The sequence below is a fragment of the Mesoplodon densirostris genome, chromosome 14, assembly GCF_025265405.1.
Source record: "Mesoplodon densirostris isolate mMesDen1 chromosome 14, mMesDen1 primary haplotype, whole genome shotgun sequence".
Taxonomy (NCBI): domain Eukaryota; kingdom Metazoa; phylum Chordata; class Mammalia; order Artiodactyla; family Ziphiidae; genus Mesoplodon; species Mesoplodon densirostris.
Window position 1 is genome coordinate 8,830,600 of NC_082674.1, and position 142,971 is coordinate 8,973,570.

Here is a 142,971-nt window from a genome sequence, read left to right on the forward strand (position 1 = left end):
TTTCCTACTCCTCTTCCGAGTTGGGCTGAAGGCAGCAGGTCCAGGGATTGGCCAGGGGATCACCTCAGTTGTCCTGGCTGAGTCACAGCTGGGTGACTGCTTGGTTGCAGACAGCACGGCAAGGGCCCTCCCAGGGGGACTCCAGCCAGGGCAGGATCAGCAGGGCAAGGGCTTTCGTGAATCCAGCTCAGTTTATACTGAAACGTGATCTAGTGTTTTCTCCTCATTGCTTGTTGGAAATAAATTCTCCCTGCAGAGTCTGGGCTTGTTTACATGCAGTGGAAGTAATGGGGATAGCAGAGAAAGGTAGCAGATGACCCTAAACTTCTACCTAGAGCCAGCCGGCTTCTTCAACGAGCACCAGAAGCCTTCCCCTTCCCGACATGTCTGGGATGGCTGGAAAAAATCTCAGTCTTAGACTGGCCAGAACTGCACTCGTGTTTTCCTTCCAAGCCCGCATCTTCCGTCTTCCTTCTGCATCTCAGTAAAGAGCACTAAGGTAGGCGAGGAAGGAGAGGCTGGCTGCCCCGGCACTTCCTGCGAGGGAGGCTCCGCCGCCTGGGGCCGGGCGGGCCCTGAAAGTAGCCGAGTGGCCCGAGTCTCTTGAGGCCCCTCGCGCCACCCCGCTCGCCCCGCCCCCGGGGGCCGGGCCGCGCACACCGGGAGCGCGAGGCGGGCTGGGTGTTTGCATACAAAGGCGGCCAAGCGCGCGGCGCCGCAAGGTGAGTAGCAGCTTCCACGTCGCCAGTCTGCCGTGTCGAGTCTCCGTGGAGCCCCGGTCAAACCCCGGCCGCCGCCGAGGTAGGGGCCGCAGCCTCTGCGGGGCCGGGTTGGGTTGGGCAGGGCGGGGCGCGGCCCAGGGGCGGGGGGCGCGGTCGGGCCGCTGCCGGCCGGGGGATGCTGGACGATGCCCGGGGACCACACTCTGTCCCCGCGGCCCTTTCGGGGCAAGTGTTTCGGGAAGGGAGGCGGAGAACAGGCCCAGGGACCCGGCGGCCTCATGAGCTTCCCTCGGGCCTTCTCCCAAAGGGCTGACCTTGATCGGCGTGGCGAACTCGAGGGGTGGCCGCGGGACTCCGTCCTGGCAGGACGTGTGGGTTGTACCTGGGCAACCAGCAGCCCTTGCTTAGCGCCGGGGACTTTCATGAAACTCTTCGGGGAGGTGGAGGTGGGTTATTTAGGATTCCTGCTTTGCTCTTGAGGAAACAGGCTCGGGGAGGTTGACTTACGTGCCCAAGGTCACACAGCTCCTGGGCGGCAGGCTGAGCCCGGGTTGGAATCCTGGTTCTCGGATTACATACAGTCTGGTCCCTCCTCTGCCAGCTTCTGTGCACCTTTCCTGCAGCCTGCTGGGTTCTAGGCCTTCCATCAGATGCCCCTGCGAATAATTTTATTTTGGGGAAGACAGGGAAAATGTAGGATGAAAAGTAGTGTTTTGGAAATAAGTTGAAGTGCCGTGGAGCAGGGGTGTGTATAGATAACCGGCTGGTCATTTGCGTGGAGGGTGGTGGCTGGAGAACGCAGATGTCAACCCCGTTTTTGACCAACAAACAGGAACTTGACTAAAACAACTGGACGTGTTAATTCAGAGAGTTTTTAGAGCCCAGTAGTTTCCAGGAGTGTTTTGGAGAGATGAGCTTATCAACTGTTTTTATGGGAGGGGGCGGGTAATGGGGGGGTGATTGTGAAATTTACTGTTTGTCCCTGTTCTATAATTTGGGTCTTATGAATTAAAGTAAGCAATTGTGGAAGGTACAGCAACTGAGAAATAAACACACACGGACGCGTCTTCCCCCCAGAAATGGTGGAAATCTAAGAGTTTGTCTTCTGGTTCTGTATTTTGATAATGCTTCATTCACATCTGCCGACATCTGTTTTATTATCGAGTGTTTTTGTGTATGGGTGTGTGGTTGGAGCTTTTATGCTTGTTTGTGTGGAGGGCTGTATGGTGTGGAGCCAGGCCTGGACAGAGCCCTGGACCTGAACTTAGTGGGCCTGGAGGCCTGAGCTCTCGTCTGGGTTCTGCGTTAGCTTGGCAGTGGTGCCCTGCCCAGGTGCCTTCACCATCCCGGGTCTCAGTTGTCCAAAATCTCAGCACTCTGGAAAAGAATGGCTGCAGAGGACAGACTTGCTGAGTTTTGTTGCAAGAGAGAGAACTTGGGCACTCGGGTGGGGCACCGACGGATCTCCTGGTCTTGAGGGGACCTCGGAAAGGCTGGGAAGTCTGCCCTAGGAGGGGGTAGTGTGGCCAGCCTGGCCAGGAGGAAGTCTGTAAGCCTAACCCCCACCCAGTCAGCTGTGTTCAGGGTCCTGGACCAGAGGGTGGGGGTGGAGGGCAGGAGATGGAGAGAGATTTCAAAAGAAGGGCCTGAGGCCTGTGGGGCACACAGGCTGGTGCAAAGAACTTGGCTTTGTAGTTTTAGCCACTTACCCACTTGTAACTTGGGCCAAAAACACATTCTCTTGAGTGTCTCTTGAGTGTTTCTTCTCCTAGGCAATGAAGAGAGAATCACACCCATTTGCAAGTTATGGTAAACAGATCTACAAGAGCCCCTGGGAAAGAATGCGGGGTCCCTGTGGTCACTGCTATTTTAAGGGAGGAACACAGGGCGCCAGTGAGGAGGGCTAATTGTAGAGTTGGGACAGGCCTGCCTGACACTGGCCTCTGGGCTGTAAATCAGCGCTGTGGGACCCCCTCTCACACTGTGAGTTGGCCTCCCCTGGGTCCTTTCTCTTCTTGGTTCAAGGTCTAAAAGGTACCTAAATGTGACGAATTGATTTGGGCAGGGGTGCCGATGGGGATGGGTGACGGTGAGGCTGCAGGCAGCTCATTCCAGGGAAGGCCTGTTGGCGGGAATGGCCTTTGGAGCATTTTGAAAAAGACCTAGAAGGCGGTGGTCCAGTTGGGACACTGAGGCTGGTGGTTTGACCTGTTTGCACTTCAACTTCCTCAGCGTGACCGAGCCATGAGAACTGGGAGCTGTTGAGGTGACAAGGAACGTGCGAGGCCGCGACGCCCGGTCAGCGCTGGGGCGAGTGCCCTGGGGAGGGCGGGTGATGTCCCACTTCTTAGGTTTCACTGAACCCTGGCCGGGTTTATTACGCCCGAAGCCCACTCACTTAGAATCAGTGGGATTTGTGAAAAGAAGTGGAGCAAAGTCCGAGCATGCCCGTCAGCGGGAGCTTTCTGAGCTGTGGGCAGCGGGTCTAGAGAGAGCAGGGGCCTGACACCTGCCTTCATTCCTGGGAGCAGGTCCAGCTGGGGGGGATGCAATGTGCCGGGCTCGGGATACCCTCCTGACAGTGCGGGGGAGCTGTCAGGGAGACCGTGACCTGCCCCCCTGTCCTGTGTCCTCCACACTTCCCTGTGGGCCCCTTCTCCTTCCCCTTCCCATGTCTCCCCCCCCACCCCACTTTTTATTTAAACAACAAGAAGTGAATACTGACACAGGCCAGTATTCTTCACAGCGTGGCCTGTCACCCTCTGGTTCTAAAATCAGTTTAGTACGCCCATGGGCATTTTAGAAAAGGTGAAATAGAACAGAAGAGAAAATCCCAGACCCGGACATACTAATCTGAGGTTAGGTATTGTTGGGTGAAACTTGTTTAGCTGAGACGCGCGTGTGTGTGTGCATGTGTGCCCCCGCATGCGAACTCTGGTGGAGGGAAGCCGGGTGTATGAGACCGAGTGCCTGGTGTGTGGGGAGGGGCCTGCGTGTGTCAGGTGTTGGGCAAAGGGACAGGGCTCCGTCTGGAGAGGATGCTTTTCCGCGCTGGTGATGGAAACCGCATCTCTCAACACACTGAGCAGGTTTGGGATTCTTGCGACAACGTTTCTTCCTGGTGCTGAATGCTGGGCTTTCGGGTAAAGAGCTACAGGTTGTTAGAACAGAGTCATGGCTCTGCATCAACGGCCTGTTTACTCCTAAGGCCGGCCACAGACCCTGCATTCGAGACACCCTGTGTGCCCAGGGCTCCTGGGACACGATCAGCACGCTTCCACCATGTGCCTTCTTCCCGGAAGGCCCGTTATCTCCTTGACACATGTCTTCTCTCTTTTTGGTGAAAGCTTCCTCTGCATTGATTGGTCTCTCTAGGCATCCACCTTTGGTTTACAAAAGATAGAAGCAGCGAGGGTCGTGGGATAACCGGGCACCCACAAGGCAGCTCCCCGCTTTGGCCAGAGAATTTCCTGCTGGTGAACTCTGCATCACCCCAGCCTGTGGCCCAGTCTTCGGGTTGCCTTTGGGCTCAGATTTTTGGATAAAATGGAAATGTATTCCCAGCCTATTGGAATCTAACCATACCCTTCTGATATTTCTGTATTAATTCCAACCAGTAGTATTCTTTGGCCCTGTCTTTTTGGGAGGGTGCGATCTAAATAGTTGACGTACGCAAAGCGCTGTCAGGCTGCAGCCTTAACTCACAGTCCAGCCTTTGGTGCCGTTTGTGACCAGAGGGTTAGCACCTGGCTTTCGTTTGGCCGTGCACTTGGAAAAGAACTCCACGTATACCCATCCTATGAGGTGGGTGCTGTTAGGGTCGTCCGTTTTATAGATACGAGACTGTGCGGCCGAGGGTCGGTCAGTCGTTCATGGTCATGGCTTAGCAGGTGGTGGAGCTGGGAGGTGAAGGCCAGCTGTCTGCCTCTGCGGCTCAAGCTCTTACCCCTGAGCTGTGGGCAGCACTCTTGAGCATCCAGGTGATATTTGAGTGGAGGGAGCAGGGTTCGTGCAGAAATCACAAAAGCAGGGCTTTCTTTTTGGCCAAGACGCAGACCTGGACGGAGGGCCCTTGCTGGGGTGTAAAGAGAGGCTGCAAGCCCTGTGCTCCATTCGTGAGTTACGGGGGGATCGGGGTCTAAACCTGGGCCTGTTTTTCCAGCACATTGGCCACCGGGGTAGTTCAGCCGCCTCCACCCTCCACCACCCAGACCTTTTGTGCTCCTTGGCAAGGACCTGAGAACACTCATCACACGGGATTGTAAGATCGGAGCGTTGCACAATCCCAACGCTGGAGGAGTGGTCACCCATCTGACCTTTCTGACCAAAGCGGGACCACCCCGCATCGCCCCCTCCTGTCCAGCAGTTTCAGTGCTGGGGAGACCCTGACACCGAGCAGACCAGAGTTTGCCATCCCTCCCCCAGTTCTCTGAGGTCATTAAAAATTAACGTTAAAGCAGTACATGCGCATGTAGAAAACAAAACCCAGGAAACAACGCTTTGGAGATATTCGTGATGAAAAGTGAAGGTCTCCTCCTCTTCCCCAGGCCTGTTCCCTAGGGTCAGCCTGTGAACCTTGTTTGGTATGTACATCAGTCCATAATTTTTTTGTGCATATGAGAATATGTATAAATGTAATTCTTAGAAATGGGTTCATATTATAAATATTTTTGTACTTTTTTCACACAGTATATGTACCTTTTCATGTTAGTATTTGGAGAACTACCTCTCCCTCTCTCTTTTTTTTTTTTTTTGCGGTATGTGGGCCTCTCACTGCTGTGGCCTCCCCCGTTGCGGAGCACAGGCTCCGGACGCGCAGGCTCCGGACGCGCAGGCTCAGCGGCCATGGCTCACGGGCCCAGCCGCTCCGCGGCATATGGGATCCTCCCAGACCGGGGCACGAACCCGTATCCCCTGCATCGGCAGGCGGACTCTCAACCACTTGCGCCACCAGGGAGGCCCTCTCTTTTTTTTTTTTAACAGCCTCATAATATTCAATTATATGGTGTGGGTGGTCCCTAATTTACTTAACTGAAGTCCTGTAGATATTTGTTTCTCATTTTCCTTATTATAATCAGTGCCTTGATTACTGTTTTGTACGTAGCAGAAGAATTGCTGGAGTTTGCTGGTGTGTGCAAACAATGACAGCTATTGCCACCATGCTTACCCCGTTTATTACCCCACCGGCAGGGATGGGGGAGTGTTCGTTTTTTCCTGTTCTCACCAACCCCTCAGGTTTTTACAAAATGCTTTGATTTTGGACCACCTGAAAGGCCTCCTTTGATTTGCATATCTTAAATTATGAATAGGATTGAGTATCTTCTCATACATCATTGACCAAATGGACTTTTTTCTCTGTGAACTCTCTCTCTCTTTTGCTCATTTTTCTGTTGGGTTGGTTTGAGGCCATCTTAAATTGACATTAATATTTTAGAGGTGGATGGTATTAGCAAAGCCACAGGGTTATGAGAGCTATGGCTGGGGTATTGAATTTTGGCAGAACTTCCAAGAAAGCAGTGTTTCTTGGCAATCTGTGAACCCTGGAGAAGGATTCTGCCAATTTTGGATGAAATGCTGATTTTTCTGGTGTCACAATGAGGTGAGAAGTCATGAGGCCTCCATTCCCTCATCTTGACGAGTGTTCGCAGCGCTGCCCTCTGGACCCATAAGAGACTGGGGTAGCTGGCGCGTTTGTGCATCTGCTGTGTGCCCAGAGTGTGGGGCTCCTCCCCTGTGGGCGGCCTTGAAGGAGGAGAAAATCTCCTCGGCCTTCCCTCTCTGTCTTTGCTGAGTGCCTGGTGTTATTCTGGACGCCCGCTTTCCTGACTGACTTCCGCAGAGTGGCAGCCCCCTGCATCCTGGACACACTCACGCCCCACGCCTCCTGCCATATACCCTGTGTCCCGCAGGATGGCCTGCAGCTGGCTCGCCTTTCCTCTGGGCCTGGAGCTGAGCTGTGATGGGCAGGACCTGCTTAATTCAGAGAGGGCTTTGGCGCGGGGACCCCAGGGCGGGCTGGTTTCGCTGCTTCATCACTTTTGTCAGGAAGTATTGATATTAGTCTGACCTGCAAGCTTTTCAAAAGCATCGCAAGTTTTTCTGGTGAATTTTTCTTACTTTGGACCAGAGTGCCTCCTGAAGAACACTGGCCTGCCAGTCAAGTCCCTGCATCCCCAGGGGTACCGACGGACACAGAAGTTTGCTCTCTTGCATACGAAGGTTCTCTTAGTGCTCTGTTCAAGATGGTCGGACATGGGCTTCCCTGGTGGTGCAGTGGTTGAGAGTTCGCCTGCCGATGCAGGGGACACGGGTTCGTGCCCCGGTCCGGGAAGATCCCACATGCCGCGGAGCGGCTGGGCCCGCGAGCCATGGCCGCTGAGCCTGCGCGTCCGGAGCCTGTGCTCTGCAACGGGAGAGGCCACAACAGTGAGAGGCCCGCGTACCGCAAAAAAAAAAAAAAAAAAAAAAAAAAAAGATGGTCGGACTAACCCATGGGGCAGCTGCTGCCGGACTCACCTGGTCCAGACTGGCCAGGGGGAAGGGACTTGTCCCAGCGTGTGCTGTCAGCGCGGCAGGGGTCGGCGTGAAGCCCAGGCACCTGGACTTCCGGTCTGGCGTTGTTTACGCTGCGTCACGCTGCACCTAAGTCATACTTCCTCGTTGGTATTTTGTATATAATTTATCACACCTGCCCACTGATAAATATCAACGCACAGCGCCCTGAAGAAAGATGTGCCTCTTTGCCGTAACTGTAAATATCACGAGGAAGATACGCTGTTTATAAACCAATTTCATGTCCATGTAAGTCTTATTAGTCATAATATCAGTTTTGGAATTTCTTAGAAATTGTCTTTTTTTAATGCTTTGTATGAAAACCAGCGTTTGCCTCATAACCTCCCAGGTGAATGTGATCTTGGCCAGTTCCGAAGCAGCACGATGTTTATGTTGATACTCAGAGCTGGTCAGACCTCACATTTGGACCCCAGACGTGGAGACAGAGTCTGGAATGTGCCCAGCGGAGATCAGCCAGGGGTGATGGGTGGAGGCCCCCCACCCATCCCTGTGAGGCCCGGCTAGAGTGCTAGGGCACAAGGGACAGTCACACAGCCGTCCTCAGATGAAGAGAGAGACGTCCCGGGGCTTCAGGGAGCTGTGGGGAGAACCCCAGGGAGGCAGCTTCTGTCGTGTCCTCGAGGAAGAATGGTCCTAGCTAATGATTCACTTTGTTATACAGCAGAAACTAACACACCATTGTAAAGCAATTATACTCCCATAAAGATGAAAAAAAAAAAAAAAGAACTTCACTTTGAATTTATTAAAAATAAATGGAAATACTTATTTCAAAAAAAGCCAAATGGCTTAAATACGCCCAGGGGCAGATGCTCGCTCTCCCAGAGCAAATTCTTCAGTGTCCAGAAAGCTTATAGATGGACGTCCACGTTCAGTTGTTCAATAACTGAGCCCGCTAAGATGTAAGACTTCCAGCTTCTCAGGACAGGAATTAGCCTTGGCTGGTGCCAAGCCCCGTGCCGGGCACAGGTGAGCTTTTGTGTCATCTGGGTGCAGGGGGAGTGGACGTGTGTGGGAAGGGGTGGGATTGGCTAGTTACTCACCAGTCCTCAGAGGTGACTTTCAGACGCTTGAGGTAGATGTGGATAAACAGGAGGAGGAGAGGGTTTTATCCATGGGTATTTAATTTAGATTTTAATGGTAAAACCTCTTTGCCCTTTTTCTTCGTTAACTCAAAAGTAATGAGACCCTTTGCAGAGCTGCGAGGTCCCTGGGGCATGGCCCTGACTATCAGCTGCTGGCAGGGCTCAGCCGAGCCTGTGTGCCTGCCCCGAGCACCTTCTGCTTACCTGCGTGTGCCACCTGGAGATGGCAGAGGATGAGGCTGGTCTGCCGCTCCTGGACCAACCGGCCAGCACAGACATACCCCTGGAGCAAGCAGACCAGTTTCCAAGACAGCAGATAACTCTTAAAATGTACCGTGGTGGATAACTTTGCCTTCACCGTTGGAGAAGTGAATATATTTTTAAATGCTGTGCGTTATATTTACCTTTCCGCAGGAATTTAAAGTCTGCGTGCGCTGCCCCATAGGTAGGTCGGACCATCAAGTCATACGGGAGGTTGGCAGGATTGTCATAGTGTTGGATATAGACTGAACCTGGGTTTGGATAGTACTTCTACCCCTTACCCTGCCCAGGTTGTATATAGACTCTCTGCAAACTGGGAAAATTATATCCCTTGCATCATTATGATAACTAAGCACACAATTTAAACTCTTGATTATTATCCCATCTGGACAGTGTACCAGCCTTAATGGTATGTGAAAACGGACAGCAGGTTTAAAGGCTGATTTGCTACGTTCTTGTCTTCGCCTAGCGTTGCCGGTAAATATGCACTCAGTGGATATTGAGAAGTCCCTCAGATGCGCTCCTTTGACCAGAGTAGCTGGCAGGCTGGCCCGCTGGCCCCGGAGAGCAGTAGCTGGTTGGGTTTCTGGGGGTGTAAATCCTGGTGCTGATCACAGGAACACAAAGTCAGGCCTCGCCCTGCGTGATGTTGGGTTGGTTTTCCAATTAGAACACTCCCTGCATGTGCCTTAGACCCAGATTCCACAGGAGTCCCTTAGGCACCTGCTGTGAGGGGAGAGTTGACAGAGCACAGGGCTGCTGTGTGCACAGGTGGTGGATTCCTGGCAGGCTCGCTCCAGGAAGCCATGAGTCATCCTGAGGACAGAAGTGCCAAAGATGTCTTCAGATCCCAGACTGAATGAAGGAGGGTGTCTGACCTTTTAGGCCTTGAGGACTGTGGGGGAAGGTTTTGGATTGACCTTCTGCAGCCCCGAGGAGGGGTAGCTGAGGGAGGTGTGAACGCTTGTGAAAATGTCACACCCAGAGCCCACGACTGAGTCCGACTTATCGAGTCATTTGCTCAGGGAAGAAATGGCAGACGTTTGGCCTGTGCTTTCCAAGGGCAAAGACCTTTTCAAAGTCACCGTCTTGTACCTCGCTCTTGGTGACAGCGGCGAGGCCTCATCAGAGAGGCCGTGTGAAGACCTGGCCGCCGTGCACACAGCTCACAAGTGCCGGAGGAAGGCGAGCACATCCAGGTCTTCGGAGCCCCATTGACTAAACACATACGCGCACCTGAAAGCGGAGAGCTATGTTTATCTGTGACCTTACTGAGGACTACAGCCTGGGTGCTCCAGAGAGGTAAGGGGGGAGCCAGGGGATAGAGGAATTTTTTGCTGAAAACAAAAAATGTAGTTGAGCATCAAAAGATTACTGCTAATGACAAAACCCCAGACATCTCAAGTTAAAGATTTGAGGGCTTGTCTATGTGTGGGAAGATGCAGGAATCTGGGCTCACTGAAATGAATTCTTTGAAATAGATTTTAATTGTCTAGAGCCGGTATCCTGTTTTTCTCCATCCTGAGTTCCCTTCAGGGTGCACCGTTGGGGTGGCTGCAGTGGCGGGTGGCTCGATGGTGGGGCGACATTCGTTGTTTACCAGAATGGCAGGCAACGTTATTTGTTTACTGAATTGGCAGGCAGCATTTTTTTTTGTCCACACTCCCAATTTTATGCAGTTTCTATTTTTCATACTTATCCTTTATCTTTCATGGCCTGTTTGTTGTCAAGAAACGTGTTATGAGCTTGTTACCTAAACTGCGTTTGTAGTGAATTTAGTTGGGGGCATTGTCTTCATGAGTTTTATGTTCCTGGGAGAGAACAATTCCCGTTTTCTTAATTTCTTCTAATTTTTGAATTTTAGCACTGTTCCCCTCATACCCAGACTTGCTAAGCTACTTTGAGGCCGTGTGTGAGCACGTCTGGAATTTTTTATGATGGGACAGAAAAAAATTCCCAAACAAATCCCTGACCGCTACATCCCCCTGCCAAAAAACAGAAAACAAAAAAACCCCCAACAACCCTAACACACAAAAACAACTCCAAACCCCTGGTTTCTTTTTTTTTTTCTTTCTTTTTTTTTTTTTTTTGCGGTACACGGGCCTCTCACTGTTGTGGCCTCTCCCGTTGCGGAGCACAGGCTCCGGACGCACAGGCTCAGCGGCCATGGCTCACGGGCCCAGCCGCTCCGTGGCATGTGGGATCTTCCCAGACAGGGGCATGAACCCGCGTCCCCTGCATCGGCAGGCGGACTCTCAACCACTGCGCCACCAGGGAAGCCCAGAACCCCTGGTGGGATGAAAACTTGCTTTTATGTTGTTATGCCCAGGTCATAGAATCATCAACTTAGAGCTCCATTCTTTTTTTTTTTTTGGCGGTACGCGGGCCTCTCACTGCCGTGGCCTCTTCCGTTAGAGCACAGGCTCCGGACGCGCAGGCCCAGCGGCCATGGCTCACGGGCCCAGCCACTCCGCGGCATGTGGGATCTTCCCGGACCGGGGCACGAACCCACGTCCCCTGCATCGGCAGGCGGACTCCCAACCACTGCGCCACCAGTGAAGCCCTAGAGCCCCATGCTTGAATTTCCTTTACAACCTCTTTGTTGGATCGTGGCTGAGATTCTTTGAATACTCCCATTGATGCTGGGCTCACTCCCTCTAACGAGTCAGTTCTCTTAGAAGCTTGGTCTCACAGCTTGTGCTTTCCACCCTGGCTCTGGGATGGCCTCTCTCTGATTCCGACTTTCATTACAATCTCTGATCACTGGGGTGGCACTCGCTACCCTGTAAACGTGTGCCGAACGTTACCGACTTTTACAAGTAGATGACTGCCATCTGTTTCGCTAAAGCCACGCGACTTCGATACCAGTTCCGTCCAGCAAGAAGGGGAGGCAACGCTACGCACAGCAGGACAGGGGGGGCCTGGGGTTCAACCTGGGCTCCCGTCCTCACTGCCGCTTACCGGCTGTGCCGCCCTGAACACCACGCAAGCCCGGCGCCCTAGTTCCTTGTCGGAAATGGGGTAATGATGTCGGTCCTGAGTACTCAGCTTATGCAAAGGAGTTTCATAGATTTGCATCAGATGAGCTGCCCTGGGCAAAGGAGTTTCGTGTGTCGTGAAATGCTGAACAAATGTCGTGTGGAGGCTTGCTTGGCCTTTCACCTGGGATTCAGGAAGAGGTGATTATTAGTGATTAGTGGCCTGCTGAGGGTTTGCAGCACCCACGGGGTGGGCGTTAGGTCTGATGGCTCTGGAGTATTCCTTGTTCTCCAGAGTCAGTAGGCACCTATCGTGGTGTTCTAAGCCCATTAAAATCTTTCTCCAAACCATCATTTTATCTTCTTTGCCTCCACTTTATCTCCCTGGAGTTCCTGGTTGTTGCATCAGGTAAGAAGCATGTGCGTCCAGACTGCACCTGCAGCTCCCCGGAGAGCCTCACGGAAACAAGGATCGGTCTGGGGGCGGGGGGGGGCTGGGGTGACCGACAGAAAGTTAACATCATACAGCAGTAGAATTTGTTTTCTCAGAGAGCCGGAAATTCTGTTTCATTCTGGATGTCCTTTCAAAGATGATCCACAGGTTAGCCTTTGCTGAAATTCTAGTAAAGTCAGGGAATTTGTTTTCAATAGTTCTCTTTCATTAGCTTCTGGTACGTTTCCTCATTTCTCTTTATCTGATGACCTGTCTCCTCGTTCCTCATTAAAGCACTAGAATATTGTGCCCACCCGTGTGGCCGTGTCTGCCCTGGGGGCCCCCTCTGTGACATAGCTCCGCATCCCCCTACCTGCCACCGCTGCAGTCCTGTTCTGCCACAATGGTCCCCAGGGAGAAATAGGCTTCTCCTGCACTGTGGTCCGTCACTCTGGGACATGCGTTTGTTTCAAAGTGGTAAGAGTAGGACCGAGGCAGCTTTGATCGTGCATCCTCTGTTTCCATCGAACCAATGCAAAGGCGTTCCCAACCAATGAAGCATTTTCACTTTTTGGAAGACAGTCACCGTATAGATTTAATTCAATCACGTCATTCCACACGTACCTAGCTTAATAGACAAATACAAGAGGTTAGGCTCCTGGCAAATGCTGAAGAATGGAGTCAAAGGCAGCCTGGGAAGTTAAAGGAAACACGGTCGTGTGTGGCCGCAACATCTCCTGGGTCCCTGGGACCGGCCGGGTGCCCAGAGATGAGCAGGCCCCCTCCCTGTCCTCAGGGAGGGCAGGCAGCTTGGTGGATGGGGTCTCTCCAGCCACTTGACAAACGACAGCGTGCATTTATCAAGCAACTGCCCAGGATGGGAGGGGTTGGTGTTAACTGAACAGGAGGGCCACTGGAAGGTTCAGTTTGCAAAACAATGAGTGATTTTGGGCGGGTAGATGAACAAGGTATCCTGACATGCAGATGAGGACGTGGAAGACGCGATGGGAAATACAGGTTAAGGGGTGATTGTAGAACTCTTGCGGGACTTAAAGAGATGAAGGTAGAAGGAAATGATGAAGGTGAGAAAGGTTTAACAAAAATGGTGATTCTGAGAATTGTGTTTATTGAGACAGTTTTGCACTCTTTTTGACTTTTGCTAAGGTGAGGTTTCTCAGCCCCAAGTCCTGATCCACCAGCCTTCCTGGAGAGGAGTAACTCTGACTTGGGTGTCGCCTATCGTAGCATCACTGTGTCACGGCCGGGAAACACAGCCACAGTATGAAAATGGAGACACTGTTATTTCCTAGATAACATGCCTTCGATAATAGTCTCCTTGACAGAACCCAGACTGGGAAGGGAATTAAAATCACTTTTATCCACTTGCATAATAAATGAGCGGGAATGATTCCTGAATTGACGATTAAAGGGACTGGCCTAAAATAATTCAAAGCCACGTATTTAGGTTCTTTTTTAAAAATATTTATTTATTTAGTTTTGGCTGCGTTGGGTCTTCGTTGCTGCGCGCGAGCTTTCTCTAGTTATGGCAAGCGGAGGCTGCTCTTCATTGCGGTGCGCAGGCTTCTCATTGCGGTGGCTTCTCTTGTTGCGGAGCACGGGCTCTAGGTGCGCGGGCTCAGTAGCTGTGGCTCGGGTGTCTAGAGCGCAGGCTCAGCAGTTGTGGTGCACGGGCTTAGTTGCTCCGCGGCATGTGGGATCTTCCTGGACCAGGACGTGTCCCCTGCATTGGCAGGTGGATTCTTAACCACTGCGCCACCAGGGAAGTCCCTAGTTTTAATAATTGATGCTCTTCAAGCTGAAGACACTGTTGATTATGAATGTTGTAGATAGAATCCCCAGTGGGAATAAGCTTTTGGATTTTTGTGTTCCATGGTGTATTATCTATTTGGGTCTAATACCACTACTGCAGTGGTTTCTAACTTACGGAAGAGTATCCAGAAAGACGCTGTTCCAATGGCATGGAATAATCTTAGAAAATTAGTAGTATTCCAGGAGGTCAAGCTGGAAGATGTCATGTTGAGAAAAATATATTTACCTGTTTCCTAACCTCAGAGTTAAGCACAGCTTAGAGAGCCCCAGTTTGGCCAGAGGGTTTTTTTGGAAGTTTGGCTCAGCTTTCCTTGAAAAACTTTTTTTTTTTTTTTTTTTTTTTTTTTTGTGGTACGCGGGCCTCTCACTGTTGTGGCCTCTCCCGCTGCGGAGCACAGGCTCCGGACGTTCAGGCTCAGCGGCCATGGCTCACGGGCCCAGCCGCTCCACGGCATGTGGGATCTTCCCGGACCGGGGCACGAACCCGTGTGCCCTGCATCGGCAGGCGGACTCTCAACCACTGCGCCACCAGGGAAGCCCAGCTTTCCTTGAAAAACTTTTGAACGAGGGTTGTGGAATCCCATTTCACGTGGTCAGTGAAGCCTTGTCAGGTGAAGCAGGTGTTTCCTGCCAAATTCTGAGATTAAAATCAAGAGATTGAAAAGTAACTTGGAATGGGGTGAGTGGAGAACAGGTGTCTCAAAGCTGTTCAGTGGAAGTTGCAGCATTTGTTTTGTGTACAGGTTTTGCTCATCTCTGGCTTCTCTTGAGGTCCTGAAGGCACCTTCTTCTTCAGGGCAAATGTTCCCCTCAGCGCCTGCTCGTGTGTCTCTGCAGACACCGTGGCAGGAGGGAGGTGAAGGGTGTCAGGGAGGGGGACTCTGGCTGGCCTGGCTACTTCACTGACATCAAATTAGCTTCTTCCTTGAGCCTTTTACTTCACACAGAACTGACGGAAGTGAAACTTGGGAACCGGCGCCCAGCTGGTTTATTCTTGTATTCGGTACCTATTCGCCAGCATGTATTTACAAGAGACCCTGGACGAGGGGAAGGTCAAGGAGAGTGTGGTTGCCTTCACGCCCCTCGGCCAGGCAGGCACTGGAGGTGACGTGGGTCCAAGCTGTCACTAAAAGAAATTTTTTAACCAAATAATGGTTCATCTTCCTGAAACGAGTTTTGGTTAATGCAGTATTCTGCTTTACCCTCCTTGTAAAAATTTTTTTTAAATGGTGGTAAAATGCACATGACATAAAATTTATTCATTTAACCACTTTTTTTTTTTTTTTGCAGTACGCGGGCCCCTCACTGTTGTGGCCTCTCCCGTTGCGGAGCACAGGCTCCGGATGTGCAGGCTCAGCGGCCATGGCTCATGGGCCCAGCCGCTCTGCGGCATGTGGGATCTTCCCGGACCGGGACACGAACCCGTGTCCCCTGTATCGGCAGGTGGACTCTCAACCACTGCGCCACCAGGGAAGCCCCATTTAACTACTTTTGAGTGAACAGTTCAGTAGACTTAATGTAATACATGCATGTGGTTGTGCATTCACACAGTGGACAGTCACCATTTAGCTCCAGAACTTTTCTCATCTTGCACAACTGAAGCTCTTTCCCCATTAGACACTGTTCTGCCTTCTGTTTCTATGGGTGTATCTGCTCTAGGTACCTCAGATAAGTAGGAGCATACAGTATTTGTCCTTTTGTAACTGGCTTGTGTCTCTTAGCGTAATGCCCTCAAGGCTCATGCATGTTGTAACATGTGCCAGAATTTCCTTCCTTTTTAAGGCTGAGTAGTATTCCGTTGTGTCTATAATACTGCATTCTGTTTATCCATTTATCCACCTGTGGCCGCTTGGGTTGTTCCCACCTTTTGGCTGTTGGGAGTAATGCTGCTGTGAACACGGGTGTGCAGGTTATCTCTTTGAGACCTAGCTTTCAGTTCTCTCGACTGTATACCCAGAGGTGGCATTGCTAGGTCATGTGGCAGCCCTGTCTTAAGTTTGTTGAGGGGTCACCATGCCGTTGCTGCACCGTTTTGCAATTCCTGCAACAGTGCACGTGGGTTCCATTTTCTTTACATCCTCACCAGTGCATGTTTCTTCCTACTTTTTAGGTAGCAGCCATCCAAATAAACGTGAGGTGGTCGTGTTCTCCCTTCTAAAAAACGGTCAGCGCCCAGTTTTGGCAGCCCCAGGGTGTAGATGTTGACAGTTCCTAGGAGCCTGTTGCCAGGTGGGGTCCTGACCCTGTCATCTGTTAAGGATTATAGACCAGATTTTCTGCCTCCAAGTAGAGGTGTCTTCAGATTTGTAGATAAGCTATTCAATAGAGGGGGGAGCTAAAGATATCAAAGCAACTTCTGATAATTTGTGGTTGGAAAAATACACCAGCCCATCCCGTGGCCCCCACAAAGGGAAGATCACAGGGCTGGAAATCGAGAAATCTGAGTCCAGCTCCATCTCTGCCGTTGGGGGAGCTTGGCCTGAGTCACTTACCATTTCTGGGCTTATTTCTTGAAAACGAGGGTGTTGGGGCAACAACTCAGTCTGGATCCTGCTAGTTTTGGAATTCTCAGGTTCTGCACAATAACCTGGAATTTACTCATTAGGAGGGGGGAGGGATGCTTTGGTCTTGAGGACAAGAGCAGAGAGCAACATTTCGTTTAAATTATGAAAGGTGCCCTTTCAGTTGCTAAGGATTGAGGAGTGCAGCCTTTATCTTTGGGACAGTTGGAGCTGGAATTGGACCTTACAGGTCACCTAGGCTGATGTCCTCATCTTACAGATGAGAAGCTAGGATGCAGAGATGGCAATAGCATCCAGTCATGAGCTTTCTCTTTCTTATGAATGAAAACTACTGGCTGGCGGGGCCTGAGGCCTTCTCAGGAGTGGTGCCAGCAGAGCAGTGAGCTGGCGTGGGTTCCGGACCTCAGTGCTGGGCAGGTGGTCACTGTCATTCGGGTGAGCATGGCTCCTATGTGAGGGTGATGAAGTTGGGGGAAGCTGTGGGGGATGGGGGAGGGGGGCTCAACAGAACCAAAGCCGAGGTAGTATTCCAGGCCTGTGATCTTGGGCGTTTGCCTCATGGCACGTTTGCTTGTCCTTAAGTTTTCCCATCTGAAAGGCCTTCTACCTACAGGGTTATTGTGAGAATCACGTGAACATGAGGCCATGCATATGAAAGAAATCATACAAAAATGTTATTTTTACTGCGGGTACCGCTGTTGAGTTAGAAGTTTATCTCTCTTAGTGAGCCCAGTATGTTAAAATCTAGGTTGACCATTGTGGTGATGATTTCTTTTATAAAATGATTCCCTAGAGGGAGTGTCAAGGTTACAAAGAATCCTTCTCTGTATTGTTCAGGAACTGTCCCCCCTCTCCTTTTGCATGAATTTAGTTAACCTGCGCCACTAAGCAGACTTAGAAGGTGCGTGATCTTCTGTATTCTCGTGCCTGGGCCTTTGTTAGCAGTGGGCGCTGTACAGCTAGGGAGCCAGGTCTTCGCGTCTGAATGTGTCTTTGGAAGGTCTGCCTGCTTCCTCCTCTGAGGGAATCCAGAGGGCGTCGTTTATTAAAGTTGCACAGCGAGCCAGAGGACTTTCTCACACTCTTTTCTTTGAAGCTTTTGTTCACTGACTTAGGTCTCTGGCTTGTTCTAAATTAGAATTAAATCAGCAGTTCTTGGCCTTCCCTGGTGGCACAGTGGTTGAGAGTCCGCCTGCCGATGCAGGGGACACGCGTTCGTGCCCTAGTCCAGGAAGATCCCACATGCCGCGGAGCGGCTGGACCCATGAGCCATGGCCGCTGAGCCTGCGCGTTCGGAGCCTGTGCTCCACAACGGGAGAGGCCACAACAGTGAGAGGCCCGCGTACTGCAAAAAAAAAAAAAAAATCAGCAGTTCTTGTTTGCCTGCAGGGCATTTGACTGACCACTTTTGAGCCTCCATTACCTGGTTGTGAAGCAGGGATGCTAGTATCACTTCTGCTTGTGTTGTAGGGGGTGAGGTGAGGCTTATAAAGGGTAGTTTTTTTTGTTTTTGTTTTTGTTTTTGTTTTTGTTTTTGTGCTGTACGCGGGCCTCTCACTGTTGTGGCCTCACCCGTTGCGAAGCACAGGCTCCGGACGCGCAGGCTCAGCGGCCATGGCTCACGGGCCCAGCCGCTCCGCGGCATGTGGGATCTTCCCAGACCGGGGCACGAACCCGTGTCCCCTGCATCGGCAGGCGGACTCTCAACCACTGCGCCACCAGGGAAGCCCTGTTTTTGTTTTTATAACTTGAAAGGACCAGGCTTGATTCTTGGCCTCCAGGAGAATCTGCCTTCACCAAGTGACAGGAAAACCACCTGGCAAAATAGAGACACATCGTCAGAGCGAGGAAGTTCACAGTTACAGTGTAACAGAGGCTCGTCAGGGCCAGGTGTGCACACGCGCTGCGGCGGCTGCTGGAGATGTCGTTGGGGCCCCGGGGCGGGTGGCGTCCATGTGGTCCCACGTGCTCCTGGGTGGGCTCCCTGAGGAACTGGGCTGTGTGGGCGAGGGCTGGAAGTCACGCTGCGTGAGCCCTGTGTGCTCAGGTGAAACTGGAAGCCTCCAGAGCGTCAAGTGTGCAGAGGGGAGGGCACACGAGAGTCTGGACTCGGCCCCGAAGTGTAGGCGTAGCTGGGGCTGGAGAAGGAAGGACCCAGCCAGGGAGGGACCACTGAGCAGAGCTGCGTCCCCGAGGGAGGCCGGGCCATTCTGAGTGTCCGAGTCACATCAGGGCGGGGGATGGGCAACTGGAGGGCGGGCCAGGCCGGCTGGGCAGCCAGGCGGGTGTGGCTCACGCCGGGGTGGCCGTCAGAGCCCCAGCCGTGAGGAGGGCCAGGGCTCGGTGCCGGCGGGGCTCCCGTTGCCCTGCGCCGCAGCGGCTCCCGGATTGGCGCTCTGCCTAGTTTCTTCCGTCACTGCCGCCTTTCAGGCTGGCATCCTGGCTTGTCCGCACCATCACCAGAAGCCACAGGTGGGTCTTCCTGCCTTCAGTGTCTTTTCTTGCCCGCCTTCTCTACGTTTTTAGCGCAGCGCTCTTTCTCAGTCACGGATCGAATCCTGATCTTGCGGTTCCCGAGTCCCCGACGGCTTCAGTTGCTACATCAGTTGCTACAAAGCACCTTCCGAGTCTCCTGGCAGGTGTCGGTTCTCGTCCTCCCCCTGCGTGTTCTCTGCCGCAGGCGCCACCCACTCTGTGCCTGTGCGCACACCTGTCTGTCTGCGGCAGCCTGTCCGCCTTCCTCTCCCGGGGAGCATCCCAGCCCTGCTCCCCACCCGTCGACGGTCGGCTCCTTCGGGATGGCTCTCCCCTTTCCCTGGACGTAAGGCCCTCAGCGTCTCCTTAAGTCCAAGCAGACACAACCACACGGACGTGTTTTCTCCTTCTCTCTCCTTCACGAGCCCGAGTCCCTCCGGGGGACGGGGTCTGCGTCTTTTTAATCTATGTTCCCAGCGCCAGGCCCCTCGTGGAGTGGAGGCCCTGGATGTTTGCTGAGTGGACTTCGGTTGATCGGCTGGGCAGACAAACCGAAGCCGAGCACAAGTGTCCCTCGAGATGTGAGAGCGTCGGGCGGGCAGAGAAGGACCAGGATGGAAACTGTTCAAAACAAAAGTCACTTACTTTTTCCTTCTCAAGTAAAAATAGTCATTTTTTTCTACCAGCATTATTAAACACCTACTCTTTTTGGCGTGGTGGGGCATATGAAGAGGTCTCAGATACGGTCTCTCTTCTCAAGAGTCTTAAGATTTGGTCTGTAAAACCTGCTCGTGATGACAGAGCAAGAGCCACACGTACCGTGGACTCAGAGAGGAAGAACCCGGGGACGACGGAGATCAGGCCTCCTGGGGTGGCCAGGCTTTGGGGTGGGGGAGCGCTGGGTGGGGCCCATTCCAGGGGAGCCAGATGCCCTGAGCTGGGTGTCTTTGAAGTCGGGCATGCGGTGCGTGCACGTTCACCTTGACCGGCTCTAGAGCCTGCCCCAAGTTAATCGTTTGTGCGCCTTGCTTGTGTCTCTGTTTCCTAGGCTCAAACCATGAATTACGTCGGGCAGCTGGCAGGCCAGGTGTTTGTCACCGTGAAGGAGCTCTACAAGGGGCTGAACCCTGCCACCCTGTCTGGATGCATTGACATCATCGTGGTCCGCCAGCCCAACGGGAGCCTGCAGTGCTCCCCCTTCCACGTCCGCTTTGGGAAGATGGGGGTCCTGCGTTCCCGAGAGAAGGTGGTACGTGACCTGGGGGACAGGCTCTCTCCTTAGAGAAAAATCCTCGCACTTCTGCGGCCTTATGTATCTGGAGCTCCTCGCGGACCCCGAGTTTTAGCTTTCCGTTGGAAAGGGCTGGTCCCTGAATTGACAGTTACTCAGAGTTTTCTGATTTCTATGATTGTGTACATTTCTCCAAGATTTAGTGGCGTAAACCCACTGTTTATTAAGCTCCGGGGGTTCTGTGGGTCAGGAATTTCACACCAAGTGCATCAGGCTGGCCTGTCTCTGCTCTTTGCCGCCTGGGGCCTCAGCTGAAGACTCAGGGCTGGGGGCTGGGATCCTGTGTAGATGCACTTGCTCACTCGGCTGGTGGCCCTTGGCTGGACTCTTAGCCGAGGCTGTCACCCAGACGCCGCCGCGTGGGCTCTCCATGTGGCCTGGGCTTCCTCACACCATGGCGGCTGGCTGCGAGGGCAGGCATCATCCAGGGGAGGGAGCCGGGCGGACTCTGCCTTCTTTTTCTGGTCTAGCCTCAGAAGCCACGTGGCCTCACTTGTGCTGTCCTCTGCTCACTGGGGCAGTCACAAGCCTGCGTGGACCCAGGATGGTGGTGGTGGTCCGGGAGTAGACCCCGTTTCTTGACCAGAGTGACCAATGGAGGTTTGGAATTGTGAGATATTTGGGGGATGTATGTGACTGAAGTGTATGTAGAGACCTGGTCATTGCCTGTGAGGTTTCCTGTTGTGATGAAGAACATATGTTTTTTCTTCAGGTTGACATAGAAATCAATGGGGAAGCCGTGGATTTGCACATGAAATTGGGAGATAATGGAGAAGCATTTTTTGTTCAAGAGACTGATAACAATCAGGTAAGGAAGGCTGGGTGGTGAAGCTCACTCCCACATTTTGAGCTTTGAGCAGTGCTCATCTGGGGGCGTGTGTGGAGAGGTGATACTGGTGCCGGCTGTGTGGGTGACGGAAGAGGAGAAAAGCGGCTGTTTACCTGTCCTCGGGATTTGAGCCACAGGGTGAGTGTGTGCTATGTCTACCCAAGACTCAGCAGTCCCATCCTGCTGCGTTTGCTCCCTGTTTCCAGGGAGACAGAGGAGTTGAATGACACTGGCCTGAAACCATCATCCAAAGCATACAAGTTATACTCGTGTGTCAAATCTCAGACGGATGAAATGTTCTAATTTTTGTCTAGTGAGTGACCAAATCACATTACTTTTTTACTATGAAAAAATGTTTAACAGCTCTGTTGAGATATAATTCTCACACCATGTGCTTTAGCCATCTCACGTGTACAGTTCTGTGGTTTTTAGTGTTTTCACGGATACGTGCAAGTCATCCCCGCAGTCAATTTTAGAACATCTTCATTGCCTCAGAAATAGACTCTGTGCCCTTTAGCTACACCTCCCCTATCCCTAAAGCCCTAACTCCCCACCACCCTGAGCACTAAGCAACCACTAATCAAACTTTCTGTCTCTATAGATTTCCCTGATCTGACCTTCCATCTGAACAGAATCACATAGTTTGTGGTCTTTTGTGCCTGACTTCTTTCATGTACCATAATGTTCTCAAGGTTCCTCCGTGTTGTGGCTGTGTCAGTACTTCATTCCTTTGTATGGTCGAATAATATTCCACTGTATCTGTAAACCTCATTTCGTTTATCTTTTCATGTGTTGGTGGACACTTGGGTTTGTTTCCACCTTTTGGCTGTTGTGAATAACGCTGTGTACAAGTTTTCGTATAGACACATGTTTTCATTTTGGGGGGTATATACCTGGGAGTGGAATTGCTGGGTCATACGTAACACTGAATTTACCACTGAGGAACTGCCAGACTGTTGTCCAAAGCTGCTGCACCATTTTACATCCCCACCAGCAGTGCATGAGAGTTCCGATTTATCTATACCCTCATCCATACTTGCTCTTTGACTTGGTGATTCTAGCCATCCTGGTGGGTGTGAGGTGGTATCTCATCATGGTATTGATTTGCATTTCCCTAATGACTACTGATGTTGAGCATTTTTTCATGTGCTTATTGGCCATTTGTATGTATTCTTTGGAGAAGTGTCGTTTTTTATTGGGTTATTTGTCTTTTTATCCTTGAGTTATGAGCTCATTATATATTCTAGATATGAGTCCCTTATCAGATAGATGATTTGTAAATATTTTCTGCTGTTGTGTGAGTCGTCTTTTCACTTTCTTAATGGTGTCCTTTGAAACACACAGGTTTTAACTTTTGATGAAGTTCAATTTATCTGTTTTCTCTTTGTGGCTCGTGCTCTTCTTGTCACATCTAAGAATCCTTTGCCGAGTTCCAAGTCATGAAGATTTACCCCCGTGGTTTCTTCTAAGACAAACCATTTCTTTTTACTCTTTCATTCACTGGGAAAGCCACTTTGAAGGGATCTGATGTAGAGATTCCTCAATAAAAACCACTTGAACTAGTTCCTTTATGAGAAGATAGCCTTTATAGGGGAACGGCTCTAAAGAGCGGCTCTAAATAGCTCCAGGCTCTAAAATGAATGCCCATAGTTTCAATTTCAGGACAAAAACATCCCAGGCTCTGCTTCCTTTTGGTCTTCCCAAAGGTGCGATGGTCTCTCCCAGCCTCAGCCTTACCACTCAGATGTGGATTTTATACGTGTAGCACATTGTCTGATGCTCTCTAACCCGCTTTATTTATTTAATTATTTATTTTTGGGCCATGCCGCGGCCTGCGGGATTTAGTTCCCTGACAAGGGATCGAACCTGAGCCCCCTGCAGTGGAAGTGCGGCGTCTTAACCACTGGCCCGCCAGGGAAGTCCCTCTCTAAGCTACTTTAAACTATCAGCAGCATGCTTGTTAATCCCCCCTCTTTTGTATATATTCTTTACTTCTTTTTTTCCCTAGGTTTTCTTTCAAACTAGTTTATTTAGGGGTTCCATTGTCTCTCCTTAATACATTTTAAGTATTTCTCTTATGCTTCTTCACTCAGTAGTTCACCTAGTTCCGGGTGTCATCTTGATCAGCCAACCATCTTCGTAACAAGATTTATTGACAAGTCCTGGATTTTCTGATAGAGCTTCATTAATTTCATTTACTTCTGATAGAGGAGAACGGAGCTCACGAGCAGCTTTCACGCTTTCCAAGGCACTAGACTCCTCTTGTTTGTTCAGTCCTGTTGCGACTTCAGGCAGACTCAGTAAACAACATCTCCCAAAGCTTCCTGTGTAAAACTGCTGATTCCCACTGTTCCAGTACCGTTTTCTGTTGTTATCCATTCCTGTTTGTCTGTGAATTTTTGCGTATGTGTCAGGCCGTATGTACAGTAGTTACATTGTTCCATTTTATCTGACAACGCTGTAAGGTCGGGATTATCATTTCCATTTTTCTGATGAGGGAAACAGACTTAGAAGAAGTTAAGTGACTCTGCCCAAGATCACGTAGCTCATCAGAGGTGGAGCCCTACTTTTTACTACTTGTTACCAGGTTTCTGATAAGAAATGAGTCATTTGACAATAAAATGATTGCTATAGTTTTTTAAAAAAACTGGTGAATCATTATAATACAACTATTAAATGGACAGGCGGTGGAGGTTTTTTTGTTTTTTGTTGTTGTTATTTTTGTTTTTTTGTAGAGAAGAGGCTCGGGACCTAATCATTTGACAGCCACATACCTAGGTGTGCTCTGGTGCAGGTGGGCACTTGGGGCACGGTGTGGGGACACTGTCAGATGTTTTCTTTAAAAATTATTATTATCCTCTTAATTCAATGCATGTTAAAAACACACACACACACATTTCTCTCTTACACACACACACACACACACACACACACTAGAGTGCAAAACGGAGTCCCGTTCCCAAGGTAGTGTGATGACTTCAAGCCCATTTTTTCCTCTTTACCCTGGAAATTTCAGACCAAGTTGAATTTTGATAGCCTGAAATAACTGATAATTACCTCACTTTGTTATAATCACAAAAATGCAGGATTCAGTACCAAAGGGCAGTTAGTGACTTGTCGACTTTATGACCCCCTGTCAAATTCGGCAGCCGCGTCTGCGGATCGCCGTGACCGCCCTGTGCTCCCCACTGCGCGCGGTGCTTGGGCTCCAGATTTAGCGCTGCTGGGTCGTCAGCACCACCGGCTCCTTAAACCCCAACTAACGACGCTCCTGCTTGGAAATGTGTTCTGTCTCTCAGGAGGTGATCCCCATGCACCTGGCCACCTCCCCGATCCTGTCGGAAGGAGCCTCGAGGATGGAGTCCCAGCTGAAGAGGAACTCCGTAGATTGGATAAGAAGCCTGGACCCCAACACGTCAGCCCAGGTCTTACCTCCCAGCGAGACCCCTTCAAGTGGCTCTTTAGTGAAGAAGCGAAGGAAGAGGAGGAGGAAGTCGCAGCTGGACAGCCTGAAAAGGGACGACAACGTGAACACGTCCGAGGATGAAGACATGTTCCCCATAGAGATGAGCTCGGACGAGGAGGCCGAGCAGCTGGACAGCAGTAGGTAAATGTGGGTGAAAGGGAGGGCCGCAGTTAGAACTGGGGGAAGTCATTGTTTAGGATGATCCTTTTTTTTTTAAATTGACGTATAGTTGATTTATAATGTTGCGTTAGTTTCAGGTGTACAGGAGTGAATCAGTTTTTTTAATATATACGTGTATATATATATATATATATATATATATATATATATATGTATATATCTGTTCTTTTTCAGATTCTTTTCCCTTATAAGTTATTACAGAATATTGACTAGAGTTCCCTGTGCTCTACAGTAGGTCCTTGTGGTTTATCTATTTTATATATAGTAGTTCGTATCTGTTAATCCAAACTGCTAATTTATCCCTCCCCCCTTTCCCCTTTGGTAACCATAAGTTTGTTTTCTATGTCTGTGGGTCTATTTCTGTTTTGTTCATTTGTATCTTTTTTTTTTTGATTGCACATATAAGTGATATGGTACAATATTTTTCTTTCTCTGTCTAGCTTACTTCACTTAGTATGACGATCTCTAGGTCCATTCATGTTGCTGCAAATGACATTGTTTCATTCTTTTTGATGGCTGAGTAGTATTCCATTATGTATATATACACCACATCTTCTTTATCCATTCATCTGCTGATGGGCATTTAGGTTGCTTCCATGTCTTGGCTGTTGTGAATAGTGCTGCTATGAACATTGAGGTACAGGTATCTTTTCGAATTGTGGTTTTCTCCATATATTGGCCCAGCAGTGGGATTGCAATAGGATTATTCTTATAAACTTTTTTCCCCCCAGAATTTCTTACTCTTCTGTTAATGCTTTTGAGACTGAATTTTGGAGTCCTGCAGGCCCGATTCTAAAGTAGCATAAAGATGGGATGTAGCTTGTGACAGAGAGACGATTGGTAACATCCTTGGTGATAACTCCAGCTTTCCAGATCAGAACCAAGAAACAGGAGCTCAGCAAATGAATACTTCATGCATGAAACCATTGTTTCAGAACCCGCTTATTCTTTTTTGAGCACTACCTGTGAGCCTGGCAGTTGGGCTGGTGGATAGTTGGAGGCCGATCTGTTATAGACTTAGGGCCACAGGTGAATGTAGAACATGACCGGTTTCTCCACAAGCAGACTTTTCAATTTTGATGAGGCCCAAAGTTGAATGGACACCTGTTGTTATTTTTCTTTGCTTTTAATAGTGTGGCAGAATGCTGTTTCTGGGTATTACTATTGTGGTGAAAAATGCCATTTTTAAAAGCCAAAACATTTGTAAAGAATATTTGGTGTTTCATATTTTTATGTAATTCAGTGTAATTTTTGATCATTGTTTTTGTGTCTTGTTAACACAAAAGAAGGGAGAAGGATGGATAACTGAATCGTTTTGCTGTACACTTGAAACTAACATAACCTTGTAAATTAACTATACTTCAATTAAAAAAAAAAGGGAGAAGGAACATCAGGATTAACCTCCTGCTTTGTTATTTAGAATAGAATTTTTTTTTTCCTGGCTAAAAATAAAGGCACATTGGCAACGTCGATTTTCCTAACTGTGGCCTCTGATCTGCTGTGGGCTCAGAAGCTGGGTGGTTGGGTTTATTACAGTCCCCTTCCCTGCGTGGCTTTTAGTTCCAGAACTTAGTGTTAGGTATTTCATATAACATCCAAAAATAGAGACCAGTGGCCTCTGCGTGAGTGAAATAGTGAATCCTATTTCGTTGAGCATGCTATACCTGAAACGAGGTAGCTTTGCAACCATTTCATAATTATAAGACTACGATTGGTTGTGACATTTATTTATTTCTGCTAGACGAAACATTATCTGTGTACGGCCATACAGGGATTTGGTAGCTCACTCGTGCATGGCAAGAGTTTTATTAACCCTCTAGGTATGGTTTTGGGCCCAATCTACCTCTCAGGCTTTTGCGACATGAAATGTGAAAGACAACTCCGTAGGCCCTACAGTGTAAGTAACAAGCAGTGTGGTCATCGAGCCCATGTCTAAGTCCCAATTCTTGAACAAAATCCCTTTACATTTATAATTCAGCCAAAGCATGAGCACACAAAACATTTCTCTGAGTCACTTTTTTCCTGTCCACATTCCTGGAATGTGCCTGGAATATGCCTGGGTAGTTTATTTATTTTATTTTTAAAAATCTTATTTATTTATTTATTTATTTTTGGCTGCATTGGGTCTTCGTTGCTACATGCGGGCTTTCTCTAGTTGCGGCGAGCAGGGGCTACTCTTCGTTGCGGTGCATGGGCTTTTCATGGAGGTGGCTTTTCTTATTGCAGAGCACAGGCTGTAGGCATATGGGCTTCAGTAGTTGTGGCACATGGGCTCAGTAGTTATGGCTCGTGGGCTCTAGAGCGCAGGCTCAGTAGTTGTGGCGCGTGGGCTTAGTTGCTCCACGGCATGTGGGATCTTCCCGGACCAGGGCTCGAACCCGTGTCCCCTGCATTGGCAGGTGGATTCTTAACCACTGTGCCACCAGCGAAGTCCCGCCGGGGTAGTTTAAAAGGAGATCATGTTAATCTATGAAGTATTAGCGATAATCAAGGAAAAAATGGAAACTTGCCTTTATTATGAATCAATCACTAATAATTCTCTGACTTTGACTTTTTTTTTTTTTGTCTCCAGAACTCTTTCTAATGATATACCTCCTTTCCAAGGAGATATCCCTAAGGAAAACCTTTCCCCAGTCATGACTTACCCTCAGTCAGCATCTTACCCGAATTCCGACAGAGAGTGGTCACCTAGCGCCAGGTGAGTGGCTGGTGTGTGTACGTGTGTGTTCACCTGTCCTGGTCCAGAGGATTCCAAGTCAGTTACAGGAAACGTGTTTCATAAAATAGTGAAATCTAACTAAAAAATGAAACAAATTAAGACTGGAAAAAACACAGTTCAGAGTAGGAGGTACAGATCAGAATTAAAACCACACAATGTGCAGATCATTGACTTCTATCTGATAGCAAAATGGAACTACAGATATGGCTCTTAGCTTCCCCAGGAGACACTGAAAGGCCAACCACTTGTTAAGTTACATAAAGCTAATTGTCAACAGGAGCAGACAGGTGACAGAGCCTTTCTGGATACTGAGCCCTAAAGTGGGGTTCAAGAGCAGAGAGGTTGCTTCGGGGGCCCCTGCGGGCATTTGGGGCTGTGAGAATGATGCCTTCTTCCCTTGCTGCGTTTACGAATATTCATTTCCCTGAAATGAGCTCTCAAGGGGCCCTAGACTTCCTGTATCAACTTGGAGAACCAGAGCTGCTTGGTGTGCCAGGAAGACTCTAAAGCCTTTAAGGCTGTGAAACCTGTGAGGATATGGGAGCCCTTCTGAGCAGTTTTCAGGACTGGGGTGGAGACAGATCCGAAGCGTGTCTTCTCAGCCGGGTAATATCACCCCTGTCGGGACAAAACCTGCTTCTGGGGTGGCAAAAAAATCTTAGATATTATAATAGTGTGTAGCCTCCGAAGGGCCACAGCACATAAGCAGATACATAGTATATCCATGGCATTACAGTTTCGTGGTGGAGGGAGGGCTATTGGAAAAAAAAGGTCCCAGAGGTGTGGCGAGAATGGAAAAGAGGTTGGGAAGCACTGATCTAAGTGACGGCGACATCCTTAGGTTACCTGTGCTCCTAACGTGTTAGGTTTGCTTCTGGTCTAAAGGGGAGGTGTCGGAGCCCCTAAGCCTTGGCACGTGCTGCAGGGCTTCCCACCTGAAGCCAGGCTCACATAGATACCACTCCCGGTTCCAGTTTGACCCGAGTAATCTCATTAATGAGATGGCATGGTCAGCGCTGTGTGCTGAAGTTGAGGTTGGAGAAAAATGGATGCAACACATGCCTGGTTTCTAGCCAGGACCATAACAGTGAATGTTTGTCAGCCAGGGTGGGGCTGGGGGCCTGTGGAGTCCCCTCATGGGGGTCTGTCTGTCCTCAGGCCAGCCCTGTCCAGTAGAAACATAATGCTAGCTACATATGTAATTAAAAATTTTCTAGTGACCATCCTTAAAAAATGAAAAGAAACTGATGAAATTAATTTTGATGATCTATTTCAACGACCTGGTATATCCAGAATATTTTCATTTCAGGTAATCAGTTTTTTAAAACATTATTGAGCTGTTTCACATTCTCATTTTCATAAGCCTTTGAGTCATGTATCTCATATGTACAGAACATCTCAGTTCGGACCAGTCACATTTCAAATGCTCAGTAGCCACATGCAGCCCATGGCTGTCATATTGGACAGTGCAGGTGTAAGACCTTGCTAGAACCTTGTACGTTCTCTCCCTAGGTCTGTGGAGTTAAACCCTGAGGGAAAAAAACACAGTACTTTTAGGAAGAAAATGATGTGGAATATTTAGAAACCACTAATAGGTAGAAAAATCTGTTCAAACACTCCAATTTTAAGCATTTAGAACAAATGTTTTAAACACAATCCTGAATATGTTTCTCTGTCTTTCATGTTTGGCTCTGTGAATGCAGAAGAAGGACCATGTCAGATTAAGTAATCTGGCCACTGTTAAATGCAATTACAAATTAGGATAAATAGGTACATTTCCATACTTGGGTTTATGTGTTTTCTTTTAAGAGACAGTTACCAGCCCAAATTATCAAGCCTTTTGGAATAAGTCATTTGATTAGGCACTAAATTCTGACCCAAGAAAAGCAAGCTTTTATGGGCATATGGTTGAAATAGAAAGTGAAATGGGTGTCTTGGCAGTTTCCTGTTTTTGTGGTTCAGAAGATTCATGTTGATTTCTTAGTGATTTCAACATGTGATCCTCTGCTATTGTTCGATGCCCAAGTACCTTCACTTTCTTAAAGATGTTACTGTGGAGAGTAGTCAAATAATTGATAAGAAATTTTGTTTAATTGAATTGACCTGTGATTTCTCTCTCCTTTAATGTGGATCACGTGGCATCCAGTAGCCTGATAGATTGCAGGGGGCGCCCCCCTCGTCTGGCAGTTGCGACCGAGGGCGGTCTTTCTAGTTCTTGCCCTCCACAATCTTCCGACTTCCACGCTTCGGAAAGGTAGATGGGTTATCTTCCCACCGTGGATGTCTTTGATAATAAAAACTTTGATCTAACTCTTAGAACTATGTGTTGCCATTAACCAAATTACTTATGTGGAAAATACATATAGATTCTATGAAGTGAAAATGTAGATTTAACTCTTATCAATGTATTTTACCAACTAACCAAATCACTTATGAAAAAAATACGTATAGGTGATTACTTTTCCTTTCATATTAAGCATTTGTCGATGGTTAGATTTTTTTTTTTAAAGTACTAAATTTAACTCTCTGGAAATTAGGGTCAAGCATATAATTCTTTCTAATTTTGTGAAGTGCTTTGAAAAATAGAACAATGCATTGAAAATTGGGAATATGATCTCTGTTTTGTGTCTGGGGTTGTTCAACAAATAAGTTTACGAGACTTTTTTAAGATGTTGCTTAAGCATAAGGAGAGTTATTATTATAACTCACTAAATAGCTTATGGACTTTCTGGGACGTCCCTGGTGGTCCACTGGTTAAGACTTCACCTTCCAAGGCAGGGGGTGTGGGTTCAGTCCCTGGTCGGGGAGCTAAGATCCCACACGCTTCACGGCCAGAAAACCAAAACATAAAACAGAAGCAATATTATGACAAATTCAATAAAGCCTTTAACATGGTCTACGTAAAAAAAAAAATTCCTAAAAAAAATAGCTTATAGACTTTCTGCGTAATATAATCAGATGTTTCCACAGCATTTGTAGCATAGAATTTTGGAGAATAGCATAGGATGGACTTGAAGGTTTGGGGTCCTAGGTTAGAGTCTTCATCTGAGGCAGAGGCCTTAGATTCCTGCCTCCATTCCCTCAACGTTGCCCACGCTTTGACCTGCCTGCTTTGTAGACTTACAGGGTTTTCTTTAGAAACCTGAACAGAGAAGCTGTGATTAACTTCTACCTGGGAAGATTAACTTCTACCTGTTTTCTTTTTGATTGAACAACCCAATCTCAGGACGTACTTCACTTACAGGTTACTGTGCAGAAGAAAGGCCATTTTAAAATGAGGTCAGCTAAGTGAGCAGTTATAACTGATGTCCCTGATTGGGATTTCGGGAAAAACTATTATGGCTAATAGATGCATTCGTTACGAAAATCAATCAGTGACCTTGAAGCTTACTTTTTTGAACAACCCTTATCTTAAAAGTCTAATACTTGGTAATCATATTAGAAATTTTGGAATCATCTTCCTCATCGATCACACTCAGCATTGGTAGTCTTTTTCCTCATTCATCTCCTGTCTGTCTGAATTCTCTCAACAAGCAGCGCCGACTGTGCTCACGTATTTGGGTGCAGCATCCTTCCGAGAGGCTGGCGCGGCCTGGGGGTGGGCAGCGTTTATTGTAGTGGCACAGTGAATGTGAGAGGTGGCACGTCTAGCTTATGGCTCACACAGGGCTGGGTCCTTTGTGAATATGAATTTGCCCACCTGCATGCCTCTGTGGGAACCGTGTGGCTTGTAGCTTTTATCACAGGATCAGAACGTTAGGGGTTCTGGAGTTGAGCCGGGTGACAGAGCCGTGTTCAGTGTGTGCATTCTTCTAGAGTGGGGTTTGGTAAACTACAGCACGGGGCCCCAATCCGGCCCACCCTCTGTTTCTGTGAAGTTTTATGGGGCACAGCCAGTTTGTCCATATATGGTCTGTGGCTGCCTTTGCACCGCACGGGCAGAATTGAGTAGTTGCTGCAAAGATCACATAACCCACAAAGCCTGGAATTCTTGCTACCTGGCGTCTTAGAGAAAACGTTTGCCGACACCTGACTCCAGAGCAGGCTCAGTCTCAAGGGCCTGACTTAATTTTGTGTGGTGGGTAAGACAATGGATTGTTTCAAAGAATTTATAACAAAATATAAATAAATTGTATTCTTTTCAAACAAATGATTTGTGGTTTGGGTGCAGCGCCGATGCAGGTACGATGGATTTCCCCCGTGATGCCTCTGGAGAAAGAACGACCCAGGTCGCAGTTGTTGGCACAAAATCCCCTCGCTGGAGGCCACAGCACTGCATTTGCACACATCACTGATATTGAACGTGTCATTCTGGACACTTTGGTGCCAGAAAAGCATTGACCCTTTGGAGAAAAGCAGACTTAGGAAACTAGAGGAAGCAAGACAAATGGGAGGTGATGAACACTTCACCTCTCAAATGTCTGGAGGGCCCAGCGTTCCTTCTCAGGGGACTCCTTCCTTATGGGCACGAGTGTGTGTGTGTGCGCGCGCACGCGCACGCATGCACGCTCACACATGTAGAGGTGTCCCATCGTTTACACGCCCACGGTATGCTATCTCAGGGTCCTCCTCTCTGCAGACTGGCCAAGTGGAGCCCGAGGGCTGCCACGTGCCATTGACACGGGTGGAGGGCAGCGGGCGCCCAGGGAGGAGGAACCAGCCAGCGTCCCCCTCAGTGTGAAACGACGGAGAGAAGCAGCATTTAGTCTGTTTGTCCGAATGGCTGGACTAAAGAGCCAGGAGCAGTTTAGCCGTTCAGGGTCCCTATTTGTCTGAAACATGCTGTGTGTCATCCACGAGCTCTCCTTGTCCTGGCAGGAAAGTTCCGTTCCCTTGGAGCTGACAGCTCACTTGAACAGATAAATGAAACCAACCACATGATTGAGAGGTGACTTAGGGGAGACTGTGTGAGGTCTGTGAGAGAAGGTGCAAAAGGAAAATTGCAAGGGCTTTCCTTCTCACATCATTTAAAACTGTCATCTTAGAGGAAATGGTGCAGGACATGGAAGACCAGAGATCATTAAATGGGTCTTTCTTCTCATCCGGATGTTGTTTAGAAGGCTGTGAGAACTCTGTAGATAAGTTGATGGTTTCTGTGCTTGGACAGAGGTATGATGGCTCAGGGCTCAGGACTGAAAATGTAGAAAACGCAGAGAGGCAAACCCAAGTTACAGCCACGTAAAAACTGGTCTGAGAAGTAAGCATCATGATGTGTTGTTGCAGGAAGAGCTTAGCACATAGGAATCTTTGAAGTATTCTTGGAAGTATTCTTGGATACAATATGTTGCAAAATCTCAGCTTGGAGGTCCCTGCCACGTTAGTGAGTTATTGGTGGAATCTGGCATTTGTGGTAAAGTTGGCCCATGATCAGTTTCCCGTTTCATCTCTCTTTTTTCCAACTTCCCCTTTTAAACGCGCCTTCTTGTCATCTTTACTTACTTGGAATTTGGCGGCATGTTGGGACAGGGCTACCCAAGTTGGGAGCACCTTCCCCCTTGGCACGTGTTCTATCGACCCCTGGTGGCCACAGAGGGGATAGTCATGAAGCCGTGGACATAAGGCAGTGGCGGGTTGGGTGCATTTTTCTGGGCTCTCCCGAACCATAGAATTCTGGGCCAAAAGCAATTTTAAAAGTTTCCCTTCCCACTTTAATCATGCGTTTGTGTTTTCTTAAGTCCTTCAGTTTCCCGACCTTCAACACCTAAAAGTGATTCGGAATTGGTCAGCAAGTCTGTGGACAGGACAATGCAGAAGAATAATCTAGAAATGCTCTGGCTTTGGGGAGAATTGCCCCAAGCCGCAAAGGTAAGTTCCCCCCCTCCGCCTGCTCAATTTTGCCATGCACCAAAGGTAGTTTTGAAAAACATATAATGGGCATAGTTCTTTCTTTCAAGAAATTTTATTTCATATTCCAATGCGTTACAAGAATCTTGAATTATATTACTATATTGCAAGCTGGGGCTTTTTTTTTTTAATAATAATATTGTAAGATCCATGGAAGATGCTACGGCCTCTTGTATCCCCAGTAAATCTTAGTGATATGAATAAATGAATGAGTGAGTGAGTGAAGATTGAAAGCATTCCTGTTATGACTCAAGAAGGGTAGCTCTTTGGAGACCAGCTCTGTTGAGGCTGAAGTTGTGGGTTAAGTCCCCTTCTAGGTTATTTAGGTTATTTAGCTTTCACGGAAAATGCTGATTTCTCTGCCCACAAGTGGTAGTGCTGATCCAGCCAACCATCTTTACCAATTCATGTCATTCGTTGCTGGAGAAACGGCACGAAAGTGCAGACCCATCACTTCTTCCGGCAAAACAGTTCCAGCCACAGATCCACTGTTGCATTGTTTTCATGTGTGCTCGTAGCTATGGGATCAGATACAGAAATGCATACGCTCTCCCCACTCTCTGGCCCACAGATTGCATTTCGGTTTCTGTTTGGATAAATCTTTTCCATAACTGGAAACTCCTTGGAGACATAGAGTCAGACATGCTAATTTCCCACTCGTGTGAACTAGCCACCAAGTCTGTCCTTGTTCATTCACGTTTTGGGGGTAGACTTCATTGAAATATAACACACGTGCAGAGAAATACCCAGATCCTAAGTGCCGAGATCAGTAAATTTTCACACTGTGAACGTGTCCACGTGACTTGCACCCAGACCAGGAAGTGGGGCTAAATCAGAACTTGGAAACCCTCTGACCCTTTGCAGTTACTGTTCCAACTGACCGCCCTCCCCAAACCCCCAGGATAAACCCAATCTTGACCCTAACAGCAGAGATTAGTTTTGCAAGGTTCATCATGTTGGGTATAATCGTAATTCACTTGTTATTCTTATTACTGCAAACGCCCTGTGGTGTGAATACACTTCCCATTTTCCTGCTGGACCTTTGCGTTCTGTTGCTAATCTCACTCACTGCTGTTTGGCAGTTGATGTTTTCTGTGAAAGTTCATTCACTTTGGAAGTACTGTCCTGGGTTTCCAGACCTTTCGGCAGGTACGGAATCACCAGGTGACTCCTGAGGCTTCACCGTGTCCTGCCAAGTGTGGGCATGGCTCTGGAGATCCTTGCCTGCCCAGGTGTTCTTTGGTGACTCAGTTTCTCTCTGACCTTCTCTCTCCCTCCCTGCCCCTTTGATCTAGTCATCTGCACACAAGATGAAAGAGTCCAGCCCGTTGAACAGTAGAAAAATCTGTGATGAGATGCACTTTCAAGCCATCCACAGTGAATCTTCAGACGCGTTTAGTGACCAGTCACCGACCCTAGCTGGGGGGTCTCCCGTGCAGCCGCTGTTGGAGGAGAACAAGCCGCAGACGGAGGTGCAGTTCGCAAACGAAGAAGATGTCGAGGCTTTAGGAGCCGCAGCGCCCCCGTTGCCTACGATCGAAGAGTCCAAAGCCCTGTCTGCTAGCGCTGCCCTGGCAGCCAGCAAGACGGATTCACCTTCTAGGAAAAAGGGTGAGAATGCCGGGGCTTCCCGGCTCCCTCCTGCGAACTTGGGGCTCGGCAAACTACAGCTTCTTCCCCCCAAAGTTCGGGGTGCTTCAGAGTGGAAACAGGACATCTCTCCTGTTCGGTCCTTACCCTTTTGCTGAATATGTGAGTTCTCAGAATTTAGTCATAGAAAATCCGGCCTGAAGGAGGCCTCGGGGATGGTGTGGTGAGCCCCGCCCTGTGCAGGTCAGGGATGCTGGGGTCCAGCACACGCTGGGACTGCACAAGACGTTGATGACTAAGCTAATCTGTGCCCCCCTCTCCCCTTGCCCCTAGTTTCTCTCTCGTGCATTATCCTGTTTTAATTTCTGCGTACTGTGTGTCACTATTTCAAATGATCATTTGTTTCTTTTTTTGCCTGACTTCCCTACTAGAACATATGTGCTCTACAAGGTCAAGAATCATTTTGGTCTGGTTACCTGTTTCCGTGGTACTTGGAATAGTGGTTGGCACGTAGTGGGGGCTCCTTACATACAGCTGAATGCCCACCTGGTTGCCTGTCTGAGCAATGACATTAAGCCTGTCAGTTAGCCGTGTGGCTTTGTGCAGTGTTCTAGGTTTGTATGAACCAGTGACATAATTCTCCAGCAGAAGTAAACTGTAAGGCTGCAGTCATGGTGCCCAGGGACCGATGGTACCCTCTTTAGGGTACCGTGCTTCAGAGTTTTGATGGGGAAGTGCTTCATGAAAGCGTTATTATTTAGTAATAATAACAACAAAACCAATGCCATTAATACCAATAATAGTAATAATAATAATAATGATGGTAATCGTGTCAATATATTGAGTGCTTAGTACTCTTCAGGTCCTTCCCAGCTGGGGAGCTGAGGCTCAGAGAAGTTAGGCGACCGGCCCAGGCCACACGGCTGGCGAGGGTGGGAGCCACATGCGAACCCAGGCCATCGGCCTCGGCGGCGATGCTGTGCCGCTGGCTTCTAGCTCTTGGGTTTCTTGCAGTCTGGGCACTTGTGAGCACATCTGCACACTGTGCTCAAGTGCCCTTTCTGGAGACAGGCAGAAGTCCATGAGGTTGTTTCTGGAGAATAGCGCTCTGATTTGACCCCTTTGCTGTTTTAGACAAACGAAGCAGACACCTTGGTGCCGACGGCGTCTACTTGGATGACCTCACAGACATGGATCCTGAAGTCGCTGCCCTGTATTTTCCCAAAAAGTAACAATCCTTTTTATTCTTCATACCGTTTTCTGTAATCTGAATATTGATCTGGGAGTCCGCTTTTTCCTTACATTTGATTAGAAAGTGAGTAAGAAAAGGCCGCAGGAGGCTCATGTTTTACTGTGAGAAGGAACCAATGAAAGCAGTGGACTCTCTGTGTAGATGTGACTGTGGGTGTGTCCCCAGGTGGCATCTGAGCGGGAACGCAGGCACGAGGCCACCTCCCCGATGGCACCAGGGTGGTGTTGCAGTGGTCAGCGGCCCACAGCCCGAATCAGTGGCAAAGAGCGGGCAGCTGTGTGGCCCTGTCCCTCCCCAGGGGAGAGTCCCCCGTGGCCATTGGGGGCCCATCTTCAGTTCTCCCGTGATTTGCAGGGAGGGCCAGATCCTCGGAGCGTGTAGCAGAGGACTGTGGCCTCTTAGGACAGCGTGCTTTCTCTTCCGTCGGTTTCAGTGTGTCCGGGAGAGGGTGCAGGGAGATGCAGAGGCCAGAAATAACTGTCTTCCCTCCTGAGGTCGTTCACTGAGCTCGTCTGTCATTGTCGTGGTACCTGAATGAAAGTCTGTCCTGGGATGAAATCATTGGCTCCTCTGATCGCCAGAGCCCCTTGATATCCACGTGAGACCTCACAGCCCGTTCCACTCTTCTGCTTCCAGCGGAGACCCTTCTGGGCTCACAAAACACGCCAGCGACAACGGAGCCCGCTCAGCCAACCAGTCCCCGCAGTCCGTGGGCAGCTCTGGCGTTGACAGTGGCGTGGAGAGCACCTCGGACGGCCTGAGGGACCTGCCGTCCATCGCCATCTCCCTGTGCGGCGGCCTCAGCGACAACAGGGAGATCACCAAAGGTACCGTCCGGGAGCCGGTCCTCAAGCCAAGAGCGCCCCCTGGTGGCCGCCGCTGGGAACGGCTTGAAGCCTGGGCTCCTAGAATGCGTTCAGGTCACGGGCGATGTTCTCTGGCCCAGTTAGTGGAGCACACGTGACCCACTGTTGCTCAGGACCTGAATGTTGCTGCCTGGCAGTTGGCTGACCTCAGGGTTCTGTGGGTCACACGTGGCTCCAGGCGACAGCAAAGCCACTGGGGTCACGGGTCGTCAAGTGTGCTTGCAGAGCACAGCGTGTGCCTGCCGAGCACAGTGTGTGCCCGTCCTGCAGGGGTGTCCCAGGGCGGCAGCGTCAACACGGGGAAAACGCAGTACGTTGCAAGTGTGCAGAAGTGCCGGAGGAGGGAGGGATGTCTGAGCAAGTGCTGGGACACATCCCTGCTGCATCTGAAGGAGGCACCCACCCTACTTATAACAGTGGTGTCCCTGTGTCTTACGCCAGTTATGTGGTGAGGTGGCCCTGAGACCCCCAGTCGATGCAGTCAGCCATTCCAGCTGATGATTCCTGGCCCTGGTGGCCCTGGGTGTTTCCCACCCCCAGCCAGCCTTAGGCAGGTCACCGCGCTTTCATTTGTGACTTTGTCCATCCTCACGACCACCGAGGGGGAAGGCGAGGTTCCTATCCCTGCGTTACATGTCAAGGAACTGAGGTTTGGGCGGGTGGATCACTTGCCCAAGGTCACACCAGTGACTGTGACTTAAACCCGGGTGGCCGGACCTTGAACCCTGCTCCCCGGTCATCTGCTTCTGTGGACACGTGTGTTTACCGCAGTCCCACACGCCTGCTGCTGCGTAAGTGCGTGTGCCCTGATTAAGGGTCAGCCGGCCCCCCGTCCTCCGATCGCCCCACCTCCCTCCATTTATGTGCAGACACTGCCCCCAAACTAACGGAAGCCCCCTTTGCAAATAGATTTTATAGGATTGTCTGCACAGTTGGAATGTATAAACTCTCAAAATACCTGTGAATATGAGCGAGTGAAAAACAGGCCTGGTTTTTGAACCAAACTTTCCTTATGTTTTCCCTATGCTTGCTTTCGCAGAGGCGTTTCTGGAACAAGCCGTGTCGTATCAGCAGTTTGTGGACAACCCTGCCCTCATTGACGACCCTAATCTTGTGGTGAAGATCGGGAATAAGTAAGTTCCTCCCGAAAGTCATTTCAGCTGTCGTGTGATAGTGCTTCAGCTTCAGTTTCTCAACTATAGAGACCTGGACGATAGCTCTTGGAAATGTATGAAATTAAGTCTTTGTTAAAAGTCTGCTACTGTCTCTTCACTCTTGGCAAAATGCTGCGTCACTATATAGCGAGAACATTGACATAACTGGATCCCGGGGCGTCTACACTCACCTGCATGAGATTTCATGATGGGAGGTGTGATGTCACAACCTTGGCCCGTGGGGCTCGGCCCGTATGATGTGCGGGTGTCGCACGGTAGACTGTGCACACACCCTGTGAAAGCGTCGTTTTCTAGGGTCAAGGGGCGTGCACGTGTTTTTACAGACTGTTGGCAAACTTTTCTCTCCAAGAGGAAGCCATGGACGTTTACGCATTAACTGAGGGTACTAGTTTCCTTTTTCTTGAAAGGTGGCAAGAAACATCCCAGCGTGTTGGTGGTGGATGCGCTGCGGGGCGAGGGCTGCTCTCAGCGGGCTACTTGGTCGCTTGCCACGCCATGTGTCGTGCCAGACGGCCGTGGCTGCTGTGGGTTTGATGGAGGAGGGGCTCCTGCAAGGGCGGGGCATGTGGGGGGCCAGGCCGGGGTGCTGGCCACAGTCTTGGGCTCTTTAAGGACCCAGCTGGAGTTCCAGAGCCTTCCAGGACCGCTTCTCAGGACATGAGGTGTTCAGTGTGAGCCTTGGTCTTCTGACGTCTTTTTTGTTGTTTCGTGTCAGATACTATAACTGGACGACGGCGGCACCTCTGCTCCTGGCGATGCAGGCCTTCCAGAAACCTTTGCCAAAGGTGAGCTTTACCCTGAGAAAGAAAGGCACATGGAAAATGATGGCGAGATGAATGGGGGGGGCTGGAACTTAACTTAGATTTTTTTTTTTTTTGTGGTACGTGGGCCTCTCACTGTTGTGGCCTCTCCCGTTGCGGAGCACAGGCTCCGGACGCGCAGGCTCAGCGGCCATGGCTCACGGGCCCAGCCGCTCCACAGCATGTGGGATCTTCCCGGACCGGGGCACAAACCCGTGTCCCCTGCATAGGCAGGCGGACACTCAACCACTGCGCCACCAGGGAAGCCCGGAACTTAGCTTTTCATTTAGAAACCAAGAGGTGAATTACACTGTGCTGTTTGGAAGTCCAAGGGTGTAAACGTCAGGGTCTCTCTTGCACCTTGACTGTCCTTCCCCCCTCCTCGCAATCAAGGCAGTCCCCTGTCCCCGCACCTGCCGTGCCAGGGACACAGGTGGAGGCAGAGCAGATGGGCCGACGTCTGAGCCCAAGGGAGATGAGGGGAGAAAGGGTGAAGGGTGGGAGCAGGCAGCAGGGCTGGGCGCAGGGAGGTGCTGTACCAGATGCCAGGTGCCACCGTCAGTCAGCATCAGGCGTCCCTCAGCCAGGAAGCAGGTCTGGGGCCGATGGGCCGAGGAGGAGCAAGTGCTGGCTCCGGGCAGCTCGTAGCTGCACCTGAGCGCAGGTGAGCGGCTGCAGGGAAGAGGCAGGGCGAGGGGCAGACGCACCGCCGCGGCCCCGCTGTGCCCGCCTCCTCCCCCTGCCGGCTCCCTGGGCCTCGCCTGGGATTGACCCTTTTCTGGCATTGGGTCTTTCTAGCAGATGCTGCGTTCTTTTTGCTGCAGAGGCCACGTCTCACACTTGCCTCCTTCATGTGCTTAGCGAGCGCTTTGTGCTGCCGGGGATGTTGTGGTCTGTCGGAACTCTCATCTCTGAGGTTCCTGAAGGTCTAAGCCGACTTCGCTGAGCCCCTGCTCTCTCCCTTGTGGTTGTGTGTGTGCGTGCTTTGGGATTGTGGCCTCATCCTTGGTGGTGCTTTATCTGTGAGTATCCTTTGTGGACGGGGCTGAGGGCATGTTCTCCAGAGTGGGTTTTGTTTTGTCCTCGGCAGCTTCTGCATAGCATCCATGGCCCAGGAGAGACGTTTATGTTACGTGTCTCAGCTCTTAACAGATCAAAAAGAAGAAAGAACAATGCACTAGATATTTAGAGATAAAGTTCACAGAAAAAGAAATGACTCCTGAACTTAAATTAGTCTTTGTGGTAGGCGTTCTCAGTCTTTCTACAGGTTGTCAGTAATTTTTTGCATTCCGTTTTTGGTGTTTATCTAATATAGAATTTATCTTTATATGTAGAATTTTTCACCGTTTTCAGCACGGCTGCTGGGTTTTGTATCACACTTGGATATTTTGAGAGTCATGGGTGAGGTATCAGGAACCAGAGCAGTTTTTTTTTTTTTTTTTTCTTTCGGCTGGTTATTGAATCAGGATGCTTTGGTTGCAAGAAACAGAATGACTACAAGTGCCTAAAATAATAGGGGTTTATTATCTGGCATAATAAGAATGTTAGAGGTTGGTAGTTTCAGGCTTGATGAATCTGGGTGAGCTTCTTTGATCTCATTGGCTTCCCCTTTACGATCCCAAGATGACTGTTTTACCCATCATCTCATACAACTGCATCCAAAATAGGAAGGATAGAGGCAGGCTTCTCACATTTCATTGGCCACAACTTGGTCACATGACCACCTCCAAGCCAGTTGTTGGCAACACAGTGGAATGGCCAGTCGAAGTGGTGCTGACCAATCGAAGTTCCTCCCTTGGAGTTGAGCCTGCCTTCCCAGAACGTCCTGTACAGTGTAGTCTGATTCTCAAGCAAAGTGTTGGCTATGTTGGCGAGAAAGAAAGGGGGTGATTCACCCAGGGAAGCAACCGAGAGGGTCTGTCAAAGCTACCTAATCATCCCGATACCTTTCATTAGATAACTCTTTCTCCCACTGATAGGCAGTTAGAACTTGATCATATTACTACTTCCTCCATGAATTTAGATTTATCTCTGAACTTTGTCTTCTGTTGCATCAACATGTTTACTCATGTCCCAACACTGCTTTCTTTTAAATACTATGGTTTATAAATGTATTTTAATGAAATAAATTTTATTAAGGCTCATGCCTACTTATTATTCTGTCTGAGTTTTCTTGGCGAGTTTTGTTTGTTTGTTTTATAATTGAACTTTAGAATCAATTTGTCTAGGTTTGAAAAGAATCCTGTTAGTTTTTTTAAATTGGAGTTTTGTTATATTTATGGATGAAATAGGAGGAATAGGGTAATTGACATCTTCATGAATTGTCCTATTCGTGAATTGTGTATGCATGGTTTGCTTTTTGGTGTATTTTGTGGTTTTCTTTTGTGTCAGGTAGGGATTTTTAAATGATAGAAAGAAGCACATATCAGGCTAAATATGTGAATTATTTCTCTTTCCATTTACCTGCAACTCGTTCGGTTGAAAGACTTAAATCTTTCTTTCATTACTAGCTGAGGTATCAGCTACCTGATAGTTCTGTAAACCAAGGAAAGGAAATTAGATAACATTTACCTTGGTCCTGGAAGTAGCCTCAAGATGGCTATTTTGTTCTTTGGAAATATGTAGAAAATTATTATTTTTTAAAAAAAATTTATTAAAGTACAGTTGGTTTACAAAGAAAATTATTAATTAACATTTAATCTCCTCCTATTCAATTGGCATTTATTTAGGGCAAGAGTATGAATTTTCTTTTTAATACTTGAGCTTTTAAATCAAATACATCTATTAATACTCAGTGTACCAAAATTTGGAAACTTACATTTACTAAAAAGATCCTGTGCATTTTACCTTTTGTTGAAGACTGTTTACCCTATACCTCCTGTTAATCATTTCATTTTTATTTTATAATCATCTTATTGAGAATAACAATATCATAATCAGTAAACCACTTTAATTTGAAAACTTCTGGTCTGACTAATCACTAATGATTTTCAATGCTTTCTTTTTCTGTTGTTGTTGTGTTGTATTTTATTTGTTGTTTGTTTATTCCTTTAACATCTTCTTAAGTCTTCATGCTTAAGTTATCTTAATGTAATTTTGGACTCCATTAGGTTTTGTTTCTCAAAAATTTTTAATCCGCAAATAGTATGTTGTGTTTTCTCTGATTTTTTTTTTTTAAATCTTACTTTAATTTGCATGTGTGTGTCTTTTGGTTTGAATGTGCTAAGTTGATCTTTTTTTGGTTCCATTATTTATGTTACCATCCATTTAAAACAGGCCACGGTGGAATCTATCATGAGGGATAAGATGCCCAGAAAGGGAGGAAGATGGTGGTTTTCATGGAGGGGAAGAAACAGCACAATCAAAGAGGTGAGTCTGAAAAACAAGAGCATTCCTACTTAGCTCAGTGAATTTTGGTTTTGGGTAGTAGGGTTCGTCTTCACGTGCGTGTCAGTGAAAGAAGCCATCACACTGAGTGTGCAAGAGTCAGGCCTGCCACAGGGTACGCGAAGGCAGCACAGAATGAGGGGAGGTGGAGAAGGGCCCGGAGCGGTGAACAGAGTTGCCGTCACCTCCTGGCTCTGTTACCTCTCAGCCTGGGGACCGTGGTCGGGTCACTCCTGCTCTGTAATGTGTCTTCATCTGTAAAAAGAGGAGATTCAACGTGATGTTTAAATTTTTTTTTTTTAAGTTAAATATCTTCCTGTTGCTTGTGAGAACAGTTTTAACGAGGTAGACTTACAGCCTAGACTAATTCCCATTAGTTGTTTCACTTCGGTGGCTTTGGCTTCCATATCTATAAATGCCTATAATTTGTTTCAGATCTTTGCAACCTCTTGGCCTGTTTCTGGAAGCACTTTCTTTGCTTGGCTTCTGTGCCAGTGTGTCTGCCTGGTCTTCCCCCCAGCCTCGGGGGCTGTTCCTCTCCTGGCTCAGCCCCTTTGTAAGTGGGTCCTCAAGGGTTGTCTTAGAGCCTTCTCTCCTGCTTCGACTGCCTGTTTTTCCCTAGGCAACCTCATTCACGCCCATGCGATGACTCCATTTTTACTAACAAGGAGGGCGTTTTGTACTCCATGTCCATTTATCAGATAGCCAACTAGGCAGATATCTCCACGTGGATGCTCCAGGCACTTCAAACTCGTCATTTCTGAAATCGATCTGATGGTTTTCTCTAGAGTTCTTCCTTTGTTGGACCACCGTCAGAAAATGGCACCACTGTCCATCCACAGGCTAGTACTTCCTTCTTCCCTCACCCCTCCTGTCAGTTCACCATCCTAAATATTGCTCAGGGCTTTCCATTTCTCTCTAGCTCCACACCCCACAACTCAAGGCTGCCACCTTCCCTCCGAGGATTGCTTCCAAATGGTCTTTTTGTATCCATTCTTGCCCTTTCTTCCTCATTCTCTGCAGTTGGCATTGGTCTATGTAGTATAATGGCCACATTTATATTTCTCCCTGCTTAAAAGCTTTCTGTGGTTTCCCAGCGCTCTTATAATTAAGACCAGTATCCCTAGCATGGTCTACAGGACTTGTGTATCCTGGCCCCTGCCTCTGTAGAGCCTCACCTTTTGCCATTCTCCCCTGCCCTCTGTGCTTTGGTGTCCCTGGCTGAAAGTACATTCTACCCCAGGACTCTTGCACGTGTTATTTCTCTGCCTAGTGTTCTTAGGACCCCTGTCACCCTTCTTCACTTAATTAACTAGCATCTCAAATAGCCCTTTCTGGGCAGGTTAGTCTAGTCTGCTGGTCTCTGCTCTCCTAACCCTGCCAGTGAACTTTTCCTTCACAGGTTTGCTCATCGTTTATAATTATACACCGATTAGTATGACTATTTGATTAACATCCCTGTCCCCTCCAGACCCTAAACTCCATGAAGGCAGAGACCACATGTGCTCCTTGTGGCTTGGATCCCTGTGGTCTCCCGAGCACCCGTTTTGGGACCCAGAGCAGGGGTCCGGCAGATGTTTGAGGGAATGCTGATTATACTTTTGGAATCTAGTGTGAAGAAACCCCAAGGGCAGCGGGCAAGCTGGTTATTATAAGCGTAAAAGAAATCCCAGGAGCTCAGTTTGTGTATTTCATTAGTTCAAAGGGAAAGAGTCTGTTGGGTGGGTTTCATCAATATAAAACTGTTCTTGGGCATTTTCTGTTGGCATACCTGAGCTTTACTGACTGTCCCGTTATCTCCAAGGGGTATAAACACGGTAGAGCAAGCATGCGCTTTACTTTAGGAGACTTAAAGGGGCCTTTCTGATTCTCTTACTGGAGAGCAGAATGTTCGAGAATTTAAGATGAAGGTTACTTCAGAGACCTATTTTTGCAGAGTGTCCAGAGTTTCATTAGTTGGAACTGAGGAGAATGCGGCGTGCAATAAGGAAGAGTTACTAGATCTCTTAAAAACCTGAAATATATTTCAGATAGATACACATTTTTGCGCTGGTCTAATAAAGAATTGTTAATAGTGGCGGCCAAGTTACCTGCCTCAACAGATAAATTAAACATTAACTGGGCCTGTTCTCACATCAATTATTTGCATGCTTATAAAAAGCTAAAGAATATTTGAAAATTGCTGGTACCCATCAAATGTTAAGCTTGTCACCCTGTTACACTGTTTATATCACTCATTTTCTTTATTCATATTAAACACATCCATCTCTGCCCCCCTGACCAAATGACCACGAATCATGAAATTTGATTGTACATTCTTTGTCCTTTGACACACCTGTCTGGCCTGTGATGACTTCCTGTGACGTCTGTGGGGCTAGTGGATGTTCTCCTCTTCCTTTGCCTGCTGCGGGCCAGGCTCTGTGTTTATGTGCAGCTTCTCCGTGGTCCTCATGGCAGCGTTAGGAGAGGCATGTCATCATCCCTGTGTAGCTGGGGAGGAAACGAGGCTCCACAAGGTTGCATGACTTGCCCGAGGCTCCTAAGCCAGGGAAGCAGGACTGGGCCCAGAGCTCTGAGAATTCCAGAGCCCTTTCCAGTACATCAAAGGAGCATCTTCTATTAAGAGCACGCGGTATTCAGAAAGAGAATGCGCCCATGTTTTTCTCAGGCAAAATATGGTGTGAAAATATTTTCAGGCATTTCTATCAGCAATTATAAGAAAATATTTTGAAAGCCCTCGCGTATCCAAGCAGCCCTTGATAAAGCATTTGCATAAGCTACAGTGATTATGAAGTTTGGTTTGGTGCCAAGAATACTTATGGAAAACAGACTTATTTTTGTCAAAAATATTTCTCAGCTTAATTGTAGACGGCTAAGCAAAGGAGTAACTGGGACCCACCGTCCCTGTGGGGGCGTGCCGTTGGGGAGGGCATTGGGGCCCTGCTCTGGACTCTGGGGAGCCCGTCACAGAACGCCAGTGGTTGTGTAGGTGGTTTCCCTTTGGTGTGTCCATGATTCTTTGTCTTCTTCTTCTCCAGGAAAGTAAGCCAGAGCAGTGCCTGGCAGGAAAGAGCCATAGCACTGGGGAGCAGCCGTCACAGCTGGGCATGGCCACCAGGTACGGTGTGTTGTGGCTCCTTTCTGTGTCTAGGGTCAAGGCACAGATGCTGATAGGATTCACCGAATAGCCCGGGCCATGGACCCAGATGGACCTGTTTGCAGACCTGCCTCTGTCCTTTACTCGATGACCTGGAGCAATTTACTCAAATTGTTGTTCCTATGAATCAGATGGAAGTGTCTGCTCCTTAGACACCGAATTTCCAAAGTAAATGTGAGGCGTACATGAGATAATGGAACGAGCACCCCTCGTGCTCTTGGCATGTGCTAGCCCTCAGTTTACAGAATGTGGTAGCAGTCGTGGTAAATAATGATGAGGAGGATGAACAGCAGCGTTAACAGTGGCATGAAAACAAGTGGCCCTTCTCAAGGAACTTGCCTTTCTCTATAGTTTAGACACTTACCAGGACTTACATTGATACTTTTCTAAGTATTGATAAGGATTCATCTTAACTTGGTACAGGAGGCCTTAGATTTTGATAATACGGATCCATATGAGTCGTGTTTTGTCTTCAGGGTAACCTGCTTGTACGGGATTTGAGGGTAACTACCGTGAGGGCCATGCCATCACCCACTAATTTGATGCTGTTATTGCATATTGACGCTGAGTGATCTGAGCTAGTATAACACCTTTTACATATGACCTCACCCTTCTGGTATTCCTGTGCTTGAGAAACCCAGGGTTGTGTTTCTTATTTAGCAGGCAGAAAATGCTAACGTGTTCACTGAGGGCAAGATGCGTATCTCTATCCTATTTTTTTAAAAATTAATTAATTAACTTATTTATGGCTGTGTTGGGTCTTTAATGCTGCGCGCAGGCTATCTCTAGTTGTGGCAAGTGGGGGCCACTCTTCATTGCAGTGCGCGAGCCTCTCACTATCGTGGCCTCTCTTGTTGCGGAGCACAGGCTCCAGACGCGCAGGCTCAGTAACTGTGGCTCACAGGCCCAGTTGCTCTGTGGCACGTGGGATCGTCCCAGACCAGGGCTCGAACCCGTGTCCCCTGCATTGGCTGGCGGACTCTCAACCACTGCGCCACCAGGGGAGCCCCGTCTATCCTTTTTATAGCTTAGAGGCCAAGCCAGTTGCTGACCCAGAGCAGGCATGTCTTAAATGTGCTATTACTGAACTGATGAGATTTTTCCAGTGTATTGTTGTTTCATAGGGGAGGCGGGCTTAGATTTCAAGTCCTTGGATTCCTGGCCATAGCTCTGTATGTTAAGCTATTTTATTTCTAGAACTCACTGTTGGAAATAGAAACTCATGTAGGTGTCACGTAGGAAACAGTCTGATTTCTTTCTTGTCCTCTGTGGAGCAGAGTGTGCAGGACCTGATAAAGCTCTGCATGGCAGGGCCGGCTCTCGGCTGGGATGTTGTCACAGGACACCCCTTCTGTTCCCCCTGGTGGTGCCCTGGCACTGCTCCTTCCCATCTCACCCCCTGCCGGTCTGCCCTGGACAAGGGAGCAGGGTTGAAGAGCTTGTGTGTTTCTTTTCCAGTCTTCACCCTCCATCTCTGGCTCATTCTCTGGGGAGGGGCTTTCCAGCACGGTTATCTGCATACCTTCCCAACCAGGAATTTTGAGTGTACCTTGAGTGAGCTTGGAGGGGAGAAGGCAGGTGGAGCTCGGGCTAAGAATGTGCAGTCCTGAGGGGGTGTAGGAGGCCGCTAGGATAGAAGGCAGTGGGTTTTCGGTAAGTAGGTGTTTGAAGCAGCAGGATGTACACGGCAGAATTTGGAGTCAGGCAGATCCGGCTTGGAGTCCTGGCTGAGGGAAGGGACTCGCGTGCTGTCCGTTCCCAGAGCAGCCAGGGAGGGAGACGCAAGCAAAGATGCCACCCTTCTGTCCCCGAGCAGTTTAAACCAGCAGTTTGGCTGCATTGGAAATACCCTGCTCTCCTGGGGCTCTTTTTTTTTTTTTTTCTGTACGCAGGCCTCTCACTGTTGTGGCCTCTCCCGTTGCGGAGCACAGGCTCCGGACGCGCAGGCTCAGCGGCCATGGCTCACGGGCCCAGCTGCTCCGCGGCACGTGGGATCTTTCCGGACCGGGGCACGAACCCGTGTCGCCTGCATCGGCAGGCAGACTCTCAACCACTGCGCCACCAGGGAAGCCCTGGGGCTCTTTTTGAGACCCTCTGTGTCCTGCAGTAATTCCCAAGCAGAAGAGGCAGCATGAGCTGGGACTTTGTCACTCTCCTCTATGATCTTTGGCGAATTCATCCGCCCCTCGGTGTTTCCTCCTTCATCTGTGAAATGGGCACAAGACTGACACCCACACCGCAGTTGTTGCCTCATCGAACCCTCACGGCAGCCTCATGAGAAGGGAGGTGCAGAACGTAAAACCCAACAAGGCCACGTGGGCTGTGCCTGCGGTCAGGAGGGTGGGTGGCTCTGTGGTGGCCCGGAAGACACAGGCTCATCTTAACCGTGCAGTCGCACGTGTTTAAAATTACACTCCACAATAGGGGCCAAACGCAGGATGTCCACCCAATCCGGCCTGCGCTATGCCAGTCTGAGACCTGGGGAAGGCTGGCCAGGGGCTCAGAGAGGTTTAAAAGGGACAGAACACGACGGCGGCTCGTACGGGCTGTGTGTTCTCCTTTCCAGCCACGTGACCGCTCCCGGAGGCCGCCCGGCGGGCCGAGGGTGGAGGAGGCATCAGGGCGCTCCTGCGGCGCTTCTGGAGCTGGAACATCGGCTGACACCGTCCATCTGAAGCGCTTCGGACTTCCTAGTATCTGATACGATCCTATTCAGATGTTGACAGAAACGCTCTGCCCTCTTAGATAGAAGGAGTCTGACGATTGGCCACTCTGAGTTAGTCAGCCTACATTTTTTTACGAAACCTGAAACACGAAGAATTGACTCCTGCGAAAAGGATCCGAGGTTCTGAAAAGTCTTCGTGTAAAGTCTCCTGAGCAGTGTACATCTTTTCATTTTGACTGGCATCCTAGTCCCCTAATTAGATTCATGCGGTTGACTGAAAAAAAAGTGTCGGAGTGCTTTCCTAATTGACAGACTTGTGATTGACAGAACAGTCCCTGAAGTCTCATAATTGAGCAAACAGCCTGTCACCATGCAAGTCATTAAAATACCATCAAAAACTGAACACTGACAAGTGCGAACTTCAATGTTGTTCCCAGCTCCTTGGCTGAACACAGACACTCAAGTGAGATGAGCCCTTTTGTTTCGTTCTGTCGCTCCTTGCAGACGCCGCAAAGCCAGCGACACTAAGGACTGTTGCAGGGGTGGGGAAGGGGGTGGCCAGGTCCACAGATGACTGTGCCCTCGCCCTAAGCCGGCACCGCCAGCCGGGGTGTACAGCTCCCATCGCAGTTTCTGTATCTGTGTTTTCCTCTCTGCGCTCCCTCAAACGTGGCATGCTGCACCGATCTAGGGGTTTTGGTTTTTGTTTTAAAGTAGCAGATGGAGATGAGAGCTCTTCTGCTTTGCTTCCGCATCCCACCAGCAGAGGCTCACATCAATCTGTTGCCACTGAGAGCTTCAGTTCACATTTGGATCTCATTTCCCACCAAACTGTTTGCATGGAACATAAACATTTTCCAATTCAATGAGGGGCCTGTAGCTTCATCTCCTGGGTTCCCACCCAGGCACTGGTCAGGCCGCTTGGCTCCAGGACCACATGTATCCATCTGTCTGAAAACGATCCTCTAGGTTGTTGGTTGAAAAGGATCAGCGTTGTTTGTAGGGTCGGCAGGGGTCGGAAGGGGAAGGGACTTCTGTGTCATTTTACAGATGAGCCACCGAGGCCCAGAGAGGAGTCCTGTGGTTGTGAGCCCTCTCCTGGGACGCCTGTTTCCCGGTCCACTTCTTTCTGTCTCGTACCTGCCGGCCTCCGGGATCTCTTGGTTGGTGGGATGCCATTTGCTCCCTTGCACTTTAAGATGAGGAAATCTAGTCTGAAAGAAAATAGTCTGAGCAGGGTAACACAGCCTGAAGTTCCTGGGGTTCAAACCCAGGCTTCTCAGGTCTCCACTCTACCTAGAACCGGCCCCCAGCGTCACAGGTGTAGATTCATTCATCCAGTTGTAGCTTGACCCCGCCATGGACCAACCGGGATTCTGGGCTACGTGCTCTTTCTCCGTGGACATAGTCACCTGTCCCCACGGCTCGTTCACCAGGGCTGTGTCCCCGTGATGGTCAAGTCTGTGACTCCAGCCCAGATGGTTCTGTGTAGCTCCTGGACCCTTCGTCCGGCTGCTCTCGATGTCCTCTGCCTTCTTAGCATAGCACTTGTCCAGCTCTGTTGTGGTTGTCCAGACAGAAAGCCCCGGGGAGCGCAGGGGCCAGGCTGCTTGCTGTGGCCTCCATGCCTGGCATGGTGCCTAGAGGCATTGGTGGCATGAGCTCCAGTCCACCAGCCCACAGCCCACAGGCCGCCCCTCGTAGGGCCCCGGGAGCAGGGGCCTGGGGAGGGGCGGCTCATCCTGGACATGGAAGGAGCCAGTACAAAGAACACAGAAGCGGGGTGCCGTGTAATGACGTCTTCCCTCTTGTCTGCCCTAGTGCGGGGCAGTATTGGATTGTAGGAACTGCTTCTGGAACGAGCACATGGGGCAAGAAAGCAACAGGCTGCAGAGGAAATACCCAATCATTTCCTGGTAGAAGGGGAGGGAGGGTGAGGGCAGGAGGACAAGGTAGGAGGTCACTGAGATGCAAAGCTAAGATGGAGCCCCGTGTGCCTGTCTTGCATAAAGGGATGTGCTGAGCCAGAAGCTTTGCGGTGGGGAGGCGTGCATCTGGGGAGTCGTGGGGGGGCCTGCTCTGGGGCTGCCTAGCTTTCTCCGTTTAGCCTAACAAACGTTTACGAAGCACTTTGTAGGGTGTTAACGGCATTTTCAAGGAAAATGGTCCCGGGAAGCAGGTCTAGTACTGCTGGGTTGGGGACTATGCCATAGCCGGATTTGAATCCAGGGAACAGCTAATTGCTGACATGCCTTATCTGAGCTATTTAAAGAAAATGAGCATGCTTCCCACCCACACCTCCCAACCCCGACCATGTGGAGAAGTCCAGAAGCTCTCGGAGTGCTGGGTTCTGTGCAGGTGAATAAGGTACGGCTCTTGCTCCTGGGGCAGCCTGCTGAGGGGTCCAGGGGAGCATCGGGGGGCCCTTCTTGGCTCCCCTGGCACCTGTTCGTAAGGCCTAGAGTGTCCTCGTTACTTGGGATTGTGCGTTTGGAGCGGTGTGTACCGGGAACTGATCGGCTTGGACGTGCAGGAGCTTTGGGCTCCTGTGCTTGGCCAGCAGCCTGGGACAGGGGAAGAGAGAGAATGTGAGCCTCCTCCAAGGCCAGGAGGGAGCTTAAGCCCGCTGATCAGGACGGGGAGCCTCTTGGTTTAAAGTAGAGTGATGATGACAGGGATGTAAATGAGGAGAGGCAGTCCCGGATGAATGATGCAGGAGCCGCGTGGATGGGATTAGTGGATGGGATTAACGACGGTGTCTGGTCGGTGACCACCCGGAGACAGCACCGGGAGACACCCGATGGGCTCCGTCATCGATTCCGGCCTGATGCATTTTTAATGGCTGCCCAGATGTACTTCCTAATTGGCAATTACATCACTCGTGTTCCAGAATAAAGCATGAGTCATCCTCCAGTGATGAGGAGCACGCGGCTGCCAAGCTGCCCAGCACAGGCCACCTCCCCATGCTGTCCAGCGTTAGCTACAAGAAGACCCTGCGCCTCACGTCAGAGCAGCTGGTGAGTGTCCTGTCCTCCCCCTCCACCACGCTGTGGGCACTGGCCCAGCCATGGCCACCTGGACTCAGTGGGTTCAATGATCCGGGCGTCCCTCCCATGCTCTGGCTCCGGCTTCAGCTCTGGCACCTTCTCTATCCAACTGCCCGCTGCCCCCCGACCCCACGACCTCACATCCCCCTTTTGCTGCCTCCGGTTCGCGCCCCACATCAGCTCCTGTCCGGGCTGGCTCCAAAGCATCACTTCCCCTGTGTCGGCCCTGACACTGCCCTGGAGGCTCCTGTCCGCAAGTGTTGGCGGAAGGCGGCCCAAAGGCGTGAATTTATCCTGAGCTGTGAATGACGGAGAACCCGAATCGCAGGGCTGTTTCCACTTTTCCAGAGATGTTTGTTAAGTCAGCCGCATCTCCTGAATTGGGGGGAAATGGAGCACTTGTGATGGGGTTCAGAGAGCTTCCGGTAGCAGGGGGCCGTCCTGGTCACAGTGTCCTCTGCTCTGTGGCCGTACCACCAGTTTTTTTTTTTTTTTTTTTGCGGTACGCGGGCCTCTCACTGTTGTGGCCTCTCCCGTTGCGGAGCACAGGCTCCGGACGCACAGGCTCAGTGGCCATGGCTCACGGGCCCAGCCGCTCCGCGGCGTGTGGGATCCTCCCGGACTGGGGCACGAACCCATGTCCCCTGCATTGGCAGGCGGACTCTCAACCACTGCGCCACCAGGGAAGCCCCGTACCACCAGTTTTAATCCCTGGGCCCCGTTTCCCAGGAGCAGACAGCGAGCAGGTATCTGCTCTCTGCTGCGCTCCTAAGAGTTCGCGGGGCCCAGGCTTAGTTGTGACGGTGTCTGCTGGGAAAAAGAGCGGTCAGGCCTGACACCCTGTGCCGCTGGGGGCGACCTGGACTCCCGCCCCCAGCTGGCTTGCACTCGAGGGCCCCGGTCCCGAGATTCAGAACCGCTGAGAGGGGATTCTGCCTTCTGAATCCGGTGTGATTTCCTGGGGTCTAGCTTCTGGGCTTCTGGATATGAGATGTCCCTGATAACTGAGACGACTGCTTTCTTCCAGTTTGTGTCCGTGTATTAACTAGTGCTCATGGCTGGTTCGGGGAACATATTTTCATGCTTGACTTAGATTCGTCTCCCCGGCCATGGCCCTTCGTACTCAGCCGTGGCCTAGTAAGTGCATCCCAGTCTGAAGTTGTGATTTCCTGCGGCGACCCTCAGAGCCTGTCACTTACAAACCCCAGGGGGTGTGGGTGAGGGTGAGCTGCGCTACGCTGGGGCCTGCGAGGGGGCCTGGGGTTCAGGTTGCCCAAGTCCTGGCAAGCCCAGTCCTCCTCGAGAGCGAGACAGGGAAAGAACTGTACGGTGGCCTAGGGTGGTGCTTTGAAAAAAATAAAATCCGGATCCGGTTTCTCGTGGAACAGAAACCGAATATCCCTCTCTCTGAGCCTCGCCCTCTAGTGGACACAGAGTGCGTATCTTTCAGGAAAGCCTGAAGTTGAAGAACGGACCCAATGACGTGGTCTTCAGCGTCACCACGCAGTACCAGGGCACGTGCCGCTGTGAAGGCACCATCTACTTGTGGAACTGGGACGATAAGGTTATCATCTCTGACATCGATGGAACCATCACTAGGTGGGTCCCGCCGACTCGGGGCCGTGGGACCCTGGGGCCTGGAGCCAGCGTGTCAGTTCCTCTTTCCGGGGCATCGTGCAGCTCATGCAGTTCAGTTTCTGGGGCGGTCGGTGCCGCCCGCGGAGCCGTAGCTCCTTGATTTAAACAGCTGCAGTGGGGGATCGGGGGTCGCTTCCCTCTGGGGCGGCGACTCCCTGACTTTGTTGCTCAGTTTCGGGGTTTCTGTCCAGAAAGCAAGTCGTGCATCCCATTTGCATTTTTTAATGAGGCATTTATGGTGCGATGAGTCAGAATGACTTTTTTTTTTCCCCCTTTTGCGATGCCCTTTTAACTTTATTTTTCCTGTCTCTGTTTTTATTTAGATCAGATACTCTTGGCCACATTTTGCCCACCCTTGGGAAGGATTGGACCCACCAGGGCATCGCCAAGCTGTACCATAAAGTGAGCCAGTAAGTACACAGCCGAAGTACTTGCGGCAATCTGCACACAGAACCTTTGCTGACGGGCTGACTTACAAAGACGGGTGCCCCTTGGCCAGGGAGGGTCCTGAGCGCATGGGGAATCCCGCCAACTCCAGATTTGAATTCAGTACCAGAAGGCAAGAAAGGAAGTGGCCTGGGAATTGCAAGCTGACAGAGGAGGAAGGCGGTGGCAGCCTCAGGGGAGGGGTTGAGGTTCAGTTCATACTGGGGAATGGCACAGATAGTCGGGTGAGGACATGGTAGTCTCTGATGTAGACCAAGGGAGTTACTTTAGGCTGAAAAGGTCCAGATTCCAAGCACGTTTTGTGGGCCAGCCAGCGGTGCACATCTTGCCCATCTGGTCCAGGGAGCGCTCTGCTGAGGGGCCGTACCTGGGACGTCAGTGTGGGAGGGTAGATCTTGAGTTGTTCTCCTGTGTCGGGCACATCTGTCACTTAACTCTTACAGTAGTTCCGAGAAGCAAGTAATATCATTTCTAGGTTTAGAGGGTTAAAACAATTTGTCCAAATTCCCATAGCTGCTAAGAGGCAGAACTCTCTGAAACCCTGGGCAGCCTATAGCTCCACGTCCAGTGCTTCTGCTCTGGTGCGTCTCCAGGGTTCAGAGCCCTTGGGGTCCCCATCCCTGCACCACCACCAGCAGGTGCTTGGTCCCACTGTCTCCATCTCTCTGGGGACTAGAGTCTCCCACGTAAGTGAAGCCTCTCTGCCCCACTGCTCTCTGTCCTTGAGTTAGTTACAGCCGGGAGGTGCCCTGGGCTGATGGGACTCTGCCCCGGTGTGTGCACCTCCGGCCCACGGTGGCGGTGAGAGTGGCGGTGATGGTGATGGGGAACGGGCACTCAAAGCTGTCGCCAGTACTCTGAGCACAAGTGAGTGAAGTACACTCTCCTGCTCCTCATCCATTCATTTATCCAGCATTTATTGAGTGCCTGGTGCTGTGATGATGACGTAGACATGGTCTCTGGCCTCCTGGACCTGACGCTTCGGGTTGGTGGGGCATGAGGTGCCTGGGAGGGCCTTTTCTCCTGGTGGATTCAAAGCTTCTCACTTCTTAGATGCCCAGCTCATTGATTTGACTTTCCTTCTGTGGATGTCTTCCTTAAGAAATGTTAAAAGTAACACATGCTTCTTTGAAAAAAATAAATAAGAAAAACGAGAGAAATATAGAAGTACAAAAGTCCCATCTTTCTCCTGCCTTACCAATAAGTCCTTATTATGTCCAACGAGCATACAGATAAGCAGAGAAGGTACGGCACTTACCCAAGGGCCGCTGTGAGGTGGATTCTCAGGAGTAGAATTGCCGGTGGAAGGCCGAGCACACCGAAAGGTTTGGTCGGTATTCCCGAGCTGCCCCCAGAGAGGTTCTCCAGGCCTCGCTCCTGTAGGCGGTGTGTTCAGGGCCTTCCCCGCCACCTCCGCACGGCTGACTCTTTGCCTCGAAGGATTAATCCACTGATGAGCTGCCTTGACTGGCCTGACACTGAAAACTGTCTCTATTTTTAGTCGAAAGAGACCCCTGTGGGTCAGGATACAGAGTAGTTCACAGCCTGAGTCATTTTAGGTTTTGGAACATAAAGCTATTCCTGTTCTTACTGTAAGGTTTAAAAGAAAAAAGGCACTGTGTTTTGCCTCTTTTTTTGGGGGGCGGGTTTGATTTGTGTCTCTCTTGGGTTTTCCTAGAAAAGGTATCTTCTTGAAAAATAAAGTTGCGTAGCTTACCAAAGCATGCCTGATCGTTCTTTGGGTTCTATTGATTGATTTAGAATGAGTCCACTCTGTGGGTGAGGTACCTAAGAATCACAGAGTGCTTGTTGTGTTTTCATTTTGGTTGAGAGGAAGGAGCTTGACGCCTAACTTGTTCACGGAGTTTGAGGTGTGTCCTCTGGGACGCCCGGACGGTTAGACCAGTGATGTCCTGGTCGCCCCCCAGCTCGGCCGTCGCCTTCCGGGGCTCTGTACAGGAGCGAGGGCGGCCTCCTTAGCGTGGCTCTCAAACCCTGCGGTTTCGGGTCAGCTTCCGCTAGTTCCTGACCTGCCGCTGCTTCTCCACAGACCTTCTTGCTCGAATCCAGTCTGACTGTTCCCCACCCCGTATCCGTCGCTTTCCCATCTTCTCACCTTTGCTCACATGGTGGCTTCTGCTGGGCGTGCCTTTACCTCTGAGTTTTGCCTCCCCCAGTTTTTCAGCCTGCAATGCCCGGCTCAGACCCCGTGGTCCTCACCAAGCCTCTCCAGGCCAGAATCGGTGCCCTGGGCAGCTCTATGTCCTCCTCCTCTAGGCTTCCTGATACCCAAGGGCTCGGCCTGGCTTGGTGGCCTTGGTGCCATCCCAGAGTTCTAGCCCAGGCCGGACGTGGTGTCGGCTTTCGTAGCTGGTTAGAGCGAATGCCCATCCAGGCAGCGTCTCACATGCTACCTCCTCCAGGTCTTCGGCAGCCCCAGCTGGGAGAAGGTCAGGGACTGACTGAGAACTGGCAAAGGCTGGGTGGCCGTCTCTGTTGGTGTCATATTTGTGATTGCCCAGAGACATATTTAGAGAAATGTTGAGCATGACAGAGTACCAGGACGAAGGGGCCGTTTAATTGAGTTTTGGACTGATCACTCTTTCCCGATGCTGCTTTCCTTGCATTTGGGTAACCCTCAAAGTTTACGCACTGCCGTTATTTTTCTGATGGAAAAGCCAGTCTTGCAGATGACCACTTGCCAGGAAACAACAGAAAATGAGGACAATTGTATTTATTTTTTGCCAAATGTAATTACTTGTTTGAATAAGTCAGCCCATGAGAAATTACCTGTCAGGTTGATTATCACCTTGTTCGTAGAGGGGATATAAAGCTCGCTTGGTTATTGATTTTAAAAAGCGGACTCAGTTATTGATGAAAAGGAGCTATAGCAGATACAGGTAGAAGAGATGGGAAACTCCTGCGTATTCAAATATACATGTTCAATAAGTAGAAGGAAAATAAAGCAGGACCGTTTCCTAAAATATCTAGATCATTGAGCCAATGGGGATTTGCGGGGGGCTAAGTATGGACAATAACTGCTCTAATTTCCTACCTTCCTTGATAAATATTTTTATATTCACGTAACCGGAAATCGGTGGCTCCATGACTTAGTGAGAGGAATGCTTCCTGTGTTTCCATAGATAAATTAGTTCATCTGTGGCCTGAGGAATGTATTGTCTGAAGCCGAGATGCTGAAGACGGGGACCGATCATTAGCAGACTCATTAGCATCTTTCTTCTTCTCCTGCCCACAGCGCTTCTTTCTTGCCCTCACCTCAGGTCTTCCTAGGTTATCGCGTCATCGCTGTCTGCCAGGAAGGGAGAGGGTGGTGTGGCGAATGGGAGCGGGTCGGGGACCTGGGCTCCAGGGGCCGTAGCCGTCGGCCCACCACAGACCTTCCGACCCGTCCCCGGCTCGCGGCTTTGGCTTCCTCATCCCTAAAGGGTGGAGTTGGATCCCACCATCCCTCCGATCGGTCCCTGCTAGGCTGGCAGCGCTGCGCCGCTGGGTCGTGTGGTTCAAGTCAGTCCTGAGCCTGCGTGCGCTGTTCCAAGCCGAGGCTTCGTGAGAGGCCTGAGGACGTGCTGAGCCTGACCGCAAACCCGCTGTGCACTGGGCACTGTTCTGGGTGCGCTGGGGGGTGCTGCCGGCCCCTCCCGTCAGGCACCCTGTGACCCCCAAGAAGGACACCTACAGCACGCCCCGTAATGAGGCACTGGGGCGGGGTGTAGTGAGAGAGGCAGATTTTACAGACGTCAGTGAAGGAGAAATGAATTCTGATTGGAAGGGCGAGGAATCAAAGAAGGCTTCAGTGAGAAGGTGGCACCTGAGCTGAGCCTCACTGGATGAACAGAGTTTTGAAAGAGAGGAAGAAGCTCCTCACAGGTGGAGGTAGCAGTGGGAGGTGGGGCTGAGAGATGGGCAGGTTCGTGGGGATGAGGAGCGCTCACAGAAAGGAGGCCGCGGTGCAGGGGGCCGGCGGTGCAGGGGGCCAGTGGTGCAGGGGGCCCGCGGTGCAGGGGGCCCGGAGTGCAGGGGGCCCGCGGTGCAGGGGGCCCGTGGTGCAGAGGGCCGGCGGCCTACGTGACCTGGAAGTTGGCTGGCACCAGACAGCAGGGCCCGTGGAGGCGGGGCTGAGAACGAGCCTGAGTTTGGCCATGAGCTTTCCTTTCTTAAGATGGCAGGTGAGTACCCTTCCTCTAGGGCTGCAGACAGGGCTACCGAGTTCCCTTTCCTCTACATCACTGGCGTTCAGTGGGGATTTTTCCCCCCATGGTATATGTGGCAGTGTCTGGAGACATCTTTGATTGTCATGACTGGGGCGTGTCATCGGCAACTAGTAATTAAGAAACTCCTATACAGAAGCTTATCTTGGAAAATTAAGTAGAAGAGGTCGAAGGTTACCCAAAGGGAATCTATCCAATCTATTTCAGTATCTCTCCAGGCCTCTAAGAGGGATGTAGAGATTGGGACGAAAGGGGTACATCGTTTGTGCCAAGCCTGGCCATGGCATGATGCCTTCTTTTTGTCTCTGGTGTTTCCCCAGAGCCCTGTTCTAGTTGCTGAGATGTCGGAGGGATAAGTGTGACCCACGTGTGTGTGTTGCACCTCTGTTCACTGGTACCTCTTCAGACAGGGCTGTCCTTCCTGCCCTGGGGTCCCTCGTGGCCACCTTGCTCCGTCCCGTGTCCTGTTTCCGTCATAGTTGGTCCCGTAGTAAGTACACTCTGCTCCTGCAGGGAAGGGCTGTGCTGGGCCCCTGAGCACCCCCAGCCCAGCCTGGCTCGGGAGTGTCCCGTGGGTGTGCCTGCTGTGTCCTGCTCCTGGCTGCCCTCCTGAGCGAGGGGTCTTTTTTTTTTTTTTTTTTTTTTTGCGGTATGCGGGCCTCTCACTGTTGTGGCCTCTCCCGTTGTGGAGCACAGGCTCTGGACACGCAGGCTCAGCGGCCATGGCTCACGGGCCCAGCCGCTCCGTGGCATGTGGGATCTTCCCAGACCGGGGCACGAACCCATGTCCCCTGCATCGGCAGGCGGACTCTCAACCACTGCGCCACCAGGGAAGCCCCTGAGCGAGGGGTCTTATCCACGAGGGCTACCGTTGAGAGTAAGCTTTCTGGTGACTCGGCCACCTGAGTGACTGATGGGAACACCTGGCATTTCACACAGCATTCACAGGGGTGAAGGCTTTGGAGAGGTGATCCCTGCTGCCACCAACGGGCATTTCTCCCGTTACGACGTCCTCGAGCTGCTTTTCCAGCTACGTTTAGTAACGGCCTTTGAGGCAGAACACTTGTGTGGTGAGGACAACCAGTAGCAGCATCAAGCCGTGAAGCATATTTGCAAACCAAGCCTTAAATAAAATTAGCATCTCAGACCCCTGCAGGTGGCAGCTTTTAGGACTTCAATGTGAAGAGCTATATACAGAAACAGTGATTAAAAAAAAAAAAGATTGCATTAATTAGACAGCTCAGATACAAAAATGTTTCATTAAAATGCTTGCTTGATTTTCAGATGCATCCCTGTATTCCAAACAACCTGGTATTTCTAGATTCTCTTCGTCCCAGCACTTTCCTGTTTCTTGGTTTTAAAGAACATATTATTAGGCAAATCTCAAGACAAGTCCTTTGGCCAGCGCGAAGTATTCACGGTGGAGCAGTAAGTCGGATAGGAGGCTGGTAGTTTGTATTTACCCATCAGCAAAGATTTACAAAGTGTCTGCTACTTGCCAAGCACTCTTTTTGGCGCTGGAGTTAACAGCGAGGGATGAGACAAGGTCCTCACCCTCAGGGAGCTCGTGGATTAAAGAGACACAGTCAAACACGGGGCTGTCGTGTAATATTAGTGACCGGTGGTGCATGAGGAAAAAAGCAGAGCAAGGGCTTAGTGCCTGGGCTGAGGGTGAGGGAGGGTGTGTTTCATTAGCTAGGCGGACGAGGGAGGGCCCGCCGAGGAGGTGCGAGGACCGGTGAGGACACCTGGTGTCCAGCCCGGTGCCAGGGAGCAGATGGGGCTGGAGAGAAAGGTGGGGACCAGGTCTCAGTGGCCTTGGGGGTCCCGGCGAGGAATTTGGATTATATCTGAGAGAACTGGCAAGGCTTTGGAGAGTTGAGTATTAAGTTTTCTTTCTCTGTGGAGGCTCGGTGGGGGGCAGGGATATGTTTGATGCTGTTGCAGGAATAGAGGTCAGAGGTCCCGCTGGCAGAGGCGGGGGGACTAAGGGGCGGCACGGGGTTTATGGTGTTATGGGTGGGACTGAGCGGGCTTGCCGATGGGTTGCGGTGGGGCTAGAAACCCAGGGGGACCCCTGAGATGTGGGCCCCACCCCTGGGCTTCCAGGGGTGCCTGGAAGCATTTGAGGTACTACTCGTGGGTATCTGATGGGTAATGTGGGGTGTGCCGTTGAGTGCATTGCTCTGGAGCTTAAGAGAGGGGTCTGGGCTACAAACGTGAAGTTGAGAGATATCAGTGTACAGACTGGGTTTAAACATTTTTTTTCATGTATTTAATCCAATCTATTAAAATACTACCATTTAATCAGGTACTCGATATCAAAACTCTGAATGGGAGGTATCTCATATTCTGTCTTTATAGTAAGGCCTTGAAATCTGGCATTTATTTTATATTTGTAGCACAACATCTCATTTCGGACTCCTAAGTTTTCAGTGGTTCAGAAAAAGGGACACGTAGTTCTCTTAAAGTAGTAAAGTTGTGTTTAACAGAAGAACCCTCCTGTGATCCGTTTCTTCCCTCGTGACACTTCCAGCACCAGATGGGTGGGGTTTTCCCACATTTCACAATCCCCAAGTTCTCTTCAGACACCCACTGGGTGTCCAGTAGTCTAATTCTGACACTAACTACCTAGTTAGTGCAGACTCCACGGGTTAAGGGCTCATTCCCTCAAGGCTGCCCCAAATTCAGACACCAGTCGTAAGTGGTAGGTCCTCAGCTTACCCACACTTCTGCCTGACTTGGCTACAAAGTGAGGGTTCCCCCATGCCCTCCCCAGGTTTGATGACGGCGCATAGGACTTGGGGAAACGCATTCACGGGTCTATGTGATCAGGGTATTACAAAGGATACAGCTGAAGAGCCAGATGGAGATGTATGAACGGTCTGGGTGCAGCTCAGTTGGACAGTTTGATGCCTCCGGCCTCAGTTTCCCTAACTGTAAAGCGAGAGGAAGACACCTCCTGAACAAGGTTCCCGTGAGGATTAAACCTAGTGAGGCCATGAGGGTCCTTTAGCAAACGGCAGGGAAAGGCGTTCAGGCTTCTTTCTCCGTTAAGATTTTATAGAACGCGGCCTCTGCTTGGGAATTAGAGCAGCGCCCTTCCTCCTGAAGCAGATACAGATCAGGGTCTGTGCATGCGAGATGGCTGCATCGTGTGACGCCGTTAAGCGTGGACGTTTCATCTCTTTTTCAGAAACGGGTACAAGTTCCTCTACTGCTCGGCGCGGGCCATCGGGATGGCGGACATGACGCGGGGCTACCTGCACTGGGTCAACGAGCGGGGCACGGTGCTGCCTCAGGGGCCGCTACTCCTCAGCCCCAGTAGCCTCTTCTCCGCCTTGCACAGGTGAGGGCTCGGCCTGCCGGCCCCCCGCCCGCACCGCTGGGCCGGCTCGGGACCCCTCTCCCGCTCACCGGAGGTTTTGCCGGAATAGCTGCTTTCCTCGTCCTCCCAGCTGACACCCCCGCTCCGTGCTGGGCCCCGGAGATTCAGCCTCCAGTGCGGGTCTGGCTTCATCACCCATCAGCATCCTTCGCTGGCTCATCACGGCCCTCGGGAGAAAGCCCGAGGCCACGAGCTCGGCATCACGGGCTCTTCACCACCCGCCTTGTCCTCCTCTCCCGTCTCATTCTCTCCGGGTTCTGGGATTCAGTCGTGCTGAGCTGCCTCCATGGTCCAGCGAGATGATCTGTGCTCTGAGCCTTAGCACGTGCTGCCCTCCTTTGTGGGGAGCTGCCCCTCTCCCTGCATCGCTGGCCTGAGTCTTAGTGACTCTGAGAATCTATCTGTGTGCTTTCCTTGCAGTCAGGGACCTCGGCTGGGTCCAGTGGCCCCTCTACTAGCCACCGTCACCACCTGCCTGGCCTGAGACCTCCCGTAATGAGGAGTCCTTATCACACCATTTATTTTTATAGACCACCAGCCCAGTTCTTTTCTTTCATCGGTTATTTCTAAAAATATTTATTTATTTATTTATTTATTTTTTAGCATCTTTATGGGAGTATAATTGCTTTACAATGGTGTGTTAGTTTCTGCTGTATAACAAAGTGAATCAGCTATACGTATACATATATCCCCATGTCCCCTCCTTCTTGCATCTCCCTCCCTCCCACCCTCCCTATCCCACCCCTCTAGGTGATCACAGAGCACTGAGCTGATCTCCCCTTGTGATGCAGCTGCTTCCCACTAGCTGTCTATTTTACATTTGGTAGTGTACATATGTCTGTGCTACGCTCTTACTTAGTCGCAGCTTACCCTTCCCCGTCCCCGTGTCCTCGAGTCCATTCTCTACGTCTGCGTCTTTATTCCTGTCCTGCCCTTAGGTTCATCAGAAGCTTTTTTTTTTTTTAATTCCATACATATGTGTTAGCATACATCATCTGTCGATGGACACTTAGGTTGCTTCCATGACCTGGCTATTGTAAATAGTGCTGCAATGAACATTGTGGTACATGACTCTTCTTGAATTATGGTTTTCTCAGTGTATACGCCCAGTAGTGGGATTGCTGGGTCATATGGTAGTTCGTTTTTTTTTTGTTTGGTTTTTTTTTTTGGTAGTTCTATTTTTAGTTCTTTAAGGAACCTCCGTACTGTTCTCCACCGTGACTGTATCAGTTTACATTCCCACCAACAGCGCAAGAGGGTTCCCTTTTCTCCACACCCTCTCCAGCATTTATTGTTTGTAGATTTTTTGATGATGACCATTCTGACTGGTGTGAGGTGATACCTCATTGTAGTTTGGATTTGCATTTCTCTAATGATTAGGGATGTTGAGCATCCTTTCATGTGTTTGTTGGCAATCTGTATATCTTCTTTGGAGAAATGTCTGTATAGGTCTTCTGCCCATTTTTGGATTGGGTTGTTTGTTTTTTTTGATATTGAGCTGCATGAGCTGCTTGTATATTTTGGAGATTAATCCTTTGTCAGTTGCTTCGTTTGCAAATATCTTCTCCCATTCTGAGGGTTGTCTTTTCGTCTTGTTTATGGTTTCCTTTGCTGTGCAAAAGCTTTTAAGTTTCATTAGGTCCCATTTGTTTGTTTTTGTGTTTATTTCCATTTCTCCTCTAGGAAGTGGGTCAAAAAGGATCTTGCTGTGATTTCTGTCATAGAGTGTTCTGCCTATGTTTTCCTCTAAAAGTCTGATACTGTCTGGCCTTACATTTAGGTCTTTAATCCATTTTGAGCTTATTTTTGTGTATGGTGTTAGGGAGTGTTCTCATTTCATTCTTTTACATGTAGCTGTCCAGTTTTCCCAGCACCACTTATTGAAGAGGCTGTCTTTTCTCTGTTGTATATTCTTGCCTCCTTTATCAAAGATAAGGTGACCATATGTGTGTGGGTTTATCTCTGGGCTTTCCATCCTGTTCCATTGATCTATATTTCTGTTTTTTGTGCCAGTACCATACTGTCTTGATTATTGTAGCTTTGTAGTATAGTCTGAATTCCGGGAACCTGATTCCTCCAGCTCTGTTTTTCTTTCTCAAGATTGCTTTGGCTATTTGGGGTCTTTTGTGTTTCCATACAAATTGTGAAATTTTTTGTTCTTGTTCTGTAAAAATGCCATTGGTAGTTTGATAAGGATTGCATTGAATCTGTAGATTGCTTTGGGTAGTATAGTCATTTTCTCAAGGTTGATTCTTCCAATCCAAGAACATGGTATATCTCTCCATCTGTTTGTATCGTCTTTAATTTCTTTCATCACTGTCTTATAGTTTCCTGCATACAGGTCTTCTGTCTCCTTGGGTAGGTTTATTTCTAGGTATTTTATTCTTTTTGTTTCGGTGGCAAATGAGAGTGTTTCCTTAATTTCCCTTTCAGATTTTTCATCATTAGTGTCTAGGAATGCAAGAGATTTCTGTGCATTCATTTTGTATCCTGCTACTTTACCAGATTCATTGATTAGCTCTAGTAGTTTCCTGGTAGCATCTTTAGGATTCTCTGTGTAGTTTCATGTCATCTGCAAACAGTGACAGCTTTACTTCTTCTTTTCCGATTTGAATTCCTTTTATTTCTTTTTCTTCTCTGATTGCTGTAGCTAAAACTTCCAAAACTATGTTGAATAACAGTGGTGAGAGTGGGCATCCTTGTCTTGTTCCTGATTTTAGAGGAAATGGTTTCAGTTTTTCACCATTGAGAACGCTGTTGGCTGTGGGTTTGTCATATATGGCCTTTATTATGTTGAGGTAGGTTCCCTCTATGCCTACTTCCTGGAGAGTTTTTATCATAAATGGGTGTTGAACACCAGCCCATTGCTGATGACCCTCTCCCCTTCCCCTTCATGCCCGCATTCAGGACAGCCAAGCCAAACTAAGTCTGGCCTCCTGGTGGGGGGCAGGAAAGCAGCGGCCTCCCCGGAGCTGGGGGCCCAGGGCAGTGTCCCGAGCTGCCCTCAAAGCAGTGGATTGAACTTTGAGACTTATAATCATACAGTCACTCATGTGTCTCTGTATAAGAGTCCTGAGATGTAGACTGTAAGGCCCTTTTAGTGCTAAGGAGGGTTCTGGAGTCCACAGAAGTCCATGCAAAGCCAGGACCAGCCCCTGGGTCTTCTGACACTCAGTTTGGGGCTCATCAGCATCATCCTCATCTAAATTACGTTTTGTTGAGGTGCAGAAGAATAGTTTTAAAAATATATGCAAGGCATCTGTCGATAGATAGATAGATAGATATGCAGTATCTCTGTAATATACGCAAGCTGAAAGGGACCCTTGAGATCATCCAATAATCAGACAGTGAGCACCAGCCTGCCCACGACTGAGATAAAGCGAGAGGATGAGCTCTCACTTCACCCTCTGAGCCGTAATAGTAACTGCTATCCCTGGATTTTGCGTTCGTCATTCCCTGCTCCTCTAAATAGTTAGCATGTGTATGTGTAATCCTAACCAGTATGTTGAATTGTGCACATTTGTGAACTTTATGTAAATGAATCATATGTTCTTCCGGAACTCACTTTTACTGCTCAACATTCCCAGGATTGTTGAGAGACGCTGTAACTGGCTTGTTTTTGCTTCTGTGTAGGTCCCGTTGTTAGACTCCACCACAGCCCGCATATCTTTTCTACTGTTGGTGGGTGCTTGAGCCACTTGCGGTTTTCTGCTCTTAGGAGCAGTGCTGCTTGTGTGTGTCCTCTGGGGGCACCTTGCAGTGTTGCTCCAGGGTATACCCCCAGGAGCAGGATTGCTGGGCCACAGAGCATGCACATGTGTGGTCTTCTTCGGCCATTGCACACTGTTGTCCAAAGTAGTTGAACCAGTTCGTATACCAGAAGCAAACAGTGCGAAGTGTTCCTTCCATCGGCTTTACTTTCTTACCTACATGTTGTCAGCCGTTTACATTTTTGCTACTCTCGTGGGTAAGAAATATCTCTTTTCACACGTTTATTGGCCATGTGGGCTTCATCTTCTGTGAAGTGCCTGTTCACGTCTTTCCCTTATTTTCCTTTTGATTTGTAAGAGTGTTATAGATTGTGCACACGTAGCCTTTGTTATGAGTGCTACAGATACCTTTCCCCAGTTTATGGCTTTTGATGAACATAAATCTGAGTTGCCTTTAGTTGAACAGATCATTTCCCCTGTAGTTTTGTTCTTTCTGTGTGTTGACAAAGCCTTCCCTGACTGTGGGCCTGAGGAAAGTCTCCTATATTTGACCTAAAGGTGTTGCCTTTCACATTGAGGTCTGTAATTCACCAGGAATGACTTTTGTATATAGAGTGCACTAGGGGTCCATTTTCTTTTTCTTTTTACCTGTATGGATATTCAGCTGTCTCAGCACCATTTGCTGAAGAGTCCGCTTCTCCTCTGCTTTGACTTGTCGTCGTGGTCATAAATTGAAGGCCCGTGAATGTGTGCCTCCATTTCTGGCCTTTGTTCATCTGTGTAGCGATTTGAGTCACATTCCATAAAAACATGCAGACAGGGTTTCCCTGGTGGTGCAGTGGTTGAGAGTCTCCCTGCCGATGCAGGGGATGCAGGTTCGTGCCCCGGTCTGGGAAGATCCCATGTGCAGCGGAGCGGCTGGGCCCGTGAGCCATGGCCACTGAGCCTGCATGTCCGGAGCCTGTGCTCAGCAGCGGGAGGGACCGCGGCGGTGAGAGGCCCGCGTACCGCAAAAAAACATGCAGACAACAACCTGGTGAAAGTTTATTTGAAATGACATTGAATCTGTAGACCAATGGAGAATTAATATCTCATTATAATATTGAGTATTCCAATTCAATTGTATGGTATATTTCTTCATTTATTTAGGTCTTTGCTAATATATTGCAATAAAGTTTTTAACTTATTTAGAATTTTTGCACTGGCGTTCCCGAATGAGATTGGTCCACACTTTCCCCATACTTTACTACCTCTTTCGGTTTAGTTTTTGAGGTCATGCTCGCCTCGTGAAGTGAGTCTGGAGAGGTTTTCTCTTCCTCTGTGCCCTGGAATTCTTTGTTCCTTGGATGACTGGGGGAGGTCTTTGTTGAAATAACTTGTCTGGGGTGTTTTCCTTGTGGGAAGACTTGAAAGTACGGATTCATTTTCTGTCTAGTGCTTCTCTGGGATGGCTTAACCGACTTACGCATATTTAACTTCTGAAGATACAAAAGCACTCTTAGTATCCCAGCACCTTTGACGGTTAAAAGTAGTTTGATGCTCATGAAGCTCACGCTCTCGTGCTGACCCATTATTTATTTGTTTTAACAGAGAAGTGATCGAAAAGAAGCCAGAAAAGTTTAAAGTCCAGTGTTTGACAGACATCAAAAACTTGTTTCTTCCAAATACAGAACCCTTTTATGCTGCTTTTGGAAACCGACCAGCTGTAAGTAGTAGTCGGGTATATACGAGTTCTTGAAATTACTGTCTGTTCAAATAGCCATCATCTGAAAGGCCGGCCTAGACTCCCATGTGAAGTCAGATTCTCCTACTACTAGAAATAACTGCTAAAGAGCCGCTTGCCTACATCTAAAGGCAAGGAGATGTCATTATTTCGTGGCCTCTAGTTTTCTTTGAAGGTGGGCTTGTGGGTTTCAGTTTGAAGTTTGAAACTAGAAACTTTAAATTCCAAAATGCTTGCTAAATTAGTAAAACAAGGACATTAAATAGGATTAGACCCTTACTACCGGCATGGGACCAACAAAGCACAAAGGTGAATTCAGTGTCTCAAGTTTTAAGAGTGTTATTTCCTATGGTAAAAGTAACACTTTGAGATTTTGTGCGTACTTCCCAAATTTGCTAGAAAGGTCAGCATTCTGGAGAATGTAGTTGGGTACTTACTTCCCAGTCAGAAAATTCTCCTCTTTTGAAACTCATGCCCAAGAAAACGGGTCACAGAATAACCTTAAGGAATGTTAGAATTGCAGGGGATGTAGTAGGTGGTTTACTTTTTAACTCAGTTCTTGAATAGAGGGGTGAACTGAGGCCCAGAGAGGACAACTGACTTACTAGTTTCACATCCAGAGACGTTCTTTCTCTACCTACTTGGAGGTATTATTCGAGTTTAATGGAAGTTTGATAACACAGGTAGACCTCGTTTTATTGCGCTTCGATTTGTTACACTCTGCAAATATTGCATTTTTTTTTTTTTTTACAAATTGAAAGTCTGTGGCATTGAGCAAGTCTGTTGGCCCCATTCTTCCAACGGCATTTGCTCACTTCCTGTCTCTGTGTCACATTTTGGTAATTCTCACGATATTTCAAGCTTTTTCATGATTTTATACATTACAGTGATCTGGGATCAGTGATCTTTAATGTGACCGCTAGGACTCGCTGAAGACTCAGATAAGGGTTAGCATTTTCAGCAATAAAGTGTTTTTTTAAACTTTTTTTTTTTTTTTTTTTTTTGCGGTACGTGGGCCTCTCACTGTTGCGGCCTCTCCCGTTGCGGAGCACAGGCTCCAGACGTGCAGGCTCAGCGGCCATGGCTCACGGGCCCAGCCGCTCCACGGCATGTGGGATCTTCCTGGACTGGGGCACGAACCCGCGTCCCCTGCATCGGCAGGCGGACCTCCCAACCACTGCGCCACCAGAGAAGCCCTAAAGTGTTTTCTGTATGCACTTTTTCTAGACATAAAGTGGTTGCATACTTTATAGAGTACAGTGTAGTGTAAACATAACTTTTATATACACCAGCAGAGCAAAACATTCATATGATTGGCTTTATTTGCTGTTTCGTGGTGTCTGGAACCGAACCCGCAGTAACTCTGCGGTGTGCCTGTATTTGTATCAAATCTGAAATATTTGTATTTATAGTGAACTCTTTTCTTCTAATTAACACTTTACCAAATATAGGATGTGTACTCGTACAAGCAAGTGGGGGTGTCTCTGAACCGGATATTCACCGTCAATCCCAAAGGCGAGCTGGTGCAGGAGCACGCGAAGACCAACATCTCCTCGTGAGTATTGCGCACCCTCACCGCGATCGCTGCGTCATAACTGTTGTCATCGTCTTGACCTTGGAGTGGTGTTTCATAGTCAACAGTATACCTTTCTAATCCTTCGGTGCCTATATTTTAATCTTTAATTCCTACAAGGAAAACATATGTTAACGCCTCGGATTTTGTCCAGAACCTAACTTTTGGACAGCCTGCATTAAATCAGATCCCCACCGGGTCGAAAATTTAAAATGAGTGGTTAGATGCTGCTGCAGAGTGGAATGGCATGAATTTGAAAACTACTGGTTTATATTTGCCGAATTCGTTTTGAAAGCCTAGAATGCGAATTAGAAATATAGCCAGATTAAACTATCAGGAGAAGATATATTTAAAGATGAGGAACCTATGTAGCCCTTCCCATTACTGACCTGTAATAATATTCTCACCAGAAACATGGCTATGTGACGGTAAGAATTCTTCTCGTAGTTTTGGCCGAAGCGCGTTCTCCCCGAGGCCGTGGGCTGAACTGGGTTACTGTTGGCAGTGACGCCTCCTGGATGGCCGGGAATGTCCCTTGACTTGGATATGTCTCGCTCTGGGTTCCTGACTTCTTAGAGTGGAGGGTGTTTCCTCAGCTTTGCCCACTGGGTGATGTCGGGCAGACAGTTGTCGTCCTGCCTTGTCCATTTCAGAGGCCGTACCCCTGTTGGCCTGATCTCTGCAGATCTGGAAAACGGCCTCTGGCCTGAGCGACCCCAGGGCGCCTGCTGGGGTCCTCCTCATGTGGAAGAGTGGGACTGGGGGAGTTCGGGTCTAGCGGCTTCCCAGGGATTATTTTTTTTTGTTTGATAGAGATCTAGGTTCCCCTAGGGCAGATTTTCACTTTCAAGATGATCCTTTTACCTGTTGGAGTCTAATCCAGCTTAAACAGGACAGTTCCAGGCTAGAAGGCGCCCTGGGGTCTGCCCCCCAAGCCTCCCTCCCCCATAGCCAGGCCAGGACCTAAGTAAGCAGTTCCCAGGGTATGTGGGGCGAGAGGGGAGCCGGGGAGCCAGGACCCACCTCCATCCTTCACAAAGGGAGGCCGTGCCGGTGGGCAGCACGACAGCAGGGACTCTTTCTTCCACACCCCTGTCCTTACGGTTCTCCCTCTCCTGAGATCTGAGTGGCCGCCCTGATAACGTCTCAGTTCCCTCTTCTCCGTCCTTCCCCACGTGAAAGTGTTTCCTCGGTCTCGAGGAGAGAGCGTATTTCCATTTAGGGTCAAAAGAACTCTCAGCTGATGGCACACTGCCCTGAAGTGGCAAAGGTTTCTGCCCAGGCAGCAGCCCAGTGGCATGTCTTGTCATAAGGGGTGTTGAAAGGGGGATGCCAGCATCTACGGAGGTCTGCCCAGGAGGCCTCTGAGGTTATCCCGTTCGCTGAGACGCTGGGGTGAAAATGCACGCTTTGCCCACGCCTTGGGGGAGGAAACTTTATTTATCGCCAAGGAATGGTGTCTTCTTCCACCTAGACCGGGAGATGTGATTCTCCCTGTGGGAGAGAGACTCTCCTTCCCCAGTTTAAGCACACACTTTTCTCTGGTACCAAACTCGGTACCACCCTTTCAGAGCAAGTGGGTGCTTTGCCCCTTGGAAGCTGGGACATTGTCTCGGAGAAGTCAGGGGCCCACGCCGATGTGGGGGCTTCAGTGCTTTCTTTCTTGGCATTTATGGCCAGCAGTGCGTGAGCTCTGCCTGCTCTGAAGGAGCCCTACGCGTGGAGGGTTGGTCCGAGAGAGGCACAGACGGAGCGGGTTCAGATCTGCTGCCCCCGAACCCCAGTGATGAGCCGTGAACCCCCTGCAGGGAGGGGCCACCTTCCAGAGCCACACAACTCAAACAGACAGGTCTCCAAGCCAGAGGGTATTTTAAAATTTTGTTTTAATCCCTAGGAGACGATTCTTGCTTATTAAGAGAGATTGTCCCCATTTTGTGCAAGCACAATGTTTCCCCTAAGCTCTTTGGAGGTCCTTTATTAAATACACACACACTCATCCTTATTTAAAAGTTATTTTATGCCTCAGAACATGCTAATTCCTTGAGTTTGGATTTCAAAAGCCTTTTTGGTTCTTAGCAAATTAGAGCTGGAGAGGGACCGCTGGCTGTCAGGGAGGACTCCGAAGATATGCAGGGAGGTCTGGGCTTGTCACAGTTTCTGGTTGGAGGTGCCCGGAGGTCTGAGAATGCATATTCAGTAGAGCAACTTTCTTTTTGTAGTTCTAGACCACAGAAACTGATATGCAACATCTTCTTGGGAATACACAGAAAACAGAGTGAGAGGGTCTTTCAGGGAGCATTGAGAAACGCTGATCAGGTCCAAGTCCATATTCATAAGGACCTGAGGCCCAGAGAGGGCAAGACACCTGCCCAGGGTTCCACAGCAGTAATGCGGGAATAGATCCCAGGTCTCTTGACCCTCATGCCAACTATGGCTTTTTTTCCTGAGGCTAACAGTTAGCCAGGGCGAATTATTTTGTAGTGTTCATGATTTATTGTTGAATAAATTTATGGAGCATCGGCTTACATTATTTTACCGTGGCATACGTTATCTAATTTAATTCTCACATGAGCACTGTGCACAGTTTTCATTTTCTCCCTTTACAGTTGAGGGAATCGTGGCTTAGAGAGATGAAGCCACTTGTCGGAGGTGGCACAGCCCATAAATGGCAGAGCTGAAGGTCAGATCGGAGTCTCCTAACCCCAGGGCCCAGTGCCCTTTCATTGCACAGTGAGGCAGCCTCTGGGTGACGCTCCGAAGATGTGCCTTCTCTGTGATTCTTGTCTCCGCTGCCCCCAAGGCGGGCGGCTGTACGTCTGTCATGCTGTCTTGCTTCTGCTCCTTGGAGTGAAGTCAGGTCACACCCGCCTCGCCCACGAGGCCGTCTCCGTCTCCCCTTCTTGGCAGACTCTCTGGTTTCCCGTTAATTAGTGAGGGATTGTTCTAGAACAGCCTCCCTCGTGTTAAGCACATGGTCCCTTCCTGGGGTCCTGGATCCCTCCTGACTCCCGGGCACCACTCGGAGGGTACGTGCTGGTGTCCCGTGTGGCCGAGTGTCCCTCCCAGGCGGTGACGTTGTCCGTTTTCCTCCCAGGTACGTGAGACTCTGTGAGGTGGTCGACCACGTTTTCCCCTTGCTGAAAAGGAGCCATTCTTCTGACTTTCCCTGCTCAGATACATTCAGTAACTTCACCTTTTGGCGAGAACCACCGCCACCCTTTGAAAACCAGGACGTTCATTCTGCATCAGCATAGCACGTTCCGGGCCACCTCCTGACATCCTGCGAAGATCAGGCGCCCCCATTAAAGGATAGGTTTGGGAACCTGCAGAGGAGCATTTCTCTCCCGGTCCCCCTGGCCGGGGTTGACATTTCTAAGTGACGTGTACGTCCTAGACGGGGCGTCGGGTGCATCCCTGGTGGGGAGGCCATGCCCGGTTGAGGCTTCAAGCCCGTGGCAGCGCTGTCCTCCCCAGCCTGCTGCAGGCTTGGAGCGGTTAGTGTGCAAGATGGTCTGTGAAGCGGGGGGTCCCTGGGATGACGGGATCCAAGGAGGGGCGCCAGGTGTGCACGACTTCTGGGAGAGTGGGGGACACATCTGTGCCACGTGGAGGGCTGTGCAGGGTCCCGTGACCTGAATCTGAGGTCTCGGAAGGGACTCCGTTCTGGGCCTTGACCTTGTGGACGTCCCCTTGTGGTATTTGCCGACTGGTCTGATGTTTTTAATTCCTCTGGTTAAAGCTAACCTATATAACTGGCATATTTCCCCCTATTTTTGTAGCACAAGGCTGGAATATTTATGCCTTAACGCACCCGTGGCAGGCATTTTATTTAGAATGTGCTTTGTCCAGCTCCCTGTAACTCTGCGATGCCTTAAGTTCAGATTATAGGAAACATTAAGGCAGTATTTCGAATCAGTTCGACACTCTGCCAGCAACCTGTCCGGCAACGCGCTGCTGAAAACGTGGGCTCGCACAGAGCTTATGCCAGGCGGTGATGATGTCAGTTTCTTTTGGGAGCTCTCGACAGAAACTGGTTGATTTTAAGAAAATAGTTTGAAGAAGTTAAATTATATTCTTTGTAGATAGTATTATTTATTACCTTACTCTGATTGGGTTGCTGTTATAAGCATTTTAGCCATGTTCTTTCTATTATAACTGTCAGTAATACATTAAAAAGATATACGTGTGAGACCATCCAAAGAGCCTTATTCTGTAATTCTCACAACACTGACCCTCTTTTGGAATTTATGAGTCATACTTTTTATTTCCCTTAGCTTTTCCCACTCAGATTTAAGGGCAAGTGGGTAAGTAGTCATTTGAGTGACATTCGTCAAGCCGGTAGAAGATGATTCTTTTACTTGTTTGTTAAGTTGGCCTGTGGAGAAGAGAATAATTTGAAAAGTGAAAGAATTATTTTGGTAAAAGATTTCGCTTTTCGAGCTCTTAGTTTTTTAAAGAGCGTTTTACTCCAATGGTTGAGATGTTCTCCTATTTAAATCACATGGTTAGAGTCACGGAGGCAAACAGTGAAACAGTTGAATGCAGTTTTACTCTTTCTGTGAAAGAAAACCCAGAGGCGTTGCCTTCCCTGTCGCTGGTGGGCTCTGCTGGCAGTGGACGCCTTTCCCGAGCGGTTCGCGTGGCCACCCAGAGAAACGCAAACACCTGTGCGTAGCTGGTCGCAGATTCGCGGAGCAGCACACACCGCATGTGCAGATGCCCTTTTGGAGGCATTAAAAATGATTTAAAATAGTCCTGCCTTAACCTGGGCTAGCCATTAGTGACCTTCAGAGGCTGCATTCATTCCTTCTGTCACGAGTGTATTTTGGGGTGAACTTTAACTACTGTGAACTAAATAGAAGACGACCAGCTGTAGTCCTCTCTCGCAAAAGCATGCAACTTTGGACCCGCAATTTTGATGCACCCCAAGCTTCCACGCCACTGCCCTCTGAAACAGAGCACGCCTTCCAGAAAGTCGCACTCGGGTCTGTGTCAGGTTCAGAGTGTGACCCCTGGAGAGGCAGTGACATTCACACCTGCCTCGTGGCTTCAGAAAGCGGGATTTGTGCCCGGGCAGCACTCACGCATGTGCGAGCTTGTTTATCTGTGTTCACACGACCATAACTCAGTGACCGCAAAGCCACGTGCTAGGATGCTGTGTTTGGGCCACGCATTTCAGAGTCGCCTGATGGAAACGAATCCCCACATCGCGACAAGTCATCAAACATTCATCACATGTGATGAAGAAAAATATATGTCCCTGGTACATTGGAGAAAATGATTACACCTTCAGAGAGGAGTCCCTTTTCCATTTTAGGTTTGGATCGCCACTTTAAATATATTTTATTTACAGCGCTTGATCTGTATTTGTATGTGCTGGTACAATGATAAAAATCACTGTAATACTTCATTGCATTGTGCTGGATGCAAAGCTAGGATATATTGTAACAAATGAGACAAATGAAAGACTTCCTGAAAATCAGGCGTGTGAATTTTAAATAGTTTTTGGTAAGTTATTAAGATGCTGATTTCCTACTGTGTGATATCAAGCATGTTATTTTCTACTCAAAAAACAAAAAAACGAAACCCCTAACGCTGTGAACTGTTCATTCAATATTTGGAATAAAGGAGCCTGTCTCTTCTGATGCCTTCGGTGAAATACTGACCCTCTGTATGCACTCGGGGGGGGAAGGAGGGGTGAAGACAAAGAGGAGAGGAGAGGGCTGCCCCCCTGGGCTTGTCCCACCTTGATGGGAGTGACTGGAGCAGGGAGGGTTCAGTTAAACGCTGTACCTGTGGTACCTCCCGGCTCTTACATGGGTGGGCTCTGTTCCCTGTTCTTGAATGGGATGTCAGTCAGGTGGCAGCCACAAGAGAAAACACAGGAGAGGCTCAGGAAAACCAAGCTTATTATACTTGCAGGTTCTCAGAATGGGAGGCAGCTCGCCAGCAGGGCCACGTGGGGAAGCACCAGGGTGGTCAGGAGGCAAAAGACAAGTGAGGGGGGGAGCTGAGGCCACGGCCTTTGCTGGGATTTCTGCAGGAAAGGCAGGGCAAGGTGAACAGCTTAGGACTGCCTAGTGCGAATCATTTCAGTGGCCTCTGAGCTATAGGGGTGGCCCTTGGTTGCCTGGTGCCTTTGCCCTGGGCTGATTAAGGCAGAGGACTAGTGCCTGCTGGGGGTGCACAGGCCAGACAGGAGGCCTGGCTCTGGATCAGCTAGTTTGCATATCACAGGCATTCTTCAGCTGGGCCCTTTGCTCTCTCTAAAAAATGGCCAGCCCGTCTTTCCCAGCCAGCAAGTTTTTTAAGATCCCAAAATACTATAATATACGTAAAATAAAAGAGACAATACAGGTTCCCTTGCCTCATGTCCACTGTCCTCATTTTTTGGACACTTTCTGTGGTATACCCGATTTGTCTCTCATTTTGAACAAATCGGTCAGAACCCTTGGCGAGTTTACCTAGATCACTTGAAAGCCGTCATAACTCCTATCGATTTTGTGCATCGTCGACACAATAGGATGCCTGAGACATCCTATTGATTTACCTGTGTGCGTCAGCCTGAGTGTTTCGGGAATAAATGTAAGAATATTGGTCCCTAAATGCTTCAGAGATGTCTCCACAGGGTACCAGGCTGAGCTCCTCCTGATGCCCAGATGCAAACAGTTCATCTCTTCATGCCTCTGTATCTTAAAAACAAAACCAAACTCTCATTTAGCTGAACATCACAGATTTATTCCAACCCTGATTTCAAGTTGTAGGTGCGTTTATCTGGAAAGCAAAAATCAGTATAAACTGCAGTCTTGGGCCCGGCGATCCCCACCTGCTCGCCCATCACCACTTTCTCTCCGTGGAGCCAGTAGGCTATGCTGTTTCCATTCGGTTGTGCAAGTAGCCTTCACACATGTGCCGGGGAAACCATCTCGGTAGCTTGCATTTCCCCAATGTCTCAGCTGTAATCACCTGAATATTCAAAATACTTCCTATCCTTGTTTTCAAACCCTGATACACCCCGCCAGATTTGCCAGGGCCGTCATCGGGCCTCAAGGAACATTGCCGATGGGTCAGTGACCGCCGGCTTTGGACCTCAGAGTGACCTTTCCTATAAAAGGTAATGCAGGCAGCCCTGGTACACTCCTGGGACAGGAGAACAGGAGTGGAGGAAAGTTACACAGGCCCTATTTTAAAAAATGAAACTCTGGAATCTGACTGACTTCCTTGTTCCAGCAGGAGTGTCGTCCTAACCAGCTGTTCCAGGGAGCTTTGTCACGTCACCCATCATTTCCTACTCATCTGCCTCCCCTTGAAAGTGTCTGTACAAAGCACTGTGCTCTGCTTCTACGGGTCTGCAGTGGCGGGGGGTGGCGGGGCATCCCGTCTCTGCGCTAAGCAAAGATAAGGTGGTTAAAAGCACCACTAGAGGGCTTCCCTGGTGGCGCAGTGGTTAAGAATCCACCTGCCAATGCAGGGGACACGGGTTTGAGCCCTGGCCCAGGAAGATCCCACATGTCGCAGAGCAACTAAGCCTGTGTGCCACAACTACTGAGCCTGCGCTCTAGAGCCCGCAAGCCACAGCTACTGAGCCCGTGTGCCATAACTACTGAACCTGCGCTCTAGAGCCTGCGAGCCACAACTACTGAGCCCACGCACCACAACTGCTGAAACCCGTGCTCCTAGAGCCCGTGCTCCGCAAGAGGAGAAGCTACCTCAATGAGAAGCCCGGGCACTGCCCCGTTTGCTGCAACTAGAGAAAGCCTGCGTGCAGCAATGAAGACCCAACGCAGCCAAAAATAAAATAAATAAAATAATTAAAAAAATAAAAAAACCCCAAACCCAACTTAAAAAAAAAAACACGCCACTAGAGTCTCCTTCCTGTTTCTGACCCCTTTTTCAACTCCTGCTGCAGTGGAAGATGGAGGTGGGTGTCACCACCACGGCCATAGGTCTTGGTGTCTGCAGGAAACTAGAATTTGAGCAGACAGAAGCTGGCCCTGGAAGTCATTGGCCCCCAGATGGCCACCGGGGGGCGCAATCTGTTTTGGTTGGCAGTTCAGCCTTTAAACACATTGTCCTGGCTTGACAAAGGCCCCTCCCTGTAGTGCTTTCCTTGGAGGCCAGCCAGGTGTGTTGTGAGCTTATGGGGAGAGAAAGGAGTAACATGCGGGACCATTCGGGTACCAAAGTGCCCTCAGTTGGCATAGCCCCAGGTCCAACAACATTAACCGGCCTGGAGGAGGGAGTACTTTGTGGCTGCTTGTCATTCAGGTCTAAGACCCATTTAGATTCGTGGTTCTCAGAAGTATATAGTCTCAGGGCCTGTAGCGCCAGCATCAGAGCTCGCTAGAAATGCACGTTCCTGGGCTCTTCCCTGGGCCTCCTGAATCCAACCCTGGGCACGGGGCCCACAGTCTGTGCTAATAAATCCTCCCCAGGATCCTGATGCACGCTCAAGTTCCAGAAGACACACCTGAGGCTGGATCCTGTTCCCAGGGAGCCGCTTCTGTATTATGGCAGCTGACGTCTAACTTTGGCCTGGTCAGGGCCACAGAAAGGAGCTGCTGAAGGATGGGGGCCCCTGGAAACCCAATACAGCGCCTCGACCGAGTCCAAGGTGTCCCGAGCCTTTGAGGCACAGCTGCCAGCCTGAACCACCTTCCTGGGCATCTCGGGCCGCTGGTCCCGGCTGGGAGGAGATGGGAGTGCGTGTGAACCCGCAGACCTGGGCTCGGCCCGGATTTCTGATGGCTCCCTTCCTCCCCCAGATTGTTGGAGCCTTGAGTCGCTGTCCTGATGCCAGCGAGCTTTTCACTGGTGCAGGAAGTCCATTCAGCCTTGCATTGCTTTTAATGAGTTTTGCAAGCAAGTAGCCTCTTCCGGTGACTCATGCTGCCTTTTGTGAACCGGAGATGGTGGTTTTAGGTTTCACTTTGGAAAGTAACCACGACTTCTCCGCCGCTGGAATCCGAACAAGTTACATTCATTTTGCAACAAAGAAATGTAAATGTAGGAGCGCCAGTCATATTTCTGCTCTGATTGTAAAAACATCCTTTTCCGAGATGCACGACAGAGCCAAGCGAAGAAGAAATGGTTTATATTTTCAAGGAACGCATTCATTTGGGAACTTTATATTTTTCCTTCCAGAGTGGCCTGATAGTTTCGCTTTTATTCTTTTGTCTTTTTGATTCATATTTCAGGGATATCCTAAAAATAAACAGTGCCTGTTGACTGAGTGAAGCGGTTAACCTCTGTTTTATTGAGGGAGATCTAGTTCTGGACAAAAGTTCGTGTTCTGGTCTTCATGCAGCTCACAAAGGCTGATAATGGAAGTAATTTCTTAGGCAGTGAAATTGTTTTCATCTCGACCTTCCGCAGAAATAAGTTTACGGTACCCGCATAGGTGAACCTCTTAGCCCTGGAGAGTGTGTGTTAAGTGGACAAATGCTACGTAGCATCTTTTCTCCGATTAAGACAATACAGTGATCTCCAAAATGTGGTGGTGTTGAACTAAGTCATTTTTATATAGTTGTATTTAAGTACGCATAAGCAGAAAGCAAGAGCCCTTATCCAATAATAAAACCAAAATGCATTGAAAATTAAGAGCAGATCAAACTAAAGCACCAATGAAATTCAAATTCACCTGAATGTTATGTGGTAGAAAATGATGTATTAAGGCTAGCGAGATGATGCTGGATTTGGGTTTATAATAGAAGTATCCGTGTTTTATGTTTCATTTGTCAGCTTGATTCTTTTGATTTTTGAGCATGGTGGGTCATCATTTAAATCATTATTAACACTGACTTCTGCAAACTACAGTAATGAAAAAGTTCTTATTTCCCATTTCCAGCAACACTGACGGCTAAGGAGCTGTTGCAGATTCTTCCAACAGGATGGGGGTCCCCTCAGTAAATTGTCTGATGGGATGAGTGTGGCACCGACTTGGAAATGGGGACTTTGGTATTTAGCCAGGGCTCGCGCTACCGAGATTCCATTGTCCTAATCTTCTCTGTTTGAAGCGCCATAAAACTGTCCTTTGGACATCGTGTGACATCATTCGGTACTTAACGCATCAGCACACTTGGAGGCTGGGTCTGGGGTGCCCATCGCCCTGCTCTCCTCCAGGATTCTGGTTGATGGAGCACAAGTGAAGAAAATGGGCACTCACGGGTCAGCTTTTTTCCCCAAAATGACAGAAGTTATGGAAGTTGCCTGAAGTTTCATTGGAGCGTTTAAATATCTCTTTTCACCCCCCAAACTAGAAAATTCCTCCCGTCTTATGCTCCGTGGAGAAGGGAGCATGCCTGCCACTTTTGGGCCCAGCTGGCCTGCCCCCGCGTCGTGCGACAGAAACTCAGCGTTGTGTCCCTTCCTAAGGGACACAAGAGAGGCACCAACACGTGTCCTCGCTGAGGTGATGGAGACAAGAGGACACAGAGCAGGGAAAAGGCCGTGAGAAAGACCTGAAGCATCTTCCACAAATTACTCAGGGTTGAATCATTGTGTGTGCCACAGTGCCTTTTCGAACTAACACATTTTGAAAAATGGGGTAAGCACTTCCTGTTTCGACCAGAAATGAATGCAAACCAGGCCCTGTTCCTCTCACCGAGCAGAGCTTGACCTTTCAATTCGGAAATACCTGCAGGGACCCAGTTCTGCTTGGGTGGGCGAATGGAGCACGTGTCACTGAAACTCCTGCCAAAGACACCGACTCCGGGCTGCACTGGAGGACTCGCCAGGCACCATGGAACCTACCGACTGGACGCACCAGAGTGTGAACTGAGGAAATAGCGTCTGGGGCGCGGGAGTGAGTGAATGGTACTCGTCTTCGGCCTTCTGTTCTTTGTTAGCCACAGATGTGTTACAGCAGCCTAGCCACACAAAGGAATGACACTCATGTTCCGTTGCTGAATTCTTGCTGTATAATATCCTGGTGGAAATGTTCATTGGTTTTGGACTTCCTGTGACAATGGGGCAGGGACAGGGCATTTGGAGACCCTGAGCTTTAGGAGGTAGAGCAGAGGTGGTTAGCTGTCCTCTGCAGAGTCCTGCTGTCCTGGAGAGTCGTTGCTGAAAAACAGCTTCCTCCCAGGGACTAAGTTCCCCAGCCCCCAGCCCCCAGCCCCACATCTAGGTGGGGCTGTGTCACCCCCATCTTGGCAATGGAACTCTAAGCAGCAGTGATCTGACCACCTCTGGGCCAAAGCAGTTGAAAAACAGGTGTGCCTTTTTCACATTCCCTGTCTCTCTGCATCACTGGAAGCGAAGGTCTCCAGGGCAGAGCCACAGGATGGAAGGAACCTGGATCCCTGAATCACTCTGTAGTAGGCCGCCTGCCAAATACGCAGATGAACTTTGCAGAGGGAGAAATAAGTTTCCATGGTGATAACCTCTGAGATTCAGAGGTTTCTTTGTGACAGCAGCTAGTGGGCTACCTAACTGATCCACAGAACAAGAGAACAGATGAGGGAAGAGATCTCACTGGAGAGGATCATGATGGCAGAGCCGTCCTGGGGAGGGAGGTGGCCGCCCAGGCCTCCTGGGACAGCGAGGTCACTGTGCTCTAGGAGAAGTGGCCTTTCATCCTGAGTTCTATGTTTTCTTTTCCTGTTTGTTAAAGAAGGAGAAAAAAGGAGAGAGGTATTTGACAATGTGAAAAAATGCTACTGGGAAGCTTTCTTCTCCCGTAAGATGTTTTTTTGGAGAAGGGAGGAATTAGAACTGCATTGAAAGAATGACAAACAATAAAAAAGGAGCAACTCTCAGCCCCAGGGAAAGTAAAAAGTTACAGAAATACAAAATGTCATGGCGTTTATACTAGGTTTGGGGATGGGAAAAGAGGGTACATGGAAGATAAAATCTTCATCTGTCATAGTAAGTCAGTAAGTAGTATCTAAATTTGCTTAATGCAAATATTATAGTACGTTCATATTATTTAGAAATAGAAAAAATTCAATACCAGAATCAACAGCTGAAAGAGTTGGAAAGGCCCGTCTCCAGGGAGCAGAATGGGTATGTGTGTGGTGGACAGGCCAGGCTAGAGTTTGGTTCTGTGTCTTCTAGTAACCCTCTTTGACTTTTAGGACTATGTGAATATATTATTATGGTTTCAATAAAACAGATGAAAATTATAAAAGGATGCCAGCAAAATAAAGTGAGACAGAAACAAAACGAACAACACAGAGCAGGAGCAGGAAAGAAGCAGGAAGAGGAGAGAGAAATGACCTGCGGAGACTAGACCCAGCACTCCCTCCCCTCCCCGCCACGCTTCCACTCTTCGTAAGGGACAAGGCTTCTTCACTCATCAGACTCTTCAAGGACAATCCTTTTTTTTTTTTTTTTTTTTTTTTGTGGTACGCGGGCCTCTCAGTGTTGTGGCCTCTCCCGTTGCGGAGCACAGGATCCGGACGCGCAGGCTCAGCGGCCATGGCTCACGGGCCCAGCCTCTCTGCAACATATGGGATCTTCGCGGACCGGGGCACGAACCCGTGTCCCCTGCATCGGCAGGCAGACTCTCAACTATTGTGCCACCAGGGAAGCCCAAGGACCATCCTTTTTATTCCATCCAGTGGCCAGATCTCAAGAGCACCAATCCATTTATTTATAAGCTGCTTTATGCCTAGAGTGAGTGTTTATGGAACAATCAGAGTGCTGTCTGGTACCTTAGAGCTGGTACTTGACAATAAAGCCAGCCTCTGAAGGAGTAAAATACATTGCAGACCCACTATACGCCTGATAAAATGCCAGGTACTAGGGGCTCCGAGGAGCTCGTGGTCAGGAGGAGATGGACGTTTAAGAACTTGTGTGTTGAGATGGGGCAGGTGCAGCGATAGAAATGTCCAGGGTCTTAGGTGGGGGTGGCAGCGTGGAGGGAAGGGTAAGTTTATCTGGGGGCGGGGACGGTGGGTGCTAGGGAGGTGCCTGGACTGGGTCTCGCTTCTGGCTGAACAAGTCTCAGACCCTCTCAGAGCCCCCTGGAGCCCAGCTCCGAAAACGTGTGAGCGGGGGGACCACCTCCTGCCCGCTCCTCTCTCGACCTCCGAGCCCAAGGCTGGCCAGGTGGGCTCCCAGCATCTTCACACCTGAGGGGAAGGAGACGGAGCCTCATCTGGGCTCAGGTCTTGGTCGTCTCCATCCCAGCTCTTCTCCTGTTCTTCCAGGAGAGAGGGGCCTGTGGACACCTTGTCCAGGTTAAAAAAAAACCCTGATATTTGGTTCCTATAGGCCTGTTAGTTCTTCATGCAGAATGGAGGAGGAGTAATTGATACATTTCGGTGCGTTCTGGCTGGGAATCTCTGAGCATATACTTTGTGAGTTTTACATGAAGAGAAGGAGATTCTTGATGGGGAGGCAAAGCATTTACAGACCCTGTGGGCCTCCGTTGCCCTTGGGGAGGCTGCAGCTGTGTGCCCCCATCAGAATTACAGCTGTGGCTGATGCTGGTGAGAAGTCTTAGAACAGAGAACCTTCGAGGTCCTACCATCAGAGATCCTCAACCTTGGTTGGATATTAGAATTAATGGGAGGGGGGTGGTATTTTAAACAGCACTGATGTGTAAGTCCTGCCCCAGACCAACTGAATCTGAGTCTCTGGATCTCCATCCTCCAGGGAGGTGGGGCTCGGCTTACTTGTCCCTGCTCACATCGTAAACTCTGATTATTAGAGATTGGAAAGACCCAGACAGTGGGTTCAACCACAGCAGCGTGATGGTGGATTTTATCTACAAAAGGATAAAGACCTTTGTGAGCCGGGGGAAAGAGTTGTTTTATGAGGGTTATTCCATCTTGTTGAGTAACGCAGAGAGAAAAAAACCAAAATGGAATTGTCAGGAAACAAAACGCTACAAATAAATGTGCTTTGCTCTGCTGAGGGAGCAGAGATTGATGTGATACACGGTTAGGCACTGGGGGTGCCAGGAACACCTGGGGAAACAGAAATGAAGAGACTTTAAGAGGCAGAAGGGAGCCTCTAATAAATACGGAGACTTCAATTTCTCAAGTTTTCAGGAAGACGGCAGTGTCTCAAATGTCACTTTCTGAAGAGCAGTCTATTTGCAGCCATCACCGCGAACCTCCTCCAAGGTGAAGGCTTCCTGCTGAATTTGTGCTCCTGGAAAAAAAAAAAAAAAAAACGCTACCAGCAAATGGCCAGACTCATTGGGATTCTGCTGAAGCTGAAACCAAGCAGACTGAACTTTTTTCCATGTATTTTCCATTTCTTGTCCTCTCACAGGGATTTCTGAAATCTGTAGTGGTGTTTGGCTGAGTGCTGAACTGTGCAGTGAACTGGTCTCGCCACCATAATTTTCACAGAGCTAGGGATTTGCTAGGGTTTTGTAACATTTGTGGGTGGTGCTGAGGTAATCTTGTGGTTCTTCATGGATCTTTGGAAAAATGGGGCATACGAGAGACTTGGCATTGGATTTCTGCCCCTTTGCAAGTGTTAAAAAAATCACATCCCTTCCATTGGAAGGAGCTCAGGAAGCAGCCGCTTTGGAACAAATCCATCCAGAATCTACTTCCATCAGGACCTCTTTCTCTAATCCTGAGTAGAATGAGACATTTGAAAGGAGAATTATTTTAGATTCGATTTCTTTGGCCTTTACTTCCTATGTGGAAATTTTAAAATGGGAAACAATTTAGTGTCCATATTTGAGAGCATTCTTTAATGTATATTTGGCCTCAGTGTACAGTCTCTCCAGGTCTGTATTAGACTGTATGGCTGAACTTAACGTACAAAGTGAAATAGAATAAAGGTGAATTTTCAGAAGAGGGAAAATGTGGCCTTGGAGTTAATTATTGTCTTGTTTTTTCCCATCAGAGCTTTTGGTGATACACATGGAATAGTGATAGGAATTGAGGGGGTGGGTTCACACCTTGGGGAGTGATGTCCCCATCAGGAGGACAGCTGCACTCATAGACGCACATGGGATTCGATGTGAATGCAGAGTCTGGTGGCAGCAGCCACCCTATTGGGTTTCAGTCTGCATTTGATCAGATGGAATGGCCTGGGGGACAATGGGTGACGTAAAACATCCAAACACTATCCCAACAGCCTACTCACCCGCTGACCTTTCTGCGGTTGGTAAAGTGGTCCTCAGAAGAGATCAAATTTTAGAATCATCTTTCATTTTTTAGTTGTGCAACATTTCAGGTGGATTATGGATTTGATACCACCTCATCCCAGGCAAATATCCACTGTCCAGTTGGATTAAGCTTTCTGTTTATTTAACCAAAGGTGCAGACACCTATTGGAAGTGAGGTGGTCACACAGCGGAGAGCAGAGGGTTCACTGTGATGCATGAGAGTTTCCTCTGGCCATTTATCTGCAGGACAATAGCCAAGCCTACTTGGTCTCTCACTGGGTCTATGAAAGTAAATTTTTTATTTTCTATAATATCCAAGACAGCCCAGTTCTGCAAGTTCACCCCTGGACTGCCATTTAATATTTTTTTATTTAAAGAGAGAAAGGCAGAGAGAGAAAGAGGGCGAGGGAGAGGGAGAGAGAGAGAGAGGAATTGGTTCACAGAGTTGTGGGTGCTGCAAGTCTGAAATTTGCAGGGCAGGCTGGCAGCCTGGAGACCCAGGGAAGAGGTGACGTAGCTCAAGTCCAAAGGGAGTCTGGAGGCAGAAGTCTTTCTTCCTCAGGGGACCTCAGTCTTTTCCTCCGAAGGTCTTCAATTGATTGGATGAAACCACTCACATTATGGAGGGTCCTCTGCTTAACTCAAAGTCTACTGATTTAAATGTTAATCGCATCTAAAAAAATACCTTCACAGCAACATCTGGACTAGTGTTTGACCAAACAGCTGGGCACCAGGCATAGTCTAGCCAAGTTGATGCAGAAAAATTAACCATCACAGATGATAAAGCTGAAACTCAGAGAAACATGGACTGGTGTAGCTAGGACTTGAGTCAGGAGCTGACTCCAGAATTTGTTCCATTAAAGCCACACCGTCTCATTTAGTGTGTGTATGGATGGGTAGGGGCACTGGACCTATTAACCCCAGGGTCTGCTGATGGCAGCAGCCATTTTTCCTGCCTTGATAACCTTCTTGTCACCTTACTGGGAGAAAAATCTGGGATTCCCCCAGGTTTCTCAGGATAGCATCTCTGGAAGACAGTTCTCGAAGACCTGGCTTTGTGGGAAGGTAAGGATTCCTGGGTAGATGCTGGAGGCTGGCCCAGTTCAGTTCAGTTCCATTGAATCCAACCTGAATTCTTTTGCCCTGACCATGTGTTGGTTTGCTGTGGGCTACAGTGTAGGGTAGGAGAAACAGAAGAAAATACGTGGCTCGTGCCCTGTGGATTTGGTGGAGAGGGAGGCAGGCAAGCACAGAAACAAAGACTGCACAGAATAAAGAGGACTGGGGTACATATTATAGTGGGAACCCAGGGCTGCCCCCCGAGGATGACCTGCCGCATTACTCAAATCAAACCTTTCTAATTCAGTCCTTAATAGACAATACTGAAAAATACAATTTTTAAAAGGCCTATTTAAATATGTGTTGCTTTGACATTTTAGCCAAGCTTAGTTTGCCTTTGACAGAGAACTTTATGATAAAGAACTTGTGATCAGCGGTGACGTGCGTATGTGTATGTGTGTGTATAATTTATCGGAAAGAACCAACAAACATGGATTTGAATCCTAATTGGTGCTAAAATTAAAATAAAGGTAGAATCAAGACTCTCATGGAAATACATAATGAATACATGCCAAGAATTTTATTTATCTCATTAATTAATGAGGGAACCAGTAAAATGTAAAAACAGGTTCAATGGAGAATTCAAAGAACACACAAACACAGGCAGTCAGGAATTGGGAAATGACTTTGCAAATAGATGCAAAATAATTCAGTGTCCACAGGGCAATAATCAGTTGCGGCTCCAAGGACCCAAATTCATTTGCATTTCCATGGACAAGAATTATTTGCATTACTATCAGTTTTCTACAGTTTACAGAGTAGTAAATAGCACAAAGAAGCCCAGAAGTTTTAGATATCTTGAAAGGATGCTCTAGAAAGAACACCTAGTCATCTGTTTTATTCCCATTTCAGAGACCTCCACAATTTTTTTTCTGACCCTGGGGAATACTGGGATAGTGGCTTTGGGCATGTTATTTAACCGCTTCATTCCTCATCTGTAAAATTAGGCTGATATTTCTTCCCTGGCTTGTTTTGCAGATGAAAAATAGTAACATACATATAAATTTTCTGACATAGAGGATTTTTCCAATCAATATTAGATCTTCTTGCATTGTATTTGTTTTCAAACTGATATGCAAATTTTCTCTCCCATAATCTCTTCACCCGTGCATTTGTCCCTTCCACTTTTGCGGTAGGCCTGACACCAGGCACGTGCCAAGCTCTCACGCACAGCTGATGATCACACAATGAGCAAATCAAAGGCTAGGAGGGGCTTTAGACTGGTGGCAGGGGGTGTTGAAGAGACCAACAAGTACATCAGTAATTGTGATTTCCTGTGACACGCACAGGGGTAACTGGAATCCTGCGAGGGTAGCCCAGGGCAGGTAAGTAGTGGTTCAAAGCAATGACTCAGGAGCCACACTGCCTGGGCTAATTAACTGTGTCCATGGGCAAGTGACTTAACCTCTCTGTGCCTCAGCATCTTCACCTTTAAAATGGGGAGGATACCTGTAGCTTGTGCAGATGGAATAAATGAATTAATGTTTGTGAACATTTGAAGAAGCTCCTGGCACCTATTAAGTGCATTCTAAGTATTAGCTATTACTATTTAATGAATTAATATACGTAGGTTGAACAAAAAGTAGTTTCTACATAAAAACCCAAGTCAGGGAAGGACAAAAATCATAGGACAACATTCATATCTCCTGGTTGCTACACTGAACTGATAAACCACACTCATGCAATCACTTGGTTTTACCGGGTTCTGTTTTCTCCCGCAGGTCGTTTCCTCCCCAGGCTGAGCTGGTACGGAATTAAATCTTATGGACCCTGCTCGGGCCCTAGCCCGGCCAAGGCTCTCTGTGTTGGTGGGAAGGGTTCTTTTTCCGTTCGGGTAGGAACAGCCGGAATAATGAAACTGAAGCTGAGATCAATGCCGCACAGGCTTTATTCAGTGGCCAAAAAATGGAGAAGCAGGAACTAAGTTCACAGAGCAATTTCTTGCCCACGTGGCAAGAGGAATTTAATTTAAAGGGTAAAGACAAAGGGAGGAGGAGTGAGGCTAATGATGGGGGGCATATTCATTAGTCTATGGGGAAGGGGTGGGACTTTTCGAGGGAGAGGGGTAATTGGTCCTTAATGTCTGGCCCTGGTCGTCGGTAGGTGTGTCATTTAACATGCTGATGTAGTCTAATCAGCCTATAATGAGACGGGGTCTGTTGGAGGTCAGATTCATCACCACCTTGGTCCCACTTGGTTCCATCTGGTTTTTTTTGTTTGTTTCTTGGTAGCTTCCTTTCTTATCTCTGGACCCTTTAACTTAAAGATTGATGTTTAACTCCTGCTAAAGACTGATTGGGCTTGTCTTTTGGCCTCAGTGGCTCAGTGACTGCCGGTCCTGAATGCAGGGGACACGTGAAGGAGGTTGAAAACAGACTAGATTTAAAAGGCTCTTGCAAACCCTTAACGACCCCCAGAAAGGGTGGAGATGCTAACGCTATGGGCTCTTTCTCCTACCCAAATGGACCAGCTCCCGTCAGCTCTGCAGAACAGCCTCCGAAGGCATTTTTCAGAGTTTTCACCTCATCAGAGGAGGCATCTCTAATTCTCTGCTGTTTTTTTCTGTGTGTGGCACAGTCTTCAGTGCATATAAAAATCTGATGAGTCACCATTTGGCCCAGGGTTAGAACTACAAGGGGTGAAGTGATGACTTGAGCACGTGTTATATACCAGGCATCATGAGAGGTGCTTCGGCTTGTTATAAATCTCATGCTGAAGACCACCCTCAAGGTGAGGGGAATGAAGGCCGTGTGTATGGTGGACGTGGACTCGAACCCAAAGCCGGTGCCAAAGCGGGCTGAGTTTCTCTGCACAGAGGTGGTGAGGATCTGGCTCTTCACTGGCTCTGACCTGCTGTTGGGCAAGCTTCCCTGAGCCATGCTGCTCAGGGGTAAATGGAGGGACAGGTGAGCAGAGAAGGAGGGACGGACGGGGAATCTCTCACAAGGCTTGGAACCCGGCCGGGTGGGCTGCGGGGTGGGGCTGGAATAGATCTCACCGGCCATGCCTTCCCGGCCCACTGCCCCCAGCCCAGCCACACTGAGCCACCAGCCCTCCCCATCGCCCCGGCTCTTTCCTCCCCTGAGAAATCTGGGGACCATTTTCTGAAAACATTGGACAGATCCCAGGCAATCCCTACCCTAACTTCTGTTAGTATTTCCCAGTCGTAGAGACAAGAGCATCACTGGTAATTACACAGCAAAAGCAATCTCGAAGGGCCCTGGGTGGGCGGGCTAAGACTGCCCTGCATGTCAGGAGCCCCCCTCCTCACTCCTGGTGTCACCCCCGGAGAGTCCCTTCCCCTCTCTGGGCTCCTGTTTCTCCACCATTAAGTTAACTGATGGGGCTGGACCACAGTTCTCTGAGTGCGGGCTCTGGGCTGGCAGCCTCAGCCTCAGCACCACCTGGGAACTCATTAGAAATGTATGTTCTCAGGTCCCACCCCAGACCTTTGGAATGAGGCATTCAGGGCTCAGGGTGCAGCAATCTGTTTCCCCAGGCCCTTTGGAAGGGGGTGGTTCTAGTATAACCTAAAGTTTGAGAACCACTGGTTAGGTGAAGTTTAAGTTTCCTTCTGGCTCAAAGAGTCTACGATTCTCTCCTCTAATCTACGAAGAGGACAGGGTATACCTATTACCAACAGCATCTGGGATGATGACCGGCAGGGGAGTGGCCTCACACAGTGAAAATGGAGCTAAAATAGGTGGCTCTGGAAGTTCCTTTCAAGGCATCGCCTATTATCGCTGTTACCTGAATGCCATTTGCTAGTTTATTGAAGCAAAAAGCAGACCCGTGGGAAGGTCCTGACACCCTGCAGTGAACGCATTAGGAACAGCTCTCGTTGTCCCTGGAAAGGTGCCCTGTGGGCAGCACCTGAAGAGGGAGGCTGACAGCAGCATTGTGCCTCTCAGAGCGGACACTGTTTCTCCTACTGGTTGCTGACACAATTGGGCAAGTGTGCACTGGCCCGGCCGGCCTCCAGCTGCAGCTGTGTGCCCCGCGCTCCCTGGAAGGGCGCCTGGCAGCCCGAGAAGGGGCGATCTGTTTCCCCGGGAGGATCCCCAGCTCCTGTGGACAGGTGTGTCGTTCACAAAACTTCTGCTTTCCGGAGCTAGCCTGGGACGGAGCCAGGAAACAATTATCTAAGAGCCTGGCACATAGGAGGTGGGGTGAACATCACACATCATCATTGCTAAGAATTGCTTCGGGGCTCAAGCGGAATCCCAGAATCAAATCTGGGCAGCTCCTTGGCTTCTGGTGCTGCAGGGAGGGACACATGATCTCAGCTTCCTGCTTTCCCCAGCTCCTGTCTAACAGATAAGCCGTGGAAGGAAATTACATTTTGCCACGTGGCAGGCTTGATGGTTTCACGTCTACGATATCGCATTACACTCACCATGGCATTGCTGGGTGGAAGTTGTTTCTAATTTCCAGATGAAAACTCTAGGGTGCAGAAAATAAAGATCCTGATCAAAGTCACACAAAAAGTGAGTCTAGAGTCAAGATACTAAATTTAATTTCATTAATGAGTACTTATTATGCAGGCAAATAATGTACTCATTATAGAATGGGTTTCTGTTTCTAATTATCCTATGTATTTAGTTATTTTAACTGCTTTTTATTGATTTTATTTAATATATCTATTTAATTATTCTAATCATCCCAGTAGTGCTTTAAATAGGTATTATTGTCACCATTTTACAGATGAGGAAACTGAGGCTCAAGGGGATAAATTAACCTACCCTTGGTCACAGAGCCAGGAAGTGGCTGGGCTTGAACTGTACCCCAGTAGGTATTTGGATGGATGGAAAACATCATGGTCTGTTCTCAGCCGTGTTCCTCTGGGGTGTGGATTTGAGTGTAGCCTGGACGAACCTTGCTTCCTATCCATGGTTGCAGTGTCTGAATTTTCACCAGCTTAGAATACTTAGGCTTCTAGTCTCCTTTAACCCCCAACCCCAAGTGATTCATTTTCTCAGTGAGTGTGGATAGTCCTGGACAGGTAAGCCATCAGATAAGTCGCATGAACGGTACCTGATGAGACATTCGGTGAGGCGTTGATGTCACAGGCTTACACACTGAGCACGTAGTTCATCTACAGGCTTTCCTTTGGGCAGAGGCACCTCGAGGGGTATGGGAACCCCTGGAGCCTGGGCAGGAGGTGGGGCATCTGTCCAGAGGAGAATTCCAGAAGGAAAGGGATGGGTGAAGGAGAGGGAAGGAAAGGAGAGGGATGAAGAAAACCTTCCCTACATTTGCCTCTTGGGGCCATGTGCTGTCCATCTTTCAGATGAAGAAATGGGCCTAGAGATGTTGGAAGACAGGTTCAGTTAAACTGGAGTCACTCAGTCAGTGAATCATTGACGCCCACGACAAACTTATTCTGAGCATCTTCTCTGTGCCAAGGAAGGGGAAGACAGAGAGAAGACACCATCTCCACCTGCAAGAAACCCACCATCGAGTGGCAGATAGATAGACTATCCTAAGGGATCATACAACAGGACACGGTCTGTAATTTTGGCCAAGTAACCTAAACTTCACAGATACGAGAACAGTGGAGAAAACGCCCTTCCTGGCTTCCAAGTAACAACGATGAACGTGGGGCCTGCAGGTCCCAGAGCACATTCACACGTCAGCCAGAGGATTGAACGCATGGCTGGTGAGGGGATAAATACCACCCCACGTAGACATGTTTTGCTGAGTCTAAGATCACATGACCTGTGAGCGGCAGAGCTGGAACTTAAACCTGTGTCTGAGATTTGAAATCTCATGTGGTTGCCAGCATCAGGGTAGGTGAGCAGGGGCAGGGCTGGGACAGTGAAGTCTATGGATGGGAATAAGCTGGGGAAGGCTGGGGTGACGTCACCCAAAGTGTATCCCTCAGACCTGAGAGATTCAGGTCAGAGCTGAGAGCAGGAGGTAGAGGCAGAGAGGTCACAAAATGGCAGCGTGCCTCACGGCAGAGTCCTAGGGAGGCCAGGGAGGGGAGGGAGGAGGGATGAGCCATTACTGACTGTGATTGGGTATTTTACATGATCTCATTTAGTCATCACATGAAACTACGACGTGGGTTCATGATCTTGCTTAGGGATGAAGGGAAGTGGCTTGCTCAAGTCTGCCTTGTTAAGAAGTGTCAGAGGTGGGTTTTGAACACTGCTCCCTGCCTGACTCCAAGTCCACTTCTATTCCTACACCAGCCGGCATCCCCATACTGGGTTCCACCCCATCCTGTAAGATCTTTACTGTGGCATCCGTCTCAGCTGTCCTGCCCCAGCCATGTTTCCTTTGGGGACTCATGGTGGATCATACTCTAGTAACAACTTTAGTTTGGTGTTAGGGTCTTACAACCATCTAGGGGAGTAAACTGGTATCCATTGATCCAAGAGACTTGCTGTAAGAGGCTCAAAAGGGAAATATCAATATAGAAGTATGGGACTAGCTCGGAAGAAGTGCTTAATTCTAGAGAGACGGAGAAAAAGGAAGCAAGCAATCCAGGCTCAGGGAACAAGTGTAAGCAAAAGCTTAAATGGGCACGCAGAAGTCTTGGGGTTTATATGCCTGAAGTGCAGGCCCTCTGAGCTGGTGGTGGGAGATGAGGCCAGAGTGGGCAATCTGGGCTGGATACAACGGCTTGGAGTGCCTGTAGGTGATAAGGAGCTAATGGAGGGTCTTAGGGAGAAACGCAACACCAAACAATGGAGAAAATTCTTGTCCTGTTAGTTGGGGCCAGGGAGCAGGGACTCCTGCAAAGATAAACGTTTTTGGTTGAGTGGGTCTTTCCCGAATGCTGAGAGGGAAATGCGTCTCAGGTGGCCAGGGCTAAAGTCCTCCTCAGACACCTCCTCTGAATGGGCTGAGTCATTGGAGGCTAGAACGTTCTGTGGGCCGGCCACGTGTGTCTGTCCAGGATGATGCCATGTGAGCACTTAGATCCCAATGCTTCTATTAATGTCTCCGGCTGATGCCTCTGCTCAGCTGTGGCTCCTTCTTCTATTCGCACTGGTCCAGTGTGAAAGTACAGACAGTAACAGTGAAGTACAGACAGTAACAGTGTAATCAAGAGGATGCTCTACAAGGTGCTACCTGGAGGTGAGGCAGAATTATTGCAGGGGCCGGGTGGGGGAAGTAGTTGCTTTGCAGAGGTGACTAGCTAAGGTCTGTGCTGAAGTTGAGCATTGAGGGTGAGCACAATTCATCCATGAGATGAGCTGGGGAGAGGGCTTTCCAGGCAGAGGGAACAGCAAGTACAGAGACCTGGGGCTGGAGAGAGCCAGGTGTGCTCAGAGCAGTGAAAGAAGTCCCGTGTGACAGCAGGGGAGGGAAGGGACACGACAGGAGCTGAGAGAAAATGGCAGGTGGCTGATTACTCGGGGCCTCCCTAAGCCATGGGGAGGAGGTGGATTTTGTTTTAAGAGCACGGGGAAGTCACTGAGGTATCTTAAGGAGGTGGGGAGAAGTGGTGGGAAGGAGGAGTAACAGAGAGCCACAGTGAACGTGAGGGTCAGGTGGATGGAGGCTTGCCCCAAGGGAGGGGTGGTGGGGGCAGTGAGCAGCAGGTGGATTTAGGAAATATTCTGGAGGTAGAGCCAGAGGGATTTTGACTGTTTAGATGGGAAGCTTAAAGGAAAAGGAGAAATCAGGGGTGTTTCCTGTGTTTGGGGTTAAACTAGCAAGATGGTGGTAGCAGATAAAGCGAATTAGGAAAGGCAAAGGGAGGAGCCCACTTAACTCCATGCTGGACACGTTAAATTTAGGATACCCATTGGGTGGTTGGATACATGGGTCCATTGGACTTGGCACCATGGAAGGCTTTAGAATCCTATGAAGAACATTTTCAGAAGCATGGAAATGAGGACATGGAAGCAATGAATTTGGATGACCACCTTGAGGCATTCTGCTCTGAAGGGCTCAAGGGGATCTGGTTTTTTTTAGGCAATTTAAATTTCTTTCTTCTTTTAATTGAAGTATAGTGATTTACAATATCACGTTAGGTTCATGTGTATAGCACAGCGATTCAGTTCTACATATATATTTTTTTCAGATTATTTTCCATTATAGGTTAATACAAGATACTGAATATTGTTCCCTGAGTTATATGGTAAATCCTTGTTGCTTATCTATTTCATATATATAGTAGTGTGTTAATGTGTTAATTCCATATTCCTAATTTACCCCTCCTCCCCTCCATATCCCCTTTGGTAATCATAAGTTTGTTTTCTGTGAGTCTGTTTCAGTTTTGGAAATAGATTCATTTGCATTCTTTTTTAGATTCCACATATAAGTGATATATAATATTTGTCTTTCTGTGTCTGACTTAGTTCATTTAGTATGGTAATCTCTAGGTCTATCCATGTTGCTGCGAATGGCAACATTTCATTCTTTTTTGTGGCCAAGTAATATTCCATTGTGTGTGTGTGTGTGTGTGTGTGTACACACACACACACACACACACACATATATATACACACACACCACCTCTTCTTCTTTATCCATGGGAAATTGTTCCTTGATAAGCTAGGGGTTATGTGCTGAATGGTATCCCCTCAAGTTCATATGCTGAAGTCCCAACCCCAGTGCTTCAGAATATGATTGCATTTGGAGATGGGGCATTTATAGAGGTGATTAAGTTAAAATGAAGTCTTTAGAGTGATCCCTAATGCAGTATGACTGACGTTCTTATAAGAAGAGGAAATATGAACATGTAGAGGCACCAGGGATGTGTGGGTACAGAGGAAAGACCACGTGAGGACACAGTGAGATGGTGGCCATCTACAAAGCAAGAAGAGAAGCCTCAAAAAACCCAACCTGCTGACACCTTGATGTTAAACTTCCAGCCTCCAGAACTGGGAGAAAATGAATTTCCGTTGTTTGAGCCCCCAGTCTGTGGTGTTTTGCTACAGCAGCCTGAGCTAATACGTTCAGCTAGTCAACACCCCTAAGGACATTTGTCTGTGTGTGAACTTGGGCCTTTGACTGTTGGCTGAAATGACCACCCTCCCTGCCCCCGGTCTGCTGGCCAATATTGCACAAAGGTCACCCCCTCTGGGAAGTCTTCCTTTATCCATCCTTTTCCAGAAGCTCCTTAGGGGAGTGGCACTGTGGGGGCTGCTGCTCTGCACAGTGCGGCCTGCACTTCTCATTCCCTTGCCTGCTTCACTGTGTCTTTTCTGTAGTGTGCATCACCTTCTTACGTTGCCTGTGCTTTGCGAGCTCGCCTTGTCTGTCTGTCTTCCTCCACTGTTATGTAAGCTGCATTCAGACAGGCAATTTTGTCCATCTTGTCCCTGCTGCATCTCCAGGGCCTGGGACAGTGCCTGGGACCTGGTAATCACCCAATGCACTTTTGTTAATGAATAAATAAGTAAGAAATAATGGTGCAAATCTCTCTGCCACTGCTAGGCATCTTGCTCTCCCAGAGGGAAGGTCCTGCCATTTTGATGTGCCATTTGTTTTCGCCATAAGAATCATAACTCGGTGTTTTTCTTTGCCTTTGTGTTCCAAAAAAATGAGGCAGTGTTTGGCTTATACAGTGAGTGTTTCTGACATGCACCATAACGATACTGTTGAGGAAGGCTCATCAAGGGTTTGCTAGCCTGAAACTTAGTTTCACATCCTGTCATATATGATCTTCTCACTTCTCTGCCTTTGCCAAGCTTTGGTAAAAAAGTGGTAGTGCACCTATTTGCAACCCTAAACCAGGGTTATAGTCCCAAGGCCTGAGGAACTGCCCCACAGTCAAGGTGTGGGCAGTGCGGGTTCTCCCGTGGTGCCGTGATGGGGAGGGCCAGGCACACCTGGTCCGCAGTGGGTGGGCTTGCTCATCCAAAGGAGAACAAAGGCTTCAGCTTCTGCCATCCTCTCTGCAGTTTTCCTTGAGTAGATGGAGTTTTCCCTCAAACCCTTGGTAGAGTCCATGTCCTTCCCACGTGGGATAAAGAGTTGAAAAGGGCTCATTTAGAGGACAAGCAGCAAAGCAAGCCAGCTGGCTCTGCTACCTGCTCCCCAGCCCCCAGTGTGCGTGGGAGGCTGTCTTTGCAGTGCAGTGGGCGAGGCGCTGGGACCAACCCCTCGAGGGAGGCCGGCTGCCCCGCCTGACGAGCTGGGTGCCCTGGGCGAGTTCCTCTGCTTCTCTGAGCCTCTGTCCTCAGCTGGCAGAAGAGCACGAGGACATCCACCTCGAAACCATTTGTGCAGGTCAAGCAGCTGGTGCACAGGGGACGGTCACTAACTGTTGATGCTCCTCTCCCTTCCTGGGCGAGATCATCGTAGTCTAGGACTCAGGGCCTTGGGGCAGGGATGACGATCTCAGATGAGCAGATTTACCACTGGTTTTTGTCACTTTTGTCCTCTTATTTTTAAACCGTTCATTTAGAAATGAGGGAACGCTGCTGATTCCTAGCTTAGGCACTCGGGAAATCCTATTTTCTAGGTAAATATAAAGAGAGACCAGAGCCTGAGCACAATAAATGAGTGCCCAGTGCTGGACCACCTGTGTACAGGAGCCGAGCTGGATGCAGAAGCTTCTAGATCTCAGTACTTCTGACATGCTGCTGACATGAGGGTCCTTTTTCTCTTTGACTGGCTGTGCATTGTTCCTCCACAAGTTAGGAGCCTCCCACTCCCCCTCCCCCTCCAGAAAGTCAGCTCCCCTTGCTGAGAGGCTCCAGACCAAGGGTTGAGAGATGCCTGGTCCTGAAGCCGGGATCTAGTGGCTGATGGTGTGCAGGTTCCCTTCCGCTTTGACTCTTTTTCTTTTTCTCAGAGTGTTTATAAGAAGCTTGTGCTCATTCTTTCCTGTACTCATTCAGTGAACACTTACCAAGTATCTACTTCTATCTAGGGCATGCACAGATGAAGATAGTGCTTTATGTATGGTAGTAAAATATGAACAAAATCTCTGGGTATTCAGATAAGGGAACAACTAAACAGTGAATGGGGTCGGGGGGGGGAGGTTTCACAAAGGGGTGATATTGGAGATGGGTCTTGAAGGTTGAATAGGAGTTTGCCTGAGAAGGAGAGTCATCCCAGCCAGAGAGAACAAGAGGAAGAGAAGTACTACAAAGATTCAAAGATGTGACAGATCCCAGTGTGTTTGGGGATGTTGAGGTTTCTGTGCTGGAGTCCATGACTGGTGCAATTTTTGCCTGTGTATAGGAGTATGGATAGTAGATATGCTTCTGTGTTTATAGGAAGGTCGGGTGTGTGTGTTGGGGGGTGATTGGGGGGGAATGAATGGAACGGTTGGTAGGGCCCAGCATGAAGAGACTTGATGAGCCTGAATATCACCAGACATTGGAGAGGAAGAAGGGTCCTAGTCTGGGACAGGAAACAAAGGGGGTAAAGCTGTCACAATAGTGAATGGTTTTTCAGAACCCTCAGTGGTGGCTGCCACCGGCCACCTAGGACTGGTTCGAGTTCCTTTAATTCGGTGCCTGCCTGTGCAGCTTGATCTCCTTCCTAATGTGGCCCCTCCAGAACAGCTCAGGGCTAGGAAGAGGTCCAAAAGGCATCAAACCCCTCCCAGGCTTTGAAGTAGTTTGTAATCTTGGAGGATGATAAAGCCCCGGGCATTTCCTGAGAGCCATTGGCAAACACAGCTGCTGTTCTTATTTTTGCATTTAGTTTTTCCTATTCTGTTGGATTCATTTTACAAAAAGACCCAGTTACTGAAGCCTGGTCCAGTCATTCACTCAGAGAACGTTTATGCTTCAGGACCTATTCCAGGCTGCATGAGTTCAGAAAGAGGAGGGATTTTTCAATGACAGCAAATTCATCGTCTTGCCCTCTGTGAAATTAATTATCTCCCTGGACCTCAGTTTCCCATCTGTAAACTAGCAGAGCAATTCTCACCTAACAGGGACGTAACATTCAAGGTACATGGAAGCATCTGGCTCATCAGAGGCAGGTTTTTGTTGCTCTGACGCGTACCTTCTCTCTGAAACATTGTTTTTACTTTGTTTGGACAGGGAGATGGGTGTGATTCTCCAGGCCACCAGCAGATGGCGCCCAACAACGCACCCTGCTGGGAACGAGGTTTCCCCCGGTCCCCAGCCCTCCCCTTCGCCCTGTCTCCCCCACCCACTCCAGACCCTTCCCTGCCTTCCTCCCCTTCTCAGTCATTCCAGGACCCAGGCAGAAAGTCACACAAAACACTTTGTGTTTGTCAGCAGATTCCTGGAAGGTCAAGCTGAAGGATGAATGCTCCCGGGTAGGACTGGAAGGTTCTTTTTTCTTATTTTCTTATTTATTTATTTTCTTTTCTTTCTTTTTTTTTTGTCTCCCATGAGTTGCATCACTGGGCAGCCTCTTGGCTTTATTCATCAGACTCCTGTGGTTTTTAGACCTTTCCCAATTGTTCTGTGTCTGCTTCCTTTCCAGGTCCCTTCTGGCCAAGGCAGGATATTCAGTGTTGGCTGTGGCCAGGGAGCTGGTCCTTGTCCAGCGTTTTCTGTGGTCACTCCTTCTGCCCACCCATCGTATCTCCCACTCCCAGAGCCCAAACAGATGTGGTCCTGGGGACAGAGACCTGACATTGCTGTGATCCCAGGTGACTTTGTCTCTCAGCCCCAAGTCCCACATAGGGGAGTCTTGCCTGGCAGGGAAATGGGTTTCATCTTCAAAGTCTGATTCTTTACCTTGGAAACCCTGGCCTTTTCCCTCCCTCTCCCTCTCCCCAACCACACATGTGCTGCTGCTGGTATTTTTAATTTTGCCAGGTCTTCAAGGAACTATCCCAAATTGGGTAGCCATTTGTTTTGCAGGTATCCTGGGATGGTCCTAATTTACCCTTCTGACCCATTGTCCCTGTGTCAGGTTTTAGGACCAGAGAATTGATATTTTGTTGGAGGAAGGTGAGACTGGCCATCCAGAGGCATGCTGTATACGGTGTAAGAAAGTGCTTTTCTTCTTTACTCATCATCCTCACTGTACGCTGGGCACTGTGAGTTATGATATGTGCAGCGAGCAATGAAAATAGACCTGGCCCCCAAGGAGCCCTTGGGCAAGGGGGCATTAGAAGACAGACACAAATATAGTCCCTGGAGGGAGACGCGCTGTGGAGTAGGTAGATCACACGGGTCCAGGAGCTAAGAGATGGGAACAGGAGTGGCTCTGCTCACCATCGCCCCCTAATGACCCACTTGGGGAATTTATGTTTCCTGTCACTTCTGCAACTTTGGGCTCTGAGGGTCTAGAGGTCTTGGGTCCCAGAGTGGCAATGTCCTCACCAAGGAATACAACAAGAACCCATAGACTTAAAGCTACAGCATCTGCTGGCCATTTTGGCCTATTTGGGCCAATAATCATCAGGCAAAGAAAGGAGTTCCTCTACTGGTAGAGGTAATCGGCTGTGCTCAAGTGGGGCTGCTGCTTTATAACGAGGGCAGGGGAAATGCATTTGGCATTGAGTTTGTCCCCTGGGCATCTCTTGGCACTCCCACACTCGATTTTGACAGTAAATGGGCAAGTTCCACAGCTATGGCTTAATAGGGGCTCAGGCCCCCTTAGGGGATGGTCGGGTCTCCCTCTGCCTCAGGAAAATCCACATAGGTCAGCAGTGCTAGCTAACATGGTGGGAAACAGTGTGGGTGGTGGAGGAAGGAGATGATGAACTTCAGATACGACCTTGGGAACAACGCAACAGCCCCTTTCTTGTAAGTTTCCCCAGGAAGTATGCCCAGTCAGAATCCTGAAGAAGCTGTGCCTTAATAGAGTGAACTTAATATGAGAGGCAAGGGATGTGAGTGGTGAAGGGTTGGATGCATTGTTGATGCCCATGTAGACCCCTTTTACCCGATAGTTTCTTCTCTTGAGAATTGCCTTGGATAGTGGGTGCAGCCCTGGAAATGCTTACAAGGTTATGCTCTCCCCCAGAGGATGGGTTCCAGCCAAAGGTTAACTCGGGATACAGAAGACTAGACTGACCCCTTGCCTCAAGGTAGGACAACTCTAGGGTTTCTTTTATAGTCCACATAGGCTTCAGCTGAGCCCACATTTTTGCTTAGCTCTCTCCACTGCCCCATGGGCTTCCCTCTCCTCTGTAAGGATCTTACTGAGAGCCCTCCCTTAATGGATCACTTGCACAAGGATCCCTCACTTAGTCCCTGCTTCTAGAGAACCTGACTGAAAATCAATAGCTGTTGGAACAGAAGAGAAGGAGATACTTTTGTCTGGGAGCTCAGAGGAGTCTTCCTTCTGGTAGGTCTTGAAGGATGCATAGGATTTTGATTATAGGAAAAGACATTCCAAGCAGAGGAACAGCATAAGAAAGGTACAGTAGTCGTGCTCTGTCTCGAGAATATCGGGATGTTTTGTTTGGCTGAAGTGCTAAGCTTATGGGGTAGGATGGGCTGTGAATGGCAGAAGTAGTTTGAAACTAATTTGTAAAAGTCCAGGTAAGAAGATGGACTTCAAGCTTTACATCTGAAATAACCCTGGCTAGAGCTCTTCCCTTGCTCCGTTGCAATTGGCTCGGACCGGAGGGACCACCACTTAGGAGTTAATGGCTATATAAAAAAAGCATCCTATGTCACATTCCAAGTCAGTGGGAGAGTTAGGGTGTAAGACTCATGCTCCCAATTTCCAGCCCAAGGCTTTATCCTTTGCTCATAACACTGAAATCCTTTGACTCCTAAAATAATATTTTTAGCCCACTGCTGCACTGTGGAGATAGACATATCCTGATTCATCTCTTCCTAACATTCTTAACTGTTTCTTTTTTCTTAACAATTCCTAGCAATTAATAGTAGTTCAGATTCATTAGCCTCACTCTATGTCAGATGCTTTCATGTACATTAACTCATTTGATTCTCACAACTACCCAGTGAAGCACGTAGTGTTATTCTCATGTTAGAGATTAAGAAATAGAGTCACTGAGAGGTCAAATAAAGTATCCAGTGGAGAAACCCAAGATTTCCCCACTTTACTACTAGAGTATGTTTTTATCTATGTCATTTATTTTTTGTTGCATAACAAACCACCCCAAATCTTAGTGGATTAAAACAACAACAACTTATTTATTTGATGACTCCCTGGGTTGGCGATTTGGACTGGGATCAGCTGGGTGGCTTTTCTGCCTCAGTGGTGAGCTGCTGCTGGCTAGGCACCTCTGTTTCTAGAGGTTAGCTGGCTTACGGCTGGGGCCCTGGGGCAGTTTGTCTCTCATCCAGCCACAGACAAGCCCAGGCTCTGTCTCATGGTAGTTGTCTTAGGATCCAAGAGCAGCCAGGTTAGACAGGCTCCGGCGTGTGAGCACCTTTTAGCCTCTGTTTGTGTCACAACGGTTAACATCCCGCTGACCAAGTTACCTGGCTCAGAATCTGTGTGGTGGTTGCTGCCCAAGGGCATGGCTGCAGGGAGGGAATAATTTGTGGCACTGTTGTCCATCTATCACATTCTGTTTTCAAAACACTTTTTTTAGATTATAAAAATGAATGTATGTATGATATATTTATATATTATACATGTATTATATGTATATTGTGTTCATTTGGAAAATTGGGGAGATACAGAAAAATCTAAAGAAGGACAAAAATCATCTAGAATGTGCCACTCAGAGATGATAATTGTCAGTATTTTAGTGTTTCCTCCTGTCTTATGAGCATGTGAATGAATTTATGACTGTGTGTGTATATATGTTTGTGTAATATTTTCTTCTAAAAGAATATCAGAGCCTGCCTTTTAAATTGATATTATATTATGAACATTTCCCCAGTCACCAAATAATTCTTGAAAATATGATACTTTTCAATATTCTATCCTATCTCTCCACCATATTTATCCTTACCCTGTCTTTAATTTATTAATGTTTTTTTCCTGCTATTTAGGTTGCTTGCATTTCTTTTTGTTTGTTTGTTCTTAGGTATTATAAATGACAGTATATTGAAGACTCTGGAATATAAATCTTTATCCACATTTCTGGTGATTTTCCTAGGACAGATCCCCAGAGGTGAATTACTAGATCAAAGAAGGTAACATTGCTAAGGCTTTTGATACATTTTGCTAAACTGCTTTCCTGGAATTTACTCTGGCACAGCCTGCACTGTGGCTCTCTCAAGAGTGCTAAGTATTATCCTGAAAAGAGAAAAAATGATCATTTTTGCCAATTAGGCAAAAAAAGGTACCTTATTTTAATTTGCATTCCTGCTAAGCAGTAAGGATAAACATTTTAGACATGCTTATTGACCATTTATAGTTCTTCTGTGAATGTCTTTTTCTAAAAAAAGTTGTCCATTTTACATCAATTTGTATGAATTGCCCTGTATTCATGTTTGCTAAATTACAAATATTTTCCTACTTAGGTTGTCATTTGCCTTCTAATTTTGTTTGGGGAATCTTTTTTGACATGTGGGGTTTAACGTGCTTTGTTGTTGAATCTATTTTTCTTTCTTTTTTGGTAACAGCCATTGCTTTCATGTTTAGAACGTCTTTTTTGACCTATCTCTTAAAAAATGTAAGATGTAGTGGCTTTGCCACTTAGCAGAACAATGTTCAGAAAGGCTGTCTGTCTCTGGAACCAGAACTGACAGGTAGAGCTGACGTGCTGTGTGACATTTCCCCTCCAGCTGAGCTTGTGTCGACTGCCTCCAGGGTCCATGGTTAACTGACACAAGGATGCTTGGCAAAGGCCTTTGGGACCTCGTGGTGATGCTGTGAGCCCATCAGGAAGCCTGCGCCTCACTCACACCCACTGCTTTTCCTCTTACCGTTGGCCCCAGCCTCCCATCATCCTACCCGGGAAACAGAGGCCACACTCTTCTTTGTGTTTTTTATAATCCTGGTTGGACTCATCACCAGACATTCTGAGGTCCACGCTGCGTGGTAGTCTGTCGTCTTCCCCATGGTGTGAACTTGAATCCCAGTGGCTGTGAGGCTGGTGTGTGACGGTGTTGCTTAGCAGATTGATGAGCAGAGCCATCCCTGTCCAGCTCCTGTATTTCAAAGTAGCTTTTTAGTGCCACCTGTGGAGTAATCGAGTGGTTCTTTCTTCATGTGTGCTAAAGATGCAAGGAAATAACATTGGTGTTGCAGATTCTCATTTGTACTGATGGGGATCTGAGGTTGATTTCCTAGTGGTAACTGGGAGAGAACATGGTCGTAGTGGAAAAAGGTGAGGGATACAGAGCCATTCAGAACAGGGTTCCCATTCCTTTCAGCCTCTTATTATGTTGCTCTGACCAATCACTGACCTTCCTGAGCCTCTACCTCTGATCATTAGTAGAAACTGCCTTTCTCAGAGAACTGTTACGAGTATGGAATGAGGTGATGTAGATCACGTATGGAATGAGATAATGAGATCATGGTTGGCACATAATAGGGTCTCAGTAAACGGTCAATAGTATTTTTTTTTTTTCTTTTTTGGCAATACCTTACGTCATGCAGGATCTTAGTTCCCTGACCAGGGATCGAACCCGTGCCCCCTGCAGTGGAAGTGTGGAGTCCTAACCACTGGACTGCCAGGGAAGTCCCAGTCAATAGTATTTTTACCCAGAAAAAAAAAGCAATCTAAAATTAAATGATGGTTTAGAGATGTTGGCAGTTTGTGAAAATTTCAAGAGTCATTTTTTGGAATGTCAGGGATCTGTCACTATGCTTTCCCAGAAACATGAGGTGTGATGGGTTAGGTGTAATGCAAAAACACAGCACTGCACACCTTCTGTAAGCATTGATTTTGATATTAAAACACACAGTGATATGTAATGGAGTTGGATGCAAAATTCACATGAACTTCTAGGAAAAAACATAAGGCTTCAAGGAAATTGCTCACCAGGGCAATTTGAGGGAGAAGTTTCCTCCCAGCCTCCTGGAAGGGAACCTCCCAGGAAGGTTCCCTCCTCTTGGGCACGTGCAGTATCTTTATACACTCCTTGTGGGGACATTGGAGCTGTAGAGAGACTATATCTTGTTCTTCAGGCACTCCGCTGGCCCCATGACATTTGGTGTAACTGTGGGACTTGTCATAGACAACGAAACGTGGGCAGAAGTGGTATTTGTCATGGGAGCAGAAGCTCATGAGCCAGCATCTGGTTCGCCCTTTTGCTCTGTCCAGTCTCAGCCATCGTGGAGATGGGACGAGCTTCACTCAGCCTGGGTCTCTGGCAGGGTCTCCCAGTAGGTCACAGTGACATGTATTGGGTGGGCCAAAAGGTTCGTTTGGTTTTTGCCGTAAGATGGCTCTCATAGCACTTAGTTGCCTTTAACTTCATTAGAAACAATTTTGTTAGATTGTATGTGACAGCTGTCGTATCAGCGTGCATTTAAAAAACGACTTATCAAAATAGGTGAATTTTTGTGTAGCCATTTTAATATTGAAGATGGAAGAAAAAAAGCAACATTTTCGGCATATTATGCTTTATTGTTTCAAGAAAGGTAAAAACGCAACTGAAACGCAAAAAAAGATTTGTGCAATGTATGGGGAAGGTGTTGTGACTGATCAAACGTGTCAACAGTGGTTTGTGAAGTTTCGTGCTAGAGATTTCTCGCTGGACGATGCTCCACGATCCAGTAGACCAGTTGAAGTTGATAGTGATCAAATAGAGACATTAATTGAGAACAATCAACGTTACACCACGCAGGAGATAGCTGACATACTCAAAATATCCAAATCAAGTGTTAGTCATTTGCACCAGCTTGGTTATGTGATTCCCTTTGATGTTTGGATTCCACATAAGTTAAGTGAGAAAAACCTTCTTGACCATATTTCCTCATGCCATTTTCTACTTAAATGTAATGAAAAAGTTTTGTTTTTAAAACAAATTGTGACGGGCGATGAAAAGTGGATACTGTACAATAATGTGGAATGGAAGAGATCGTGGGGCAAGCGAAATGAACCACCACCAACCACGCCAAAAGCCGGTCTTCATCCAGAGAAGGTGATGTTGTGTACATGGTGGGATTGGAAAGAAGTCCTCTATTATCAGCTCCTTCCAGAAATCCAAACGATTAATTCCAACAAGTACTGCTCCCAATTAGACCAACTGAAAATGGCACTCGACGAAAAGCATCCAAAATTAGTCAACAGAAAACACATAATCTTCCATGAGGATAATGTGAGACCACATGTTTCTTTGATGACCAGGCAAAAACTGTTACAGCTTGTCTGGGAAATTCTGATTCATCCACCATATTCACCAGATGTTGCACCCTTGGATTTCCATTTATTTCCATCTTTACAAAATTCTCTTAATGGAAAAAATTTCAATACCCTGGAAGACTTTAAAAGGCACCTGGAACAGTTCTTTGCTCAAAAAGATAAAAAGTTTTGGGAAGATGGAATTATGGAATTGCCAGAAAAATGGCAGAAGGTAGTGGAACAAAAGGGTGATACGTTGTTCAATAAAGTTCTTGGTGTAAATGAAAAATGTGTCTTTTATTTTTACTTAAAAGACCAAAGGCACTTTTTGGCCAACCCAATAACACAAGCGAGAAATCAGCCTCTGTTGTTTTAAGTCTCTGGGCATTTGGGATTATTTCTTTCTGTAATTGCAGCAGAACCAAGCTTATTCTGACTGATACACTACTTGAGGGCAGATGTGGAAATGCAGATGGCTTCACTTTGCCCATATGGCCTTCACAGTGCTGCATTCACAGCTGACACTCAGATGTGTTTTATTTCAGACACTAATGGAGCAGGTCTGGGCCTCGCCGAGAAGATTTGGTGTGAGGGTGACTGAGCTGGAACATTCCATTGACACCTGCCCCCGTTGGTATCAGGGCCCCAGCACTGGTTTGGCTGATGAGGCTCATGAGGAGAAATAAGGGCAAGGACAGTCCTTTGTTCAGCATCTACTGGGTATCAAGGCCTGAACCAGGTGCTTTCTCTACGTTCTAAAGATCATAGCAGCCTAGGGAGTTATTATTATTACTCCCCTTTTATAGATGGGAATGTGGTATCTCAAGGAAGTAACTTATTCAAAGCCCCAAGGCTGGTAATGGTCCAGGCTGAGATGCAAACTCAGGCTGAGGAAATGAACTATGAAGGGAGAATCTGTGTCCTTCTCATCCATTATTTATATTTCTCTGAAGTGCTGATTCTCATCAAATTAGAGCCAGGAAGTGTTTTCTGACCACTCAGTCTAAAAAGGATCTTGTCCCCTGCCTCTGCATGATCGTTTTTTCTTACTGTGTGTTTTCCTCCATAGCTCTTAATTGTTTACTATCTGCCTCTCCCATCATGCTATAAATGCTAGCAACAGAAAGGATCACATCCTCTCACTACCCCTTGGGTGCCCAGGACCTGATCACTAATAGCACACAGGAGGCCTTTAGTAAATGGTTGCTTTATTCAATAAATGAAGATCCCATACGTTGATGGAGGGTAATGTAGAGGTTAAAAGCACAGACTCTGGAGCCATACTACCTGGTTTTGAATCTCAGCTTTGCTAATTCCTGGCTGTGTGACCTTGGGAAAGTTACTTAACCCCTCCGTGCCTCATGTTTCTCATCTGTTGAATGAGGATAATACTAATAACTTTCCTCATGATAGTTGTAAGGATTGAAAGGTGTGTAAAACAACTTGTAAAGCATTTAGAACAGTGCCTGGTACACAGGAAGTGCTCAGTGAGTACCAGGCATTTGTATGTGTGAGTCCACTGGACAGTGTCCAGAATATGTTTCTCATACTATCGCTGGTAGAGCCCATGAGAAAATGCTTGATGCTGCAGTGCTTGAAACCATTTACTACGGTAGAAGGATCATGGAACTTGCAGTCAGACTGACCTGGAATGCTATCAATACCTAAGTTCTGTGACCATTAACCAGGTATGATAAACTGAATGTTTGTGTCCCCCCAACATTCATGTGATGAAACTTAACCCCCAATGTGATGGTATGAGGAGGTGGGGCCTTTGGGAGGTGATCCGGTCATGAGGGTGGAGCCCTATTGATGGAATTAGTGCCCTTATCAAAGAGACCCCAGAGAACTCCCTCCTCCCTTCCACATGAGGACACAGCAAAAAGACTATATACCAGGAAGCAGGCCCTCACCTGACATCGGATCTGCCATCATCTTCATCTTGGACCTCCGTCCTCCAGAACTGTGAGAAATAAATATCTACTGTTTATAAGCCACCCAGTCTCTGGTGTTTTTGTTACAGTAGCCTGAGTGGACTAAGGCACCAGGTGATTTGGGCAAGCCCATTGCCCATGCAAATTTGTTTCCCCATCTGTGAGTTGTGCTGTGTTAGCAAGCACATAGACCGACATTGCTGGGAGGGAGTGATACACAAAATAATGATGAAAACAGCAATGATGGGCTTCCGTGGTGGCGCAGTGGTTGAGAGTCCGCCTGCCGATGCAGGGGACGTGGGTTCGTGCCCCAGTCCGGGAAGATCCCACATGCCGCGGAGCAGCTGGGCCCGTGAGCCATGGCCGCTGAGCCTGCGCGTCTGGAGCCTGTGCTCCGCAACGGGAGAGGCCACAACAGTGAGAGGCCCGTGTACCGCAAAAAACAAAAACAAAAACAAAAAAAGGCAATGACATATATGCATGGCAGACTTAGTATGTGGATAAGATGAAACTTGGTCTGTGAAGACCTCCTGCTCAGTGTAGGCGAAGAGCCTGTGAGTGTCTGTAACAAATGTGAACAAATGTATGGATGAAGGTGGATTTTGCTGAATGAATGCAGAGAAGAGACGGCATTGCTTTTTTGGTTTAGGACTTAAAAATCTTGTACTGTGTGGGTAGAAGAGATTATGTAGGCAACAAGAATTTCTCGGGGATTAGGTGAAATTCTGGCATGGAGAATCGCATTTTGAAGATCTTGCCAGGCACAACGTTTCTCTTGCCCTCCTCATGGGGCGGCCTGTGTGGGAATGGCTCTCTACTAATCTGTCGTGACACAGCCTGAGCTCATGATCACATCTTCCACTTACTACTGACTATGTGGGAACAAAGAAATCAAAACCATGGTTCCTAAAAGATTCCCTAATGGCTGCTGCAATATTTTGGCTTCCTGAGCATAACTGAATTAATTCATGGTTATTGTAGACTAGTAATGGAATCCATCGACCTATGGCTCTGTCATGCTTGTTTGGGAGATATGCCAATTGGTTCCATTAATTCTGGGAGAAAACAGTTGTCAGCCAGTTTTTCTTTGCACCTCACCTGCACAGTTAAACATTGGGTGGTCTTTTTCTCCAGTTGAATAGATTAATCTGTTCCTTGTATAAAAGGAATCATGAGCTGAAACATTACATCAGACCTCTAGTCTGCACTCTACACTATGGAATATCAGCTTTATTAGTTCCATTCTTCAAGACATTGTGAAATAATGGGAAGCACATTGTGTAACGGAGGTACACATAATCTGTATGGCAGATTTCAGTGCACACAATTCCAAATGACCTTCTTGGTTTTCTAACTAAGTGTAAATTACTTAGTAACAATGGAGTTAACGAAACTACTATTCACTCAAAACAACATTGCTATTATTCATTTAATACAAAGCCCACGTGAGATGCCTCTAGTGTATGAAATACATTATGGGTAATTATGCAGTCGCTAAAGTCTTCTAAAGCATTTGTTTGAAAATTCAGGAAATGGAAACATCAGCATATCCAGATGTTAATTAACCTTGACAGTGATCACAGTGTAACTCTTTTGGTAAATAAGGCTGGGAAACATATTGTTATTGTTATTTGCTAAACAAGAGGGAAAACAAATCTAGAGGTTAATAAAGTTTGCAAATCACTTCTCAGCTACTACCTCATTTGTAATTTTCGACTCCATTTTAGACAGATTCTGGGGAAATCATGGCTGAAAATTTTGTGAGAAAATGTGACGCTTGAGATGATGAAGAAAGTGGTCTTCTGAAGCTGTTCAGTCTAAAAAGAAACATTCCCTTTCCTTGTCAAGGTCATCCTATTTTCACAATACGCAAGCAAGAGGTTTGTTTAAAAAACTCAAAGGACTTCAAAATTCTACCTAATCAGAACTTTAACTCTGGAGCCATCCTTAGTCAATAAACATCTTTTATTATCTTCCAGGCACAGTGAAGGCAGGTACTTAATTGGGGAGAAGATTGAGGAGGAAGCTTGGGAGAACTTCTAGATGGATTTAAAAAAAACAAACACCCTTCTATTATTTTACTTTTTATCCTTTTTTATGTACAAAATGTTGAAATATCAGGGTTAGAGGAAACTTTACAAGTTATTTAATCCAGTTGACCACTGAATTTCCTCTAGAGAATTTGTGTCACTGGTCTTCTAACTTTGACTTGAAGTTGGGTAGTGGGAAGCTCAGCATGAACTAGCAGTCTTCCTAGTTCGGCTCGCTTTCACTAAATTTTGTAAAAAATTGAAGTATAGTTGATTTACAATGTCATGTTAGTTTCAGGTGTACAGAACAGTGATTCAGAGATATATACATACATATATATATATATATAGATAGATAGATAGATAGATAGATAGATAGATAGATATGGCTATTCTTTTACAGATTCTTTTCCCTTATAGGTTATTACAAAATATTGAGTAGATTTCCCTGTGCTATACAGTAAGTCCTTGTTGGTTATCTCTTTTATATATGGTGGTGTGTATCTGTTAATCCCAACCTCCTAATTTATACCTCCCTCTTTTGACTATTAATTTCTTCCTTACTTATTTAAAATTTAGCTAAAATTCATTTCCTCATAAAGTCCTAATTCCTTCTCCACCTGCCTCCACCCCCCCTTTCCCCTTATGGTCTCACACTCACCTCTAATTCTTCTACAAGACCAGCTGTGTCCGATAACATCCCTCTGGCCCTCCAGACCCTCTCTTCACCTCGTCCCTCTGCTCTCTGCCCTGGGACGCTGACCTATATGGAATTCAAGGGGCTTCATCCGTGGGGTCCTGTATGCTCTGACTTGTGGTTGGCTTTGGCCATAGGAGACTGAAAGGAGAGAGGAGAGTGAGTTCGGATGTCTGTACTACCTAGGAGCCTACCTGTGGGGTTCTCTCTGGTTGGGTTTGTTCTTATTGATTGTCACTGATTTCTTTTCAAGGAGACCTTCTCTCTACATGACTTTCTTCAGGTTTCAGGAACTACTTCCTCCCTACATACTCTTTGTCTTTGGGGGACAGCTGCTCTGCTTCTAGCCTTCTTCTTTTGTTCCTTTTACACCTATTCCATTGTAAATAGTCCCTTCATAAACAAATCTTCCTCGAATTAACCCAATTGGATAAAGCCATCTGTTTCCAGTTGGGACTCCGGCTGATACAATAGCCCTTCAGATAATTCTAATACACTGCATATCCACTATGTCTTCTCCACACGAATTCCCCAAGATCTCTCAACTGTGACTAACATTGCATGGCTTTAGGAATTCTACCCATTCTCTGCAATGTTCCAATGGGGCAATTTCCCTGAGGAAGTGTGGGACCTAGAGCTGAAAGCAGTGGTCCTGGGCTGATCAGAACATGGCAGGGGGGCTTCCCTGGTAGTGCAGTGGTTAAGAATCCGCCTGCCAATGCAGGGGACATGGGTTCGAGCCCTGGTCTGGGAAGATCCCACATGCCGTGGAGCAACTGAGACCGTGTGCCACAACTACTGAGCCTGTGCTCTAGAACCTGCGAGCCACAACTACCAAGCCCATGTGCTGCAACTACTGAAGCCCGCATGCTTAGTGCCCGTGCTCCGCAACAAGAGAAGCCACTGCAATGAGAAGCCCACGCACTGCAACGAAGAGTAGCCCCCGCTCGCCACAACTAGAGAAAGACCGCACACAGCAACGAAGACCCAAAGCAGCCAAAAAAAAAAAAAAAAAGAACACAGCAGGGTTCCCTTTCATTGCCTCTGGAGACCACGTTAGCCACTGACACAGCTGAGGGCACATGTGCAGACTGCCTCTGGACACCACATCGTGTGGTGGCAGCATGCCGAGCTTGTAGTTGTGCTGTGTGATGTGAGGCTTGCTGTCGGTCAGACCTCAGGGTGAGTCCTGGCTCCACCACTTACCGGACGTGCGAGCGACTCTGAGTCCATAAGGTGGGCTAAAGTGCTGCTCCCTGCCTCCCAGCTGTGTCCTGAAATGAGCCAGCGTATGGGGAACTGCTCTGTGAACGGTAAAGGGTGGTGCAGCTATGACTACTATTCATCAGGTGGTGTTACCTCTGCTCTTCTCCCTTCTGTCTCTCCCTTCCCCTCCCTCTCCATCTCCCTCCCTCTCCTCTTCAGCAGCTGCAGGGGTGTCACCTTTGACAGAAATGTCTCTCAACACTTCATCTCCAGATCCGTCAACGTTCTAGGCGTTTCTCAAAGGCCAGCTCACGACGGCCGCCTTCCCAACACTCTCCCCGATCAACCCGATGACACCGCCCTCCTCATTTTCTGCTAGAACTTTTGTATTTCTCCTGGAACATATTGCTATTCGTAACTCTTAGAAAGCTAGAGATAGAAGGAATCTTTGTTATCCTCTGGTGCTGCCTTTTTGTTTTAGAAAAATGAGGAAGTTGAAATTTAGGAAGGGGAACAACTTGTCCAAATTTATGGAGTAAATGAAGGATGCAGTCAGAACCCAAAGCCAGGACTCAAGCCTCTCGGCCCAGAGCTGCTCCCAGGACACCCCTGCACCTTGAGGACTGTCTGCCCTGCCCCATGGTGGATAGTGTGTCCTTTTCCTATTCAGCTGTGAACTCTTGGAGGTCAGAGGCTGTGACTCATTCTTCTGAGTTCTCACCTGTAGTGACATTTACCTGTAGCCTGGCCAGTCTATTCAAGGCACAGATGACTGCTGTACTGAGCTGGAATGGAGAGCAAGACTGAAAAACTGGGATTGCCTTAAGTCAAATGCTGACTGAAAGCGTCTTCATCTTCTGCCTCCTTTCTCACCCCAGATGATAGACCCACTTTTTAAAATCCAAGGCCAAGATGGGATTATCACTTTCCCCATTAATTTTAAGCAAACATTTTTGAGATTCCTGGATCTAACTGGTGAGCTCTGCTGAACAGAGGTTTTGGAACACGGTCAAATTAAAAAGGCTCAGGAGTAATGAAAATGGAAAATTCAGTTGTGAGGAAGTGACTTCCTTGGCTTATTGCAGTGAGAAAAGTTAGCTGACAAGAGTGAATCTTCCAAGAATTAATTTACAGAACTATGTGTTTAACATTGCAGCCTCAGCTGAAAGAGCCAGAGAGTCAGAAAAAGTGCGTGTGTGGGGAAAGTTACTGACAGCCTTGGTACCTTGTGAGGAAGGCAAGCCAAGTCAGCATCCCAGAGCGGGGAGGATGGCCCTGGGGGCCGAACCTTTCCAGTGAGGTACACTCTGCAAGGCAGCGTCTTGCCTCCTTGAGGTTCTGTCGGTAGAGCTTTCCAATGGAGTGGCCAGTGTCCTGGAGCTTCCTTTCGAGAGCCACAGAGAGCTGAGAAGCCAGGCTGATTCTTAGCATGCCATCAAGTTCATGTTTCTCAGGGAGTGTGGTAGCACATCGAAGCGAGACTTGTTGTGATAGCTACACGCAGGAGAGCATTTTTTTTAAAAAAACCATGCGAGCAGGGGTGGCTCTAACACCTGTTCCTCTGCTTCCGGATGTGGTATATCCTGTGCTCAGGTGCAAGATTGGTATGGCGGCATGCAGGAAGTATTAGAGAGAGAGTGGGGTATTCTGAAGATAGCACCAGCTTTGGAATAAAACAGAACGGGGCTTGAGGCTGTGTTCTGCCATTTCACTTGCTAGATGATAATAATTTACCTCTTTGAGGCTCAGTTTTCTCACTTGTGAAATGATGACAGAGAAACTTACCTTGACAGCTATTGGATTGAATGGCAATCAGTATGTCCAATTCTAGCTTATACTAGTACCCAGCACGTAGTAGATGTTGCTACTGATAATGGTGCTGCTGACAGTGGTGGGTTGGTCATCATGGTGCTGGCGGCTTAGTAGCGATGGGGCTTTTTCTGCCCATTCAGTTTTTTTTTTTTTTTTTTGTGGTACGCGGGCCTCTCACTGTTGTGGCCTCTCCCGCTGCGGAGCACAGGCTCCGGACGCGCAGGCTCAGCGGCCATGGCTCACGGGCCCAGCCGCTCCGCAGCACGTGGGATCCTCCCGGACCGGGGCACGAACCCATGTCCCCTGCATCAGCAGGCGGACTCTCAACCACTGCGCCACCAGGGAAGCCCCCCATTCAGTATTCTGAAGTACATGATTCTTCTTTGTGATTAGGAAGTAGCACCCAAATACAATAGAATAATGGGATTCCCTGGCTGGAGGGGATCATAAAGACCTTTTCCTCTAACCTTCTACGTGTGGTGCCTACATACATTTAAATTAGTATTTCATCCTCTGTTTCAATATCCTCCTGATGGGGCATTCAGTAACTCACTACCCTGATGTTGATCAAATAGTTTCTTTCTGAGCAGTAGTTTCCTAACCTGGAAAATAAGGTTGATAATGCCCAGGTATCAAGATTGTTACAGGGGTCAGAGGTCATGCATGTCAAAGGTCAAGACAGGAGTGCAATAACTGTTTTCCTCTCTCCCTTCTCTTTCCCTTCCCTGGAAGCTGCTTGTTTCATCTTTGGATGGCTCTTTTTTTTTTTTAAATCAATTTCTGACTCCCCGGGCTTTCGCTCATCAGTCTCAATTTCCCTCTTTGTGGCCACCCCGGATGAACTGAGTCAGTCTTCCCTAAGCCAGCCCTGCAGACATCACTCTTGTCCCTCAGTGTCTCATCTCTGGTCCCTGGTTCCTTTGGTCACTCCTTGTCATCACATGGTTTCCAGGCCTCTTGCCTTATTTAATCTTCTCAGAGTGTGTGCCTACTTCCTACTCAAACCATGATACCTCTCAGAGTCAAGGGAGAGAGGGTATTTAGAGAGCATCTCACTTGTAGTTTTGTATCTGGAGAAACAGACACCCAACATGAGGAGTATTAGCACAGCAAGTTCTGTCGTGGTTTGCGGCATATCCTAATAGGTGTTTTCTGATTTATCTGTTTACAGCTGTGATGCCATTGTGGCAGCAACTTTTATACTTTCATTGCAGTGTTTCTTTACTCTTTCGTGAATGGGCTCCAGATACAGCAAAAGGGTTCTCTTGGTGGTAAGAGTATCTGGGTTCTTTTTTTTTAAAAATAAATTTATTTATTTATTCATTTATTTTTGGCTGCGGTGGGCCTTCGTTGCTGCACACGGGCTTTCTCTAGTTGTGGTGAGCGGGGGCTACTCTTCATTGCGGTGCGTGGGCTTCTCATTGCGGTGGCTTCTCTTGTTGCGGAGCATGGGCTCTAGGCGTGTGGGCTTCAGTACTTGTGGCACACGGGCTCAGTAGTTGTGGCTTGCGGGCTCTGGAGCGAAGGCTCAGTAGTTGTGGCGCATGGGCTTAGTTGCTCCGCAGCATGTGGGATCTTCCCGGATCAGGGCTCGAGCCCATGTCCCCTGCACTGGCAGGTGTATTCTTAACTACTGCGCCCCCAGGGAAGCCCTGAATTTTTAAAGAACATTTTACATGCAACAGCAATTGGTGTTCCTTAGCACAACTACTTGAAATTTGGATGAGCATCCACTCTTTGAAGCTGGTGCAGCTGTACGGCAGAGGCGTGGAGCTGGTTATTTTTATTCCACATGGCAACAGGGTGGTGAAGAAGAAGGCATGCTTCCCCTGTGAGATGGGGGTGAAGTACTTCCTCCAGTTACATCTAGTAGTTCAAGTGCAGGTGCATCATCCTATCTCTCTAGACCTCAGTTTCTTCTTCTTAAAAGGAGGGTTATGACCTGTTCATTGCCTAACACTAAGGGTTGTGGGAAGATTATGTGAAAATAATGTATCAAATGATTTTTTAGAACTATAAAGCTTGATGCGTAAGCACATTTTCTTGCAATCTAGGCTGAGTAAATTTTCTACTGCCCAGTTATCTTCTGTGAATTCACAGCCATCTTGGTCACCTGAGGCAGGTTGCCAACTATGGAGTACACTCAAGTTCACTGTTCTGGATTCTTCTTTTCTCAAGCTCAAGTTCAAGACTCCAGTTTTCCTGAATGTCTTCTTGGACGACCTCAGCCATGGTGAGTTTTCTGTCATCTGAGCCTAGTCCTACCTGTTGTGTTTTTTATTTTGGGCACAGTTATATTATTCTACTTCGTGTTTGTCTCCCCTTTAGCCAGTTTCCAGCAAGTTCTGCCAACTTCAGGCCTTATAAGACTGTCCAATTAAATCCCTTTACATCTCACAAATGCATAAAAATAGAGCTTCTGAAGCAAGAGATAAAAGTTGAGAACATGTTAAGAGTTACCTTCCATTTATAATGATTTGATTTTAATCAATGATTTGATTATAGTGAGGTTAACTGTTTCTCTTAAGTTTTGGGCCATACATATTTCTTTTTTCTTCCTTCCTTCCTCCCTCCCTCCCTCCCTCCCTTCCTTCCTTCCTTCCTCCCTCCCTCCCTTCCTTCCTTCCTTCCTTCTGTTACTGGACTAAACTTGGGTCCGCTTGCCCGTGCACAGTAAAGCCAATCTACTGACACCAGGCTTTGGTGAAGGAAAATGAAGCGTTTATTGCGGGGCAACAAGCAAGGAATCCAGATAGCTAGTGCTTAAAAGATCAGAACTCCCCAAAGGCTTTCAGGGAAAGGTTTATAAAGACAGGGTGAGGGGGACTCCCCTGGTGGCGCAGTGGTTGGGAGTCTGCCTGCCAATGCAGGGGACATGGGTTCGATCCCTGGTCCAGGAAGATCCCACATGCTGTGGAGCAACTAAACCCATGTGCCACTACTCTAAATAAATAAATTTATAGAAAAGAAAAAAAAAGACAGGGTGAGGGAGGGGCATTGTGGGGTGTGTGATCAGCTCGTGGACATTCTTCTGACTGGTTGCTGGTGAGGTCATCAGGAGTCAACATCATTAACCTTCTGGTTCCAACCGAGGTCTATGTCATTGTGGGCAGCATACAGTTCACTTCTTCCACCTGGTGGGAGTTTCAGTATCTGCAAAACAGCTCAAAGGACATGGCTCCAAATATTATCTACAGCCCTTGAGGAGGAACTAAATGTCCTTGACTTTGCTTAATGGCCAAACTAATATTAGTTTGTCTTGCTTGACTGTTTTCCTTTCTTTCTGCATTTTCTCACTTCTCTGATTAAAGTTATTCTTTGACTAAAGTTTTTGTACAGACAAAAGTCAGGCAGAGGGCATGGGGGAAGCCCTGTTCTGGGAGGACCCCACAGTCTCCTGCTCGGTTACACTTCCCTCCTTCCGCCCTCTCTCTATCTCTCTCTCTTCTTTTCTTTCCTTTTAAAAAAATTCTCATTTGTATCTTTTCCCATTACCTTCAATGTTTATTTTTCTAAATTTGTTAGATTTTGCTTTATGGTTTTTATCTTTGTTGATATACTTCAAACGTCTTCTTATATATGAAGATTAGGTAAATATTGATCAATTTTATCTAAGTATTCTTATGTATTAAAAAATGAAATCTTTAATTCATTTAGAACTTAGATTATAAAATATGTCAGGGTTCTAGTATGGTATTTTTTCCCTAAGTGGTTAGCTAGGAGTTTCATTGCCTTTGCCAAGTAGAATCCTTTTTCTTCCCAGCTGAAACAAAATTATACCGTTCCATTTATTTGACTGCCTATATTGGCAAGAGGCTATGATTCTTTCTGTTTTTGTTATTTTAGTTTTAAAGTTCATTTTAATATCTTTTATTGCATGGATTCCCTCCTTTTATTTCTACTCTTCCCCATTCCCTCCCTCATAATGTCCCATTTAGTTTTATAGATAATCTTTAGGATGTCAAGTCTCCCAAGATATTCCACTGTATTTTGATTGAAATTGCATTACCACAATTGGATAAAACAGACTCCAGAAAATAAAGTAAAACAAATAATAGCAGAGTAGAAATTCAGTGTTGTACAAAATTAATAATAGAGCACCAAATCAAAGTGCAATTTGGATGGAGAGAAAAATGACAGATGTAAAAAATCAGAAAAAAGGTGATGTAAATAAACATGGACTAGAAAAAAGAATAACTGCTAGGCCTAAAGAACAAATCAGAAAATATATTCAAAGTAATACAGAATAAAATGTTTCTAAAACCAAGTAAGTTGTGAACCTGTCAGGTGAACTTTATCCAGAAGATTTAATTAAATCTGACAAACATTTTTACATATCCTGGTGAAAATATTGAATTCCATGGACAACCAAAGAATCCTAAAAAAATTGACAGAAAAAAAAAAAAAGTACAGTGGGAAAAAGTCAAGGAGTCCTCAGACTTCTGTCTACAACATTGGATAAAGGCAGTCAATGGAATAGCATCTATAAAGTTTGGGAGGATTATGACTCAAAAATCTATACCCAGCCAAATTGTCCTCTGTAATTTCAACAATTAACATGCAGTTTCCTATTATAGAAGAAAAATATGTTCATGATAGAAAATAAAAACTTACTATTAAAATTTAAAACATCTTAAAAACTTAGAACCACATGGAATCCATATTTTAAAAAAATTCTAGTTTCTCCACTGCTTCCTTTTTCCTGCAGCTGCGTGCAGTGGGGCTTAGGGACTTTGTGGATATAACTTGTTTACATTCATTCTGCTTCCCCAGTCCTCACAATGATGACTGGAATTTGGCTCCATATTTGTACTACCTACCAGGCAGAAACATTTGATTTTGATTTTGGTTAAAGCAGAATTTAGATACAAGTTAGGAATGAACACATAGCATGGAAATGAATGGACTTATGTGCCTGTAGATTTGAGATTTAAATATACTCCTAAGTTTGAATGAAAACCAGGCAAAGCCATCGGAATAAATTCTCAGTCATTTGAAGCTTCATAATCCAGAATTGTCAAGGGGTTCATTTGGAGCAAAGGTCATTGCCATGGGCGGAATTGGGCAGACACAAGTTTGTGTATGCAGTACTTTATTTAACTTGTGTAACTTTGGCTTCTTAGATCACAGAGCCTATATATATATATATATTATTTTTAGCACATATAAAATGATGATAATTATGTCCATCTTACGTAGCTGTTGTGAGGGTTAAATGAAATGTATAATCAGCACAGCAAGACACTGAATATTAACTCATTAATAAATGATGACTGTTTGTTAAAATAATAATCTAGTAAACATAATAATTGTTAACTTCATTTCAATGCTGGATAAAATCAGTGGATACTTGAAACCAAGAGATGAAGAAATTAAACATTCCTTCAATATCTGGGCCAAGTAATTACTTCTCATATTCATAAGCTTTGGTGATACATTATCAAGTAATATAGGCCTCTTGTGAATTATAACTTTTTAATTAATTCACCTCAGGGGTACTGATTAGTACTAATTTATAGCTTAGTTGCACATACTTGAAAGAGGTACAACTGCGTGCCTTTTGTATGCACATACATACGCCCTCCTCAGATTGTGCTCTAAGCCAGCCCAGTCCCTCCTCTCAGTCTGTCTTGCTCCTTGTGCATAAGTTTTTCCTGCAGTTTTTAATAATCCTGGCCAAACAGGCAAACCATATAGTAATCTATCCCATCTGCAGGCCTATAGAGATATCTTTCCTCTCTCCCTTTTTCCTTCCATCGGCTCCATTTTCTGCCACTGGCTGTCCTCATGGGATGGGAGCCAAATGCCATCATTGTGTCTTAGTGGAAAGATCTTTAGGTTTGGTGTCAGAAAACTTGGTTTAAGTCTTGGCACTGTTAGCTATTTACCACTTATGTCACAGAGGCTGTTATTTATCGTCTCTGACACTCAGTTTCCTCTTTGAGGGAGATAGGTTACAGAATATCTACTTTACCAGGTTGTGTAAGAATTGGAAAGATACATAGGTTAAACTGAGTTGCTCTGTTTACGGCTATTTCCAATGGGCGGGTGTTGCAATGTCAGAAACAATAAAGCCATTTCTCTGAAAGGAGAATTCCTCCCTGACTTCCTCCAATAAAGAGAGAAAGGGGGGCTGAGAGAGGCAGAAAGGATGCCACGCAGGGAGGTGGACATTCTGGCTGGGTCACCCTTTCCCTGAACTGGGCGGACGCTGGCAAGACAAGGGAGGGCTTGGATGTGGCTGGCCTTCTTTCGTCCTGGGAAATGGTTGAGTGGGGTTGAGGACAAGCCCCACGGTTGGGGTGGGGGGGAATGTCAAGAGCATGACTCTGGGTCTGGCATTGCTGCTGTTTGCTGTGTGAGCTTGGAAAATCCACCTAACCTTTCTGAGCCTTATTTTCCTAGCTATTGAATTGAAAGTGATGATAAGCATCTCCCTCCCTTACAAAATAGCTGCAGGGATTAGATAAGAAAGTGAGTGTGAAAGTGATTTATCAAGTGTAAAGTACTTCGCACATGGTAGTTATTACTGTAGATGATCTCAATGATCCCTTTCAGTCCTAAAGATTTGTGATTCTAAACGCAGTGGTCTGAGCAAGAGGCTTATTTTTTCTCAAGCAACTGTCGATATGATTTCCTCCGAGTTGCCAGTTCCTAATGCACAATCAAGGCCCCATCTCCTCCCTGGGAGGAAATGTCCCTCCTTGGGGGCCATGCCTGCCACAGGGATATTGGGGTGACTCAAGGGACAGAGCTGAGCTGTATTAACTTGAGGATGTAGAGTTGCAAAGTGTAATTGAAACTTCTGAGGTTTAAATCCAGTTTTCTTTAGTCAGATTCAGATTTTTCAAATCCCCTCCCTTTCTGTTTAAACTCAAAAGCTCCAGGAGAGCTTCGATGCCTTCTTGGACGTGAGATCTTCCTCCCGGGGAGTGGGTAGGAGGGACTTCTGATGAACAAAGCGTAAACGAATCTGAAACATATGGATTTGATTTGCCCCACGATATGCACGTTTAAGTCTTGCATAGAAAAAGGCCTGGAAATGTGGATTTGGTGTTTCCCTCCTAAACTCTAAACATTTATAAATAGATCAAGATGCATGGGGTGGGGAGAACACATTCATTCTTACTGTGGCTGAGTGTCTGGCTTAGAGGAGCCCAACCAGACTGGAGCTGCCTTCAGGGGTCCCAATGAGCCCTTTCAAAGACTCTCCTGGCCCTCTGCATTTGGACAAGCTTGTCTTATTGGCACGATCAGGTGTCTACATTGTAGGTCCAGTGAAAATGAAAACGCAGGTCTCCGTGTTGAAAAGTGAAGAATTTCAAGATGGTGGCTGCAGAGGATTAGAACAAGTAGGGTCCCTGGGCAACGATGCAGGTGACGTGTCTGGGAAGCTGCCTCTGCTTATCTGCCCAGCACACAATTCCTCTCCTTCCCCTAAGTCACCTCCCAAGCTCAGATCTGCTGTTTCCTTCTTAGAGCTTTCCTTGACTCTCCAGGAAGGTGAGGCACCCTCCACTGTGCTCCTAGAGCCTCTTTTCACCTGGATCAGTGCACCCTTTAACCAGCATGGACTGTTTATGTATTCACTTATTCACTCAACAGACATCGACAGCACTGCCTGCTATGCACAGGGCACCGTGCCGAGCGCTGACAAGCCCATTCTGGGAGCGTGGAGGAGGGGAACCTAACTCAGCCTGGGAGAGTCTAGAGAAGTTTTCTTTTGGAGAGGATGCTTCAATTGAGTCTTGAAGGATAAGTAACTGTAAGAAGGGAATTGGAAGGATATGAATAAGACATGGGAGCAGGGAATACCTGGGTCGATGCGTTGCTGCTGGTGCATGATGCTTGAGACAGGGGCTGAAGTTAAATGGGGCTGGAGAGGTAGGTTGGCATGAGTTTATCAAGGGCCCTGTAAGCCACACAGCTTGCTCTGTCTCATCCAGGAAGCCACAGAAAGTTGTCAGCAAGGAGTAAGTAGTCAGATTTGCACTTTGGATGAATGACTCTGGTTGCAGTGGGGATAGCAGGTCAATCCGCGTGGAAGTAGGTAGATAAACTGAGATAATTCCAGGCAAGAAATAATGGTGACCTTGAATGAAATAGCAACTGTGGGGAATGAAGAGAAATGTATGGATTCAGGAGATAGGGTGTAAGACTGGTGAGCTGGATGGGATATGGGTGACGGAAGGAGGGGCAAGAAATCGCAGATGAACCCTGGGTTAGGTGACTTGTTTTCTGGTTGTAATTCAAACTGAGATAAATTAGTAAAAGGTGTTTTTTTTTTTTTTTTTTTTTTGCGGGGGTGGTGGAAAGGGCATGGCAATGGAAATGAGTTTTGTTTTGAACAACTTGAATTTGAAGCTCCAGTGGGAGCTTGTATGGAAATGTGCAGCCGGCAGTGGACGTGCACATGGGGAGAGGTCTGGCTGGAGCTGTAGGTTTCAGGGTGTGAGTATATGGGTGGCAGTCAAACCCCTCCCCTGCCCCATTCAGTAAACTCGTCGAGTATCCATAATAAGATATGACTGGATGGTTTCCACTGCACTTGACAATGAGTTATTATAACTAATAAATTATAAAATCCACATCAGTAGGGATGGGACAGGAAGCAGTAGGTTGAAGAGTAAATGGAAGGTGAGGAAGTATGAGAGAGGAGGTCAGACAATTTTATTGTATTGTATTTTATTGTATTTTATTTTATTTATTTATTTTTGCGGTACGCGGGCCTCTCACTGCTGTGGCCTCTCCCGTTGAGGAGCACAGGCTCCGGACGCACAGGCTCAGTGGCCATGGCTCACGGGCCCAGCCGCTCTGCGGCATGTGGGATCCTCCCGGACTGGGGCACGAACCTGTGTCCCCTGCATCGGCAGGTGGAGTCTCAACCACTGCGCCACCAGGGAAGCCCTGACAATTAATTTTAGAAGCTTGTATAAGAAGGAAAGGCGAGTTTAGATGGTGGGCTAAAGAGGGATTTGAATCAAGGGAGGCTATCTTTAAGATGTGTATTAGTTTCCTACGGCTGCTGTAACAAATCAGCACCAGCTTAGTGGCTTAAAACAACACAGATTTATTCTCTTACAGTTTTGGAGTGGCAAGTCCTAAAATCAAGACATCTGCAGGGTTGCATTCCTTATCAGGGAAGGATCTGGTTCCTTGCCTTTTGCAGCTTCTAGAGGTTGTCGGCATTTCTTAGCTCGTGGTCCCCTCTTTGCACCACTCTGACCTCTGCAGCTGTCGTCACATCTTCTGACTCTGACCCTCCTGCCTCCAGCTTATTAGGACCCTTGTGATGACATTTCGGTCCACCTGGACTATCCAGGAAAATCTCTCCATCACAAGGTCCTTGATTTCATCAATCTGCAAAGTCCCTTTTGCTGTATAAAGTGATGTCTTCACAGATTCTGGGTGGGGGCATTGTTCTGTCAATCACAGGATGGGAGAGAAGTGAGCATGTTTGAAGTTTGAGGGAAAGGAGGCAGGAAAGAGAATGGGGGAGAGGGGGGCTAGATAGACAGATATTGCAGATCGAGGAGAGGAAACGATAATAGTGGACATCAAGTGCAGGTGGGGAAAAGTTTGGAAAATTGGGAAAAATAAAGTAGTTACGGGAGTGGGTACGTTTGGGTTTACAGTTCGGGAGGCGTGAGGTAGTAGGGCCATGAGAGGGGTTTACAGGGAACTTGAGGGGAGGGTAAAGGAGTGGAATAATTATTGAAGGAACTTGGGTTGGAGGTGAGTCAGGTTAAGCAAAGAGGTGTAAGGGAGGGGCTGAGGATCCAGCTGGCGTTGGAGACATGATCTTGTAGTTGTTCCCACTCCAAGGTATGCACTGTCCCCCAAGAGAACCAAGCCACTTGGGTGTAGAAATTCATAAAGGCTGGAGCTCACCTGGCAGAGATGGCAGAAGCTATCACTGGGATGGTCTGCTTTGCGTCAGCTTGGCTGGGCCTCGTGATTCCTCGACATTTGGTCAAGCATTATTCCGGGGGTGTCTGTGAGGATGTTTCTGGATGAGGTTGACATTTGAATAGGTAGGCTGAGTACAGCACATTGTCCTCCCCGATGTCACTGGGACTCATCCAATCAGTTGAAGACCATTCTAGAACTAAAAGACTGAGTAAGAGGGAACTTCACCTGCCCGACTGCTGGAGCTGAGACATGAGTCTTCTCCTGCCTCAGACTAGAACTGCGCCACTGGTTCTCCTGGGGCTCCAGCTTGCCCTGCAGACCTTGGGACTTGGCCTCCTTAATCACATGAGCTAATCTCTGATAACCAATTTCTCTCTCTGTCTCTGTCTGTTTCTGTCTCTATATCATCTCTCTATCTCTGTCTCTGTCTCTATCTCTATGTCTGTCTCTATCTCTATATCTTATTGGCTCTGTTTCTCTGAAGACCACACACTAATCCAGACTTCAGATTGGGAGAGAAAGGAGGAGAGACCAGGAGGGTGTAGGAAAATGGAAGGATCCAGGACCTGGAGGTCTCTTCAAGGTCAAAGACTTTCACAGATGGACGAGCAGAGCAGCCAGGGTTGAGAAGCTCCTTATCAGGAGTTACTGGTAACCAGTGTGACATGGTCTGAGAGGGCTGACTCCTCTGCCCACCATGTGTGACGCCCACCTGCTTCCGGGGCGTCTTCCTGTATAGGAGCTGTGTCTGTCGTGTCTCTGCGTGTACTTGCTCCATTTTCCTTTGTGCAGTCACTTTCCCTGTAGCTCTGAGGAAGGTAGCTTCCTTCGACACTCTGCCGGAACTGTTGGCTGCCTGCTTCTTGTGAACGCAGGCATGGCTTCCCTTCTGTTCTTAGTTTCCCACCTCTTCTCTTTCAGTGTTGAATTCCGCCGCTCTGTGGAGAAAGGAGGGGTGTTGTGAATGTCTTTTGGTAGCAAGACTCACTTCCTTATTGGAGTCTGAGCTGAAAACAGGGTCTGCCGTCAGGTAGACATGTAGACACCCTGCATCACACTATTAGAAATAAATCCTGCCGTGGTTGGAGGCTGGGGGGCAGTGCTCTTTAATCATTTCATGCCAAATACCACATGGGTTGCACCCACACACCCCAGTTTACAAGTCCTTGTAGAGTGATGAATGTACAATGGACCCTCAATAAATAGGTCTGTTCCTCCAATCAAGTGGCCAATAAGAATGAGAGTTCTAAAGGACCTACTGAACTTGACTTTGAAAAGCATTAAAAATGATGAAATGCTTACCAGGTGCCAAGGACTAAGGCAGACCCTGTGTATACATGACATCACCTCATTCTTTCAATAATGATGAAACAGAAAACAAGGCAATGGTTTGAGCTCAAGTTTTGGACAACATTCTCATCCCTCTTAGTGCATGGAAACTGTGTTATTAGAGGCAACAGTCAGTGGGCTTTCATTAGGACTTAACTCTCCGTTTGTTATTTGGACTTGATTTTTCTGTGTGTGATGCTTTGGTTCGTCCTTTAATTGTCAATATAAGATTAGCACCACCCTGCTGCCGCTTCCTCTCTCATCTTTCTTGTTAACTGTTTATACTCTGACTATGACCAATTCTAAGTATTCTTGGCTAAGGTATTTTTTAAAAAAGCTTTTACTTTATTTAAGAGGATTTGAGAAGAAAGAGGGGATATTTTTAAAGTGTGGAGTGGCCAGAACTGGAAGCTGAATCTCATAATATCCTTAACACTTTGGAATAGAGAATCTTCTCCATTCTAGATGTTACTCTATTGTGTAATACCGCATTCAAAATCTAGAGCTTTAGTGCCCCTTTCACATATCTCCTATTCAAAGATGTTAATTGGGCCTCCCTGGTGGCGCAGTGGTTGAGAGCCCGCCTGCCGATGCAGGGGATACGGGTTCGTGCCCCGGTCTGGGAGGATCCCACATGCCGCGGAGCGGCTGGGCCCGTGAGCCATGGCCGCTGAGCCTGCGCGTCCGGAGCCTGTGCTCCACAACGGGAGAGGCCACAACAGTGAGAGGCCCGCATACCGCAAAAAAAAAAAAAAAGATGTTAATTTATCCTTTGTAAAACATTGTAAATAGTCCAGACCCCTGAGAAGAGATCACTTTTCTAGCCAAGGGAAATTTATTCTGAGTTAGGGAGGGTTAAGCTTTTTTTCTTGGCATCTGTCTGAATAAACAGTGTGGTTCTGTGGCATCTGAATTTTGCATTCAGATCAGCATTCTTAAGGAAGCAAGATGACCTGATTCTTACTTTCCCTTGTAAGCACGGTGTGATGAATCCACAAAATACTTGCGCCTGTCCCCTGTGTCTGGTGGATAGCTTGCATGATGGTGTTATTTCCAGCAGGGTGGTAGTTTACGGGGAAGCATGGAGGGTTCGGGCAGGGAATAGATGGAATCAGAAAAAGCTTTAGGGAAAAAAATATCAGTGAGACTTAGAAGTAGCTGATTGGGGATGAGCCTCTAAGTGCTCATCCTCTAAGTGTATGATTTTCCTCTATTATACTCCAGAGTGAAAGAGGCAGAGGAGAAGTAATCAGAAGCACAGGGAAGAAAGTCACCGATAAACAATGCCTCAGGTATCCCGAGACTGGGGAATCTGTTGATGGTATGAACGCATTGGCTGGAGGAAAGGCCATTGAGTCAGACCTTCAGGAGGACAAGGGAACTTGCAGAGATGGGAGAAGCTGGATGGCAAGTGTTAGGGAAATGGGTAAGATTGAAACAGTGAAGAAGAGAGGGGATGGCGGCCTGAACCTGACCCTGGGGTGGTAGAAGGGGATACATTTAGGAATCCCAGGTACAACTTGGTACTATGATGCAGGGTCAAATTAGAAGAGAGGATGAGCAAGTTTAGGGATCAAGACCCAGACCTCAAAGCTGCTTTACCTCCATGAGCCTCAGCTTTCCAATATGTAAAATGGGCACAAACGTAGCCCCTTCCTAGAGTTCTGAGAATTAAATGAAGTGATGATACTGCATAAAGGCTTAGTGCAGAGCCAGGGGCCTGGGACAGAACAGGATGGATATGCACACTGGTTCGGTCCTCTCCCCTCTCCTGGAGGAGGGGATTAACTTTGCAGCAAAGGAAGAGAGGAAGGGGGAAGGTCAAGACAGCTCACGTCAGTGGCTCCTAAACGCAAGCCCATTTTGATCTTTAATCTTACTATTTTTATTTGAAAATGAGCACAGCACTTTTACAAATGGGGAGGGGAGGAGGGTCAAGGTCACCTGGCCAGCACTCTGCCTTCATCCAAGTGAGGTCGCTAAGCTGCATTTCAGGAGGTTGGGCTTGTCCCGTGTCACACAGCCTGGGAGAGGAGAAGCCGGGTTGAGGCTGCCACCGCGAATTTTGAGTTCTTCCTATTGGTGTATGGAAGAGGGGAGCCTCTGGCTGGACCCCATCCTCCTGGCCTGGAACTCATGGCCTCCACATGGAGGAGTCCAGCGAATCCACACAGGATTTGGAACCTTCCCCGTGCAACCACCCCATGACTTTTACAGCAGAATTTCTCCCTAAATCTGGCTAGAAGGAGTGAGTCCCCGACGGTCTTAATCTGAGCAGAAAAATAAATGTGTTAAAGTGACTAGGGCTGTGGTTGGGAAGTACTGGACGCCGTTTCCCTCTCCGGTCCAGGGCAGGACGCCCTTAGGAAGGCGAGACCCACTTTTCTGGTGAGAACCCCTGATAGGAACAGCTCCCTTTTCTCAGGTGACAACATCCCAGGTTGTGTCAGGCCTGCAGCTTCTCCTGTGTGAATCTCGCTATGAGGCAAGTTTATGTTATACTGATTACACTGGAAAACGAAATATTTTGTGTGATACCAACAAAAGCCATGGATACTTTAAAAAATTTTTTTATTGGAGTATAGTTGATTTACAATGTTGTATTAGTTTCTGCTGTACAGCAAAGTGAATCAGTTATACACATACATTTAGCCACTCTTTTTAAAGAGTGGTCATTCCCATATAGGTCATTTCAGAGTATTGAGTAGAGTTCCCTGTGGTATACAGTAGGTCCTTATTAGTTAACTATTTTATATACAGTAGTGTATATATGTCACTCCCCATCTCCCAATTTACCTCTCCCCTCCCTTACTCCCTGGTAACCATAAGTTTTGTTTTCTACAACTGTGACTCTACTTTTGTTTTGTAAATAAGTTCATTTGTACCCTTTTTTTAGATTCTACATATAAGCGATATCATGATATTTGTCTTTCTCTGTCTGACTTCACTCAGTATGACAATCTCTAGATTCATCCATGTTGCTGCAGAAAAAAACATGGATAATTTTTTTCTTTTAATGAACCTTGATTTAAAGAGAAGTCTGTGCTTAATCATAGCCCTTTCGCATCAATTTTGTAAGCAGAAGGTACCAAGTGGTGTCTGGAGTCTCAGGTTCTAGTTCTGGCTGGGGTCTGTCCCCATGTGACTCTGGGTGGCTTCTTTCCCCTCCCTTACCCTCAAGTTCCCTGTTGGTAAAACCAGAGATTTGTTCTACATCTCCCAGGCCCTTCCCAACTCTGGGTCCTGCTGTGTGCCACTGAGACTGTCAGCCCCCTCTTTCTCCAGGAGTTAGACACTCAGAGAAGCAAGCAATGGCTCACTGGGAGCATCTTCATGCTGTAGCTTGTCTTCTTTCCCCTGCCCAGAGCAGCCTTCATGCCCCTACTCTACCTGGAAGCCTCTTTTTCATTCTTTAAGACCTGGCTCAGGCCATACTACTGTCTTAAGCCCTTTTTGACACTGGTGTGAGAGGTTGGGCATTTAGTAGTTTGCTAGGGATGCTGTTACAAAAACAGTGGTCCCTCGGTATCTGTGGGGCATTGGTTCCAGGATCCCCCTGATACCAAAATCCACGGATGCTCAGGTCCTTATATAAAATGGTGTGGTATTTGCATATAACCTAGGCACATCTTCCTGTATACATGAAATCATCTCTAGATTACTTATGATACCTAATATAACATAAATGCTATGTAAATGGTTGCCAGTGCCTGGCAAATTCAAGTTTTACTCTCTGGAACTTTCTAGATTTTTTTTTCCCAAGTATTTTTGATATGGGGTTGGTTGAATCCAAGGATTCAGAACCTACGGATCTGGAGGGCCGACTATACCACAAACGAAGTGGCTTAAACAACAGAAATTTATTGCCTCACAGTTCTGGAGGCCCAGACTCCAAGATTAAAGCGTTGGCAGGCTTGGTTCCCTCTGTGATGGAGAATCTGTTCCATGCTCGCTCCTAGTTTCTGCTGGTTGGCTGGCAATCTTTGATATCCTTGGCTTGTAGAAGCATCATCCCAATCTGTTTTCATCTTCACCTGGTGTCCTCTCCGTGGGTGTGTCTGTCGCCACATTTTCCCTTTTGATAAGGACACAAGTCACATTGGATGTGGGACCCACCCTATTCCAATGTGACCTCACCTTAACAACTACCACTCTATTTTCAAATAAGGTCACATTTGGAGGATCTGAGGATTAGGCCTTCAACATATGAATTTTGGGGGGATACAATTCAACCCACAACAGGTACCCTTGTGCATGTTTCTGGACTCCCTTCTCTCCCAGCCCCATTAGGCTGTGGACCTGTCTCTCCCAGAGTGGCCAGAGCAGCAGACGTGATTCAGCCAGAACTATGCGTCTGGACTGTGGGTCTAAGAAACAGTGGCCAAAGGGAGCAACTATTGGCAAAGCTCACATCTGCAACTGGCGGACCAGGAGAGCAGAGGGGCAGATCTTTGTGGGTGGGGCATCAGCTTGGAAGGTGGGAGGAGCTACAGAGGAGGGAGGTGTGGTCAGGGAAGAGAGGACCAGTCAAGACACAGGCAAGGTCACCCAGATTGGTGCTGCATCATAAAGATGCTAATTCCTGCTGTCCTGGAGCCCTTTGCAGTTTACACACACCTGCAGTGTGACAAGTCCTTTCACATTAAATCCCTGGATGCGTGGGAGATGTCTCTTGCCTGGCTGATACTCTTCTAAATTTGTGTAAATGGGCCCTGAGAGGCCAGTCCTTTGTTCATCTGTTTGTTTTCCTGGCCCCCTTCCTCATCCACTGGGTATGTAACTCCAGCCTCCAGCCCAGCCTCCCCTGAGGACTGGCCTGGCTGCCTTCCCTTTGTGTTGCCTCCTCTTTGTCTCTCTGATTTTATTTCAGAAAATTCCCATTGCACAGCCTAATGGCTGGGAGATTTTTCGGGGGCCGCTCCAGTGGTTGCCTCATGTGTGAAATTTCTTTGAAATCATGTTTTATTTTAAAAATTCTTGTAGATTATTGAATTCTATTCCATTTTTCCAAATTTGTGCCAAAGTGAAAATACTGTTTGAAACCACTGAGCTTCGCTCTTGCAAAGAGGCCGGCCTTGCTTCTCCTGTGGCTTGTTGTACCCTTGCCCACCTGTTACATGCAGGTTGCCTGTGCATGCTGGGTCCTGCATTTGTTGCCTGTAACTTCAGTTTTTTTCCCACTTCTGATCTGGCTGAGCACCCTCATAAGTAAAGTCTTCTCCAAATTTTGGGCCCAGGCTCCCGGTGCTGCTTCCCCTTGGTGGTCCCTGAGATCAGCCCCTCAGTTACACTGGTCCTGGACCCCAGGGCAGGGCCACACATGCCCTCCAGGGAGCACCCCGTCAGATGCCCCATCGTCATCCCTGGACTGAGTGTATCCCCAGCTGGGGCCACCCGGGCTGGGCCCCTGGGATGCTCCCCTCTGTCATGGGGGAGCCGTGAGCCACCCTTAAGCTGCAGTCCTCTGGTTCCTCCTTCTGCACCCCCAAAGGAGTGCCTCTCTTCTCTCAAACCAAGAGGAAAAGGCAGAGTGGAGGCCTCCCTGCCACGTCTGCCCAGCCCAGGGCTTTTCACCTCCTCTGGGAGCCATAAAGAGTGTGGGCTTCGGTGTCTGAAGGACTCGGGTTCAAACCTCTCCTTTGTACGGGATCTTGGGCTAGTCTCTCAACTGTGAGGTTCCATGTCCTTCTTTGTAAAATGGGAATATTAATTTCAACTCCAGTTGAGAGAATTAAGCGGGAAAATGTGCAACAAGGCATGTTAACAGGGTACCTGGCACCGAACAGGAACTCTGTGCATTTTCCTCCTAATCTCCTTTCCCTCCCAGTTGGTCTGTTTCTCCCCTGTTGGGACAGGTGGTCCTTAGTCCCGTTTCCACAGTCTGCATGACCTCTCTGAAAGCCCCTTCCTTTGGAGGGGTGGGGCCACTGATGTCCTGTTTTGCAGATGAGGAGCCTGTGTCCAGAGGGGTGACTCTACCATGGCCAGCCTGGAGACCAGGCTTTCTCCAAGTCTTCCTCTGACTTAGCCTGGCTGGGCCATGGCCACATCTGAGAGGTGTGCATTGACTGGAGGATGACCAGGACCAGAGGGATAATTAGATCTCATTGTCTTGGCCAAATTGACGTCTAAGATATGTCTTCTCCATCTTGCTCACCTCTCATGGGGCATCTGCCTTCCCTCCCGCTGTGTTTTCCTGTAGCCACACACATGTGCCTAACTCACCAGAATCTTCTAGTCATTTGTATCTTAAGATACTAATTTTTGTTTCATAAAAATACTAACTTGCTTATTTGTTATCTTACATGAGTCTCTCTTTGTTTCCTCTTTATGTCTGAAAACTTGCTTACAAGCCCCTTGGACTCAGGGACCACATCTTCTGCTTTTCTTGTGTTTCTTTTCTTAGTGTCTAGCATATTGCTGAGCTCCCAATAGGTCCTGGAAATATTTTGTGTCTGCTTTTCAGTCCACAAAAGCAATAGTAGCTAACATCTATAAGTAAGTTAGATGGTTCACCAAACAAAGCTCTATTATATCGTTTTATCTTCTTACCTACCATGGAAGGTAGTTATTATGGTAATAGGAAAACTGAAGTTCGGAGATACTCCGTGACTTGCCCAGGGTACCACAGCTAGTAATTTTGAAGCAGGGTATGTGGGAATGCAGGACATGGATTGAGCAAGGCTTTAGATGCACAGCACAGTGGAGCACGTGCTTGGGTTCTTCAGAATTTAATCTTGCTGCTTGGAAAACTCACGGCTTAAGTTTGTCCTAATCGAGGGACATAACTGGAGTGATAAATCTGATCTGTATCCTTAAGATGGTTGAGTCCGTCTTTGGTCTCAGACTGAAAGGCTCTTTAGGAAATCATTTCCTTATGTTAACTTTTTTTTAAATGGAGTTTTTGGACTAAATACATATTTTCCATTTTTTTATTGCACAGCACAGTATTTATCTCATAGAGAATTATGATAAACCCCCTGAATGTTTCATGTTTTTCACGATTCATATGGAACAGATTAAAAATAACTTTCCATGGTACAGATTGCCCCAGAGAACGGCTCAAAGACTCTTCCTTCCGCCTGCTTCCTCCAGCTTTTTGTCCGCCTCGAATTTCAGCACCTACAATCTGAGAGAGGCTGGGGTGAAGAGGATCCCCGGGGAGCACCAGGCCCCTTATCCCGAGCAGAATGCATATCTGGAGACTTTGTTCGATGGGCCACCATGTCCTGTGAAGGAGAAGTGGCATTTAAGGTGATTTTTTGTTTATAGGCATACACAATTGGGAAGACTGCTGATTTTTATTACTTTGTTCAGATTTTAAATATACTTTGTCAGTCACTTCAGTAAGTATTTTAAAAAAGAAAAACGTAAGCCCCCAACATGAGATTCCAGCAGATGCCCTCTGCTAGAACATGTTTGTAAAACACTTTTGACTTTATTGAATCTGTGAATTTCTAGGATTTGGATTGTCACTGTTACACTCAACTCTACTGCAGTGTGCCCCAGTTACAGGGCTAAGAAGTGGTTGAATATGGATTTAAATCCGTATCTATTGGACTAGGAAGGACTGTTTGATTTCCGTTCCACCATGTTGCTTCAGAAAAACTGGCTCTGTGTGGTAGCCCTGCCATTCTATACTGGTGACCTTAAGAAAATCACCATCTTTTCAGTAGAGTGAGGCAATATAACCAGTTTCAGTGAGTTATTGTGAAGAGTAAATACACATGAAGCACCTAGTTATTCGGTACATTTTGGTGAGAAGCCAAAATATTGGGACAGTGAACCTGCTGATCTTGCTCAGGGAAATCTGGGAGGGGTGGGATCAGAGCTGGCAACTCCCATGTGTCTTCACATCCTTTTCACTCCCGCCCCCTGCAACCTAAACATACTCAAAAGGAGTGGGTCTGAATTTCTCCAAAAGGACAGTGGACAGCATCAGCTCTGAGGACGTTTTTCCAACACTGAGCAGGGAGTTCAGAAGGAAGGCAATCCCTCTGCTAACCAGGAAGAGCTGAGATGCCCCAGCCAGTGGGTTTTTGGAGAAGACACTTAATTGAGGTCTCAGGGCTGGCTGTCCAGACATGGAGAGGGAACTGGGTCTTCTCTCTGTGATCTTTCTTGGCCCCAGTGGGCCAGAGAGAGTAGAGGCAATGGCAGGAAGCGCCAGGTAGGTACCAGTGTCTGTCAGTCCATCCTTCCATCCATCCACCCATCCATCCATCCACCTGTCTGTCCATCCATCCATCCATTTATCCATCCATCCATCCACCACCCACCCACCCATTCATCCATCCATCCATCCACCCACCCACCCACCCATCCATCCGTATGTCCATCCATCCATCCGTCCATCCATCCATCCATCTGTTCATCCATCCATTCATGCTCCTTTCCACATACATTGAAACCTAATTCCATATTAGCCAGTTGGGCTTAGGGCTGAGGATACAGAGGTAAATCTCCAAGGTCACTGTCCTCTAAGACCGCTCTCAGCCTCTCTCTATCGAGTAATTCTGGTTAACTTTTTCATAGAATTTTTCATTATCTGAAATTATGTTAGGTATTTTTTTGCATGTCTCCTCTGCTGGACCATTAGCGCCATTAGAGCAGGAACCTTGTTTGTCTTGTTGACAGGTATGTTCTCAGTGCCTCCCATGGTGTCTGGCAAATAATGATTAAACAAGCTGACTTCAGAGGTATTAATGGTGCTGACCGAACACAGGGAGTTCAGGAACCACAACAAAAAAATGGTAGGTTCACCCTGGGGAGGAGGTAATTACACTGGTGGCAACTCAGACGGAAGCTACTTGTTTTGTAACTGTGACGGATTTCTTTTCTAAGCAAAGTACAATTGACCAACAACACTACGTTAGTTCCTGGTGCACAGCGTAGTGATGTGATGTTTCTATACATTACAAAATGATCACCATGATAAGTCTAGTTACCATACATACCCATACAAAGTTATTACAATATTATTCACTATATTTCCCATGCTGCACATTTCATACCCGTGACTCATTTGTTTTGCAACTTGAAGTTTGCACCTCTTAATCTCCCTCACCTATTTCACTCATCCCCCGACTCCTCTCCCCTCTGGCAACCTCTGATTTGTTCTTTGTATCTATGACTCTGTTTCTGTTTTGTTATTTGTTCTTTTTTTTTTTTTTTAGATTCCACATGTAAGTGAAATCATATGGTATTTGTTCTTCTCTGTGGGATTTATTTCACTTAGCATAATACCCTCTGGGCCCATCCATATTGCTACACATGGCAAGATTTAATTCCTTTATATGGCTGAGTAATTTTCCATTGTGTATATGGAATATATATATATCACATCTTTGTCCATTCATCAATCAATGGACACTTAGGTTGCTTCCATATCTTGGCTATTGTAAATAATGCTGCAATGAACATAGGGGTACATGAATCTTTTTAACTTAGTGTTTTCATTTTCTTCAGAAAAATACCCCAAAGTGGAATTCCTGGATCATATGATAGTTCTGTTTTTAATTTTTTGAGGACCCTCCATACTGTTTTCCATAATGACTGCACCAATTTACATTCCCACCAACAATGAATGAGGGTTCCCTTTTCTCCATATCCTCACCAACACTTGTTATTTGTTGTCTTTCTGATAATAGCCATTCTGACAGGTGTGAGGTGATATCTCATTTGGTTTTTCATTTGCATTTCCCTGATGATTATTGGTCATCTATGTGTCTTCTTTGTAACAATGTCTATTCAGGTTCTCTGTCCATTTTTAAATTGGGTTGTTTGCTTTGTCAAGGTTGAGTTGTATGGGTTCTTTGTATATTTTGGATATTAATCCCTTATCAGATATACTGTTTGCAAATATCTTCTCCCATTCAGTAGGCTGCCTTTTCATTTTATTGATCATTTCCTTTTTAGTTTAATGTAGTCCCATTTGTTTACTTTTGCTTTTGTTTCCCTTCCCTGAGCAGACAGATCAAAAAAAAAAAATTGCTAAGACCAGTGCCAAAGAGTATACTGCCTATATTTTCTTCTAGGAGTTTTATGGTTTCAGTTCTTACAACTGAGTCTTTAATCCATTTGAATTTATTTTTATATATGATATGAGAAAGTAGTCCAGTTTGATTCTTTTGCATGTTGCTGCCCATTTATTGAAGAGGCTGTCTTTTCCCCATGGTATATTCTTGCCTTCTTTGTCATAGACTAACTGACCACATTAAGTGTAGATTCATTTCTGGGCTCTCTATTCTTTTCCATCAATCTATATGTCTTTTTGTTCCAGTACTATACTGTTTTGATGACAATAGCTTTGTAGTATAGTTTGAAATCAAGGAGTGTGATTCTTCCATCTTTGTTCTTTCTCAAGATTGTTTTCGCTATTTGGGGTCTTCTGTGTTTTCTTACAAATTTTAGAATTATTTGTTCTAGCTCTGTGAAAAACGCCATTGGTATTTTGATAGGGATTGCACTGAATCTGTAGATTGCCTTGGGTAGTAGGGTCATTTTAACAATATTAATTTTCCCAATTCATGGGCATGCTGTATCTTTCTATTTGTCTGTGTCATCTTCAATTTCTTTCATCAGTATCTAATAGTTCTCAGAGTACAGGTCTCTTATTGTCTTGGTTAGCTTTATTCCTAGGTATTTTATTCTTTTTGATGTAGTTGTAAGTGGGATTGTTTTCTTAATTTTTCTTTCTGAGAGTTCACTGTTAGTGAATAGAAATATAACAGATTTCTGTATATTAACAAAAATATGGAACACTTCACAAATTTGCATGTCATCCTTGCACAGGGGCCATGCTAATCTTCTCTGTATCATTCCAATTTTAGTATATGTGCTGCCGAAGTAAGCACTGTAATAGATTTTTTTTACCCTTTCTCATCCACAAACTTTTCCCTGTAACTGTGGGTGGCCCTCCCACCTGGCTTTTGGCTTGGCCATGTGATTTTCTTCGACCCCTGGGGCTTAGCAAATGAGATGCAGACTGAAGCTTCAAAAGCCCTCACTCAGGTGGGTTTACTGGTCTTGCCCTCCTGTCATCACCACAAGAACGTGCCTGGGCTAGTCTGCTTTGGGCTGAAAGATAAGCAGAGCAGAACACAGTTTCCTTGGAGATTCTAACCAAGGCATCCCAGGACCAGCTGACATCTGGCCAACCCAGGCCATATGAGTGAGGCCAGGTAACATAACTGAGCATAGCTCACGCTCCCGAACCCCACAGACTGTGCACTGAATTTGTTGCTGCATGCCACTGCAGTTTTGTGGGTACAGTAAGTCCCCTACATACGAATGAGTTCTGTTCCCAGAGTGCGTTCATAAGTCCAGTTTGTTCATAAGTCCAACAAAGTTAGCCTAGGTACCCAACTAACACAATCGGCTACTGTACAGGTTTATAATACTTTCCAAGTAAATAATACATAAAAAACAAACAGAAAAAATAAAGAATACATTTTTTTTAGAAGATGTTGGGGGTAGGAGTTTATTAATTAATTTATTTATTTTTGCTCTGTTGCATCTTCGTTTCTGTGCGAGGGCTTTCTCTAGTTGTGGCAAGAGGGGGCCACTCTTCATCGTGGTGTGCGGGCCTCTGACTATCGTGGCCTCTCCTATTGCGGAGCACAGGCTACAGACGCGCAGGCTCAGTAGTTGTGGCTCATGGGCTTAGTTACTCCGCAGCATGTGGGATCCTCCCAGACCAGGGCTCGAACCCGTGTCCCCTGCATTAGCAGGCAGATTCTCAACCACTGTGCCACCAGGGAAGCCCAAAAACATTTTTAATCTTACAGTACAGTACCTTGAAAAGTACAGTGCAGTACCAGCTGCATCACCACTGCTTTTACGCTTACTTCTGGACATCCTGGGCTTGAAATAAAGATAATGTACTACTGTACCCTATATAGTATTGTACAGTAAACTACACAAAAGCACAACGGCGTGTAGAGGATACACACGTGACAATGTATGCCAGATACGTGAACTAACTTACATGATTGGATATGCGAATGCACGTTCGCATCTTTGAAAGTTTGAAACTTGAAGGTTCATATGTAGGGGGCTTACTGGACTTGCTATATAGCATTATTGCAGCAATAGATAACATACAGGAACTTTATAAGGGGGTCAATATGCACACTTTCCACTGGCCTTAGTTAGAATGGTAATACTTGTGATAGTAGTGCTAATTATTCATTACTAGGTTTTGGATACCTACAGACTTTTCTAGGAACGTTCTATGTTTTATTTCTAATTCTCACAATAAACTTACAAGGTTGGCAAAACGATAAGACCATCACCACTTCTGCTACTTACTGAGCTGTGCACACCAGTGATTGAGGCCATAGGGAGTGGGCTCAGATGTCCTGGGTTCAAATTCCAGCTTCACCTCCCTTCTCGTTTTGTGACTTTGGGCAACAAAGAGGTTATAGTTATCCTCTCTGTACTTTTCGTTTCCAAATACGGGGATCATAATAATATCTATCTCCTAGAACTGTTAGGAGGAATGAATAAGGTGACACACAAAGTGCTTAAAGCAATGGCCAGTGCACCATGATCATGAACGTCCCTGTCATCGTTTTTATTAGATGACAGCCCTGGGCTGAGCATTTTATATACATGCCCTCACTTTATTCTCACAAAAACCCAGGAGAAAGGTCTTATGATCGCCATCTTATTGAAGAGGAAGCTGCAGGTAGAGGGGTTAGGACTCAGACCATCCAGCTGAGAGGTGCTGAGTAAACCAGCATCAAATCCAAAGGCCAAGCTGGTTCCCCAGGCCGCTGCCCCTCATTGGTCCCAGCTGGTTTCTATTCCCTGTGCTTGGGAAGGACGGCCAAGCTGTCCCAGGAGCTGCCCCAGGCTGACATGGGCTCCGTGAGGCTCTGCGGGGGCTGCTTTCTCCCGTCTCCCTCTACAGGAGGCCCCAGCGAAGCATGTGGGAGGTGTTGGGAGGCAGTGTAAACCTCTGTCCTTGCCTGGAGGAGAGACCCTTGCACGGCGCTCCTGTCCACCTCCGCCCGACTCGTCACGAGACCTGGACCCTCTGCTCCTTGTCTGTGTCCGTTTCCCAGAGCTCTGCAATGAGCATCACTTCCGTCACTGCCTTCCCCCGAGGCAGCCCTGGGACTCAGAACAGTGTGTGAGTGATGTCCCTCAGGGCTCCAGTGCGCTGTCCCGTCCTCTGCAGACCGAGCCTCGCTGGTGCAGGGCACTGTCCAGACCTGGGGGACCCAGAGGGAACCTGACGGGTGGGCTCGGCGACCCAGCCCTGCAGCAGCATCCCGCCACCTGCTCGGAGCATGTGTCTCCCCACAGTGTCTCCCCCTGCTTCCGCTGCATCCTCAGGGCTCACCAGCTCTCCCCGACCCAGCACTGGTCACCTGGAAACGCCGCTGTGCACATTCCTCCAGACATGGGGCTGTGCAGCCTGCCAAGTGTGCTTCTAGTGTTTTCTGTTCTGTTTTCTTTTGTATAATCCCAGAACAATCTCTGAATAAATGTGTGCCGACATTTTTACATTGAAGGATGGGATAAGTATGGGGGGGCTTTTGACTTTTGACTTTACACCTTTGTTTCCCAATCAGTTGTCTTCCTTATGGGAATGAGACCCCTGGAAGACAAGGACTAAATCCAATTGCTCTCTGGGTCCTCAGATCCACCCTCGCATAGGGGAGCGCTCAGAAATGTTTGCCGAATGAATGCGTGAATGAGAGAATGTCTGCAAACAGAGCTTTTCCTTTATTCTCTGTGACCAAGACCCTCCTGGTACTTCTTCTCCAGTGAACAAGTCTCTGAATTTTCCCCATGAGCTTGAGTCTCTGCCAAGGTAAGTTGTCTGGCAACATCTCACCCTGGATTTGACTTTCCGCCACCAGAATTCCCGGTTCTGCTACACATCCTGCTCTGTGCGCTCCTGGACCCCCATCCCTTGGCCATGTGGTACGTAAGTCCAACCATGTGGTAGCATGTGGTACCATGTGGTACCGGTCTGGTCCTCCCTGGCAGGGCACAAGGAGGGCTGGTACACCCCTTCTAGGAAGAAGAACAAAGCAGCAGAGTTTTAGGGTATGCCCCATGGCCTTCCATGACACCTGGCCTGCAACCATGAAAGCCATGAGTTCTCAGAGTCCTACGTCTGTGACTCTCCCATCCTGTCCCTTGCTGGCTGCAGCTCTAGGACCTTCCAATGTGAAGGCCTATAGGTGCATCTTCAGAGGCAACAGAGAGCAGAGTAACTGGGACCAACCTGACAGCAGAGCAGGCCTGGAAGAAGACATCCCTCAGGGCACACTGTGGGTGGTGAAACAGATTGAGGCCTCCCGGGGCCTGGGGCTGAGAAGAAACCAAGGGTGTGAGAACCAGCTTAGGCCCGGAGAGAGGACCCTGGGGCTGGGCAGGGAGGGAGCCGTCTCAACCACATTTCCTGGAATCAGAATGTACTCTCCTCACCCTCCCGTCCTTACCCTTGTCTCTAGAAAGAAATCCAGAGGCACGGCCTAGATTGCATCCTCCCACACATGAGCTGCTCCCCTCTCTCCAAGGTTTTCCTCAGGAAGATGACCGTCGTGCTGCGGTAGTGGCCCCTGGCAGCTCTCCAGCCTCTGGGAACTTTTGTTCCCTCCTCCATCCATCTGTGGGCTTGGTCTGGGCTGTGAGGAATGATATGTGTGGGGCCCATACAGTGGGGTTTAGGTCTTTGTTTCTAAGCAGGCCATAATCACTGCAGAGCCATGGGCAATGAAGGCACGGAGAAGAGAGAATGGACTCCTGATGTTGTACAGAATGTTCTCGGGGGAGGCTTAAACTCACAGGAGATGTTGGAGGTTGGGCCACTATCCACAGCAACAGTATTACAACTTTGATATGTGGTTGACCCTGGATGGTAATGGCCCCTGGGGCAGCCCAGATGGACTTGAGCACAAAAGATAGAGACACAGGTGGATGATCCTGCTCTTCTCAGTTGAGGTGGAGTTCAGAGAAGAGGAGGGACCTGGCAGCCCTCTGCCATGGGAGGATCTAGAAGATAATTTCTGTCGGATACTTTGCTGACTCTAAATGCCCCTGGGAGTGCCTAGAAGAGCCATAATTGTCTGATGAATGAGCGTTACCTCTTAGACCTGGAGGATGACGGGCTTCCCTCTATTAATGTTGGTTTGGAGCAGGGACTTTCTTTAAAGAGTTTAGAAAATTGCACCAATAAGTCTTTGCTTTCATGACCACTGTAAAACTACTCTGCATAACCTGGTTTTATCTAGCCTAGGGTTTTAGAACTTTTTGAAATCACAGATTTTCTGTACAGTAAGTCCCCTACATGCGAACCTTCAAGTTGCGAGCTTTCAAAGATGCGAATGTGTGTTCCATCAACGTCAGGTGTGAGTGAAATTGCAGCTTGTCCTCCGTCTCCTGTTGCTGACGATCCTCAGCTCTACCATCTCCCACCTCCTCTCCCTCCTCCAGTCAGTGACTCTTCTTGCCTGTTCACTTGATTCCAGCCCCTGTATGCCAGCTGTTGTACTGTATTACTGTACTTTTCAAGGTACTGTTCTGTAAGATTAAACATGTTTTCTTTATTTTTTGTGCTTGTTTTTTATGTATTAGTTGTGTGAAAAGTATTATACACCTATTACGGTACAGTACTATAAAGCCATTCGGGTACCTAGGTGAACTTTGTTGGACTTATGAACACATTGGACTTCAGAGCGTGCTCTTGGAATGGAACTCATTTGTATGTAGGGGACTTACTGTAATTTAAAAAAGGAAGGACAAAAGTATTGATTCAGATGACCTTATGTTAATAAACAAAATTTGTGTAGTATTTGTGTGGCAACCAAGGTAGTTCTGGCATTTCAACTTCATTTAGTATAGGCCACCTTTAGTCCACGTTTCAGCCAACCAGTGAATGGAACAAAGTCCTTTCTAGCCTTCCCAGTACAACATTAAACCTGGAATCTCTGTGGATAGTGGTTCCCTATCCACAATTCAGCCTGATCCAACTTTATGTTCTTTCCCCCATTATCCCACTTTCTTCATATTTGTTCCCACACCAACCCCCAAATTCTGTCTGGATACACTGGAAAAAGTTATAATTACTAATGTAGTAGAGGGAGAATGGTGTATATGAGGGCTCTAAGTCTTCTTTCCTTTCTATAATTCTTTATTTTGGTTATAGGAAAGCAAATTTAATAAACCATAGCTAGAGCTGCAGTTAAGTTCATGGCATAGCTGGTGTTTATTGTGTTTGGAAAAAAGTCCTGATTTTGACTGGGGATTAGGGAACCACTTGGAGATGGAAGATGAAACTGGAACTCACTCCAAGGATAATATCTTCATGCAACCTTACTTCAAAAAATAATAATTTCACAACATACGCCTAAAGCCTAACCTGCTTTGCAAAAGGGGAAACCATGTAGGGTAATGTTAAAGCATGAGTTTCCACAGCAAGTCCATGTTCAAATTCAAGTATTAGTGGTATGAAATCATCTGAAAATTGTGATTTTTGTAGTATATCTATGTATTAGTTTGCTAGGGCAGCCAAAACAAAATGCTGCCAGCTGCCTTTGCCCCATGTCTTGTTCCCCGGTCATGGCTGGTATCTCCTTTCATCTTGAGGAATCCATAACTCCATTGCCACACTGGCTGCCTGATCTCAGCACCAGCAGTGGGCTTTCTCAGGTTGGCTGCGTGCTCAGCATTTTGAAGTGGTTTTTGTGAGCTTTCATCAGAGCCCATCATAGAAATTGCTGCAACACCTTTTCTTGTAGCATATGTTATTGGGATGTCAGAATGATCACACGTCTCACACTTGCTCTATTTTTTTAAAAAAAACTTTAAAAAATAAATATTCATCCATTGTGAATAGAGAATGCCCGCCTCTCTTGCTTCCTTTCCAGCCTCACCTGCTCTGCCCTCGCACAGCTTGGTCGCCTCTCTTCTGCTTTATGTCCAGAGCCTCCTCCTGGGTCTCCTCATCTCTCATCTCTCTCCATCCTGTCCATTTTCCTCTCCACAGCCAGAATGACCTCTCCAGAACACAGATCTGTCTATGTCACCTTTCTGCTTGAAACGGAATCCAATCCCCTCTGTCCCCAGGGACAGTTCTGAACTCCCTCACATGGTTTCCCAGGCTTTCATGCTTCCTCACTCAGCTGTCACTTGCCCCTTCTCCACTCACTTTGTACATTCTAGCCTCACCAAGCAGTGAGCTGGCCACCCGACATCGTGATCTTTCAGGATGCTTTTCTGTGGCTTCCCCCATGGTTGTTTTCTCGGCTTGATGGTTCTCAACTCCCACCCTGTCTCTTGTTCAGATTTTTCTCTCCTATATGAATTGGTTCTAATAGCACGTCTTCTGTTGAAGCTTTCCTTGATCTAGTAGATATAGTCAACCTTTCTTTCATGTAATTTTTGTGCATACCTGCACTGGGGATGACCCTCTATTTTACTGTTTACACATTTGTCTCTTTGAAGGCAGGGAACACTCTTCCCCTTTATATGCCATAATGTCAAAGTTTGTATTTTGATGAACTGGTCATTGTTTGTTAATATCATTTGTATTTATGGTATTTTGGCCATCTACAGCACAGTACAAGCAATGCTTTCGAGTAGAACTTTCTGAGGGGATGGATATATTCTGTATTTGCTCTGTCCAATATGGTAGTGACTGGCTACACTTAAATGTGGCTATTTAACTTTAATTTGTAATTAATTGAAACCCAATCAAATTGACAATTCAATTCCTTAGTTGTACTAGCCACATTTCAGGTGACCATTAACCACCTGTCACTAGTAGCTACCATATTGCATAGAGCAAGTGCACTCAAGCAAGAAAGTAGGAGATTACTTAAAGGTTTCAAATTCTTCCTGTGATAGTATTACCCCTACTCATTTGATTAACAAATATTTTATCTGTGAATACTGCAAAAGGGAAACTTTAATTCCTATCTCTTTTTTTGTAAAGAAATATGTAATTAGTATGCATGGATTAATGTGGTTTAAGAGTGCTTAGATTTGAAGCAGGAGTCTTTAAAATTATTAAGTAAATATTCCTAGAGGAAGAAGGATGAGTTCCATCATGAATGGAAGTCTTATATAAATCTGTACTCAGTGAGATCACCCAATTTTCAGAGTTTAACTTTCAAGGCATGTTTATAGCTCACCAGTTCCGTGAAGCATGTTTCTGAAAAAATGTGTTTACATGGAGACACTCTTCCAACAAATATAACAAATTAACAGGCTCTGCATGTAGCTTGGCTGTAATTATTCGCCTTTTTGACGTCTTCCTTTATTTATGTAATATGTAATAAATCCGGAACATACTCATTGGATGGCACATTGTTTTATATCAAATGTAAATGTTAGGTTTTATTACCATTTACCATAGTTCCTGTTGAACATTACAATTTACTTACTTCATGATGTTTTGGTTTTCATCATCATTAATATTTCACTCATTTTCCACTTGACATACATTTATTTAACACCTACTGAGGCCTTCTATCTTGTGGTGTGTGCTGGGGAGAAAGATGAAGCAGATACTGACTGGGTCGTCTAGGGTCCACAGGCTGGAGGGAGAAACAGACAGACAAACACAGGCCACACAGTGTGGCTTCTCTGTGACTGAATTTGTATGGGAGTGTTGAGGAGGGAGCCATGTCTTTTCTTTGGAAGCTGGGGAAATTTTCATGAAGAAAATATCACTTGAAAAGACCGTGGGGCATTTGTTCACCAGCAGGGGTAGTACATTGCAAAATGAAGGGCCAACAGGAAAGAAATTGAGGCCTGAAAATGTGTGGTGTGTGGGAGAAGAGTGAGGATTTGGTGAGGCTGAGGCGTGGGTGCTGGAGCATTGGGAATGGGTTGGTGGAAAAGACGAGTGGAAAGTTACAGAGAGTCAAATCTGAGGATGACTATTAGATATGTTTTGAAAATATTTTGACTTTTGGGTAAGAAATCCTTACTATGAATTTTAAGAACATTTAAAAATAATTTTAAACAGTGTAACTGAAGGACCATAGACTTTAGTGTTGGCGAGACCTAGGGCTGAATCCATACTCAGCTGTTTAATTATGTAAAATTATGCTAGTTTCTTAACCTCTCCCAGCCGCAGTTTTCTCACATGTGAACTGTTGACTGTCTCCTCTATCTGGAATGCTCTTTCTCTACATTGCTGCATGACTAATGCCTTCACCTCCTTAAATATTCCTTCTATGGTCTGAATGTTTGTGTCTCTCCAAAACTCATACGTTGAAAGCCTAACCCCCAAAGATGGTAGTATTGGGAGGTAAGGCTTTTGGGACTTTCTACCCTCGTGTATGGGATTAGTATCTTTATAAAAGAAGCTCCAGAGAGATCCCTAGCCCCTTCTGCCATGTGAGGACGGAACCAGGAAGAAGACCCTCATAAGAATGTGACCACACTGGTGCCTTGATCTTGGAGTTCGAGCCTCCAGAACTGTGAGAAACACATTTCTGTTGCATAAGCCACTGAGTCTGTGATATTTCGTCATAGCAGCCAGAACAGACTAAGACCATTCTCAGCAAGGGCTCCCCTCACTCCCTGTTAGAAATGCAGCCTGCCCGTATCCATCACTTTTGACCTCTCTAATCCTCCTCTGCCTTTTTTCCTTATTCCTCAGAGCACTCAATTACCTTTTAATGTAGTACACATTTGCTTATTTATCACGTCGATGGTTTATCATCTTCCCCAACCCAGTTAGAATATAGGCTCCATATTTTCCAAATATGGTGACAGCTAGGGACCTCCTTTTTTTTTTTTTTTTTTGCAGTGTACGGGCCTCTCACTGTCATGGCCCCTTTGGAGCCCTCTTGGGTACAAAAGCCCCTCCACGTCCCCCACTTCTTTTTTTTTGCGGTACGCGGGCCTCTCACTGTTGTGGCCTCTCCCGTTGCGGAGCACAGGCTCCGGACGCGCAGGCTCAGCGGCCATGGCTCACGGGCCCAGCCGCTCCACGGCATGTGGGATCTTCCTGGACCGGGGCACAAATCCGTGTCCCCTGCATCGGCAGGCGGACTCTCAACCACTGCGCCACCAGGGAAGCCCCGGGACCTCCTTTTTAAAATCACCATTTATTGAGTAGTTAATAACACCCCCTCCCCATTTGCGTTCATCTTTCAAGCTTCCAGATACAGGCCTGTGTGTATGGTCTCCATGACATTCCACTTGTCCATCTGTTCCAGCACCTCCTAATTTAATTGGTGTAGTTTTATAACGAGCCTCAATCTGGTAAGTGTAGAAACCCACTACTCCCAAACTTATCGATTTTCTTCACAATGGGTTCAGCTGTTCCCAGTGCTTTGCTCTTTGTGACAGGAGTTTCCAAGACCACCCTCAGGCTTGATGATTTGCTAGGAGGACTCACAGGACTCAGAATGTTGTACTCAAAGCTACTGTTTATTGCAGCAAAAGGCTGCAGAGCAAAATCATCAGACAGAAAAGGGACATGGGGCAAAGTGTAGGAGAAATGAGGTGCAAGTTTCCAGCGGAGTCACATGGGGACACATAGTCCTCCCAGCAACAATGTGTGACATCGCATGTATGTGTCACCACCTGGGGAGCACACCTGAATCTAGTGCAGGGCTTTTATTGGGGGTCTGTCAGGTAGACGCGCAGCAACCTGCATGACTGACCTCAGCTCCTCAGATTTCAGATGCTTCTGAGTACCCGCCTCTAGCTCTGAGGGAAAAAGTCATCACCATAAATCACATTCTCAGGATGATTTTATCAGTCCAGAGTAGTACGGCATGACCCATGGCCTCAAGCACACAAAAGCACCCTAATCAGGCAGAATATTCCAAGGACTCGGGTATTTCCCAGGAGCTGGCTAACCAGTCCAGAAGAGAAGCCTTTCTTTGGAATGTGCAGGATTTGAGCAACCTAGGGCTGCTGTGTTAACCGTTTCCTGCCCACTCGT

At 47.5% G+C, this 142,971-nt stretch overlaps 1 protein-coding gene and 1 non-coding gene across 4 annotated transcripts; one reads left to right on the forward strand and one right to left on the reverse strand.

The window, feature by feature from the left end:
- The first annotated feature begins 666 nt into the window (after window positions 1-666).
- LPIN1 (lipin 1) lies at window positions 667-73,466 on the forward strand. 3 transcript variants are annotated; one of them, XM_060117043.1, is made up of 21 exons: window positions 677-801; window positions 19,925-20,125; window positions 20,880-20,975; window positions 24,296-24,603; window positions 27,215-27,340; window positions 29,508-29,615; window positions 33,037-33,166; window positions 34,501-34,816; window positions 35,930-36,023; window positions 36,684-36,874; window positions 37,953-38,046; window positions 38,804-38,873; window positions 42,165-42,257; window positions 45,314-45,393; window positions 50,988-51,114; window positions 52,595-52,743; window positions 53,106-53,192; window positions 60,655-60,807; window positions 66,147-66,261; window positions 67,731-67,834; window positions 70,947-73,466. In XM_060117043.1, exons 2-21 carry the CDS (start codon window positions 19,934-19,936, stop codon window positions 71,104-71,106), a joined length of 2,793 nt encoding a protein of 930 aa, XP_059973026.1. In that variant the 5' UTR covers window positions 677-801; window positions 19,925-19,933; the 3' UTR covers window positions 71,107-73,466. The 3 variants fall into 3 exon arrangements, with proteins under 3 accessions (XP_059973028.1, XP_059973026.1, XP_059973027.1); XM_060117045.1 differs by lacking the exon at window positions 29,508-29,615 and having other exon boundaries at window positions 667-722; XM_060117044.1 differs by lacking the exon at window positions 29,508-29,615 and having other exon boundaries at window positions 678-801.
- Window positions 73,467-132,791: 59,325 nt separating this feature from the next.
- LOC132502227 (U6 spliceosomal RNA) lies at window positions 132,792-132,898 on the reverse strand. The gene has a single exon (XR_009534423.1). It is a non-coding gene; the product is annotated as a U6 spliceosomal RNA (small nuclear RNA).
- Window positions 132,899-142,971: the final 10,073 nt, after the last annotated feature.

Excerpts from the sequence above, each read along its gene's own strand:
- LPIN1 (XM_060117043.1), top strand. The coding sequence starts at position 19,934 with ATGAATTACGTCGGGCAGCTGGCAGGCCAGGTGTTTGTCACCGTGAAG. Across the intron at positions 36,024-36,683 it reads GCCCTGTATTTTCCCAAAAA|CGGAGACCCTTCTGGGCTCA; the intron begins GTAACAATCCTT and ends TTCTGCTTCCAG. Across the intron at positions 53,193-60,654 it reads CTGTACCATAAAGTGAGCCA|AAACGGGTACAAGTTCCTCT; the intron begins GTAAGTACACAG and ends TCTCTTTTTCAG.